The following is a 144,179-nucleotide window of genomic DNA, read 5'->3' on the forward strand; positions in this document are numbered from 1 at the left end:
CCAGGAGTTGGCGGATGCTTTAGTCCAGGTCTGGGAGGAGATCCCTCAGGAGACCATCCGCCACCTCATCAGGAGCATGCCCAGGCGTATTAGGGAGGTCATACAGGCACGTGGAGGCCACACACTCTACTGAGCCTCATTTTGACTTGTTTTAAGGACATTACATCAAAGTTGGATCAGCCTGTAGTGTGGTTTTCCACTTTAATTTTGAGTGGGACTCCAAATCCAGACCTCCATGGGTTGATAAATTGGATTTCCATTGATTATTTTTGTGTGATTTTGTTGTCAGCACATTCAACTATGTAAAGAAAAAATTATTTAATAAGATTATTTCATTCATTCTGATCTAGGATGTGTTATTTTAGTGTTCCCTTTATTTTTTTGAGCAGTGTATATTGCTTGCCTCACCGGGTTGCACTTTGGGCCTGCTGGTAATTGCATTATTCATTTGGTCATGATTAATGACCATCCGATAGAATGGGGTGCAACTCTGAAGCGTTACAGAATGTGCGATTGAAATTTACAGGTAAATTCAGATTGAGCCGGTATATGCAGCGTTTATCATGAATCCAGTCTACGCTTACACAGGAACATTGCCTTTAAATCACACAATTAAATTGAGCCCTGAATTTAATAGATTTATATGTACTTTATGGTGCAACTAATTTAAAGCTATACATATGACTGGATTCACGTGTCTCCAGCGATCGTAAGGTAAAATATATCTAAAATAATTGTCATTTATATTTACAATCCCCTTATGCAAACAGCTTACTCATTTACCTAGCTCTTATCAATAGCTCTTATCAATTTGTAAATTATAGTGCATGGAGAATGGTATTATTTCTATCGGGAAAAAATAAAATAGTTGTTTTTCCACTTAACCGACAGGTTGTTCAACCTTATTCATCGATTCCTCGTGCATAAAGGTGGTGGAATAATAACGGAATTAAGTCAAGGTCAGAATATGGCGTATCTGTAGACGCACCTCCGCCACACCCCCATTTGCTGGTTCTGGCTTTTTCCACAAGTGTAAGTTCAAGTTCAGAATACACGTAGAGAGAAAAGTGCATAAAAAGGGAATAACGTTCAATTTACATGCGAGTAACTCGGTTCTGAATTCCCCCTTGGAACAGAACACCATACATTAACTCATCAGGACCTTCTCTTATAGACATTTGCAGCAATTGTTTTGTTTTATTGCCCACTCAAGTGGGGAAACTTTAGCCTGGTTTCAGTCTCTGTTCAGCTATTCCATTCCATTCCTTGCCACTCCTGTCTTTGGCAAAATGATAGGATTGGCAAGGAGTGGAATGTTTGCTAAAAAGACTAGGGAAACTTATTTTCACAGTGAGTTTGTCATACTTTTCTTTCTTTCATAATCTATTGATACATTTTGATGAGTATTTATCTTAAGTAAACCAATTTACTGACAAATTAGAAGCAAATAGGCAATTGCCATTCCCGTTATTATGGTAAGATATCACCAGTCCCTTCAATAAAAGACAACTGAGATTCAGATATTTTCCCTCAGACCAGGCAATTTATTTGTGTTGTACCTCCATTCTATGAATTATACTGTATGTCTATGTAACACTGGGAAAAGCACAGAATTCTTAAGAGGCACGTTAGAACTCGCTTTTTTCAGTGGTCTGCTCATGCAACAATGGAAATTAACATGGCAAATAAGCATTTTTTGATTGAACAATTCATTGTGCGTTCTTTTTTAAGCCTACATTTCCAAATGTTATTGTAAAGATGACGCTTTGTCCACTCACCAGGAAACAAAGTACTTTGGGACATCAATTGTGTGTTTGTGCATGTGTCGATGACAGAATGCCGTGGTTAGTGGAACCAGGAGCTCACCGGCCAAGCTAATGGAGGAGACGTCTGTCCCAAAGAGGCAGCTCACACCACCCAACAACCAAAGATGAGCAGAATGGCCAGGGATGGAAAATAGAAATAGAGAGGGTCAAGCCAAGCGTACCTGCGGTCCTGCAGAGATGAATAATAAGATCTTTAAGACCTAGAGGATGGAGAAAGATGAGCTAGAACAGAAGCGAAAGAATTTGGAAATGAGAAAGTGTTAGTGCACAGGAAGGAGCTGAAGAGAGTGAAAGAGGAAGGATGAAGTAAAGAAGAAAGAAAAGGAGATGGTGGTGGAGGAAGAGAGACAGAGGTTGTGGAAAAAGGATAAAGACTTGAAGATGGAGTAAGTGGAGAAGAAATACTTCAGCCTTGAGAAGGAGAAAAAGGGGGAAACGCTGGAAATGAAGGAAAAGCTTCTGGAAAAAGAAAGAGAAATTGGAAAGAAAGGCGAAGTGGAGGAGGAGACAGAGCGATGGAGAAATTAAATGGAGGGAGAACAGAACAAGGAGCTGAATGAACTGTGTTCTGCCATCACCATGCGTCTCTTTCAAAGCCTACCCGACAGCTAAAATTAAGGCAAAAGTAAAGTTTATTGGTACATACTCAACTGGCAGATATTTTCTAAAACAGAAATAAAGATTGTATCATCAAATGTTGTTGTAACGCCCTGGCCATAGAGAGGGGTTTTTTGTTCTTTATTTTGGTTAGGCTAGGGTGTTACATTGGGTGGCTGCTCTATGTTCGTTTTCTAGGTTTTTTGTATTTCTTTGTTTTGGGCCGTGTGTGGCTCCCAATCAGGCACAGCTGAAGTTTGTTGTTGCTGATTGGGAGTCACACATAAGGAGCATGTTTTTCCTTTGGGTTTTGTGGGTAATTGTTTCTGTTGAGTGTTTTGCACCTGACAGGACTGTTTGGCTGTCAGTTTTCTCGTTTTGTGTAGTGTTCTTTATTAAATTAAAATCATGATGAACACTAACTCCGCTGCGCCTTGGTCTGCTCTCTCTCTCTCTCCCGACAGCCGTTACAGTTGTTCGATAAATTCAATTTATATAACTAGCGGCACAATGCCCTTGTGGGCGGTAAATCATTGCAAGCGTATCATTTTATTAAATGTAATTCCCCTCTCCTGCAAATCAAGAATGTGTTTATCTGTTTAGTTTCTAGTCTCTGGATATAGCAATGCTCTCAACTCCTAAACATAAAAAAAATCTCCCATAGGTCTATTTCCCATGGGATCATGTATTCTCTATAAAATGCAATGTTGTGAGAGGCCTACCATGAACCCTTGTTATCCATATACAGTGGTACATACATATTTACCCCCTCCCATTAGAGTTTTCCACATTTTGTTGTATGACCGTGGGATTTTAATTAATTTAATTGTGACGTTTTTGTCATTGATCAACACAAAATCAACACAAAATACTCCATAATGTCAAAGTGAAAAGAAAATTCTACAAATGTTAACAAATTAATAAAATCAAATAACTAAAATATAGTTGTTACAAAAGTTTTCACCCCTTTTATTTAGGCAAGTACATTAGTAAAGGAGTAACATTTTGCTTAAGAAATCACATAAGTGACAAGGACTCACTCTGTTTGAAAATTATTATGATCACCCCTTCCTCTGTCCCCCACACATACAACATCTGTAAGCTCCCTCAGTCAAGTATTGCATTTCAAGCACAGATTCAACTACAAAGACCAGGGAGCTTTTCGAAAGCCTCATAAAGAAGGGCAGTGATTGGTAGCAATAAAAAGTAAGACATTGAATATCTTTTTAAGCATGGTCGAGTTCATAATTATGCTGTGGATGATGTATTAAACCACCCAGACACCAGAAAGATACAGTTGTCCTTCTCAACTGAGCTGCAGGAAAGGAAGGAAACTGCTCAGGGATGTCACAATGAGGCCATTGGTGATTTTAAAACAGCTACAGAGAAAACTGAGGCTGGATCAACAACATTGAAGTTACTCCACAATCATGACCCAAAATAAAATTGAAAAGAGGAATAAAAATATAGAGAATAAATATTCAAGACACTAAAGTAATAATGCAAAAAACACTGCAAAGGAATACACTTTTTTTGTCTAATTGCAAAGCCTTATGTTTGGGGAAAACTGAGTAACTGCCTCATTATTTTCAAGCATGTTGGTGGCTGCATCAATGTATGGGTATGCTATCAGCAAAAACTGGGGTGTTTTTCCAGCATAAAAAGTAACGGGATGGAGCTAAGCACAGGCAAAATCCTACAGGAAACCTTGCTTCAGTCTGGTTTACACCAGACACTGGGAGAGGAATTCACCTTTCAGCAGAACAATAACCTACAACAAGGCCAAGTCTACAGTTGCTATCCAAGAAGACCATGAAAGTTCCTGAGTGGCCAATTTACAGTTTTTACTTAAATCTGCTTGAAAATATGTGGCACGACATGAAAATTGCTGTCTAGCCATGATCCACAATATCTTGACAGAGCTTGAAGAATTTTGAAAAGAATAATGAGCAAATATTACACAATATAGGTGTGCAAAGCTCTTATAGACTTATCCAAGAAGACTCACAGCTGTAATCGATGCCAAATGTGTTTCTAACATGTATTGACTCAGGGAGCTGAATACTTATATAACTATATTTTAGTTATTGTTAGAATTTTTCTTCCACTTTGATGTTAGCGAATATTTTCTTTTACTTGAGTAGATGCTGAGAAAAAATGCAATCTTTGAAAATGCAATTATTCTGTTATATCTAGTAACATATGGAATTGTTTTAAGATGGTCATACCAAGGATCATTTAACTATTTGATTTTGAATTTTAGGAGCCCTTTAGGTATAAAACTAAAATACAAATATTTAATGAAACATTGAATTTGGCCTTACTGCTACAGTATATTCATAGAAACACATTGAATAACAGATTCATATATAGAAAACAGTCAAAAAATAAATTAGGAGTAAGTTTGTTTTAAAGCATCAGTCTTATATCTGAGAGTTATAAGAAAGATCAGGATTTATAGATGTTTTACCCATATTTAACCAATTGTAGTGTATTTACTTTCATTAATCTGAAGACTGTTATTTAACTAATCAACCGAAATATGTTTAATTGTTACCCGACTAAATTAATCATGTAACAATTAACTCATTAGGATCTGGGGCACCACGAGCGGTTATTTAAAGAGTTACCATCTCCTGAATTACACTCTAAAGGTCTTTACCTATTACATCCATAAACAATCAACTTATTAATCATAACCTTGTATCATATTCTGTATCATTATTCTGAACAGTTGTAACCTCCTTGCATCTGCAAAAACCCAAGCCTTACTTATAATTCAGTACTACACAAATTGGTTTAATTATTTATTTACTAGCTAACTAAATGATAACACAGGATAAACATACACACTTAATACAGTTGAAGTCGGAAGTTTACATACACTTAGGTTGGAGTCATTAACCTTTTGGGGCTAGGGGTCAGTATTTTCACGGCCGGATAAAAAACGAACATCTCTATCGACATTACAGCATCTGTGCTGTTACGTGACACTTTCTAAGGCTTCCATTGGCTCTCTAAAGCGTTCAGAAAGCGGAATGACGTGTCTCCTGTCTCTGGGCAAAGTACAGCAGCAGAGTTTGTAAGTGGCCTGCCCGGGGACAGTGAGACTGAGATGTGCGTTCACGAGACTTCTCCATGTTTTTCTTTCAGTCTTTGAATGAATAAAACGTTGTCCGGTTGAAATATTATTGCTATTTTACGACAAAAATAGCGTAAAAATTTATTTTAAACAGCGTTTGACATGCTTCTAAGTACGGTAATGGTATATTTTGAAAAAAAAATTCACGAAATGCGCTCACGCGTTACCCTTCGGATAGTGACCTGAACGCACGAACAAAAGGGAGGTATTTGGATATAACTATGGATTACTTGGAACCAAAACAACATTTGTTGTTGAAGTAGAAGTCCTGGGAGTGCATTCTGATGAAGAACAGCAAAGGTAATCCAATTTTTCTAATTGTAATTCTGAGTTTAGGTTGCCCCAAACTTGGTGGGTGTCAAATTAGCTAGCCTGTGATGGCCGAGCTATGTACTCAGAATATTGCAAAATGTGCTTTCGCCGAAAAGCTATTTTAAAATCTGACATAACGTTTGCATAAAGGAGTTCTGCATCTATAATTCTTAAAATAATTGTTCATGAGTAATTTAGTAAATTCACCGGAAGTTTTCGGTGGGTATGCTAGTTCTGAACATCACATGCTAACGTAAAAAGCTGGTTTTTGATATAAATATGAACTTGATTGAACAAAACATGCATGTATTGTATAACATAATCTCCTAGGAGTGTCATCTGATGAAGATCATCAAAGGTTAGTGCTGCATTTAGCTGTGGTTTTGGTTTTTGTGACATATATGCTTGCTTTGAAAATGGCTGTGTGATTATTTTTGGCAGGGTACTCTCCTGACATAATCTAATGTTTTGCTTTCGCTGTAAAGCCTTTTTGAAATCGGACAATGTGGTTAGATTAACGAGAGTCTTATCTTTAAAATGGTGTAAAATAGTCATATGTTTGAGAAATTGAAGTTAAAGCATTTTTTAGGTATTTGTATTTTGCGCCACGCGATTCCACTGGCTGACTAGGGTTTTTCAACCACTCCACAAATTTCTTGTTAACAAACTATAATTTTGGCAAGTCGGTGAGTACATATACTTTGTGCATGACACAAGTAATTTTTCCAACAGCTGTTTACAGACAGATTATTTCACTTATAATTCACTTTATCACAATTCCAGTGGGTCAGAAGTTTACATACACTAAGTTGACTGTGCCTTTAAACAGCTTGGAAATTCCAGAAAATGATGTCATGGCTTTAGAAGCTTCTGATAGGCTAATTGACATCATTTGAGTCAATTGGAGGTGTACATGTGGATGTATTTAAAGGCCTACTTTAAAATTCAGTGCCTCTTTGCTTTACATCATGGGAAAAAATCAAAAGAAATCAGCCAAGATCTCAGAAGAAAATTGTAGACATCCACAAGTCTGGTTCATCCTTGGGAGCAATTTCCAAACGCCTGAAGGTACCACGTTCATCTGTACAAACAATAGTACGTATAAACACCATGGGACCATGCAGCAGTCATACCACTCAGGAAGGAGATTCGTTCTGTCTCCTAGAGATGAACGCACTTTGTTGTGAAAAGTGCAAATCAATCCCAGAACAACAGCAAAGGACCTTGTGAAGATGCTGGAGGAAACAGGTACAAAAGTGTCTATATCCACATTAACCTGTTGGGTCTAGGGGGCAGCATTTGCACGTCTGGATAAAAAAAATGTACCCGATTTAATCTGGTTACTAATCCTACCCAGTAACTAGAATATGCATATACTTATTATATATGGATAGAAAACACTCTAAAGTTTCCAAAACTGTTTGAATGGTGTCTGTGAGTATAACAGAACTCATTTGGCAGGCAAAACCCTGAGACATTTTCTGACAGGAAGTGGATACCTGATGTGTTGTATTGACTTTAAACCTATCCCATTGAAAAACACAGGGGTTTAGGAATATTTTGGCACTTCCTATTGCTTCCACTAGATGTCACCAGCCTTTACAAAGTGTTTTGAGTCTTCTGGAGGGAGATCTGACCGAACAAGAGCCATGGAACGTTGATGTCCCATTAGACACCTGGCGCACTAGTTCATGTTGGGTACCCTCGTTCCAATACGTTATAAAAGAGTATGCATTCGTCCACCTTGAATATTATTCATGTTCTGGTTAAAAAGGCCCTAATGATTTATGCTATACAACGTTTGACATGTTTGAACGAACGGAAATATATTTTTTCCCCTCGTTCATGACGAGAAGTCCGGCTGGCTTACATCATGTGCTAACGAGACGGAGATTTTTGGACATAAATGATGAGCTTTTTTGAACAAAACTACATTCGTTATGGACCTGTGATACCTGGAAGTGACATCTGATGAAGAGAATCAAAGGTAATGGATTATTTACATAGTATTTTCGATTTTAGATCTCCCCAACATGACGTCTAGTCTGTATCGCAACGCGTATTTTTCTGGGCGCAGTGCTCAGATTATTGCAAAGTGTGATTTCCCAGTAAGGTTATTTTTAAATCTGGCAAGTTGATTGCGTTCAAAAGATGTAAATCTATAATTCTTTAAATGACAATATAATATTTTACCAATGTTTTCTAATTTTAATTATTTAATTTGTGACGCTGACTTGACTGCCGGTTATTGGAGGGAAACGATTTCCTCAACATCAATGCCATAGTAAAACGCTGTTTTTGGATATAAAAATGAACTTGATAGAACTAAAAATGCATGCATTGTCTAACATAATGTCCTAGGAGTGTCATCTGATGGAGATTGTAAAAGGTTAGTGCATCATTTTAGCTGGTTTTATGGTTTTGGTGACCCTGTCTTTGACTTGACAAAACATTACACACAACTCTTGTAAATGTACTGTCCTAACATACTCTAAATTTATGCTTTCGCCGTAAAACCTTTCTGAAATCGTAAAACGTGGTTAGATTAAGGAGATGTTTATCTTTCAAATGGTGTAACATAGTTGTATTTTTGAAAAATTTGAATTTTGACATTTATTTGGATTCAAATTTGCCGCTCTTGAAATGCACCTGCTGTTGATGGAGTGCACCACGGGTGGCACGCTAGCGTCCCACCTAGCCCCAAGAGGTTAAAACAAGTCCTATATCGACATAACCTTGAAAGGCCGCTCAGCAAGGAAGAATCCACTGCTCCAAAACCGCCGTAAAAAAGCCAGACTACGGTTTGCAACTGCACATGGAGACAAAGATCATACTTTTTGGAGAAATGTCCTCTGGTCTGATGAAACAAAAATAGAACTGTGTGTCCATAATGACCATAATGTTAATGTTTGGAGGAAAAACGGGGAGGCATGCAAGCCGAAGAACACCATCCCAAATGTGAAGCACGGGGGTGGCAGCATAATGTTGTTGGGGTGCTTTGCTGCAGGAGGGACTGGTGCACTTCACAAAATAGATGGCATCATGTGGGAGGAAAATTATGTGGATATATTGAAGCAACATCTCAAGACATCAGTCAGGAAGATAAAGCTTGGTCGCAAATGGGTCTTCCAAATGGACAATGACCCCAAGCATACTTCCAAAGTTGTGGCAAAATGGCTTACATCTAGACGTTCAGCTAGCGGAACACCGCTCCAATATCCAACGATAGGGCGTGGCGCGAATTACAAATTCCTCGAAAATCCGAAAACTTCAATTTTTCAAACATATGACTATTTTACACCATTTTAAAGACAAGGCTCTCCTTTATCTAACCACACTGTCCGATTTCAAAAAGGCTTTACAACGAAAGCAAAACATTAGATTATGTCAGGAGAGTATCCAGCCAGAAATAATCAGACACCCATTTTTCAAGCTAGCATATAATGTCACAAAAACCAAAACCACAGCTAAATGCAGCACTAACCTTTGATCTTCATCAGATGACACTCCTAGGACATTGTTATACAATACATGCATGTTTTGTTCAATCAAGTTTATATTTATATCAAAAACCAGCTTTTTACATTAGCATGTGACGTTCAGAACTAGCATTCCCACCGCATTCCCACTAGCATTGGTGAATTTACTAAATTACTCACGATAAACGTTCACAAAAAACATAACAATTATTTTAAGAATTAAATATACAGAACTCCTTTATGCAATCGCGGTGTCCGATTTTAAAATAGCTTTTCGGTGAAAGCACATTTTGCAATATTTTGAGTAGATAGCCCGGCCATCACAGGCTAGCTATTTTGACACCCACCAAGTTTGGTACTCACCAAACTCAGATTTACTATAAGAAAAATTGGATTACCTTTGCTGTTCTTCGTCAGAATGCACTCCCAGGACTTCTACTTCAACAACAAATGTTGGTTTGGTTCCAAATAATCCATAGTTATATCCAAATAGCGGCGTTTTGTTCGTGCGTTCAAGACACTATCCGAAGGGTAACGAAGGGTGACGCGCCGGCGCATATCGTGATAAAAAATGTCAAAATATTCCATTACCGTACTTCGAAGCATGTCAAACGCTGTTTAAAATCATTTTTTATGCGATTTTTCTCGTAAAATAGCGGTAATATTCTGACCGGGGAGATGTCGTTTTCGTTCAAAGACTGAAAATGTAAAATGGACTCTTCACGTGCACGCGTGCACCCGTCTCATTGTTCTCAGAATCGACCACTAACCAAATGCGCTACTGTTTTTCAGCCAGAGACTGCAGAGTCATCATTCAACGTTCTGGCGCCTTCTAAGAGCCTATGGGAGCCTTAGAAAGTGTCACGTTATGCCAGAGATCCTCTGTTTTCAATAAAGAGCCTAAAGAAGGCCAAGAAATGGTCAGAGAGGGCACTTCCTGTTTGGAATCTTCTCAGGTTTTGGCCTGCCATATGAGTTCTGTTATACTCACAGACACCATTCAAACAGTTTTAGAAACGTTAGGGTGTTTTCTATCCAAATCAAACAATGATATGCATATTCTAGTTTCTGGGCAGGAGTAATAAACAGATTAAATCGGGTACGTTTTTTATCCGGCCGTGAAAATACTGCCCCCTATCCATAACAGGTTAAGGACAACAAAGTCAAGGAATTGGAGTGGCCATCACAAAACCCCTGACCTCAATCCTATAGAAAATGTGTGGACATAACTGAAAAAGCGTGTGCGAGCAAGGAGGCCTACAAACCTGACTCAGTTGTGCCAGGAGGAATGGGCCAAAATTCACCCAACTTATTGTGGAAAGCTTGTGGAAGACGACACGAAACGTTTGACCCAAGTGAACAATTTAAATACTACCAAATACTAATTGAGTATATGTAAACTTCTGACCCACTGGGAATGTGATGAAAGAAATAAAAGCTGAAATAAATCATTCTCTCTACTATTATTGTGGCATTTCACATTCTTAAAATGAAGTGGTGATCCTAACTGACCTAAGACAGGGAATGTTTGCTAGGATGAAATGTCAGGAATTGTGAAAAACTGAGTTTAAATGTATTTGGCTAAGGTGTATGTAAACTTCTGACTTCAACTGTACTTGGCTGACCTTCTAAATGAAAACTTAAAAATACAGACCATGAGATCATGCCCTCTACCAATCATCCTACAACTCATGATAGCCCTGAGATTCCTAGCATCGAGATCCTTTCAAGCCTTGCTTGCATGGACAGTGGGAGTTAGTCAGTCAGTCCTCTGTGAATCAGATGGTTAGTGCAGTGTGTGATGCACTGTGTCCTCATGTGCAAAGATTATTCAAGTTCAACTGCAGCTGAACAAATAAGCACCAAACTAAAGTTCACTGAGGTGGCTAACTTCCCCAATGTCCTTGGTGCTGTGGATGGGACCCATGTGGCAATAAAGGTCAGTGACGATGACAAGCTTGTCAAAACATGTCTACATAAGTAGAGTTTGCACCGCACCAAAATGTATTATTTCAGTAGGCCTTATAAGTTTTTTTTTTAATGTAGTCTTACTTACCATTTCTCCTGATAGGGTCCACGTGATGAAGAGGACATTTATGTTAATCGAAAGAACTTCCACTCTAACAATGTACAAGTAGTCTGAAATGCCACACTAGCCTTTACAAATTGTTGCCAAATGGCCCGTGAGCACACATGACTCCTTCATTGTATCAAATTCAGCCCTGGGAATCAAGTTTGAGTTAGGTCACATTCCTGATGGATGGCTATTAGGTAAAGAAATCAGAAATCACTAACCCTTTATTTTCTTTACCTGGTACCTGTGTAATTGTTTAGTGGTCCACAGCACACTTAAAATAGTGTTGCTTCTTATGATATCAATTTACTACTTTGTATGTTTGGGATTTTAGGTGATAGTGGCGATGGACAAAAAAACATGGCTCATGACACCAATCCTACACACTAACAATGATGCAGAAGAGAACTACAACCATGCTCAGATGAAAACGAGGAGTTTAGTAGAGAGATCTATCCAGATTCAGATGCATTGACTGCTCTGGGGGAGTTATTTTATACAGCCCAGAAAAAAATGCAAGATCATAACCTCAGCATGTATCTTGCACAACATCTGCATACAAAACAAGATGCCACATCCCAATATACCTGACATTCCACCAGCTGTACCTGACCAGGGTGTTGCCACTGACCACAATGCCACTGGTAGATGCAATGCTGGCCTACAAGCAAGAAATTACCTCATTAGATGTAGATTCACATGACAAAAAAGGTGTGTATGATATCGAAACATTTATTGTAGAATATTCCTTTTCAAGTCTTCGCTTCTCCATGGCAAACTTCTCCTTCTCCATGGCAAACTTCTCCTTCTCCAGAGCTAGCTTCTCCTTCTCCAGGGCTAATCTCTCGCCTTCCACCTTCAGCACCTTCTCCTGCACCCTGTGCAGGGCCGTGACCTCCCCATATGATCATGATGATCCATGGCTCCCACATCCGGGCACAGGGGCGTATGGACGAGGTCCAGTGTTATTTCCGGAAGGTCAAACACATAGTGTCAGCATGACAACAGTGTTTCAAGAGCTGTAGGCTCGATATGATGAGAGAAGTAAACAAGTGTAACGTTAGCTGCACAACTGGATACTTTTGTAACCATGAATGTTTTCTTGGGCCACTGCCACAGACGGCTAGTGGACATTTAAGTACATCAAGGAAACAAATTAAACGTGCATTATCTAGCTATTTATTTATTATTTATTTATTATTTATCTAGCTAGTAATTAACAATATATTACAATATTCTAGGAGTGTTATATTGCTAGAGTTAGCTTGTCAATTTGCAAAGAAGAACTTGTCTAACTTAGCTAATTAGCTAATGTTGTTACGCATTAGCAAGCGATCACGCAGTCCAAGTCGATGCCCGACCGCAGTCCCTCTACCACCGTCTCTCCTATCATGGACAACACCTTCTCCTGCTGGTCCACATGAATGATCGATACCCCCCCTCCAGTCTTCTCTCAGCTCCCTGCTTCTCTCAGCTCCCTGCTTCTCTCAGCTCCCTTCCTCTTAGCAGCCAACTTGATGTCGGACCATTTATTTTTTACGGCGCCCATCCTCTCTTTTTGGTCTCTGCAGTGACCCCGCAGTTACATTTACATTTAAGTCATTTAGCAGACGCTCTTATCCAGAGCGACTTACAAATTGGTGCATTCACCTTATAATATCCAGTGGAACAACCACTTTACAATAGTGCATCTAAATATTTTAAGGGGGGGTTAGAAGGATTTCTTTATCCTATCCCAGGTATTCCTTAAAGAGGTGGGGTTTCAGGTGTCTCCGGAAGGTGGTGATTGACTCCGCTGTCCTGGCGTCGTGAGGGAGCTTGTTCCACCATTGGGGTGCCAGAGCAGCGAACAGTTTTGACTGGGCTGAGCGGGAACTGTGCTTCCTCAGAGGTAGGGGGGCGAGCAGGCCAGAGGTGGATGAACGCAGTGCCCTTGTTTGGGTGTAGGGCCTGATCAGAGCCTGAAGGTACGGAGGTGCCGTTCCCCTCACAGGTCCGTAGGCAAGCACCATGGTCTTGTAGCGGATGCGAGCTTTGACTGGAAGCCAGTGGAGAGAGCGGAGGAGCGGGGTGACGTGAGAGAACTTGGGAAGGTTGAACACCAGACGGGCTGCGGCGTTCTGGATGAGTTGTAGGGGTTTAATGGCACAGGCAGGGAGCCCAGCCAACAACGAGTTGCAGTAATCCAGACGGGAGATGACAAGTGCCTGGATTAGGACCTGCGCCGCTTCCTGTGTGAGGCAGGGTCGTACTCTGCGAATGTTGTAGAGCATGAACCTACAGGATCGGGTCACCGCCTTGATGTTAGTGGAGAACGACAGGGTGTTGTCCAGGGTCACGCCGAGGCTCTTAGCACTCTGGGAGGAGGACACAAGGGAGTTGTCAACCGTGATGGCGAGATCATGGAACGGGCAGTCCTTACCCGGGTGGAAGAGCAGCTCCGTCTTGCCGAGGTTCAGCTTGAGGTGGTGATCCGTCATCCACACTGATATGTCTGCCAGACATGCAGAGATGTGATTCGCCACCTGGTTGTCAGAAGGGGGAAAGGAGAAGATTAATTGTGTGTCATCTGCATAGCAATGATATGAGAGACCATGTGAGGATATGACAGAGCCAAGTGACTTGGTGTATAGCGAGAATAGGAGTGGGCCTAGAACAGAGCCCTGGGGGACACCAGTGGTGAGAGCACATGGTGCGGAGACAGATTCTCGCCACGCCACCTGGTAGGAGCGACCTGTCAGGTAGGACACAATCCAAGCGTGGGCCGCGCCGGAGATGCCCAGCTCGGAGAGGGTGGAGAGGAGGATCTGATGGTTCACGGTATCAAAGGCAGCAGATAGGTCTAGAAGGATGAGAGCAGAGGAGAGAGAGTTAGCTTTAGCAGTGCGGAGAGCCTCAGTGACACAGAGAAGAGCAGTCTCAGTTGAATGCCCAGTCTTGAAACCTGACTGATTAGGATCGAGAAGGTCATTCTGAGAGAGATAGCAAGAGAGCTGGCCAAGGACGGCACGTTCAAGAGTTTTGGAGAGAAAGGAAAGAAGGGATACTGGTCTGTAGTTGTTGACATCGGAGGGATCGAGTGTAGATTTTTTCAGAAGGGGTGCAACTCTCGCTCTCTTGAAGACGGAAGGGACGTAGCCAGCGGTCAAGGATGAGTTGATGAGCTAGGTGAGGTAGGGGAGAAGGTCTCCGGAAATGGTCTGGAGAAGAGAGGAGGGGATAGGGTCAAGTGGGCAGGTTGTTGGGCGGCCGGCCGTCACAAGACGCGAGATTTCATCTGGAGAGAGAGGGGAGAAAGAGGTCAAAGCACAGGGTAGGGCAGTGTGAGCAGGACCAGCGGTGTCGTTTGACTTAGCAAACGAGGATCAGATGTTGTCAACCTTCTTTTCAAAATGGTTGACGAAGTCATCCGCAGAGAGGGAGGAGGGGGGGGGAGGGGGAGGAGGATTCAGGAGGGAGGAGAAGGTAGCAAAGAGCTTCCTAGGGTTAGAGGCAGATGCTTGGAGTTTAGAGTGGTAGAAAGTGGCTTTAGCAGCAGAGACAGAAGAGGAAAATGTAGAGAGGAGGGAGTGAAAGGATGCCAGGTCCGCAGGGAGGCGAGTTTTCCTCCATTTCCGCTCGGCTGCCCGGAGCCCTGTTCTGTGAGCTCGCAGTGAGTCGTCGAGCCACGGAGCAGGAGGGGAGGACCGAGCCGGCCTGGAGGATAGGGGACAGAGGACATCAAAGGATGCAGAGAGGGAGGAGAGGAGGGTTGAGGAGGCAGAATCAGGAGATAGGTTGGAGAAGGTTTGAGCAGAGGGAAGAGATGATAGGATGGAAGAGGAGAGAGTAGCGGGAGATAGAGAGCGAAGGTTGGGACGGCGCAATACCATCCGAGTAGGGGCAGAGTGAGAAGTGTTGGATGAGAGCGAGAGGGAAAAGGATACAAGGTAGTGGTCGGAGACTTGGAGGGGAGTTGCAATGAGATTAGTGGAAGAACAGCATCTAGTAAATATGAGGTCAAGCGTATTGCCTGCCTTGTGAGTAGGGGGGGAAGGTGAGAGGGTGAGGTCAAAAGAGGAGAGTAGTGGAAAGAAGGAGGCAGAGAGGAATGAGTCAAAGGTAGACGTGCGGAGGTTAAAGTCACCCAGAACTGTGAGAGGTGAGCCATCCTCAGGAAAGGAACTTATCAAGGCGTCAAGCTCATTGATGAACTCTCCAAGGGAATCTGGAGGGCGATAAATGATAAGGATGTTAAGCTTGAAAGGGCTGGTAACTGTGACAGCATGGAATTCAAATGAGGAGATAGACAGATGGGTCAGGGGAGAAAGAGAGAATGTCCACTTGGGAGAGATGAGGATTCCAGTGCCACCACCCCGCTGGCTCGATGCTCTAGGGGTATGCGAGAACACGTAGTCAGACGAGGAGAGAGCAGTAGGAGTAGCAGTGTTATCTGTGGTAATCCATGTTTCCGTCAGCGCCAGGAAGTCTAGGGACGGGAGGGTAGCATAGGCTGAGATGAACTCAGCCTTGTTGGCCGCAGACCGGCAGTTCCAGAGGCTGCCGGAGACCTGGAACTCCACGTGGGTCGTGCGCGCTGGGACCACCAGGTTAGAGTGGCAGCGGCCACGCGGTGTGGAGCGTTTGTATGGCCTGTGCAGAGGGGAGAGAACAGGGATAGACAGACACATAGTAGACAAGCTACAGAAGAGGCTACGCTAATGCAAAGGAGATTGGAATGACAAGTGGACTACACGTCTCGAATGTTCAGAAAGTTAAGCTTACGTTGCAAAAATCTTATTGACGAAAATGATACAGTACTGCTGGCTGGTGGAGTAGGCTAGCTAGCAGTGGCTGCGTTGTTGACTTTGAATGTGTAGCTGGCTAGGTAACCTCGATAGTTTCAGTACTACACCTTGTCATGATACAAAGCAACTTTGTAGCTAGTTAGCTAACATAACACTAATCAAGACGTTCCTTGTAATGTATTTAGTTTCTACAATGCTGCTCGTCGGTAATAGTTGGCTGGGTTAGGAAAAATGGTGTCGCGGGGGACGGAAATAGCTGGCTAGCTAACCTCGATAATTACTAAACTACACAATTATCAAGCTATGACAAAGACAACTAAGTAGCTAGCTAGCTAACACTGCACTAGTCAAATCGTTCCGTTGTAAAGTATTAGTATCTACAGCGCTGCTAGTCGGTAACGGTTGGCTAGCTAGCAGTGGGTTAATGATGACTAGGTGTGTTGACTAAGTCTGGCGCCGCCGGGCTGGCTAGCTCACCTCGATAATTACTCAAACTACACAATTATCTTAGATACAGAGACAGCAAAGACAACTATGTAGCTGGCTAACTAACACTAACACCACACTAATCAAGTCGTTACGTTGTAATGTAATAGTTTCTGCAGTGCTGCTAGTCGGTAGAAGTTGGCTAGCTAGCAGTGATGACTAGCTAGCTAGCAGCTAGCAGTGTTGACTACGTTAGGAGGACGAAGATAGCTAGCCTCGATAATTACTCTAATTACTCTAAACTACACGATTATCTTTGATACAAAGACGGCTATGTAGCTAGCTAAGAAGAATTGCTCAGATCAAACAAATCAAGCCGTTGTAATGTAGTGAAGTGTAATATTACCTGTGGAGCGAAGCGTAGTGCGACTGCTCGCTCCAAACCGGAAGTAACATGTTATTGAGTTATTGAGTTTCCCCAACAGCAACCTTTCCTTGTTGTTATTTCCTCCAACATCACTTCAAGCTCTTGTTTACTGAAGTTGTTATTGTGCTTTCCTTGGTTATCCATTTTTGGTTTTGATGTACAGTAGCTAACGTTAGTCTGATGGCTATAATGTGTGAAAAATATAGTTTTTGTGTGTGTGTGTAAAGGGTTTGCGAGCAAACTAAAACATTTTTATTCTCAAGACATAAAGCAAAAAAATGTAAATATCAACACTTTATTATAGTGGGCCAAATCCTATTATCCCTGTCACATAGGCTTATTTATTGGTTTCAAGCACGTCACTAATGTCAATGCCACAGAAGAAGATATTTACAAAGTTCTTAAGAAAGATATTTACTAAGTTCCTAAGAAAACTACGAATTCCTAAGAACATTTTGAGGAATTGCATTTACAAACTATCTTATGAACTTCTTGTTTTTTTTCTTAAGCAGCTTCCTAAGTTTTTTCAGAAGTAATGTTTCGTGAATTCGGCCCCAGGGCCTGTATTCACAAAGCATTGTACAGTGGGATTGCTGATCTAGAATCAGTTTAGCCTTTAGGTCATAATTAATACAATTATATGGAATGGACAGGTGGGGACCCAATCCTTGATCAACACTCCTACTCAGAGACACCTTGTTAATGTGGGTACATGACCTGCAACACCCGGTTGTGTAGGGTTAGGGAAATTTGAGAAATGGGATACAATATATTACAAACAAAATATGTAATGGGTCCGCAGTCAAAAAGATATCGCATAAGCTTACGTATATTTTTTTCTTATTTTCACTGCATCAGGGATAGCGTACACCTGAACATGTATCCACAAATGATGTTTGCCCATGCAGTGATAACAGTTGAGGGGAGATGGTCACAGCAAGTATAATCAATTAAAAAGCTTTATTATATTATCAGATCATCTATTCAAAAATCTTTGTGTGTTCTCAAGTCACATTCATGCCACTAGTATGCAGCGGTGATAGGGGAGAACCGGGAAGAATTCTCTTCACAAACAGCAAACTCTTCATGCTTATCACATTTCATGGCTAGACAAAGTAATTGATCACCAGAATCATAGATATATACTGCTCAAAAAAATAAAGGGAACACTTAAACAACACATCCTAGATCTGAATGAAAGAAATAATTTTATTAAATACTTTTCTCCTTTACATAGTTGAATGTGCTGACAACAAATTCACACAAAATAATCAATGGAAATCCAATTTATCAACCCATGGAGGTCTGGATTTGGAGTCACACTCAAAAATAAAGTGGAAAACCACACTACAGGCTGATCCAACTTTGATGTAATGTCCTTAAAACAAGTCAAAATGAGGCTCAGTAGTGTGTGTGGCCTCCACGTGCCTGTATGACCTCCCTACAACGCCTGGGCATGCTCCTGATGAGGTGGAGGATGGTCTCCTGAGTGATCTCCTCCCAGACCTGGACTGAAGCATCCTCCAACTCCTGGACAGTCTGTGGTGTAATGTGGCGTTGGTGGATGGAGCGAGACATGATGTCCCAGATGTGCTCAATTGGTTTCAGGTCTGGGAAACGGCGGGCCAGTCCATAGCATCAATGCCTTCCTCTTGCAGGAACTGCTGACACACTCCAGCCACATGAGGTCTAGCATTGTCTTGCATTAGGAGGAACCCAGGGCCAACCGCACCAGCATATGGTCTCACAAGGGGTCTGAAGATCTCATCTCGGTACATACTGGCAGTCAGGCTACCTCTGGCGAGCACATGGAGGGCTGTACGGCCCCCAAAGAAATGCCACCCCACACCATGACTGACGCACCGCCAAACCGGTCATGCTGGAGGATGTTGCAGGCAGCAGAACGTTCTCCACGGCGTCTCCAGACTCTGTCACGTCTGTCACATGTGCTCAGTGTGAACCTGCTTTCATCTGTGAAGAGCACAGGGCCCCAGTGGTGAATTTGCCAATCTTGGTGTTCTCTGGCAAATGCCAAACGCCTGCACGGTGTTGGGCTGTAAGCACAACCCCCACCTGTGGACGCCGGGGCCCTCATACCACCCTCATGGAGTCTGTTTCTGACCGTTTGAGCAGACACATGCACATTAGTGGCCTGCTGGAGGTCATTTTGCAGGGCTCTGGCAGTGCTTCTCCTGCTCCTCCTTGCACAAAGGCGGAGGTAGCGGTCCTGCTGCTGGGTTGTTGCCCTCCTACGGCCTCCTTCACGTCTCCTGATGTACTGGCCTGTCTCCTGGTAGTGCCTCCATGCTCTGGACACTACGCTGACAGACACAGCAAACCTTCTTGCCACAGCTCGCATTGATGTGCCATCCTGGATGAGCTGCACTACCTGAGCCACTTGTGTGGGTTGTAGACTCTGTCTCATGCTACCACTAGAGTGAAAGCACCGCCAGCATTCAAAAGTGACCAAAACATCAGCCAGGAAGCATAGGAACTGAGAAGTGGTCTGTGGTTACCACCTGCAGAACCACTCCTTTATTGGGGGTGTCTTGCTAATTGCCTATAATTTCCACCTGTTGTCTATTCCATTTGCACAACAGCATGTGAAATGTATTGTCAATCAGTGTTGCTTCCTAAGTGGACAGTTTAATTCCACAGAAGTGTGATTGACTTGGACTTTCATTGTGTTGTTTAAGTGTTCCCTTTATTTTTTTGAGCAGTGTAGATTTTTAACCACTATCCTTTCAGAAAAAGCTTACGTGAGAAGCTGATCCAGCAAGTCAATGGACTAAGGTATAATGCTATTGTCATATTTAATTTTCAAACATTTAAGTCACTTGATTTCTTGGTAACATAATAAAAGCAATATGAAATAGAGGAGACAATGGCCTGTGGCTAAACATGTTTTTGTTCCAGCTCATCAATGTACATTGTGTTACTTTCATCCCACCCATCTCTGCTGTAACTTCTCCCAGGCTAACACCCAAGACGAGCTAGCATGATACTTTAAAATTATGTTGTCATTTAGTTACCAGATGGGTTAGGAAAATGGCATATGTTTGGAACCTTAAAAAACGAAATACATCTACAACCGGAAAAAACTTCTGGGTCCGTTTTTTCCCACTTATATCGCTCAACGGCACTTTTTGTTGATAACTCGGCGAAACATGGTCAGACTGGGCTGTTTGTTTGCAGGGAGGTCATCCTACACATTAGGAACACGCAGACTTCACTACGTCAGTCTAGATTCTGTGGTATCTGAGAAAATGTGCGTGTTACTTTCGTCCCATCTTACATCCCGGCTCTCCCCTACTTTGATTTCAGTGTTAGGAAAAATTGAATAGAAATTAAAAGTGGGCTGGCATGGTTGAGAGCTTTTCTTTATGTACTGATTCCGCCAACCCTGATGTCCTAGCCGTGTCTGAATCCTGGCTTAGGAAGGCCCCTAAAAATTCAGAAATTTCCACCCCCAACTGCATTTTCTGACAAGATAGAACTGCCAAAGGGGGCGGAGTTGCAATCTACTGCAGAGATAGTCTGCAGAGTTCTGTCATACTATCCAGGTCTGTGCCCAAACAATTCGAGCTTCTACTTTTAAAAATCCACCTTTCCAGAAACAAGTCTCTCACCGTTGCCGCTTGTTATAGACCCCCCTCAGCCCCCAGCTGTGCCCTGGACACCATATGTGAATTGATTGCCCCCCATCTATCTTCAGAGTTCCTACTGTTAGGTGACCTAAAGTGGGATATGCTTAACACCCCGGCCGTCCTACAATCTAAGCTAGATGCCCTCAATCTCAAGGAACCTACCAGGTACAACCCTCTTAGATATCATCCTGACCAACTTGCCCTCTAAATACACCTCTACTGTCATCAACCAGGATCTTAGCGATCACGGCCTTATTGCCTGCATGCGTAATGGGTCCAAGGTCAAACGACCACCCCTCATCACTGTCAAATGCTCCCTAAAACACTTCAGCAAGCAGGCCATTCTAATCGACCTGGCCCGGGTATCCTGGAAGGATATTGACCTCATCCCGTCAGCAGAGGATGCCTGGTTGCTTTTAAAAGGGCTCGCCATCTTAAATAAGCATGCCCTATTCAAAAAATGTAAAACTAAGAACAGATATAGCCCTTGGTTCACCCCAGACTTGACTGTCCTTGACCAGCACAAAAACATCCTGTGGCGTTCTGCATTAGAATCGAATAGCCCCCGTGATATGCAACTTTTCAGGGAAGTTAGGAACCAATATACTCAGTCAGTTAGGAAAGCTAAGGCTAGCTTTTTCAAACAGAAATTTGCATCCTGTAGCACTAATTCCAAAACGTTTTGGGACACTAAAGTCCATGGAGAATAAGAGCACCTCCTCCCAGCTGCCCACTGCACTGAGGCTAGGAAACACTGTCACCACCAATAAATCTACGATAATCGATCATTTCAATAAGCATTTGTCTACGGTTGGCCATGCTTTCCACCTGGCTATCCCTACCCCAGCCAACAGCTCATCACCCCCTGCAGCAACTTGCCCAAGCCCCCCCCCCCACTTCTCCTTCACCCAAATCCAGACAGCTGATGTTCTGAAAGAGCTGCAAAATCTGTATCCCTACAAATCAGCTGGACTAGACAAGCTGGACCCTCTCTTCCTAAAATTATCAGCCGAAATTGTTGCAACCCCTATTAGTACCCTGTTCAACCTCTCTTTCGTATCGTCTGAGATCTCCAAAGATTGGAAAGCTGCCACAGTCATCCCCCTCTTCAAAGGGGGAGACTCTCTAGACCCAAAATGTTATAGACCTATATACATCCTGCCCTGCCTTTATAAAGTCTTAGAGAGCCAAGTTAACAAACAGATCACCGACCATTTCGAATCCCATCGTACCTTTTCCACGATGCAGTCGGGTTTCCGAGCTGGTCATGGGTGCACCTCAGCCACGCTAAAGGTCCTAAACGATATCGTAACCGCCATCGATAAGAAACAAAACTGTGCTGCCGTATTCATTGACCTGGCCAAGGCTTTCGACTCTGTCAATCACCACATCCTCATTGGCAGACTCAATAGCCTTGGTTTCTCAAATGATTGCCTCGCCTGGTTCACCAACTATTTCTCTGTGTCACGATTCCGTAAGGCAGGAGGAAAAGGCAGAGTCAAACGCAGGAGACATAGTCCAGTTGTGCCGTAGAATGGTATATTTATTTCACCGAAAAACCACTCGGCGTAACAAAAGGGCATAGGGTGTGCCCAGAGACCACACGGGAACACAGTTAACCCCGAGAAAACAAAGATACACACGGGGCGCAGCCCGGCAAATATAACATTCCTCTAGCGAGAATCCGCTGGGGCAAAATGTGCAAAAAAACACAAAACGTTCACAGACCTGCCCGCTGACGAATAAACAATCCCGCACAAAACACAAACCACAAGGAACAAACTAAATACCCCCCCTACTAATTACAGAAACGGAAACAGGTGCGGACTTAAACAGACAAAACACAACGAACACAGAACATAGATCGGTGGCAGCTAGAAGACCGGCGACGACGACCGCCGAGCGCCGCCCGGCCGAGGAGGGGCACCATTTTCTGTGGATACTGTGACAGTACCCCTCCCCTGATGCGCGGCTCCCGCAGCGCGCCGACGCCGGCCTCGGGGACAGCCCGGAGGGCGAGGCGCCGGCCGGTCCAGACGGAGACGATGGAACTCCTGGAGCATAGTGGGATCCAAAATGTCCCTCACCGGAACCCAGCACCTCTCCTCCGGACCGTACCCCTCCCAGTCCACGAGGTACTGCAGGCCCCCTACCCGACGCCGGGAGTCCAAGATGGCCCGGACTGTGTACGCCGGGGCCCCCCCGATGTCCAGGGGGGGCGGAGGGACCTCCCGCACCTCAGCGTCCTGTAGTGGACCAGCTACCACCGGCCTGAGGAGAGACACATGAAATGAGGGGTTAATACGGTAGTATGATGGGAGTTGCAACCTATAACACACCTCGTTTATTCTCCTCAGGACTTTGAACGGCCCCACAAACCGCGGACCCAGCTTCCGGCAGGGCAGGCGGAGGGGCAGGTTCCGGGTCGAGAGCCAGACTCTGTGCCCCGGATTATAAACGGGAGCCTCACTGCGGTGGCGGTCAGCGCTCTCTTTCTGTCGACCTGTCGCTCGCCTCAGGCATTCCTGGACAGCCCTCCAGGTCTCTTGAGAGCGCTGTACCCATTCCTCCACCGCAGGAGCCTCCGTCTGGCTCTGCTGCCAGGGCACCAGGACCGGCTGATAACCTAACACTACCTGGAAAGGTGACAGGTTAGTAGAGGAGTGGCGCTGAGAGTTCTGGGCCATCTCGGCCCATGGCACGAACCTCGCCCACTCCCCTGGCCGGTCCTGGCAATACGACCGCAGGAACCTGCCCACATCCTGGTTAATGCACTCAACCTGCCCATTACTCTCGGGGTGAAAACCCGAGGTCAGGCTGACCGAGACCCCCAGCCTCTCCATAAACGACCTCCACACCCTGGAAGTAAACTGGGGACCCCGATCAGATACGATGTCCTCGGGCATCCCGTAGTGCCGGAAGACATGGGTGAATAGGGCCACCGCGGTCTGTAGGGCTGTAGGAAGACCGGGTAATGGGAGCAGACGGCAGGACTTCGAGAACCGATCCACAACAACCAGGATGGTAGTGTTCCCCTGAGATGGTGGGAGATCCGTAAGGAAATCCACCGAGAGGTGAGACCAAGGTCATTGTGGAACGGGGAGGGGCTGTAATTTCCCCCGAGGCAGGTGCCTAGGAGCCTTGCACTGGGCACACACCGAACAGGAAGAGACATAGTGTCTTACATCCTCAGCCAAGGTGGGCCACCAGTACCTTCCTTTCAGGCCTCGCACTGTCCGTTCCACTCCAGGATGACCCGAGGAGGGTAGAGTGTGAGCCCATCGGATCAGGCGATCACGAACACCAAGCGGAACGAACTTCAGACCCGCGGGACATTGAGGGGGAGTGGGTTCCGCCTGAACCGCCCGCTCGATGTCCGCATCCACCTCCCATACCCCCGGTGCCACTAGACAGGACGCCGGGAGTATGGGAGTCGGATCGATCGTCCGCTCCTCGGAGTCGTAGAGACGCGACAGTGCGTCGGCCTTCCGGTTCCGAGACCCCGGAATGTAGGGAAGGGTGAATCGGAACCTCGTAAAGAACATGGCCCACCTGGCCTGACGAGGATTAAGTCTCCTCGCTGCTCGGATGTACTCCAGGTTATGGTGGTCGGTCCAGATGAGAAAAGGGTGACGTGCCCCCTCAAGCCAATGTCTCCACACTGTTAAAGCTTTGACCACGGCCAACAACTCCCTGTCCCCCACGTCATAGTTGCGCTCCGCCGGACTCAGCTTCTTAGAAAAGAATGCACAGGGGCGGAGCTTCGGAGGAGCGCCCGAGCGCTGCGACAGCACTGCTCCGACCCCAGCCTCGGACGCGTCCACCTCTACTATGAATGGCAAAGAGGGATCCGGATGCACCAGCACCGGAGCGTCGGTAAACAGAACCTTCAGACGACGGAAGGCTCTGTCCGCCTCTGCCGACCAACGCAGTCGCACCGGACCCCCCTTCATCAGTGAGGTAATGGGAGCTGCCACCTGACCAAAACCCCGGATAAACCTCCGGTAATAATTGGCGAACCCCAAGAACCGCTGCACCTCCTTCACCGTGGTAGGGGTCGGCCAATTACGCACGGCCGTAACGCGATCACATTCCATCACCACCCCTGTGGTGGAAATGCGATATCCCAGGAAAGAGACGGCTCGTTTGGAGAACTCACATTTCTCAGCCTTGACGTATAGGTTATGCTCCAGCAGCCGCCCAAGCACTTTGCGCACCAGAGCCACATGCACGGCGCGTGTGGAGGAGTAGATCAGAATGTCATCGATGTACACCACCACACCCTGTCCGAGCATGTCTCTGAGAACCTCGTCCACAAAGGATTGGAAGACAGCGGGAGCATTTTTCAACCCATACGGCATGACGAGGTACTCATAATGGCCAGATGTGGTACTAAATGCGGTTTTCCACTCGTCTCCCTCTCGGATACGCACCAGGTTATACGCACTCCTGAGATCTAGTTTGGTGAAGAAGCACGCCCCGTGAAATGACTCCACCGCCGTAGCAATGAGAGGTAGCGGGTAACTGAACCCCACTGTGATCGAATTTAGACCTCTATAGTCAATGCACGGGCGCAGACCTCCCTCCTTCTTCTTCACAAAAAAGAAGCTCGAGGAGACAGGGGATTTAGATTGGCCGACTGTATCCCTGTCTCAAGGACTCAGCGACATGTTTCCATAGCCACTGTCTCCTCCTGAGACAGAGGATACACGTGGCTTTTAGGAAGGACCGCGTCAGCCTGGAGGTTTATCGTACAATCCCCCTGTCGATGGGGTGGTAATTGGGTCGCCTTCGTCTTACTGAAGGCGATAGCCAAATCGGCATATTCAGAGGGAATGTGCACAATAGAGACTTGGTCTGGACTCTCCACCGTGGTTGCACCGATGGAAACTCCTATACATCTACCTGAGCACTCCCTCGACCACCCCTTAAGAGCCCTCTGTCCCCACGAAATCTGAGGGTTGTGAGTGGCTAGCCAGGGGATACCCAGTACCACTGGAAACGCCGGGGAGTCAATGAGGAAGAGGCTGATACGTTCCACATGACCCCCCCACGTCGCCATAACCAGTGGCACAGTAGCCTCCCCCACTTGGCCGGACCCTAGTGGTCGACTGTCTAAGGCGTGCACAGGGAAGGGGTGGTCCAGCTGAACCAGGGGAATCCCTAACCTTTTAGCGACCCCACGGTCCATAAAACTCCCAGCTGCACCTGAATCGACTAGTGCCTTATACTGGAAGTGAGGGGAAAATCAGGAAAACACACTGAAATGTACAGATGGTCGACAGGGGGCTCTGGGTGTGGCTGGTGCTGACTCACCTGGGGGGTCGATGAAGTGCTCTGCCTGCCATCCGAACTCCCGGGGGATCCCTCCAGCACCGGTCCGCAGTGTGTCCTCTGCGCCCGCAGTGGGTGCAGGAGAGGCCCCTCCCCCCGGTCCTCCTTGATGCAGCTCCTCCTATCTCCATGGGCTGTGGAGCAGGAGGGCTGGGAGGTGGAACGAACAGGCCCCGACTGGAACGTCCCCGGGCAGCCAGCAGGTTGTCCAGTCTGATGGATAAATCCACCAGCTGGTCCAGTGTGATGGCGTGGTCCCTGCAGGCCAGCTCCCGGCGGACATCCTCTCGGAGACTGCAGCGATAAGAATCCATCAGGGCCCGCTCATTCCACCCCGACCCCGCGGCGAGAGTCCTGAACTCCAGGGCGAAGTCCTGAGCGCTCCTCGTCCCCTGTCTACAATCGCTCACCCACCGCCCTGCCCTCCGGGGGATGATCGAATACCGGCTTCCGGGTGAACTCTGGGTAGTCACCCCGAGCCGAGTCTGGGCCATCCCAAACCGCGTTGGCCCATTCCAGGGCTCTACCCGTAAGACAAGAGACGAGGGCGCTCACCTTTTCTTCGTCGGAGGGAGAGGGGCGAACGGTCGCCAGGTAGAGTTCAATCTGTAGTAAAAACCCCTTACATCCGTAGTTGTCCCGTCAAACTCCCTCGGTGGCGTAATCCGGATGCCGCTCGCGCCCGCTTCAGGTGGGGTTTGTAGAGGCGCCGGCTGAGGAACCGGAGCTGGTCTGGTGATTTGAAACCCCTCTCTCGCAGTTCTCCAATCTGGCCAGCACTTGGTCCATCGCCGAGCCCAGGCGGTGGAGGAGGTTGGAGTGCTGTGACACCTGTTCGGCCACTGACGGTGCTTCCGCTCCTGCTGACTCCATATTTTATTTGGTGCGGGATTCTGTCACGATTCCGTAAGGCAGGAGGAAAAGGCAGAGTCAAATGCAGGAGACGTAGTCCAGTTGTGCCGTAGAACGGTATATTTATTTCACCGAAAAACCACTCGGCGTAACAAAAGGGCATAGGGTGTGCCCAGAGACCACACGGGAACACAGTTAACCCCGAGAAAACAAAGATACGCACGGGGCGCAGCCCGGCAAATATAACATTCCTCTAGCGAGAATCCACTGGGGAAAAATGTGCAAAAAAACACAAAACGTTCACAGACCTGCCCGCTGACGAATAAACAATCCCGCACAAAACACAAACCACAAGGAACAAACTAAATACCCCCCCTACTAATTACAGAAATGGAAACAGGTGCGGACTTAAACAGACAAAACACAACGAACACCGAACACATTCCCTGTAGCTCAGTTGGTAGAGCATGGTGTTTGCAACGCCAGGGTTGTGGGTTTGATTCCCACAGGGGGCCAGCACAGAATAAAAAAAATTAAAATGTATGAAATGTATGCATTCACTACTGTAAGTCGCTCTGGATAAGAGCGTCTGCTAAATGACTAAAATGTAAAAATGTAGATCGGTGGCAGCTAGAAGACCGGCGACGACGACCGCCGAGCGCTGCCCGGCCGAGCGCCGCCCGGCCGAGGAGGGGCACCATTTTCTGTGGATACTGTGACACTCTGATAGAGTTCAATGTGTCAAATCGGATGGCCTGTTGTCCGGGCCTCTGGCAGTCTCTATGGGGGTGCCACAGGGTTCAATTCTTGGACCAACTCTTTTCTCTGTATACATCAATGATGTCGCTCTTGCTGCTGGTGAGTCTCTGATCCACCTCTACGCAGACGACACCATTCTGTATACTTCTGGCCCTTCTTTGGACACTGTGTTAACAACCCTCCAGACGAGCTTCAATGCCATACAACTCTCCTTCCGTAGCCTCTAACTGCTCTTAAATACAAGTAAAACTAAATGCATGCTCTTCAACCGATCGCTGCCTGCACCTTCCCGCCTGTCCAGCATCACTACTCAGGACAGTTCTGACTTAGAATATGTGGACAACTACAAATACCTAGGTGTCTGGTTAGACTGTAAACTCTCCTTCAAGACTCACATCAAACATCTCCAATCCGAAGTTAAATCTAGAATCGGCTTCCTATTTCGCAACAAAGCATCCTTCACTCATGCTGCCAAACATACCCTCGTAAAACTGACCATCCTACTGATCCTCGACTTCGGCGATGTAATTTACAAAATAGCCTCCAATATCCTACTCAATAAACTGGATGCAGTCTATCACAGTGCCATCCGTTTTGTCACCAAAGCCCCATATACTACTCACCACTGCGACCTGTACGCTCTTGTTGGCTGGCCCTCGCTTCATACTCGTCGCCAAACCCACTGGCTCCAGGTCATCTACAAGACCCTGCTAGGTAAAGTCCCCCCTTATCTCAGCTCACTGGTCACCATAGCAGCACCCACCTGTAGCACGCGCTCCAGCAGGTATATCTCTCTGGTCACCCCTAAAGCCAAGTCCTCCTTTGGTCGTCTCTCCTTCCAGTTCTCTGCTGCCAATGACTGGAACGAACTACAAAAATCTCTGAAACTGGAAACACTTAGCTCCCTCACTAGCTTTAAGCACCAGCTGTTAGAGCAGCTCACAGATCACTGCACCTGTACATAGCCCATCTATAATTTAGCCCAAACAACTACCTCTACCTGGTTAAATAAAGGTGAAATAAAAAAATGTAATTTTTTTTTTTATCTTAACTAAATGAAATAAGTACCAACATCGGAGAAGGTGTGTTTGTAAAGGGTTGTGGTTTATATAGCTAGATATTAATTCTACTGGTGCCCAAATTTGACTGTAGGGTGTCGGCAAATATAATTTAATGTTTACCTATTCATCTATGTCGAAGCTACTTATACGTTTCCCCTTTCATCTGTGTCTGGTGTTAGCTAGATACTGGCTAGCTAGGTCTTCAACCAACTTGGAAACCTCTGATGCCGTTGTCAAGTCAACACATCTGTCAGTGCTGATATGAACCGCATCATTAGAGGCATGCCTAATGGGAGATATATACAAAAAAATTATATAATTGATGCAATTTTTATGTTGTTTATGTGGCTTTGTGTATCACCAAATTTGCTTGAGATTATTTTACTGCAACACTGCTCAGAATGACTGTTCAGGACTACAAGAATATTTTGAAGATAAATACACAATGCAGAGGATGAGAGGTCAAAACAGTAAAAGAAGATGAGAGAGTACTAACGATCAATAGGGAATTATTAATGAAAATAGTTGATTTTCAGTTCAACATCTGTTTATGATCTGTGGAATGTCAGTCATCGGTCTGTACATTGAGTCTGGAGCAGGATACTTGTTATTTGGCCATTGGCCCAGTTGTACTGCAAGGACTTCTGTTTGGTCAACCACAGGCTATGGTGGGGGGGGTGGGGTTATAAATTACATCCTGTTGGTTTGTTCTTTGGAGAAAAACTGAGGACAGGGAAGACTGAACATCTACTTCTCAGCATAACATCTATAATTTGTCCTCAAATAAATATATTTTTCTCTCCCTGATTTGCTTTGGGTTCTGTGTTATTTAAGAATAACATCAACTGCTAACAGGACCTTTAAGCAGTCTCACAAAGAATGGCATAGGACTGTTGTAATAACACTAAACAGCAATTGTATTGTAACTTATTTTCATTCACCCTAAAAAGGTGAAGTCTTAGAAAGACTTTTGTATGTAGCTGTCTGAAAAATAATATGGGTAGACAATTACAGTAATTGGAAGACAAAGACGAATAGAAAGACAAAGATAATCACTCAGTACCTCATTTAATTCACTTTTTAAACCATTGTTTTTTTTTTTTACATACATTGACATAATCACCATGGCTTTGATGAATACTTGATTCAGTCAATTGGGAGTGGATGTGTTTTAGATAACAGTTTGTTAGACTCAGAGGCGTCATGCCCTCAGATTGAAAAAAATATATATAAATAATACAAAAGAATGTTTATTTTTTGTAGTTGTTGTTTCTCTGTAATGCTACCAGCCACCTAGCAATTTTATGAAGTTGGCTTTAGCTAGCCCAGATGGTTATGAGATTGGGAACCTAACCATTTCGGGCTATCAATCAAGTTAGAATAGCTAGCTTGTCTAACTATCTTAGCTGGCATGCCTCCTGGCAAGGTTGGTCGACATTAGAAAAGCAAGCAATTTCTAAATGTACTGAATAAGACTCACATTTCTTTCAATCTTTTACCCAGATTTATGCAGAGAAGTATATTTAGTTTTCTTTAAAAAAAATAACCACCAGTCAGGAGGATACAGACTACTCAAGAGGTATGCTTAGATATGCAATTAAGAATTAAGCATAATGATAATGGCTTTGGTTTGCAGGAAAAAGCTGTTTCAGGTGTTTGAAAAATACAACATTCTTCAACTTCTCAAATTCTCCACCCTCCAGCCATCCTCACGTACTTTGTGCCCCTCAGAATTTTGGGGTGCCTGCATGACGCCTCTAGTTACAGTGATGGAATGACAAGTGGCAACACCTGTCAAACACTCCCCCGTGTTTGTTTGACCTTCTGTTTCCAAAACCAAGTTAGGGCTAGATTCAATCCGTAACGCAGAAGATCTGAGTTATAGCTTGATTGAAATTTAAAGGCAATGTTGCCGTGTACGTGGAGGCTGCATTCATGGTAAGCGCTGCATATGTCAGCTCAATCAGAAATTACCTTTACATTTTAACGCAGATCTTCCGTGATACTTCCACAACATGGATTGAATCCAGCCCTTAGACAAAACTGGATGAATGATTGTTAATCAGTTGGCAAGTAAAGCTACCTGCCAGGCAAACATGTCTGTTCAACATACGGTTTTGGTACAAGATAAATGTGTGTTTCAATGAGACAAAAACAAATGAATGAATTAGAAAATTTAACCAACTAGACATGTTGATGTAGGTTGAGTAATGAAGAAACTATGTTGACTCAATCAAATTCTGCCTGGTGGGTAGCAACTTCAGATGATGGCAAGTATCCATGGCCAGTAGACATTGTACAGGTGTAAACAAAACAGACTATTTGGTTGCGCAGTTCTATGAAAATAAACCACTTTGGGGGGACTTCTTGGCGCACTACACCCCCCATCACTTACTTGTTCTATTTCATTTTGAAAACATACTTTTGTCATAAATGTATTACTGGTCACCACATAGATTTGGAATGTCTGAATAAATTCATGCTTTTTACATTACTATTTAAATATTGAATAACCTGGACATATTACAAAAACTATGCTCTACAATGCAGACAACTGTACCAAAGTCAATCTAAAACACACACACACACACGCACGACAATATCACATTGATAGCCAAATCATTTTCTAATCAATTCTATGGCCAAAAGAACATCAGGGTTGTGTTCATTCAGCAACAAACTGAAGAAAGCCGACTGAAACTTGGAGGGACTACCTGCACTGGTCCAATAAAAAACAATTGTTTGTTTTCCGTTGCATAGCGGTGTTTCCTCATGAACACGACACAGCTCAAAGTTGTGTCAGGCCAGTGTGTATGTCAGCAAGAATGGCATGGACATAAAAATGAAGGTAAGCAGAAAAGCAGAAAAGGTTGGATCCCATAGTCATTTTCACACAGTGGGTCTCATTTATCAATCGAGTGCAGCACAAATTTGTGTTTAGGCTAATAATGTATATTGTTTCACGAACATTTCACAGTTTCCAGAAACATTTTTACGCTCAGTTAGTTTTTTGGTGCACACAAATACCCCCCTTACAGAAAAACACGACTTCACATGTAGATAGATATGTGACATTTCTCATGTGAAAATTTGTGTTTTTGGAACACGTCACATGATCACATTTTCACATCTGATCACATGAAAATGTGTTTTTAGGACACGTGTTTTTTCCGCAATGGCCTTTTCAGAGAACTAGAACTCGTTATTAAGTAGACCAAAATAAATGACAACATTTAAGTTCCTAACTACTTACAGTACCATGTATGCATTTGGACAGTAATAATTCAAATATGTATTTAATAAAATAAACTTGTCATCTCATAATCCAAAAATTATTCACTTGCTGTTTTTCAATGATGCTTGTCCTTGACTCACATTCTCCCTTCAAATAGATTAAGGTATTTATGCATGTTTGATAAGCATGGGTTTTACAAATTAGTTTTCTAAACAGCAAATACACAACATTTCTGTCCATGTGAAGATTGAGGCCCACTGACTGCTTTTCTGATTGGCATATTGCATACTAAACATATTCTTAGGAAATAAAGGATGGCATTCAATCCAATGCGCATTATAGAGCAGTGCAGCCGACAATGCATCTTTTAAGGCAACGTCCCAGTCATTTGCGGAGAGCGCATTCATGGTAAACGCTGCCGATGTCGGCTAAAGAGTGTGTTGCTCTATAACACACCTTATATTGAATCCCGGCCAAAGTCGATACAATAACAAAAACAAAGTGCACATTGAAAATTGTACAATAAACTTTATCACAGTACTAAAAAGGGTATTTCAACTAAAAATGATAGTTGGATTAAATGCTGTTTATTTAAAATGGTATGGTTATTTTGGACAATTCACCATGGATATAGGAACATGTTAATTGGCAGGAATGGCCACTTAATGGTATCTTTAGGGGGCACAATGTCAAGTCATGACTTTTAGTTAAAGTTCCCCTTTAATGCCTTGTATGGCTCCTGAGTTCCATGCATTTGGATATATTTTAAGAGGAAAAGCTGCAAGTAAGAGTATAATAGGTTTTGGTCAATGTACAAGAATAATAAGAAAAAAAACATACATAACATATCAATACGACTAACTTTATAAAAGCCCTATGACTACATGTTCTATAGCACCAGAACTGTATAAAAAATGTCAAGTGATCATTTGAGAATAATTTGTTAAAGGCACTTAAACATCATGCATTAATGGCTGAAGAGCGTGTTTGTATAACAAATTGACTTGACCATGGTTCTTGCCATTTCATGTGTTAAGCATGGGAAAAAAAGTTGAACAAAAATTAGGGTGGTACAACACCATTTGACCCTCTGAAATATGTCCTCTTGAATGTTGTGCCTTACATTACTCTCAGTGAATACGCCTAATATGTTTTACAGTATACTTGTAACCTATATTTTTCATTTCCAAAATATCACACTGTCGATGAAATAGATTCTCATCGCATTTCTGAAACTTTCTCTGTATCACTGAGATTTGTCTCTGTAATAAAAAGTGTTTACACTAATTATTATCATTATCAATACCGTATACTTATTTGCACAAACAAATAAATCAATTGTCACAATCACAATTCATAATTCCCAAAACTTCAAGTGTAATACGGGAATTCACAAACTGAATTATATTCATAACATATTAAGTACTGTATCCCCTGAGACATTGCCATGTACCACCAGATGACAATCAATCAGTCAACGTTTAGAGAACTGTATGTTCTATCACAATAGAATGTTGTTTTCTTGATTCCAGGTTAGAGCTAATTTGCATTGGTCAAGGTCATTATTAGTTCACAAATGTGTAAATGCAGCATTTCAGGCATGCAGCAGCTCAGATTGAGGCATCCGGATCCTTTCTTTGCATCTGAAGAGATCCAGTGAGAATTGGTGACACTTAATCACAGGCATTTCCATACAAACAAACTGTGTGCGAGAAACAAAAGTAATATTAGTAATAATTATTTTTGAATCACATAATTTTATATTACATTCCTTTTATTCGGTTCAATCGGCGTAAATAGTTAAGCCATCCATTTTAGTGTGTAATATTGGTTCCCTGAAGGAGGGGAATGGAACATAACACCAGGGTCGAGTTCGTTAGGGAAGTTTTGCAACAGAAAATTGGTACCTATTGAACACTACCCAGATAGTTCCACTAGTATAGCCCTGTCCTCATTGCTCGTTATATATCCCTTGGGAAACTTTTTGTTACATCTGACATCTGTGGGATATCTCATACTTAAAGTTGTCTCATTCCCCTCCCTCAGGGAACAATGGTTTCATACATATAATTATTTTTTATTTTACTTACCTGCAGTCATTGCCGCCTGCACTGATCACATATTTGTCATCGTAGGAGAAACGAATATTTGTCACATGAGCCGAGTGGCCGAAGTAGCGCTTGTGTTTGGCCTATGAAAAGATAGATGTTTAATAGTTATATTATTATAAGTAGAATAATTAGTAATTCAACTGCAGAAAATATACAAATTCACATTCTCAAGTCTAAGACTATGGGGTTTATTTTATAATATCAATAAAATGGGTGTACATTGGTAGTCACGCGGAAAATGCTTACAAATTTTTCTATGCATGGAAAGTCAAATAGCTTGACGAGGCCAAAGTCATCCCCGGTAACTACATTGAGGCCGGCATGAGAGACGCAAGCACAATTGACGTCAGCTTTTTCAGCATTTCGCGGCCACACCCCCAGCACCTCATCTCCTAGTACACTGTGAAAGCAAGCAGAGTGGTTGTTTACTGTAAAAACGTAACGTTAATTGAAAAAAATATATGGCATAATATTGGGTGTGGTCTGTACATGTTGAATACTGTCATTATATATTTATTATAATGATCGAAGTTGAGTCATCAAATGGAATAATGTGTATCATCAGTGTACTTAACTGATAATGACTTTGGGCACAAATCATTATATAATACATATCAGACCCAAAACCAAAACTCATGTGCGCTGGTCAGCTAAATGTTAACAGTCCATGATGACAGACTAATAAAATACAGCAGTAGAAAAGTTTCAATTTTAGAGTGTCAAGCAGCTAGCAAGAAACCCATACCCGGCTCCACGAGGGGGCAAAAGGGGGCTTTACCCCCTCAGTTGAAATTTGTGCCCCATCAGTTTAAGTTCGATGTCCCCATATAAAAATAGCAAAACACTTCAAATGATTGAGTGACAGGTTGCCGCAAAATCTGTATCTCCGCTGCGCTGTGTCAGCACAATGAACAGAGCACGCTGCAGTGTGTGTAGGCGGGCTTTAGAAAGCCACTGGGGAGCAGGGTTTCCGTTAGCTGGTAAATGCTGTCTTTTTGGCCGACAAAATAAATGAAAAGCCGATAAATACAATTGTAGCCAGCCAAGTTGGCCGGGGATGCCCTGGTGCTGAGGAGAGAGAGAAAGGAGGCCTTTTTCGTTGAAATTAAACAACATTTAGAGATTATGCCTATAGTGAAAAGCCTACAAAAGCAGGGCTCCAGACTGCGACCATAGGTCTCATTGGACAGTAGGCTACAACTGCAAAGTTTATTGAGACATTAAATGTACTGTTAGATAAATACATGGCTACTATGAGTGGTATTATCTTTAGAGTTTAGTTATCAAGCTCATGTGTTTTGAGTTTTCATACTCAGGTGGTGAATTGGCCCCAAATAAATAAGGCTATGATATTTGAGTACATAAAGATGCATGCAAATTCATTTTTACTGAACCCCCCTAAAATATGAAAATTCAGGAACACTATTTTAAAAGTAATAATATAACATCAAAAGCATAATTGTCTACCCAAAATGCATGACAATTACTGGATTAGGTTGCACATTAAAATATTTTGAATCAAAACATCACAAAATTATGAAATAACGTATTTTTTCAATGCCATCTCAGCAGTCTATTAAATTTTTTTTGTAAATCACTGTGTATTACTTTATAAGATGATAAGCGTACTAAGTTTTTCTAATGCGTTTTGCCTGAAAATAAATTGGTGCGACCAAATCATGGGCTGGTGCCACCAGTTGAAAAACTAGGGGAAATTGTTAGTCTGGAGCCCTGCTACAAGAGTTTTAATATTGTAGTGGACTCGCTATTCCGGTAGGATGCAATTTTGGAACATTAATTTATACATTTTTTCGTATTTATAAACGTTTTATCATTATTGTATATCATTGTTATTATTGTAGGCCTATTTATTAATCCAAACCAGTTTTTTTTATATGCAAAATGTGTTTGGTTTTATTTTGTTAAATTAAGTTTGATCTGTCTATTTAATTGAGTGCGCTGTATTTAGTTGAAGATTTATGTAGGCCTGTCATAAAATAAATATCATTAGCCTATTTCTGTCATTTGTTGGGTACGTTAGACACTAGCCTTTCTTGGTAATTGCTGCAATATTGTCACGTCCTGACCATAGTAAGATGTTATTTTCTATGGTAGAGTAGGTCAGGGCGTGACAGGGGGTGTTTTGTGTTTTTCTATGTTTTGTATATCTATGTTTAGGTTCTAGTTTTTCTATTTCTATGTTGTTTTTTGGACTGTGCTCGTTGTCTCTAATTGGAGATCATACTTAAGTAGGGTTTTTTTCCACCTGTGTTTGTGGGTAGTTGTCTTCTGTTTAGTCTTCTGTGCATGACAGAACTGTTGGCCGTTATTTTGTCTTTAGTGTTCTGAGTTAAAATACATTTCATCATGAGCACTCAACACGTTGCGCTTTGGTACCCTCTCTACGACAGCCGTTACAAATATAGCCTGTTCAAAACTTTTGTGAAGATTTAAACTAGTTCACAAGTAGTTTTTTTTCATTCTGTTGAGCCCTTTTCTTTGGCCAAATTAAGTTCCAACTGTAATGTTGGGTTTGCTGCAATATAATATCCTGCTTGTCTTTCCCTAGAAACAATGGCTTGAATTACTTTTGATATTACTCTTATAAAGTTTAGAAACTTTTGCGAAGGTTTGGTGTGGCTATTAGCCTAATATACTGCAGGCATATGGTACGAAGGCAGTGAGCACAGGCTCTTTAAATGACCGACAGCTGAACTGAGGTGTGGATTAATGTTTTAGGCCTACCAGAGTTGCTGCTATAATCGAACAATATAATGCTTATTTGAATAGAAAATGTACGAATTAGCCTCCTTCTGTAAGCCTATATCTGTATAGCAGACAAGAATAAGAAATTAATGTCGGTGTCGTAGCATGCCGCCGCCTCCCCCACTCCCTCTGATTCTCTTTGTGTAATTTTTACCCCTTTTTTTCTCCCCAATTTCGTGATATCCAATTACGATCTTGTCTCTTCGCTGCAACTCCTCAACAAGCTCGGGAGAGGCGAAGGTCTAGTCATGCGTCCCCTGAAACATGACCCCCCAAGCCGTGCTTCTTAACACCCGCTCCCTTAACCTGGAAGCCAGCTACACCCATGTATCAGAGGAAATACCATTCAGCTGATGACCGGAAGTCAGCCTGCAGGCACCCGGCCTGCCACAAGGAGTCACTAGAGCACGATGAGCCAAGTAAAGCCCCCCCCCGGCCAAACCTTCCCCTAACCCGGAAAACGCTGGGCCAATTGTGCAACGCCCTCCTGGCCAAACCCTCCGCCAATTGTGCAACGCCCCCCCCCCCCCCCGGGCCAAACCCTCCCCTAACCCGGACAACGCTGGGCCAATTGTGCAATGCCCCCCCCCGGCCAAACCCTCCCCTAACCCGGACAACGCTGGGCCAATTGTGCAACGCCCTAAGGGACTCCCGGTCACGGCCGGTTGTGACCTAGCCTGGGATCGAACCCCTTAGACCGCTGTGCCACCGGAGAGGCCATTCTCTTTTTCAATATTAACACTTTCGCCAATAGGCCCGATGTATGCAATGCCCTGATGTATTTAGTGCTAAAATCTATGACAGCTGAACCATGAGGTGGACAATTATTGTTTTAGGAAAGTAAAAAACAATAGGCTATAAAGTTTTTCATATGCTACATTTCGAAACACAATGAAGTGTTTTTGTAATTAGTTATAGGCTGTTTTTAAGGACACTGTGGCTCTTCAGAAAAGGTAAGAAAACAATGTTGCATTTTTTTTTTTTTTTATCAAATCTTGCTTTAGTTTGTAGGGTGCTGTACATGGTGCTGATAAAGCGCCGAAGAGATTTTCGCACCAACCTGTCACTTCTTGGTCAAAAGCATTTGAACTGAATTTTATTGTTGTATAGCGTGATATAAGCAGAATTCAATCATTTCAATGCAAGGACCTAAAAAAATGGTGCCCCAACGCCGATTTCAACTGCCCCGTAGTCATTGTATCCTGGCGCCAGTCTGAAGAACACATTTTTAGTTCCCTGAACATTGTGGAAAAGTAATTTTTCAAATCACCAAATGAGAACCTTTAGGGAATGTTACAGGAACGTTCTGTGCAAGCTGTTTTAGAACATAAATATGAACAGATTACAACTGTAATATACCTGTTTTAGTTCTTGAAGCGTCTTACCTTGTCCAGGTGGCCCAAGTGATCCTTTCAATAACAGATTGCTCAGCTACCATCTTTCCTGATGGAACCTCATGGACCTGCCGACTGTACGTACCTGTGGATACCTGTAATGACATCCCACGCAATTCTGCTACGGTGAGATGAAGAGGGGTTGTAACAATGGATAACGTAATAACACAGGTTAATGTAATAACTTTCAGTAATATAACTTTTTCATTAATAATGAAATTAAACCAGTTAAAAGGGGCAATCTGGAATTGACACATCCATTTTGGGACTTAAAAATGAATGATGTCCAGCCATTGATTCTTGAAGAATATAAATGTCTCATGAGCTTAGTTCAACAGTCTTACTCCAACACAACCCAAAATATAAGCTTGTTTCACTCCACTGTTGGTAAACAATGTAATTGTAATGAAACACAGTAAAGGCTTTAGCTATCGTTTTGATCTCCTAGATGGCCCATCCTTGCATCCATAGCTCCGTCTATGAATTTGAGAGTGGTTACATTTCTCAAGCCCCATCCTTCCGCTGTTTACTAAGAAAGTGGCGGGTTACTGCTTTATTGTTGTTTGAAACACAGATTGCCTCTTTAATAACTTGCCAGATAACATAATAAAGCTGTTGAATGGATAACTTAACTTTTCAGGTGAGTTAAACATTTATTACCACATGCTAGGTACAGTGCATTCTGAAAGGGTACAGACTCCCTGATTTTTTTCCCCAGATTTTGTTACGTTACAGCCTTATTCTAAAATTGATTAACTTGTTTTTTTCCATCAATCTACACACAATACCTCATAAATGACAAAGCAAAAACAGGTTTTTAAAATTTTTGCCAAGTTATAAAAAAATATATAAAATTGAGACCCTTTACTGAGTACTTTGTTGAAGCACCTTTGGCAGCGATTCCAGCCTCGAGTCTTCTTGGGTATGATGCTACAAGCTTGGCACACCTGTGTTTGGAGAGTTTCTCCCATTCTTCTCTGCAGATCCTCTCAAGCTCTGTCAGGTTGGATAGGGAGTGTCGCTGCACAAATATTTTCAGGTCTCTCCAGAGATGTTTAATCAGGTTGAAGTCCGGGCTCTGGCTGGGCCACTGCTGCGCTGTCTTGGCTGTGTGCTTAGGGTCGTGATCAGGTCTGAGGTCCTGATCACTCTGGCAGGTTTTCATCAAAGATCTCTCTGTACTTTGCTCTGTTCATCTTTGCCTCAATCCTGACTAGTCTCCCCGTTCCTGCAGCTGAAAAACATCCCCATAGCAGGATGCTGCCACCACCATGCTTCACAGTAGGGATGGTGCCAGGGTTCCTCCAGATGTGACGCTTGGCATTCAGGTCAAAAAAATTCAATCTTGGTTTCATCAGACCAGAGAATCTTGTTTCACAGTCCGAGTCCTTTAGGTGACTTTTGGCAAACTCCAAGCGGGCTGTCATGTGCATTTTACTGAGGATTGGCTTACATCTGGCCACTACCATAAAGGCCTGGTTGGTGGAGTGCTGCAGAGATGGTTGTCCTTCTGGAAGGTTGTCCCATCTCCACAGAGGAACTGGAGCTCTGTCAGATTGACCATTGGGTTCTTGGTCACCTCTCTGACCAAGGCTCTTCTCCTGATTGCTCAGTTTGGCCAGGCAGCCAGCTCTAGGAAGAGTCTTAGTGGTTCCAAACTTGGGGACCTGGGGCCTCCCGAGTGGCACAGCGGCCGTGACCGGGAGACCCACGAGGCGGCGCACAATTGGCCTAGCGTCTTCCGGGTTAGGGGAGGGTTTGACCGGCTGGGATTTCCTTGTCCCATTGCGCTCTAGCGACTCCTTGTGGCAGGCCGGGCGCCCACAATCGGACTTGCAGCTGGCTTCCAGGTTAAGCGAGCAGTGTGTCAAGAAGCAGTGCGGCTTGACAGGGTAGTGTTTCGGAGGACGCATGGCTCTCCACCTTCGTCTGTCCCGAGTCCGTAGGGGAGTTGCTGCGATGGGACAAGAATGTAACTACCAGGCAACTTACCTGGTAAAATAAGGTTAAAAATAAAAATGTGGTACCCTTCCCCAGATCTGTGCCTCAACACAATAATGTCTCAGAGCTCTACAGACAATTCCTTCGATCTCATGGCTTGGCTTTCACTCTGATATGCACTGTCAACTGTGGGACATTATATAGACAGGTGTGTGCCTTTCCAAATCATGTCCAATCAATTGAATTTAGCACAGGTGGACTCCAATGAAGTTGTAGAAACATCTCAAGGATGATCAATGGAAACAGGATGCAACTGAGCTCAATTTTGAGTCTTATAGCAAAGGGTCTGAATACTTATGTAAAGTATCATTTTTTTATTTGTAAATAGATTTGCATAATTTCTAAACCTTTTTCGCTTTGTCATTTTGGGGTATTGGGTGTAGATTGCTGACGATTAAAAAAAAATAATAATAATTAGAATAAGGCTGTAACGTAACTAAATGTGGAAAAAGTCAAGGGTTCTGAATACTTTCCAAAGGCACTGTACATGTTTCATTTTATTTTTTATTTCACCTTTATTTAACCAGGTAGGCCAGTTGAGAACAAGTTCTCAATTACAACTGCGACCTGGCCAAGATGAAGCAAAGCAGTGCAACAAAAACAACCACTCAGAGTTACACATGGGATAAACAAACGTACAGTCAATAACACAATAGAACATCTGTATACAGTGTGTGCAAATGTAGTAAGGAGGTAAGGCAATAAATAGGCCATAGTGGCGAAGTAATTACAATTTAGCAATTAACAGTGGAGTGACAGATGTGCAGATGAGGATGTGCAAGTAGAAATACTGGTGTGCAAAAGAGCAGAAAAAACAAATATGGGGATGAGGTAGGTAGTAGGTTGGATGGGCTATTTATAGATGGGCTGTGTACAGCTGCAGCGATCGGTAAGCTGCTCTAACAGCCGATGCTTGAAGTTAGTGAGGGAGATATAAGTCTCCAACTTCAGTGATTTTTTTTTAATTCGTTCCAGTCATTGACAGCAGAGAACTGGAAGGAAAGGCGGCCAAAGGGGGTGTTGGCTTTGGGGATGACCAGTGAAATATACCTGCTGGAGCACGTGCTACGGGTGGGTGTTGCTATGCTAGCAAAGACTTATAGATGACCTGGAGCCAGTGGGTTTGGCGGCGAATATGTAGTGAGGACCAGCCAACGAGAGCATACTACCCGCAATGGTGGGTAGTATATGGGGCTTTGGTGACAAAACGGATGGCACTGTGATAGACTGCATCCAATTTGCTGAGTAGAGTGTTGGAGGCTATTTTGTCAATTACATTGCCGAAGTCAAGGATAGGCAGGATAGTCCGTTTTACAAGGGTATGTTTAGCAGCATGAGTGAAGGAGGCTTTGTTGTGAAGTAGGAAGCCGATTCTAGATGCTTAATGTGAGTCTTGAAGGAGAGTTTAGTCTAGCCAGACACCTAGAATATGTGGACAACTATAAATACCTAAGTCAGAACCGTCCAGAGTAGTGATGCTAGTCGGAAGGGCGGGTGTGGGCAGCGATCGGTTGAAGAGTATGCATTTAGTTTTACTAGCATTTTAAGAGCAGTTGGAGGTCACGGAAGGAGTGTTGTATGGCATCGAAGCTTGTTTGGAGGTTTGTTAACACAGTGTCCAAAGAAGGGCCAGATGTATACAGTATGGTGTCGTCTGTGTAGAGGTGGATCAAAGAATCACCCGCAGCAAGAGCCACATCTTTGATATATACAGAGAAAAGAGTTGGCCCGAGAATTGAACCCTGTGACACCCCCATAGAGACTACCAGAAGTCCGGAAAACAGCTCCTCCGATTTGACACACTGAACTCTGAGAAGTAGTTAGGGAACCAGGCGAGGCAGTCATTAGAGAAACCAAGGCTGTTGAGTCTGCCGATAAGAATACGGTGATTGACAGAGTCAAAAGCCTTGGCCAGGTCGATGAAGACGGCTGCACAGTACTGTTTTTTATCGATGGTGGTTATGATATCATTTAGGACCTTGAGCGTGGCTGAGGTACACCCGTGACCAGCTCGGAAACCAGATTGCATAGTGGAGAAGGTACGGTGGGATTTGAGATGGTCGGTGATCTGTTTGTTCACTTGGCTTTCGAAGACTTTAGAAAGGCAGGGCAGGATGGATATAGGTCTGTAACAGTTTGGGTCTAGAGTGTCTCTCCCTTTGAAGAGGGGGATGACCATGGCCGCTTTCCAATCTTTAGGAATCTCAGATGATAGGAAAGAAAGGTTGAACAGACTACAAATAGTAATTTGCCAAGAGCCACCTCTCAGTTTATAACAACTAATGTGAGGGGTCCCAGTGCACAGAAACATTGATTGAGGAGTGCTCTTTCCATTTCATCAACTAAGTCTGTATTTTTCCTCTACAAAGATTTAAGCATGAAAATATTATCCAGTCTTACCTCGATGTACTTGCTGTCAGCCGAAAAGTCCATCTGGACGACAAAGCCAGCAATGTCCTTGCAGTAGCCAATACGGTTGAGTGAAGGACCCAGAGTAAGGTCGTAGAAGTCCACCGCGTTGTCCACAGAGCCCACTGCTAGCAGACGGTTGTCTGGGCTGAATCTTTATAACAAAGAATGACCTGATTAATCCCATACTGTATGGACCAGTTTCCCGGACATAGATTAAGCCTAGTCCTGGACAAAAAAGCAAGCTCAATGGAAAATCACCAAATGTGCATAAAGAGCGGGAGATTATAAAGTGGGACTCCAAATAAAAAGGCAAACAATGGAGCAAATGCATCCATTGACATTTTCAAATGGAATAAGTACTTGCTTTCTATGATACAGTGCCTTCAGAAAGTATTCACACCCTTTGAATTTTTCCACATTTTGTTGTTACATCCCAAATTTAAAATTCATTCAATTTATATATTTTTTGTCACTGATCTACACATGAAACCCCATAATGTCAAAGTGGAATTATATTTTTAACAGTAAAAAAATGTCTTAACTTCTTATGGATGGTGGCAGTATTGAGTAGCTTGGATGACTGACGTGCCCAGAGTAAACTGCCTGCTACTCATGCCCAGAAACTAAGATAGGCATATCATTAGTAGATTTGGATAGAAAACACTCTGAAGTTTCTAGAACTGTTTGAATGATGTCTGTGAGTATAACAGAACCCATATGGCAGGCAAAAACCAGAGAAAAAATCCAAACAGGAAGTGGTTTGTAGTTTTTCAAGTGATTGTCTATCCAAACTACAGTCATTTTGCACTTCCTAAGGCTTCCACTAGATGTCAACAGTCTTTAGAACCTTGTTTGAGGCTTCTACTGTGAAGTGGGGATGAATAAGAGCTCATTGAGTGAGAGGACTGCCAGCAGGGCATGAGCCTCAGCCATGCGAGCTCACATGAGAGGTAGCTCAGTTCCATTGCATTTCTGAAGACAAAGGATTTCTCCGGTTGAAACTTTATTGCGGATTTATGATAAAAACATCCTAAAGATTCATTCTATACACCGTTTGACATGTTTCTACAAACTGTAATAGAAATGTTTGAGTTTTCGTCTGACCTGCGCGTCATGAATGTGGATTTGTGAACTGAAGGCGCGAACAAAAAGGAGGTATTTGGACATAAAGGATGGACTTTATCGAACAAAACAAACATTTATTATGGACCTGGGATTCCTGGGAATGCATTCTGATGAAGATCATCAAAGGTAAGTGAATATTTATAATGCTATTTCTGACTATTGTTGACTCCAACATGGTGGATATATTGTATGGCATGTTTTTGTGTCTGAGCGCAGTACTCAGATTATTGCATGGTGTGCTTTTTCGGTAAAGCTTTTTTGAAATCTGACACAGCAGTTGCATTCATGAGAGGTTTATCTAAAGTTCCATGCATAACACTTGTATTTTCATCAACATTTGATGAGTATTTCTGTAAATTGATGTGGCTCTCTGCAAAATCACCGGATGTTTTGGAGGCAAAATATTACTGAACATAACGCGCCAATGTAAACTGAGATTTTTGGATATAAATATGAACTTTATCGAACAAAACATACATGTATTGTATAACATGAAGTCCTATGAGTGTCATCTGATGAAGATCAGCAAAGGTTAGTGATACATTTTATCTCTTTCTGCTTTTTGTGACTCCTCTCTTTGGCTGGAAAATGGCTGTTTTTTTGTGACTAGGTGCTGACCTAACATAATCATAGTTTGCTTTCGCCGTAAAGCCTTTTTGAAATCAGACACTGTGGCTGGATTAACAAGAAGTAAAGCTTTAAAATGGTGTATAATACTTGTATGTTTGAGGAATTTTAATTATGAGATTTTTGTTTTGAATTTGGCGCCCTGCACTTTCACTGGCTGTTGTCATATCGATCCCGCTAACGGGATTCAAGCCATAAGAAGTTTTAACAAGTCAGACATTAAGTTGCATGGACTCACTCTGTGTTCAATAATGGTGTTTAATATGATTTTTTTTAATGACTACCCCATCTCTGTACCCCACACATAAAATGATTTGTAAGGTTAAGCATTGGATTTCATGCACAGATTCAAAAACAAAGACCAGGGAGGTTTTCCATTGCCTCATGAAGAAGGGCACATATTGGTAGACGCGTAAAAAAAAAAAGCAGACATTGAATATACCTTTGAGCATGGTGAAGTTATTAATTACACTTTGGATGGTGTATCAAAACAACTAGTCAGGGGGCTCTAGAGGGTGATGACGTAACAGGTGGCAGCGTGGTAGGCACACTTTGTCCTATGAATTAATCACAAAAAAATGAGGATTAGCTGATAACTACAAAACAAAGCATTCTGGATAATATAGAGAATCTGGAACGATATATTGATCCGAATTTTGATATGCTTAAAAAAGAAACAGATACATCGAAACAAACAAGAGAAGACCTTCCCTCGAGTTCTGCAAGCGAAACAGGAGGAAAGCCATCGTCTAAAATTCCAAACTTAACATTGGAGGGGGATTTTTTTTATAACTGTCTCCATAAGATAGAGCATTGCTTACAAGCATGAGAGAGCAGTTAAAAAAAATTGATCTATTGCCTGGGCTCTTGGGGAAGGTTGAGGCCTTAAAAAGAGGAATGGATTACAGTAATAAAATGATGGAAGAACTACAAGTGGAAAATAAGATATTGAAAACTACTGTGCACTACGGTATGATAATAAAACAATTAAAGCGAATTACTTGATCTAAAGTGCAGAAGTATGAGAAATAATATTGTTATAATGGGAATAAAGGAGGATGTCAACGATGGAAAAAGTCAAGGTGTTCATGAAACGTAATCTCAAGATGACGGACGAACAGGTGGAAACAATTGATTTTCAAAGAGCTCACCGTTTTGGTAACAGAGCAGAGAGAAGGCCCCGTCCGATCGTAGCTATGCTAACCCACTAGAAAATGAAAATGTCCTTGTTACAAAAGGGTGGGGAATTGAAGAACACCCCATTCTCTATTAATGAACAATTTCCTCATGAAATAGTGGAGAGACAACGTGCCCTGTACCCCACTTTCAAAAGGCTCAGAGCAGAGAAGCAGAATGTTCGTCTAGTGGTCGATCAATTATATGTAAATAATCAAATGTTCAAGGACTCAAAGATTATAACGTGTCTGTGAGTGTAGCTACCTACTGTTGAAGTAGTCCCCTATACATATTTGCACCACAATAAAAATATGGATTCATTGTTTTTTTACAAAAACAATTATTTTCCATGAACAACTTTTTTTGTTTTTATTCATGCATTATGGAACCGTGGACTTAAAATAAGGTTGGATTTATGGTAATGCTGAATGGGTATGATGAACTTATCAATTTTCATTATAGGCTATATGGAACTTTGGACTATATGGACGTAATATCAGGTTTTGATTTCGAGGAAGGCGAGGATGGGTAAGGCTGACCTTTTTTATTCTTTATGATTTTTTTCTGTATTTAATTTGAAGATTGTACATTAGAAATACCAAGGTTGTTTTTTTGTTGTTTATGATGATATGTCCTAATTGTAGAGGTTGGGTATATTATGACTTAAAAGCTGTTATATAGTGCGGCCCTTGTTTGCCGATGTGAATCGGAATGATTATCTTTTAAGATAAAACATAATCAATATGAATATATGTATTATAGGGCTCGGATAAAGGATTATATAATTAAAAACCTGCCTAGGGTCTCTATTGGAATAGGCCTATACGATCCTAAAATAATTGGTATTACACTTTTACATTTAAAAAATAAATCTCAATGTAAAAAATGTAAAGGATGATTATTCTTCCGATACACACCGGCAAATGGATGGATTAGGTATTGTCAACAGGGTTGTTGTCTCTAGTGTGTGTGGGCTGCTTAACATTGGGATAAAGGGATTCAAGTTAACGATAATTGGCTTATGGAAGCACTTCTCTAAGCGAGAGATATATTATATTATATATATATATATATATATATATATATATATATATATATTTCTATATAAGCTATTTATGCTACCTTTTATATTCTTGATCCTAATGCTATAGGCCTAGGTGTAAAACAGCTGAGGTGATATAGCAACAACCCTGGAATAAAAAACGTGTATGGTGGAGAGAGGGTTGGTTTTACAAGTTTACTCGCTCTGGATTATCAGTACTGTATGTGTTCGTGGCTGTCGTGCCGTGGCTGTGTCGGAATCGATTGTGAGTTGAACTTGAGTATGCCTTCCCATAAGGGAGTGCCCGGGGTTGGCTTGCGGTCGGCTCTGGCACAGCCATGGAACGATACAATAGGATATAATGTGATGAAAACACATTTTTACTTGCAGTCATTAGTGGCTGTTAGAATCTATGTTCCATTTTCCTTCTTCCTTTTATTGTCGGAATACAACAGGATAGAATGAGGACCACATAAAATATGTCTTGCATGTAATGGACATAAAAAAAGGGACTGGTCTTGCGATATATTTACAGTTGAAGTCAGAAGTTTACATACACCTTAGCCAAATACATTTAAACTCAGTTTTTCACAATTCCTGACATTTCATCCTAGTAAAAATTTCCTGTCTTAGGTCAGTTAGGATCACCACTTTATTTTAAGAATGTGAAATGTCAGAATAATAGTAGAGAATGATTTATTTCAGCTTTTATTTCTTTCATCACATTCCCAGTGGGTCAGTTTACATACACTCAATTAGTATTTGGTAGCATTGCATTTCGGGTAGTCTTCCACAAGCTTCCCACAATAAGTTGGGTGAATTTTGGCCCATTCCTCCTGACAGAGCTAGTGTAACTGAGTCAGGTTTGTAGGCCTCCTTGCTCGCACACACTTTTAAAGTTCTGCCCACCATATTTTCTATGGGATTGAGGTCACGGCTTTGTAATGGCCACTCCAATACCTTGACTTTGTTGTCCTAAAGCCATTTTGCCACAACTTTGGAAGTATGCTTGGGGTCATTATCCATTTGGAAGACCCATTTGCGACCAAGCTTTAACTTACTGATTTCTTGAGATGTTGCTTCAATATATTCACACAATTTTCCTCCCTGATGCCATTTATTTTGTGAAGTGTACCAGTCCCTCCTGCAGCAAAGCACCCCCACAACATGATGCTGCCACCCCGTGCTTCACGGTTGGGATGGTGTTCTTCAGCTTGCAAGCCTCCCCCTTTTTCCTCCAAACATAACAATGGTCATTATGGGCAAACAGTTCTATTTTTATTTCATCCCAGAGGACATTTCTCCAAAAAGCACTATCTTTGTCCCCATGTGCAGTTGCACACCGTAGTCTGGCTTTTTATGGCGGTTTTGGAGCAGTGGCTTCTTCCTTGCTGAGCGACCTGTCAGGTTATGTCAATATAGGACTCGTTTTACTGTGGATATAGATACCTTTGTACTGGTTTCCACAGCATCTTCACAAGGTCCTTTGCTGTTGTTCTGGGATTGATTTGCACTTTTCGCACCAAAGTACGTTCATCTCTAGGTGACAGAACGCATCTCCTTCCTGAGCGGTATGACGGCTGTGTGGTCAGATGTTTATACTTGCGTACTATTGTTTGTACAGATGAACGTGGTACCTTCAGGCGTTTGGAAATTGCTCCCAAGGATGAACCAGACTTGTGGAGGTCTACAATGTTTTTTCTGAGGTCTTCGCTGATTTCTTTTGATTTTCCCATGATGTCAAGCAAAGAGGCACTGAGTTTGAAGGTAGGCTTTGAAATACATCCACAGGTACACCTCCAATTGACGCAAATGATGTCATGGCTCTATAAGCTTCTGATAGGCTAATTGACATAATTTGAGTCAATTGGAGGTGTACCTGTGGATGTATTTCAAAGCCTACCTTCAAACTCAGTGGCTCTTTGCTTGACATCATGGATTTTCTGGAATATTACAAGCTGTTTAAAGGCACAGTCAACTTAGTGTAAAACTTCTGACCCACTGGAATTGTGATATAGTGAATTATAAGTGAAATAATCTGTCTGTAAACAATTGTTGGAAAAATTACTTGTGACATGCACAACGTAGATGTCCTAACCGACTTCCCAAAACTATAGTTTGTTAACAAGAAAATTGTGTAGTGGTTGAAAAACAAGTTTTAATGACTCCAACCTAAGCGTATTTATTTTTCCCAGACTGTTTTCCATGTTATTTGGTTAGTTCTCTTAGGCATCCTCATAGATAATTATGTTATCATGGAACTGCCCATATTTCCCTCTGGCCAACACCAATTGGCAGCCAAGGGTTTGCCTTAGGACGCAAAGGTGCGTCATGAGTCAGGGAGATGGTCTGATGGTCTTAGTGACAACAGACCTAGATATGGGGGGAGGTTTTAGTGGGTGGAATATTAGGACAATTGGAGGTTTACAAAGTTACAGTATGCTTAACAGTGCAAATTATTATGGTACAGCTAAAAGGACACTTAATCATCATGGTGCTTTTAATGGTAAGTTTACTAACATTGGTTGTGGTAAGTATAATTGAAACATGGATATCATTATGGTAAGTGGGGAAATAAGTATAGCAAGTTATACTTGTAATGGCCTAGCAGATCATAAAAAAATAAGATACATTTTTACATGGCTAAAAGAGAAATAATATAATATCTATTGTTCACAAGAAACTCATAATACAAATATAGATGGTTGGGTGGAAAAAAGGACGGAGAGGGAAATATATTTTTGTCATGGTCAAAGATACTCAAAAATGTGTCACAACTTCCACCGAAGTTGGTCCCTCTCCTTGTTCGGGCGGCGTTCGGCGGTCGAAGTCACCGACCTTCTAGCCATCGCTGATCCACTTTTCATTTTCCATTGGTTTTGTCTTGTCTTCCATCACACCTGGTTCCAATTCCATCAATTACATATTGTGTATTTAACCTGTCTGGGCTAGGAGGCCGGTTCACGGCCGGATAAAAAACGTACCCGATTTAAACTGGTTAATACTCTTGCCCAGAAATGGGAATATGCATATTATTAGTAGATTTTGATAGAAAACACTCTAAAGTTTCTAAAACCGTTTGAATGGTGTCTGTGTATAACAGAACTCATATGGCAGGCAAAAACCTGAGAAGATTCCAAGTAGGAAGTGGCCTGTCTGCGATTTTGTAGTTCTCCTTTTGCTTGTCTATCGAAACTACAGTATCCGTGGGGTTATGTTGCACTTTCTAAGGCTTCCCTTGTCTCTCTAAAGCCGCCAGAAAGCAGATTGGGGCGTCTCCTGTCTCTGGGCAAAGTATAGTAACTCAGTTTGTCAGTGGTCTGCCTGAGGACAAAGGGAATGGAAATGCGCGTTCACGAGACCTTGCCATTTTTTATTTTCCTCTTTGAATGAATACAGTATTGTCCGGTTGGAATATTATCGCTATTTTACGAGAAAAATACCATAAATTGATTTTGAACAGCGTTTGACATGCTTCTAAGTACGGTAAAGGAACATTTTGAATTTTTTTGTCTCGAAATGCACTCGCATTACCCTTTGGATAGTGACCTGAACGCACAAACAAAACGGGGGTATTTGCACATAAGTATGGATTATTAGGAACAAAAACAACATTTGTTGTGGAAGTAGCAGTCCTGGGAGTGCATTCTGACGAAGAACAGCAAAGGTAATCCAAGTTTTCTAATAGTAATTCTGAGTTTAGGTTGCCCCAAACTTGGCGGGTGTCAAATTAGCTAGCCGTGATGGCTGAGCTATGTACTCAGAATATTGCAAAATGTGCTTTCGCCGAAAAGCTATTTTAAAATCTGACATAGCGATTGCATAAAGGAGTTCTGTATCTATAATTCTTTAAATAATTGTTATGTATTTTGTCAACGTTTATCATGAGTAATTTAGTAAATTCACTGGAAGTTTTCGGTGGGAATGCTAGTTCTGAACATCACACGCCAATGTAAAAAGCTGTTTTTTGATATAAATATGAACTTGATTGAACAAAACATGCATGTATTGAATAACATAATGTCCTAGGAGTGTCATCTGATGAAGATCATCAAAGGTTAGTGCTGCATTTAGCTGTGTTTTGGGTTTTTGTGACATATATGCTTGCTTGAAAAATGGCTGTGTGGTTATTTGTGTCTATGTACTCTCCTAACATAATCTAATGTTTTTCTTTTGCTGTAAAGCCTTTTTGAAATCGGACAGTGTGGTTAGATTAACGAGAGTCTTATCTTTCAAATGGTGTAAAATAGTCGTATGTTTGAAATATTGAAATTATTGCATTTGAGGTATTTGTATTTCGCGCCATGCGATTCCACTGGCTGTTGAATAGAGTGGGACGCTAACGTCCCACCTAGGCCATAGAGGTTAACCCCCTGTCCTTGTCAGTAATTGTTTTCTTGTAGTGCTTATGCACGGTATACTGGTATTTTACCAGGTTTTGTTTGACCCATTTAGTGTATTGTTCTGTTGACGGTGGTTTATGGATATTAAATGACACCGTTGTAAATCAGTTTTCGCTCTCCTGCGCCTGACTTCTCTGCCGCCAGTATGCATTGCACTACAGAATTACCGACCAAACTATGGAGTCAGCAGGAGCAGGTACCCCAGGTATAGGGGTGGAGGAGCGCGTCCGGGAGCACGCAGCAATGCTCCACCATCATGGCACCGCCATGGACCACGATGTGCAGAAAATGGACCGCTGGGAAAGACGGAGTTCTTCCAGCGCCTCCACCAGCACAACCGGGGTCTCCCCTGAGCGCCGTCGGGCCGTGAGAGCGTGTCCGCCCTCGTCTTGTGCCTCACCGGGAAAGCGCTGGAGTGGGCCAATGCCGTGTGGAGAGAGGGAGATGCGGCATGGACCAGTATGAGGAGTTCACCCGCGGTTTCCGGGTAGTCTTTGACCACCCACCCGAGGGTAGAGCAGCGGGTGAACGCCTCTTCCATCTGAGGCAGGAGATGAGGAGCGCCCAGGAGTTCGCCCTGGAGTTTACGACCCTGGCTGCCGGCGCGGGATGGAACGACAGGGCCCTGATCGACCATTACCGCTGCAGTCTGTGCGAGGACGTCCGTCGGGAGTTGGCGTGCAGAGACACCACCCTCACGTTCGACCAGCTGGTGGACCTGTCCACCCGGGTGGACAACCTGCTGGCTACCCGCAGACGTTCAGATCGGGGTCTGGTGGTTCCATCTTCTCGCACCCCCTCTCCGATACCCATGGAGCTGGGAGAGGCGGTGCGCAGGGAGACCGGAGAGGGTTCCAGCTCGTGCACCATCTGTGGCCGCAGAGGTCACACTGCCTGTCGGTGCCGGGTTGGTTCCTCTGGGGATCGAGGCAGCAGGCAGGGCGCTCTGGCGTCACCCCAGGTGAGCCGGCACCATTCTCACCCAGAGCCCTCTGTTGCACATATGTTTGTGTGTCACTTTCCCTGAGTTTTCCCCGCATTCCCAGCATGAGGCACTCGTCAATTCAGGCCCGGCTGGGAATTTTATTGATAGAGCGTTAGCCCATAGTTTAGGGATCCCCATTATTCCCGTGGCTGTGCCCTTCCCCGTTCACGCCTTAGATAGTCGGCCATTAGGGTCAGGGTTGATTAGGGAGGTCACCGCTCCTTTGGGCATGGTGACGCAGGGGGGGGGGGCATGGTGACGCAGGGGGGTCACACGGAGAGAATTAGTCTCTTCCTTATTGACTCTCCTGCGTTTCCCGTGGTGCTGGGCCTACCCTGGTTAGCTTGTCATAACCCCACTGTTTCTTGGCCACAGAGGGCTCTCACAGGGTGGCAGAGAGAGTGCTCAGGCAGGTGTTTAGGGGTTTCCATTGGTGCTACTACGGTTTCCTTCACTGCTGAAGGGGGGCCCGGTACGGTTGCAGTGGTCAGCTGAGGCGGACAGGGCTTTTAGTCACCTGAGGGCTCTGTTTACCTCGGCTCCCGTGCTGGCCCATCCGGATCCCTCTTTGGCGTTCGTAGTGGAGGTGGACACCTCCGAGGCTGGGATAGGAGCTGTGCTCTCTCAGCGCTCGGGTACGCCACCGAAGCTCCGCCCCTGTGCCTTCTTCTCGAAGAAGCTCAGCCCAGCGACGAGAAACTATGACGTGGGGGACCGGGAGCTGTTGGCTGTCGTCAAGGCCTTGAAGGCATGGAGACATTGGCTTGAGGGGGCTAGACACCCTTTTATCATCTGGACTGACCACCGCAATCTGGAGTATATCCGGGCAGCGAGGAGACTGAACCCTCGCCAGGCAAGGTGGGCCATGTTTTTCCACCTGTTTTGTGTTTACCCTTTCCTACAGACCAGGCTCCCAGAACGTGAAGGCAGACACATTGTCCTGGCAGTATGACAGAGGAGCGGCCCATGGATCCCACTCCCATACTCTCCCCGCCTTCTGCCTGGTGGCGCCGGTAGTGTGGGAGCTGGACACGGACATTGAGCAGGCGTTACGTGCAGAGCCCGCTCCCGTCCAGCATCCCGCTGGGCGTCTGTACGTCCCGTCTGCTGTTCGTGACCGGTTGATCTATTGGGCCCACACGTCACCCTCCTCTGGTCATCCTGGGATTGGTCGGACAGTGCGCTGATTGAGCGGGAGGTACTGGTGGCCTACCTTGGCTAAGGACGAGAGGGTTATGTTTCCTCCTGCTCGGTGTGCGCCCAGTGTAAGGCTCCTAGGCACCTGCCCAGAGGTAAGCTACACCCCTTACCCGTTCCACAGTGGCCTTGGTCGCACCTGTTGGTGGATTTTCTGACTGATCTTCCACCCTCACAGGGTAACACGGCGATCCTGGTCGTTGTGGATCGTTTCTCTAAGTCCTGTCGTCTCCTCCCTCTGCCCGGTCTCCCTACGGCCCTACAGACTGCAGAGGCCTTGTTTACACACGTCTTACGGCACTACGGGGTGACTGAGGATATAGTTTGTGATCAGGGTCCCCCTGTTCACGTCTTGGGTCTGGAAGGTGTTCATGGAACATCTGGGGGTCTCAATCAGCCTTACTTCAGGGTTTCACCCCAAGAGTAATGGGCAGGTGGAGAGAGTGAACCAGGATGTGGGCAGGTTTCTGCGGTCCCATTGCCAGGACCGGCCGGGGGAGTGGGCGGCGGTCGTGCCCTGGGCCGAGATGGCACAGAACTAATTTCGCCACTCCTCTGCTTACCTCTCTCCCTTCCACTGCGTACTGGGGTACCAGCCGGTTCTGGCGCCTTGGCATCAGAGTCAGACCGAGGTTCCTGCGGTGGACGACTGGTTCAGGCGTGCGGAGGAGACATGGGAAGCTGTCCGTGTTCACCTTCAGCAGGCCGTGACGCGCCAGAAGGTGAACGCAGATCGCCACCGCAGTGAGGCCCACCGGGTCTGGCTCTCGCCCCTCCACCTGCCCTGCCGGAAGCTGGGTCCGCGGTTTGTGGAGCCATTTTTAAAGTCCTAAGGAGAGTGAATGAGGTTTGTTATAGGTTACAGCTTCCACCTGATTACCGTATTAACCCCTCGTTCTATGTGTCTCTCTTCAGGCCGGTGGTGGCTGGCCCGCTCCAGGAGTCTGAGGTGCGGGAGGTTCCTCCGCCCCTTCTAGACATCGGGGGGGCCCCGGCGTACTCCGTTCGCTCCATACTGGATTCGAGGCGTCGGACGAGGGGCCTTCATTAACTCGGAGTGGGAGGGGTATGGTCCGGAGGAGAGGTGCTGGGTTCCGGTCGAGGACGAGTTGGACCCTTCAATGCTGCAGGAGTTCCACCGTCTTCGCCCGGATCGCCCTGCGCCTCGCCCTCCGGGTCGTCCCCGAGGCCAGTGTCGACACGCTGCTGGAGCCGCGCATCAAGGGGGGGTACTGTCACAACTTCTGCCGAAGTTGGTCCCTCTCCTTGTTCGGGCGGCATTCAGCGGTTGAAGTCATCGACCTTCTAGCCATCGCTGATCCACTTTTCATTTTCATTGGTTTTGTCTTGTCTTCCATCACACCTGATTCCAATTCCATCAATTACATGTTGTGTATTTAACCCTCTGTTCCCCCTCATGTCCTTGTCGGTAATTGTTTTCTTGTAGTGCTTATGCACGGTATGCTGGTATTTTACCGGGTTTTGTTTGACCCATTTATTGTATTGTTCTGTTGACGGTGGTTTATGGATATTAAATGACACCGTTGTAAATCAGTTTTTGCTCTCCTGCGCCTGACTTCTCTGCCGCCAGTACGCATTGCACTACAAAAGGGGTGATTATACTAATTAATAAACTCAGAAAAAAAGAAACATCCCTTTTTCGGGACCCTGTCTTTCAAAGATAAATCTTAAAAATCCAAATAACTTCACAGATCTTCATTGTTAAGGGTTTAAACACTGTTTCCCATGCTTGTTCAATGAACCAAAAACAATTAAGGAACATGCACCTGTGGAACGTTCGTTAAGACACTAACAGCTTACAGATGGTAGGCAATTAAGGTCACAGTTATGAGAAAACTTAGGACACTAAAGAGGTCTTTCTACTGATTCTGAAAAACACCAAAAGAAAGATGCCAAGGGGCCCTGCTCATCTGCGTGAACTTGCCTTAGGCATGCTGCAAGGAGGCATGATTACTGCAGATGTGGTCAGGGCAATAAATTGCAATGTGAGTACTGTCTGAGGCGTCTCACAGCGCTACAGGGAGACAGAACGGACAGCTGATTGTCCTTGCAGGGGTCGACCACGTGTAACAACGCCAACACAGGATCGGTACATCCGAACATCACACCTGCGGGACAGGTACAGGATGGCAACAACAACTGCCCGAGTTACACAAGGAATGCACAATCCCTCCATCAGTGCTCAGACTGTCCGCAATAGGCTGAGAGAGGCTGGACTGAGGGCTTGTAGGCCTGTTCTAAGGCAGGTCCTCACCAGACATCACCGGCAACAACGTTGCCTATGGACACAAATCCACCGTCGAGAGTTACACCGAGGCCTGTGATTTGGAGGGGGAGGGTCCGTCATGGCCTGGGGCGGTGACGTCGCAGCATCATCGGACTGAGCATGTTGTCATTGCAGGCAATCTCAATGCTGTGCGTTACAGGGAAGACATCCTCCTCCCTCATGTGGTACCCTTCCTGCAGACTCATCCTGACATGACCCTCCAGCATGACAATGCCACCAGCCATACTGCTTGTTCTGTGCATGATTTCCTGCAAGACAGGAATGTCAGTGTTCTGCCATGGCCAGCAAAGAGCCCGGATCTCAATCCCATTGAGCACGTCTGGAACCTGTTGGATCGGAGGGCTTGGGCCATTCCTCCCAAAAATGTCCGGGATCTTGCAGGTGCCTTGGTGGATGAGTGGGGTAACATCTCACAGCAAGAACTGGCAAATCTGGTGCAGTCCATGAGGAGGAGATGCACTGCAGTACTTAATGCCACATCAGATACTGAATGTTACTTTTTGATCCCCCCCCCCCCCTTGTTCAGGGACACATTCAATTTCTGTTAGTCACATGTCCGTGGAACATGTTCAGTTTGTCTCAGATGTTGAATGTTAAGTTCATAGAAATATTTACACATGTTATGTCTGCTGAAAATAAACGCAGTTGACAGTGGGAGGACTTTTCTTTTTTTGCTGAGTTTACACATTTTGAGCCGATTGTGCAAACAGATCCGCAAGGAAGATGGATTATTTTAAATATGCTATTGGACCAAAAACAGATCTGTCTAATTAATCTATATGGGCCAAATAATGATGATCCACAATTCTTTTGAAAATATATATTTATTGAGCTCACAAGCAACAAAACAATCTATTATTATGGTGGGAGATTTTAATACGGTTTTCAGTACATCATTGGATCGTAAAGGAAATCATTCTACAAACGATCACCCTCAAGCACTTAAGGAGATTACAAAGATCATGGATACATTAGAACTAGTGGGTATATGGAGGTTGAAAAACCCTGACCTAGTGAGATATACATGGAGGAGGCTTAATCAAGCTAGCCTCTTGATTACTTCTTAGTCTTGTTCTTGCTGGCATCAAAAGTTTAAAAAAGTATCAATAGGAGACCGAATGCGATCGGACCACCATCTAATTGGCCTCCATTTAACTCTTACAGAATTTCCACGTGGACGGGGATATTGGAAATTTAATCAAAGCCTATTGGATGACAATTTGTTCTTAACTAAGACAAAACTCACAATTTACTTTTTTTGTACAACATAGGTACAGCAGATCACCTAATTTTATGGGACACTTTCAAATGTACTTTTAGAGGCCATTCAATACAATACTTATCATTAAAACAATAGCAGTTTAGGTCAAAAGAGATGAGACTAATAAAGAAAATAGAGGAAGTAACAACGCAGGTAATGGTAATGGAAACTGTACTATAGAGGCACAAAATAGGTTAGTGGAAAAACAAAAACAAATGGAGGTACTTAATCAAGAATGATCAACTGTAATGTATTACAAAAATAAAGCGAATTGGATAGAAAATGGGGAAAAATGCACAAAATATACTGAATCTTCAACACAGAAATTCTACCAAAAAGAATTTACAGAAACTCGTTATACATGATTCACCAAATGATATTTTGAAATAGGAAGCAAAATATTTTAAGCATAGAACATCAAGGGGTTAGAAATCCAGGGGATAAAAACAAAAGTGTGAATGTATGCTGATGGCTCTAGTTTTTTCTTAAGTCCACAATTTGGATCCCTGCACAGTCTCATTGAAGATCTTGATCACTTTTCTAGCCTCTCTGGACTAAAACCTATTTATGACAAGTGTTTATTTTTATTTATTTTATTTTTATTTCACCTTTATTTAACCAGGTAGGCCAGTTGATAACAAGTTCTCATTTACAACTGTGTGCAAATGTAGAAGAGTAGGGAGGTAAGGCAATAAATAGGCCATAGAAGCAAAATAATTACAATTTAGCATTAACACTGGAGTGATGGATGTGCAGATGATGATGTGCAAGTAGAGATACTGGGGTGCAAAAGAGCAAGAGGATTAGTAACAATATGGGAATGAGGTAGTTGGGTGTGCTATTTACATATTGGCTGTGTACAGGTACAGTGATCGGTAAGCGGCTCTGACAGCTGATGATTAAAGTTGTACCATATTACGTATTGGATTGTTAAAAAATACAGTGTTTACACTACCTTGTAGTTTACCAATAAAATGGGCGGATGGTGAAGTAGACATACTTGGTATTCACATCTCCAAAAATATAAATGAATTTACCACAATTCATTTCAATAGAAAGTTAGCAAAAATAGATAGGATTTTGCAACCATGGAGAGGAAAATACTTGTCTATTTATAGAAATATTACTGACTCTTTGGTCCTATCACAGTTTACTTACTTACTAATGGCATTGCCTACTCCAGATGATTTTGTTTTTAAAATTATATGAGCAAAAAATATTTTATTTTATTTGGAATGCTAAGCCAGACACAATTAAACGTGGCTATTTATATAATGAATATGAGTTTGGGGGGCTACAATTATTACATTTTAAAGCTTTAAACCTCTCACTAAAAGCTTCACTCATGCATAAGTTATACTTAAACCCAAAATGGTTCTCCAGTAGATTATTAAGAAAAGCTAATCCTTTGTTAATTTTTTTGTTGTTGCCTTCATACAGATTACAACTAATAATTTCTGACTAATTGAGAATGAAATTTTGTTTAAAGTATCGCCCTTTCATAAACAAGCCATACAAAGCTGGTTACAATTTCAGTTTTATCCTTCAGAAAATAAATAACAAATATTACAACAAATGTTATGTTTAAACTCAAATATATTGATTAATAAAAAAAAAACATTATTTATTAATGATATTATGAATAGAAATAGAGGAGTTATGTTACATATGCAGTTATCAAAAATATTTGGGAATATCTGTTCAATCCAAATTTACAACCAACTGAATGCAGCCCTACCACAAAAATGGAGGAGGCTAGTGGAAAGGGGAGAAGGTAGGGAACTTGTTTTCCTGCCATATATTAAGGATACAAATTGTCTGAAAGGAACTGGCATAAATAGAAAAATATAGCAGTTTCATCTGAGGAAAAAAATTTTGCAAAATAAATGGGAGGAGATTTTCGATGTACCAATTCCATGGCACATGGTTTATGAAATGGTACAAAAAACTACACTTGACTCAACACTTAAGAGTTTTTCAATTTAAATTATCTCAAATTCTTTCCACCAACAGAATGCTATATACAGTGGGGGGGAAAAGTATTTGATCCCCTGCTGATTTTGTACGTTTGCCCACTTACAAAGAAATGATCAGTCTATCATTTTAATGGTAGGTTTATTTGAACAGTGAGAGACAGAATAACAACCCAAAAAATCCAGAAAAACGCATGTCAAAAATGTTATAAAATGATTTGCATTTTAATGAGGGAAATAAGTATTTGACCCCTATGCAAAACATGACTTAGTACTTGGTGGCAAAACCCTTGTTGGCAATCACAGAGGTCAGACGTTTCTTGTAGTTGGCCACCAGGTTTGCACACATGTCAGGAGGGATTTTGTCCCACTCCTCTTTGCAGATCTTCTCCAAGTCATTAAGGTTTCTAGGCTGACGTTTGGCAACTCGAACCTTCAGCTCCCTCCACAGATTTTCTATGGGATTAAGGTCTGGAGACTGGCTAGGCCACTCCAGGACCTTAATGTGTTTCTTCTTGAGCCACTCCTTTGTTGCATTGGCCGTGTGTTTTGGGTCATTGTCATGCTGGAATACCCATCCACGACCCATTTTCAATGCCCTGGCTGAGGGAAGGAGGTTCTCACCCAAGATTTGACAGTACATGGCCCCGTCAAATGATGCAGTGAAGTTGTCCTGTCCCCTTAGCAGAAAAACACCCCCAAAGCATGTTTCCACCTCAATGTTTGACGGTGGAGATGGTGTTCTTGGGGTCATAGGCAGCATTCCTCCTCCTCCAAACACGGCGAGTTGAGTTGATGCCAAAGAGCTCCATTTTGGTCTCATCTGACAACACTTTCACCAGTTGTCCTCTGAATCATTCAGATGTTCATTGGGAAACTTCAGACGGGCATGTATATGTATTCTTGAGCAGGGGGACCTTGCGGGCGCTGCAGGATTTCAGTCCTTCGCGGCGTAGTGTGTTACCAATTGTTTTCTTGGTGACTATGGTCCCAGCTGCCTTGAGATCATTGACAAGATCCTCCCGTGTAGTTCTGGGCTGATTCCTCACTGTTCTCATGATTATTGCAACCCCACGAGGTGAGATCTTGCATGGAGCCCCAGGCTGAGGGTTATTGACAGTTCTTTTGTGTTTCTTCCATTTGCGAATAATCGCACCAAATGTTGTCACCTTCTCACCAAGCTGCTTGGCGATGGTCTTGTAGCCCATTCCAGCCTTGTGTAGGTCTACAATCTTGTCCCTGACATCCTTGGAGAGCTCTTTGGTCTTGGCCATGGTGGAGAGTTTGGAATCTGATTGATTGATTGCTTCTGTGGACAGGTGTCTTTTTTACAGGTAACAAGCTGCGGTTAGGAGCACTCCCTTTAAGAGTGAGCTCCTAATCTCAGCTCGTTACCTGTATAAAAGACACCTGGGAGCCAGAAATCTTTCTGATTGAGAGGGGTTCAAATACTTATTTCCCTCATTAAAATACAAATCAATTTATAACATTTTTGACGTGTTTTTCTCTATTTTTGTTATTCTGTCTCTCACTGTTCAAATAAACCTACCATTAAAATTATAGACTGATCCTTTCTTTATCAGTGGGCAAAAGTACAAAATCAGCAGGGGATCAAATACTTTTTTCCCCCACTGTATATGGGGCATACAACAATCTCAGCTCTGTAGATTTTGTTGTGAAGAGACAGAATCAATAGATCACTTATTCTGGTATTAGCTTGTTTCTGGTCACAGGTTCAGGAATAGTTAAAAAATCACAACATGCACTTAAAATTAACCTTACAAATAGCAGTGTTGGGCGATCTGGAAAGCCATAGCTAATCAATAAATAATATAATAATACTCATAGAAAAGGTTTTCATCTTTAGCTCACAATCTGTGGATAATATACGAATAGAAAGATTCAAAAATGTTGTAAAACATCACAGCACAATTTAAAAATATATGGCACATGGAAACTAAACAAGGGTGGTCTATGGTGATAGGTGGGATGGGCTGAGAGTGGCTAAAGGTTGGGATTAAAGAGTTTGTTTAGTAATGTATTGTTGATATATATAAAAATACCATGTATGTAAAATGTAAATGTTAAATGTATAGGTAAAATGTATATATATTTAGCAAAACAAGCCGTAACAAATAACTAAGATATTTGGGGGGGTGTAGAGGTGTTAAAAAAATAATTGTATATATATACATACATACATAATAATAATAAAAACATTAAAAAACAACTAGTCGCTACAAAGATACATGTGTCCTTCCTAAATCAGTTGACGGAGAGGAAGGAAACCGCTCGGGATTTCACTATGAGGCCAATGGTGATTTTAAACCAGCTACAGAGTTAAAATGGCTATGATAGGAGAAAACTAAGGATGGATCAACATTGTAGTTACTCCACAATACTAGCCTACATGACAGTGAAAAGAAGGAAGCCTGTACAGAATAAAAATATTCCAAAACATGCATCCTGTTTGCAATAAGGCACTAAAGAAATACTGCAAAAAATGTGGTAAAAAAGTTCAATTTTTGTCCTGAATACAAAGTATTATGTTTGGGGCAAATCCAACACATCTCTGAGTACCACTTCATATTTTCAAGCATGGTGGTGGCTGCATAATTTTATGGGCATGCTTGTCATCAGCAAGGACTAGGGAGCTTTTTAGTATAAAAACAAAAGGAATAAGAGCTAAGCACAGGCAAAGTTCTAGAGTTTAAATTACCTGGTTCAGTCTGATTTCCAAAAGACACTGGGAGGCAAATCTACCTTTCAGCAGGACAATAAACTAAAATCTATGGCAAGACTTGAAAATGGCTGTCTAGTAATGATCAATAACCAATTTGATGGGGCTTGGAGAACTTTTAAAATAATAAATTGGGAAATATTATACAATCTAGGTTTACAAAGCTCTTAGAGACTTACCCAGAAAGACTCACAGCTGTAATCACTGCCAAAAGTGATTCTAACATGTATTGACTTGAGGGGGTTGAATACTTATCTAATCAAAATATATTAGTATTTTATTTTCCATAAATTTTTCTTCCACTGACTTTAGAGTATTTTGTATAGATCGTTGACCAAAAAATTACAATGAAATACATTTTAATCCCACTTTGTAAGAAAATGTGGAAAAAGTCAAGGGGTATGAATACTTTCTGAAGGCACTGTATTCATTAGGTTGCACCTCAGTCACGTCATGCCATTGTTATGAACATTCTCAAGCCGCCCTCTGCCGGTGGCGCCATAGGTTGCCCTAAAGTGGTGAAAACCCAGTCAATCTGGAGGGAGGCTAACTACTGTTGTCTAAATTACACTATAGTGCCTGGAAATACAATGACATTGCTAAAGAAGTTAAATATTTAGTAGGAAACAACTATGCCAGCGTCATCATGTGGTCAAATTTACTTTAGACAGTTGTCAATGTTGTCATTAGCAAGCAAGGTTCGTCAAAAATAGCTAGCAATGCTAATGTTAGCTAGCTAAAATCCGGTGGCCTCCCACCTATCTTAGCTCGCTAGCTAACATTATACTGCTTCTAAAGTCAATCTGGCGACATCAAAATGATGACAAAAGTTTTCCCTACTAATTATTTGCTTCCTTTTGAATTTAGTTGTATTTCCAGGCCACTGTAATGTACTTTTGATGAAATCGTAATCTGTGCTCATTGATGATGCATTGAGTAGAATGCTCAGTCGGGCATCAGTATAAAACGAATGTTCAAAACAATATTGTGACGAAACATGCAACCTGTGAATATCTGTAGTATCCAAGGTTTGACATTCTTAAGCGAAACATAATTTGTTTATAATTTGCCTCATATAAATGGAACTAAACTGGTGACCAGACAATTACCAACAACAGAGTGACTAGAGAACCAAACTATGGCTTCAGCACAACCTTAACCTGCAACTTTCCAAACTCCATCCCCACAATATTTGGACAAATTGATCAATACTATTATGGTTACATTTTATTTAAATACAATGAGTGTACAAAACATTAGGAACTCTGCTCTTTCCATGACATAGACTGACCAGGTGAATCCAGGTGAAAGCTATGATCCCTTATTGATGACACTTGTTAAAGCCACTTCCATTAGTGTAGATGAAAGGGAGGAGACAGGTCAAAGTCAGATTTTTAAGCTTTTAGATAATTGAGACATGGATTGTGTATGTGCCATTCAGAGGGTGAATGGGAAAGACAAAATATTTAAGTGCCTTAGAACGGGGGATGGTAGTTGTTGCCAGGCGTACTGGTTTGAATGTGTCAAGAACTGCAATGCTGCTGGGTTTTTCACGCTCAACAGTTCAAATCAAATTTGTAAAAATTGTCACATGCGCCGAATACAACAGGTGTAGGTAGACCTTACCGTGAAATACTGAATTACAAGCCCTTAAACAACAATGCAGTTCAAGTACTACAGTTAAGAAAATATTGACTAAATAAACTAAAGTAAAAAATTAAAAGTAACACAAAATAACTATACCGACGCTATATACAGGGGGTATTGAGTCAATGTGCAGGGGTACAAGTTAGTCGAGGTCATTTGTACATGTAGGTAGGGGTAAAGTGACTTTGCATAGATAATAAACAGCAAGTATCAGCAGTGTAAAATCAAAAGGGGGGGTGTCAATGTAAATAGTCTGCGTGGCCATTTGATTAATTGTTCAGCAGTCTTATGGCTTGAGGATAGAAGCTGTTAAGGAGCCTTTTGGACCTAGACTTGGCGCTCCGGTATCGCTTGCCATGCGGTAGCAGAGAGAACAGTCTATGACTTGGGGGACTGGAGTCTTAGACAAGTTTCTCGTGTGTATCAAGAATGGTCCACCACCCAAAGGACATCCAGCCAACTGTGGTAAGCGTTGGACTCAACATGGGCCAGCATCCCTGTGGAACGCTTTCGAAACCTTGTAGAGTCCATGCCCTGACAAATTGAGGCTGTCCTAAGGGCAAAAGGGAGCAACTCAATATTAGGAAGGCGTTCCTGATGTTTTGTACACTCAGTGTACATTTCCGGTCTTGTCATGGTTTATTTTTGTTTCTATCCAGATTTTTTTTTTTTTAAGAAAACAATTACAAAAATACAACCCATCCCATCAACCACCTTGAAATAGAAGGGTCCTAGGTTGGGCTCACCGAATGTCTTGGATGGCCACACTCCGATCTCTCTTCTTGCCCCACACTGTTAAGGAGTTGACCAGGAGGATGATAAACTCTCCATTCTCCATGCCTATGGACACCATCTCTCCATTGGGGCTGTAGGCTGTGCATTTGGCTGGGTGGCCTAAGCTGACTTTGTTTAGAAGTTTCTAGGAGAGAAAGAACAAAAGACAGTAACAGTACCAAGGAGCAGGGCCATGCATAGTCTTTTCTGCTCAAAATGAAAAAATTCATAACATACTAACTGCTTCTGTAGCAATTATTATTTCGTTTTCTTTTTTTTGCACATGCATATTTATTTCTGCAACACACCCACTCATCACAAATTGTAAGCAAACTAGTTACAGTGCCTCCTAAAAGACATGATTGACATAATTGATTATGATTTATATTCAATGCTCTCAAATAATAACTTTATAATATAGCCTAATATTAATAATGTTCTTACTCGTGATGTATGGCAGGCTGGCTAGTGGCTTGTGTGGATATTTTAGTATATGGTGGTTACAGTAGCTAGAGTCTAGATTATCTGTGTTCAATACTTTATTTGTAAATCGGGAGGTGGGAGACCTGGGGAGCTCTGCGGTACAAGATTTAAAAAATAATAATAAAGCACTGCATGTATCATCACATATGCGTGGTGGCATAGAGCAGTAAAGTAGAGGCGCTTAAAGAAGTTGCAAAAATGGGGACCATTATTAGTAGCCTAGGATCTGGAAAAATGTTTGCCTTTTCTAAACGCATTTCATGCAATTCTACGTCATTTTACATGACTGGAGACTTTGGAAAAATATTTTTTAATACTGCACAAATGATCTAAATGACAGCCTTTGACGCTGACAAACTGAGAATCTGAGATCAATAAAAATGACCTTGTCTTGAATCCATCAATAGCCTACAGTGCAGGGCAGACCAACGGATGGGGATGGGGGTGGCGAACTTGACGAGGGGCAGTGGATTCAGAACAACAATCTCAAAAACAGGTTTAACATTACTCCCCACACCAACACATCGCTGCGTCGAACATGCATTTCATGTTTTTGGGTTTGAACGCACCCTAAAAGGCAAAAACTGTTCTCCATCCTTATCACTCACCTTATCTGCCAGGTCCCATATGCGGATGGTGCCGTCATCGCTGGCAGAAATTAACATGTCTTTTGAGGGGTGAGTAGCTAGTCCCCAGATTCGCCCCTGTGTGTGTCCGTTGATCATGGTGTTGGAGGCCGCATTCTTTTCGCCCACCTCAATGATCTCACCATCTTTAGTTCCCACAAGGATTTTACCCTGGATTAAAAAGGTGAAATAAAAAAATAAACGTGGGGTTATTCCTTGAATGAACGTGGTATTACAGTATTTGTCAATTTATAGTACAATCAATCATAATACCTACAGATACTCAGTATAAACTATATTAAAGAGAATAGTAATGTTAAAGTACATATAATAAAATGTATGCTAGCATGTTCCAAGATAAAATTAAGAAAGTTTACATATTTTTCAGTGCAGAATATTTTTGTAAAAGCCTTCCCAAAGCACATTAGGGAAACAAAAGCAACTCTTCTTCTGAATTGGTAATTGATCCCTAGCCCCTACTTCATTGCTACTCCTGTAGATTGCGACATTTCCACCCAGCCAATTAGAAGTCAAGATTAAGCTATTACCATCTAATATCTATCCAATCCTCTCTACGGGACAAATCCTAATGAAATCGAATTTTCAATTAGTCTCCCGTTGACATTGCATGACAAAGTGAAAATTAGACAAGTGGAAGTTAGGATTCACCCCTATATGAGTGTCTATAGTGGGATTATAGGGGTCCAGTTCAGCAATCAAGTATCACAAAGCAGACATTGATAGTTCGTATAAGTGGGAAGAACACAGAACCCTACCTTTCCCCGGCACACGGACCGAACATTCTCCACTGCCTGCCCAGTCTCCAGTTGGAACGCCCTACAGCGCTTCATCTCCTGGTCCCACAACTTAACTGCTCCGCCCTCCTTAGTCCTGTTAAGAACACACATAATTTACTGTGTGTGAGTTTATGTCATGTACTGTATGCTATATGTTGTGTTATGTTCTTCCTGTTGTCATGTTGTTGTTCACTTGTCACTCGGGGATTAATACAATTAATAATTGCCCCTTTGGGTGGAGTAAAGTATGTTGAATTGAATTAATTTGAATGGAAGAATCAAATGCTTCATTATTTAAAAAAATCTAGCTACAGACTGAAGCCATATGGGGCAGTCTTGGAAACAAACGATGGCTGAAACCAATGGCTGTTGGTTGTAAGAATAGATAAGAAACAATATCAGAAAGAAATAAAACATTGAACAAATATGGATAAGTTCTGATACGGTGGCAACATGTGTGTCTGAGCAAGTGTGATGTCGTTAACGTTTGTCGAGTTTTATGCTCGTTTTTTCTTTACTCGTCTTTTGCTGTTTTGACTGTTGTGCAATAAGTCCTTCCCTAGTCATGTCGAGTCTTGTGGATCTATGCATGTCTAAATGTTTAATTAATTGTTGGAAAACGAAATACAATCTTAAAAAAAAGGAATTCAATTGAATAGAACGACCACAGCTTTTTTTTTTTTAAACATATGTACATGCATTCCTTTTACATTGCATCACACTTCTATGATCACACTACTTCTTGCTTTATGCATGATTTTAGATCATGTTTTTAGATGAGTGAAGAATAGCAAATTAACCTGATCTCCTTTATTTGTGTATGCATCATCAATCGCTGCACTGCACTTTTTAACAATCAATTTAACTTTAAACAATACTGTAGAAAAAATAAAATTTTTGATTTTATATCCTGTATCATGCAACCCATGTCTCGCTCACATTCTATGTAAACTGTGAGCAAGAATCAATAAAGTTAAAAGTCAGAGTACTCACGGCCTCTCCTTCCCTCCAGTCACGATGAGGCCATCCCTGAGTGTGGTGTACATGGTGAAAACAGGCCCTGTATGTGCTTTGGCCACCACCCGTACCAGAAAGTGCTCTCGCCACACATACACATCACCATTTATGGCACCAGTAAATGTGAGGTTATTCTGTCAGAACAATGACAAAACTCTCATTAAAAGGTTGAGTCTTTGAGCTGAAAAAACAACAAAAAGGCTGTCCCATCACTTATTTTGGTATACAGCTGAGGGATGGGGCTAAGGAGATGTAACTCCTCTCAAATACAAAGACAGCACTTTTGAAGCAAAGACTTATAGTCCATGACATCCACAAGACATGGCAGACCTTCAATAATATTCATGAGTTGCACCTCCGTCACTCTGTCGCGTCATGCCATTATTATGACCGTTCTAAAGAGACGCCCGCTATAGTGGTGACCAAAAGTGGACTGATGCCCAGTCATTCTGAACGGGGGCTAATGACGCTTCATCTAAATTACACAATAGTGGCCTGGAAATATGATGACGTTGCTAAAGTAGGCAAATATTTTGTAGGAAACAACTTTGCCATCATTATGATGTCATCAAATGTACTTTAGCACAAACCTGTTTTCACGATTTCTGGTATATGAAAGTAAATCAAACCCAGCAAGTTTTTGGACACATTAAGCAGTTTTTACCTGAATTGGAATACTATTGGAAATGAATATGGAATCTGGGAGTAATATGTCCAGTGCATTCGGAAAGTATTCGGACACCTTGACTTTTTCCACATTTTGTGGAGAGTGTGCAAAGCTGTCATCGCCCCCAGGCAAAGGGTGGGTACTTTGAAGAATCTCAATTATAACATGTATTTTGATTTGTTTAACACTTTTTTGGTTACTACATGATTTCATATGTGTTATTTCATAGTTTTGATGTCTTCACTATTATTCTACAATGTAGAAAATAGTAAAAATAAAGAAAACCCTGGAATGAGTAGGTGTGTCCAAACTTTTGACTGGTAATGTACGTGTTCGTGAGAGATTTTGATATGTTTTAAGCAATTGATCTACTGACTATAAACGTTTATACTAACTTCACCAATCTGAGGTAAAAGGATGTGTAATTCCCACCAATTCCATGTGGTCAAAAAGTGAGCTTGTGTAATGTAGTAACACATACTATCCACATCAAGGAAAGGAAAGTAGCGTAATAAAAATTAATATTATCATCATCATATATTAATATGGCAAAATAATTACATATTTTAATTTAGGATGATAGTATATGAAGCAAACTCAAATTTTTACAATAATCATGTCTCACTCGCTTAACCATTTAGAGTAAAAAAATGCTCTTGTGCACAAGTGAACCGAGCACTCTAGAAAGACATCCCATAGTGACTGTGCAGCAGCCGTTCATTTGCCGTCCCTGTATTTAGCTAGATGGCAATGCCATTAGCTAGCAAAGTTAGCCAAAAATAGCTAGGAATGCTAATGTTAACTAACAAAAAATTCGGTGCTCTCCCCTCAATGTTAGCTAGATAGCTAAAGTTATACTGTATCTGGCGACATCACAATGATGACAAAAGGATTTTCCTTCTAATTATTTGCCTCTTTTTGAAATGTCATTGTGTTTCCAAGCCACTATAATGCACTTTAGACTAAATATGCATCATTGAAAATGCACTGAGTAGAACCTTCTGTCAAGCATCAGTCCTCAAGACAACGTTCAAAAAAATAATTGTGATGAAATGTGCAACCCAGCATGAATAGTTCATTTTCTTCACCATAATTAGATAATCAATATATTAGCCATGTACAAATAGAAAGGTGGTACTCACAGCACCGAAAGCCACAGACAACATGGTCTGCATCCTGCCGTCTTCCACTGCGCCGATCACTCCTTTCTTGTACATGAGGGAACCTCCCACTAGGGTCCAGAACTTGATATGCTTGATTCCCACCGACACAAACTGGGTGTCCGAGTCAGGCCTGAACTCCACCACAAAGATCCTGTCGGCATGGCGGCCCTTACTGGTCACTTTGGAGCCTATGGAATAGAAAATCAGGATCAAAGTTGTTAGACCCAATAGAGTTTAATTCGTCCCATCCATCCATCTATTCGTCTTTTAAAAAATCAAATAGAGTTGCCTTGTTACCTTCCTGCCAGCGCCAGATGGTGATGGTGTGCTCAGGCTCCACCCCTACCGACAGCAGCAGCTTGCCCGTGGCGCTGAAGTTGACGTAGCCCACCCCCTTGGCGTGCGAACACCGTAATACTGACAGCGTTTGTTTGCTCATTGCGTCCCACACGTGGATGGAGGGGGCGAGGCCTGTAGGCAAAAAGCAGTCCCGCAGCTTTAAAATTACCTTGAGTACTCAAAGCACCACGCCTCAAGAGGTCACATCTCACTCACAACACAGGGTTTGAGGGTCAAGGAGGAGGATGGCAAGGGTGGACATGTTGAGGACAATCCAGTCGTACAAGGTCACTTTATAACGGGTCACGTCTAATTCACTAAGGGTCGGTCCCGGTCTGGCATCTACATGCATAAACTGGTACTAGTACAAGGGGCAATATTGGTAAGTGACTTACCATATACAGTACAGTACAAGAACCATGAGAGGCTTGCTTAACTACTTCGGCATGCTCACAAGAAGGGCTAAGCAAGGATTCATTCATAGTAAGCCTTCATTCATCAATTAATAATCACTGACACTGGCAGGTTGACAAGCTACAATACAGTACTCAAGTCAATACTCACCACCAATTTCCAACTCTAAACAAAAAGCAGTAAATTATACCACAGAGTTTTGAAAGAAGATTAGAATTTGTCTTCTGCAAGTCAAAAACATCAAACTATAAATAAAACATTTTGGGATGGGTTATGCTTTCAATGGACATGCCACGTTTGTGTTAGTTACACTGAAATAAACAGGATCATGTTCATTAGGGCAAGCAAAAGAAAGTGCTTTAAAACATTTGGAAATTAGGGTTTCTTACTGGAAAATTTCAGACCCTCCCTGTTTCAGTGCGTTTTCTTCCGTTTGGTGCTTAATGAACATGACCCGGAATTGAAACCAAAGTAAATAAGACATGAAGAATAAATGCCACCATCTTACCTGGCAGGTCGGTGACATCACCTGTTATGGAGTGGACAATGGTGAAATGAGGAAGCGTCAAAAGTAACAAGAGCAATGGGTAAGGATGACATTTGGCATGAAAGTGACCACTTCAAATGCCCTGCGTGGCACAGATGTAAAAAAAAATATCTAGCAATGCAACAGTCATGTGACAGCATTATTGTGCATCAAGAATCGCCCTGAAACACACATTCAATCCTGCGCTCTCAAGGACACAGCTAAAGGTTTTGAAGTTATTGAAAACTGAGAAGTATTGAAAACTTCTTGACACTAGTGCCCCTTATTTGCATATCAATATATACAGTTGAAGTCAGAAGTTTACATACACTTAGGTTGGAGTCATTAAAACTTTTTTTTCAACCACTCCACATATTTCCTGTTAACAAACTATAGTTTTGACAAGTCGGTTAGGACATCTACTTTGTGCATGGCACAAGTCATTCTCCCAACAATTGTTTACAGTGTCACGTCCTGACCAGTAAAAGGGGTAATTTGTTATTGTAGTTTGGTCAGGACGTAGCAGGGGGTATTTGTTTAATGTGGTTCGGGCTGGTTGTGTTAGTAGTTGGGTGTTTGATTTATTATTCCGGATTTTGGACAATGTTCTATGTTAATGTATTTCTATGTTTAGTCTAGTCATTTGTATTTCTTGTTTAGGTAATTGGGGGTTGGACTCTCAATTGGAGGCAGGTGTTTTCTAGTTGCCTCTGATTGAGGGTCCTATAAATAGGTATGTGTTTGTGTTAGTATTTTGTGGGAGATTGTTCTTGTTTAGCTAAGTGTGCCTGACAAGACTGTTTTGTGGTTTGCATACGTTTTTGGTGTTTTTCCTTCTTCACTTTAATAAAAGAAGATGAGTGTACATTTTCCCACTGCGTCTTGGTCTCAACCCTACGACAACCGTGACATACAGACAGATTATTTATAATTCACTGTATCACATTTCCAGTGGGTCAGAAGTTTACATACACTAAGTTGACTGTACCTTTAAACAGCTTGAAACATTCCAGAAAATTATGTCATGGCTTTAGAAGCTTCTGATAGGCTAATTTCCATAATTTGAGTCAATTGGAGTTGTACCTGTGGATGCATTTCAAGACCTACCTCAAACTTAGTGCCTCTTTGCTTGACATTATGGGAAAACCAAAATAAATCAGCCAAAATGCCTGAAGGTACCACGTTCATCTGTACAAACAATAGTACGCAAGTATATACATCATGGGACCACGCAGCCATCATACCACTCAGGAAGGAGACGCGTTCTGTCTCCTAGAGATGAATGTACTTTGGTGCGAAAAGTGCAAATCAATCCCAGAACAACAGCAACGGACCTTGTGAAGATGCTGGAGGAAACAGGTACAAAAGTATCTATATCCACAGTAAAACAAGACCTATATCGACATAACCTGAAAGGCCACTCAGCAAGGAAGAAGCCACTGCTCCAAAACCGCCATAAAAAGGCTAGACTACGGTTTGCAACTGCACATGGGGACAAAGAACGTACTTTTCTGAGAAATGTCCTCTGGTCTGATGAAACAATAATATAACTGTTTGGCCATAATGACCATTGTTATGCTTGGAGGAAAAAGGGGGAGGCTTGCAAGCCAAAGAAAACCATCCCAACCGTGAAGCACGGGGGTGGGAGCATCATGTTGTGGGGGTGCTTTGCTGCAGGAGGGACTGGTGCACTTCACAAAATAGATGGCATCATGAGGTAGGAAAAAGGTGTAGATATATTGAAGCAACATCTCAAGACATCAGTCAGGAAGTTAAAGCTTTGGTCTTCCAAATGGACAATGACCCCAAGCATACTTCCAAAGTTGTGGCAAAATGGCTTAAGGACAACAAAGTCAAGGTATTGGAGTGGCCATCACAAAGCCCTGACCTCAATCCTATAGAAAATGTGTGGACATAACTGAAAAAGCGTGTGCGAGCAAGGAGGCCTACAAACCTGACTCAGTTACTCCAGCTGTGTCAGGAGGAATGGGCCAAAATTAACCCAACTTATTGTGGGAAGCTTGTGGAAGGCTACCCAAAATGTTTGACCCAAGTTAAACAATTTAAAGGCAATGCTACCAAATACTAATTGAGTGAATGTAAACTTCTGACCCACTGGGAATGTGATGAAAGAAATAAAAGCTGAAATAAAGCATTACTATTATTACTCTCTACTATTATTCTGACATTTCAGATTCTTAAAATAAAGTGGTGATCCTGACTGACCTAAGATAGGGAATTTTTACTAGGATTACATGTCAGGAAAAGTGAAAAACTGAGTTTAAATGTTATTTGGCTAAGGTGTATATAAATTTCCGACTTCAACTGTATATCTTTTTTATATATTTAATCTTTAATTAACTCGGCAAGTCAGTTAAGAACAAATTCTTATTTACAATGATGGCCTACTCCGGCCAAACCCTAACCCGGACGACGTTGGGCCAATTGTCCGTCGCCCTTTGGGACTCGCAATCACGGCCGGTTGTGATACAGCCTGGAATCGAACCAGGGTCTGTAGAGACACACTAGCACTGAGATGCAGTGCCTTAGACCGCTGCACCACTCGGGAGCTCAAAACAAGGTGCTTAGTGTGTCCTCTGGAGAGCAAGAGTAAAAACACATTTGAAGACTCAAACTAATGCCAATTAAAAGTCTTGAGCAAAATTTGACACAAAATTTGACACACTCTTTGACACAAAGTATCTTCCACATAAATCTGATACAATGTAGCAAAAAAAGAAAGAACTGTGCTTTCAAAACAACACCAGTGCCGATAAAACAAAGCCAACCGTATGTGGATGGGTTCAGTAAAAGTCATGAGAATAGAGTGGGTTCCCACTTACCAATCTGTCCTGTGGCAATGATGTTTAGATACTTTGGGTGTTGATTGACAGTGAGACACAGAATGTCATCTGTGTGCTCGAGGTAAAAGCTCTGAGTCCCTGTGAGGCGAGATACAGTATGAAACTTTAATATCAGTCCCAGCACATTTCAGGTGTTTTTCTATACTTTTAAATTACTTAATTTCCCCCATATTTATATACAGTTACGTGGAGAAAAAAACTTAGTCAAAAAACAAAATATATATATACCGCCTTACAGGTTGTGACAATTATCACTAGAATATGCAATTGTTTAGCCAACATTTAGTTGTGTCCACATTCTGAATATGAGTGTTATACCTCAGGGTCCTGGGTTTGTATAGCCCATGACTTATTTATATATAAATATACATTAAGTGTTCACATTTGTATGACAGCATAGCACAATAGAATTAAGAAATATAGTCATAACGAATGCAGGCGTCCTGGTAGGATGCCTATAAGAAGCAGCAGACCCCAATATCCTTTTCACACTATTATGCCAACATGAACCAAAGTGTGCTGCACATTTTCCTTTTCAGCACAGTTTCAGGAGCACTGACTCTGGATAAGAGCATCTGCTAAATGACCAAAATGTAAACTATGGTGAAGGTGTAACCAGGCCAGCACAGTATAGCTTGGGTTGGCTCAGGTCAGTAGTGTGTTCAGTGTTCCTGTGCTCATACACGCAGGGACGGACTGGGACCAGAAACCTGCCATGGCATTTCTAACAGACCGGCCCCCATACCAAACCATTTTTGCCTTGAGGCCCCCATTATTAGCCAAATACTGATAAGTCTGCTTGAAACCCCCAATTAGACAGGCCAAACTGGGCTAAAGATGGACCAGCCCATCTGGCATTTGCCATAACTGCCCTATGGCCAGTCCATCTCTTCATACACACCAGCAGAGAGGTTCTGGATGACCACTGCTGCGGCAGTGTGGAAGATGATGTCGGCGCCATCGTTGAGGTAATGCAGGTTGTTTCGACAATCAAAACCCCGATATCCAAACACATGTTCCAAGGCCAGCTCCTGAAAAGCACACGCAAATGAGAAAAAGCAACAGGAACTTCTTTTTTTCCAGAACATAAATATTTAAAATGCAGAATACTGGACAAGCTGATGTTTCCCATCAAATGTTTTGTATGAACATTATAGACCTGAACAGCCATTCCTTTGGCAACATCTCTCGGCCCACCAGACCCTGCCTGGCTTTTTAAGAATGCAACCTCCCCTTTAAAAATAGATCCATCTCACGAACCTCAACAAGTTTTTTCTTCTTGGTTAAGTTGTTCTTCAGCAGTTTCTCTGGTAAGGGGGCAGCTCTACTGACAGGAGGCCTGCACAGAAGAAATGATAAGATGGCGAATTGATATGATTGATATGAGCCATTCAAGAGGCTTTTAGAGTGCCTAATTGCACAGTACTTTGCTGTACATGTCTTACCTGACTTCACTCTAGCCATTATAGACCTACAGTGTCTTTATTATGTGCTGTTCTGTGTTTTTGCTGATTTGATGTTTGTTTGTGTTTGTAGCACTTTGTGTTTTTGAAAAGTGTTACAAATAAAATGTATTATGATTATTATTGTGATTATTGTTATTATTATTATTAGAGCAGAGCAATATGGAAGGTCCAGAAACAACTAGCCACTTCATGTAGATCTGAAAGGATTTTCAGAGGCATAGGTAACTTGAATAGTAGTAGCTCTGCCTTGCCTCCCGATAGGTGGAATTACGACAAATGTTCTCCTAATATTATGGTGCAACCTAACTTTTCTACGCACATAATGACAACCAGATTACAATAAACCAACTGGTCTGCGTTATTTTTCATGACAAGAACATTACTTCATGGGACAGATGTCATATTTTGGTTGTTATCTGGTCAGATAATCTGATTTATTTTCTGGTTGCTACAGATACGTTATCAAAACTTTCTTACAATAGCGGTATACAAACTGACCACGCCATCATAAAATACATTATTCGTTTTTGTTGGCCATACGGTACCTTTCCTCCACGAGCACTTCTTTCTCTCGCTGGTGAGGCTTTGTGCCAACCATGGCCCGGATGCTGACAGCATAGATCTTGGTGATGTAGTCGGTACCCTTCTCTCGTGCAACATCACTGTCATACCCTACAGAGAGAAAAAATTATGTCAATTCCTTGTGCCTGAACAATACAACCATTTATAAATATAACCATACCACATACAATCATAAACCAGAGACAACCACAACCAAACTGAATTTCGCCAGCTACATTCCAAGCATACCATGTGAGCGCAAGACCAAGTGAGCGCAAGACATGCAAGCACAAGACCAAGCCAAACTACAGCGATTAATCAAGACAGCGGGAAGGATCACTGGTATAGACCAACAATCATCTAACAGCTTGTACACAAAACTCATCCTTCAAAAACGGGACAATATCTTACAGAACAGTACATATCCCTTTCACCCAAAATGCTGTCATAGCAGCCTGACTAGGGGAAGGAGACATTTTACATTTTAGTAATTTAGCAGACGCTCTTATCCAGAGCAACTTACAGTAGTGAATGCATACATTTCATACATTTTTTTTGTTTTCCCCATACTGTTCCCCCGTGGGAATCGAACCCACAACCCTGGCATTGTAAACACCATGCTCTACCAACTGAGCCACACGGGACTTCTTCAAAAGATGCTCTGGATGAACAGATACAGGGACTCTTTCATTCCAACAGTCATTAGGCTGTGCAATGGATAATCGAATTGGACTCTTGATTAGTACGATAGAAGTGTACAGTAAATATGTGTTGCACTTTCATATACATTTTATAGTGTTTATTCTGTGTTTTTATGTCTTTTTAAGCACATGACCAAATGAATTCGCCCCTGGTAGGATAATAAAGTTGATCTAATCCAGGGGTCTCCAACAGGTCGAGCGCAAGCTACAAAATTGGATATCACAAAATTGGGGAGAAAAAGGGGGCAAAAAAATGTATAAATAAAAGAAAAAAAGAATATGTAGAATCGCAGGAAATTTCCTTTAAAACCGCAACCTTTTCTCTCAGCTGCGTGGCAAAATGTGTAGAATAGCAGGAAATTAGTATTAAAACTGCATTTTTTATCTCAGCTCCATGGAGACATTTGTTAATTGCAAGAAATTGGCTTAACATTTTTTTTATGTTTCAAAACACCACCAGGATGGGGGCCTCTAACTATTTTGCAGAAAATTAATCCGCGCCGACTGCGCCCCCTGCTATACCCCCTGCCACACCCCTGCTACACCCCCTGCCACGCCCACCACCTAAATCCCTTTTTAATCCAGAAAAAACCTGATACCTCCATCCTCCTCCGCATCGTCGTCAGACTCCTCGCTATCCACCGCCTTGCTCTCCTTATGTCCCGACGACTCGCGGGCCCAAATCATGAGCGCAGAGTCAGCGCCCCCCACCGACAGCAGCATGGTGTCATCATTGGACCATCGGACGTTGGTCACATTGGCACTGTGCCCCACATACTTCTTAAACTTGGCAAACTGGCCCTGAAACAAAGGAGTGGTCTGTTTCAGTGCAGTCAACTCCTGGGTCGTGTTCAGTAGGCACAAAATGGAAGAAAATTCGAAACAGAATGAAACTGGGAGGTACTACGTTGAATTTTGTCCGATAGCAAACGCTTGTTTTCATTCTCCGTTGCAAAACATTTTGCTACAGTGTGCCGCTAATGAACAGAACCCTGCTAATGTAATGGCATTGAGATTGTTGTGAATGTGTGCACTAAAATGGAGCTTTGTATTTCTACTTCAGACTTGTATTCACTCACCTTGGAAGGATAACCAAACAGCTTTAGGAAGCCAAAGTCATCCCCAGTGGCCAGCAATTTCCGGTCTTTGGTGAGAGAGGCAGCATTTACAAAACTGAGTGTGGGCCAGACCCCCTCGCAGGTGGGTCCCAACACTGAGGTCCAGGTGGCCCATTCCACCTTTTCAAACTGGAAACATGCAACACAGACAGACAGACAGACAGACAGACAGACGTGCGTGTACACACGTACACATACATTTCTGAAAAAGGCTTTACATGTACATATAATCTTTCACCTCTGACACATCTGTGCGAAAGACGCTATATCAATTTGAAGTGTGATTTCATCAATAGAAGGAGCCCATGACAAAATCAAGGGACATATAATGTGTTTTTGTATGCTCTAACCTCCGCAATATTGATAGTTTGTTTCCTTCCTCTTGGGGCTTCGAAGAATAGTTGTTCTTTGGTACCAGTGTTGACTTGTAGCAATTTCCCTGTATTCAGGATTAAAAACAATAATAGCTCTTGAAAAAAGTATAAATATTACTCTTAGGGCTGAATCATAAGACAAATGTGCATGTAAGGGAAGAAGGGTGGACAGTAACAAATTAGATTGCAACTAGAATCATCAATGACTAAATTATTAAAGGCCCAATCTGTAATTTGTCTGAATTCGCTGCAATAAACTATACAAGAACATATGCAACAGTGTGCGCAATGGGTATTTATTTATTCGACCTCCCAAGCCAAGTGTATAGGCATATCCATTCCTTTCACTTACCACGGGTATCCCAGTCAATGTGGGTGATGTAGCTGGAAGCTCCCTTACAGATGCCCACTCTTTTGCTGGTCAGCACATTGTAAATGTCCACAAAAGTGTCATGAGAGGCCACAGCAAGGTATTTTCCAGCATCTGGAGGGGGATATGACAGAGTGAAAACTGTAGTGTTAACAGACCTTGGTAACATTACAACTTTGTTTGCAGAAACAACAGGCCCAAAAATATTTTGTCAATAAATGACCACATCCTGGAATTACCTTGGCAGAACCTGATATCCGAGATTATCTCTTTGCGGTGATGGAAGGTCACCATGTCCTCCAAGGTGTCGGCATTCACCACCAGGAAACTGCCGTCGTTCAGACCCACGGCTAAGGCTTTCCCATCAGGAGAAAAGGCACAGCATCTACCGCCTCAAATAAAAAAAACCTTAGCCATGATACATGATCCTGATTTCAGATCCACATGATCCACAGAAACCTATTTTAAACATGCATGGAGGTAGAAATAAAAATTGCAGATACTCTCATAATACTGTATTTTGGGAGGATTATATTGAGGATACTTGTTTTTACATTTCATTTCGGGGGACAGTGGTTGTCTTTCAATGCTGCATATTGAGTATATTGAAATGTATCATTCTAAGGCCCTATCGTTTTAAATGTCATGCATTGCAGATCTTTTGACCTAACGAAGATCCTTGTGGATTGAAACGTTTTCAATAAAGGTGGTAATTGGGAGGATATTCAGTGTGTGGGCCTTTCTGTTCTTTTCAAGTATTCTTCATTAGCCCAGCATCTAAGTTTTTAAGAATGTGCGTATGACCACAAACTTTTCTATATATGTATTACAGATGTACCAGTAATTGTTTTTCAATGAAACCTTTATAAAATATTTAACAAGACAAAATTATAGCAGGTACCTTTTTTAAGTTTGCGGACAGCTACCATGCGATGGTTGGAGGAGAGTTCCCAGATTCTGAGCGTTTTGTCATCACTTACAGTGGCACATATGGGAAGCAGAGGGTGAGCAGCCAAACCCCACACCTCACCCTCCATGTGACCCTAAACACACACACGTAATAGTCAAACCATTTGTTAAGATTTTTAAGACAGTGAAAATCTACGTAAATTCTGATCTTATGTCTAGCTGTTATATCCACCCCCTCTGCGCACCTGAACCAACAAGGTCATTGGGCCGCTCTTGTCAATTTCCAAAATCTCTCCATTTTTGGTCCCCACAAGGATGTGTCCATGTCCAAGGGTGATGGCGCGGATAGATGGGTTGTCCTCCAGCAGCAATCCTAAGAAAAGAAGCAGGAGGTGATGCCAAAGAGCAAACATACATTCCAAAATAGCAGCAAGCAAATGGCAACAATTACCATTATTTGTACTGATGGAAGTTGTTGCTGCCTATGGCATTCATTCATTAATTTTTTCAATACATTTATAATTTATTAATTCATTCACAATCATAGTATTTATCAATATTGGTACATTACTGCTTGAATTTAGTTTACCTGGAGAATAGTTTTTGTGGTGAGATACTGTACATTACTTACATTTTAAAATATAATAGTCTATAATAGCCTGCTTTTGGATGTGGAGCAAACAAAGCAAAGAAGACGACAGCATACCTTTAGATGAAGCAGACAGCGAAGACCTTTTGATGGCATAGGTCTTCAGGCACCTCTCAAACATGTCATCCCATAGCTCCACCACTCCATCTTTGCCCCCAGTCACGAACCCCTGCGAGAGAATGAGGGGACTCTGTCACCGGGGGGGGGGGGGAATAATCGCCCACAAGCCCAATTCCTTTTTCTCTAATTTCGTTCAATCACCGCCTTCACTAATTTAGATCCCAGTTGTGTTCTGCTGCAGTTTCCAAGGTAACCATTAAGTAACATGTATTCTATATTCTACCTGGGTCTACAAGTAAACGACAGGTCAAGATCATGCATAGATGAGTAAAGAAGCGTAGGCATGTGCTGATGGGTGTACTGAGCTGCCAAGTAAAAATATCCTGTTAATTAATCCAGAGAATTAAAGTATTCGGTCTGGTTTCCTAGATACTGATTAAGCCTAGTTCTGGACCAAAAATATAAACGCTTTTTCGTCCAGGATTAGGCTTAATCCGTGTCCAGGAAACCGGCTCAGAAAGTGAGGCAATAAGTACTAGTCGAAAGTGTTTACTGCTACGTGACGGTTGGGGAGAGCGGGTACCTTGTCAAGAGAGCACATGGCGAACACTGGACCGTCGTGGGCCTTGATGGTCTTCATGAGGGTGGTCTCTCTCCAGATGTATACGTCCCCAGTGGTGGAACCTGAGAAAACCAGGTCCTCTGAGCGCCCGTAGCAGACGGACATCATGGTCTCCAGCTTCCCGAGGTTCCCAAAGATACCCCTTTTGAATGTGAGTCCTCCACCTTGAGTCCAACACATGCAGTCTTTCATACAAAGCTATTTCTTAAAGCGTTCAGTCGAAGGTCGATTTTGTGTGTCGTTTTTTAGACAATGGAACAACAACAAAAACAGTACTGTTGTCAAAGTGAACTGCCACACTTCTAATAGTTTGTGTGGTGTTCATTTAGATAATATGTTAGAGGGCAACAAAGCATTTCATAGTTGAATTACTTCACTGAACAGTTGCATTGTCAAACCATTGTTAACTATCATAATTCTCACATGGACGTTGTAGAATAATTACCATTTATCATGTAATTTCTTAAAGACATTTCTGTTGCGTAAAATAAATTGCCTAAAAAACATGAGCTGGCGCACACCCAGAAAATAGTTAGTGTGGGGGTGCTGATTAACGGCGAATAAACTATAAACTATCAAAATAAAAAAAGTCGCACACCATGTATAATCTCCCAGCAATTTAATGGGTATTTACCAATGTTTCGGCATCACTGTGCCTTCCTCCTGAGGAAGTGATGCCGAAACGTTGGTAAATGTGCGACTTTCTTTATTTTGATAGTTTATCGTAAAATAAAGTGCCACCATGTTTTCTGTGAACCGCAGGAAAAACAACTGTTGCTAAATTAAACGATATTGGGAATGGAAATAATCATGGGAAATACCTGTGTGTTGCCAGAATTTTATATGCTTAATTCCCACGGTGACAAGCTTGTCCATACGGAAGGGGTTGCATTTCACCACAAAAAGCTTATCTTTGTGGCCCCTAGGGAATGAAAAACAGAACCCACACACATCAGTCTGTTTTCTTCTCCATCAATGTTTGCATTTGCTCATGTTTCCTTGAATATCTACACTGTTTTTCAATCAATCATCCTTTTTAGTCATATTCATTACATCTTGATTTATGTGTTTATTCCATAGGGATAATTGAACATTAAGTTGTGGATGGAGGTAAATAACCTTGAATGGGAATGTCCTGGTTTACTGAATGCATACTGTACCTTGCTTTTGCCAGTTTCTCGCCTTTCTTCCAGTCCCACAACACGATGGAATGACCTTCGTCAATGCCCACAGAAACAAGACTCTTCCCATCCACTGCGGGCCAAAGGGAAGAGAGCCATTTTGTTATGCCCTCTTTGTTATCCCATCCACTCATGCGTGCATACAGCCGCATACAGTAAAGGTCAGCAGCTTTCAGATATCCAGAAACATGGACATCATTTAATTTGTGTCGTCAGCTATTGGAGCAATCAAGAAATCCGGTATGCCCTTGTTCCAGGTCGTCTTTATCACAGTCGAGGTGCACAGCATATCAGATCACGCAATGGCTGTTTAACCCTTTACACCCATGGGAATTGGCCTATATGGATAGGGTTATATTTAAAATGTTTCTTACAGAAGAAATATGAAAAGCATATGCATAACCATGGTAGCAACTGAAAGGGAAAAGTTTGGAAATAATGGGAAAATTATTAGACCAAAAGGTGAGGACACAAGCTCACCTGACACTAGCCTGAATTACAAAGGGAAACCCAGCCACGAGCTGCCCAGAGACACAAGCCTACCAGACGAGCGAATTGCCTTCTATGCTCGCTTCGAGGCAAGCAACACTGAACCATGCATGAGAGCACCAGCTGTTACGAACGACTGAGTGATCACGCTCTTCATCGCAGATGAGAGTAAGTCCTTTAAACAGGTCAACATTCACAAGGCTGCAGGGCCATACGGATTATCAGGACGCGTACTCAGAGCATGTGCTGACCAACTGGCAAGTGTCTGCACTGACATTTTCAAACCCTCCCTGACTGAGTCTGTAACGCCTACATGTTTCAAGCAGTCCCTGTGCCCAAGAATGCCAAGGCAACCTGTCTAAATGACTACCGCCCTGTAGCACTCACGTCTGTAGCCATGAAGTTCTTTCAAATGCTGGTCATGGTTCACATCAACACTGTCATCCCAGAAACCCTAGACCCACTACAACTTGCATCCTGCCCCAACAGATCCACAAATGATGCAATCTCTATTGCACTCCACACTGCCCTTTCCCACCTGGACAAAAGGAACACCTATGTGAGAATTTTGTTTGTCGACTACAGCTAAGCATTCAACACCATAGTGCACTCATAGCTCATCACTAAGCTAAGGACCCTAGGACTAAACACCTCCCTCTGCAACTGGATCCTGGACTTCTTGACGGGCCGCCTGCCACGCTGATCCTCAACACGGGGGCCCCTCAGGGGTGCCCCTCAATAAGCATTTCACGGTAAGAGCTACACCTGTTGTATTCGGCATGTGACAAATACTGTACAATTTGATTCCAGGAAAATGTGGGGTTAGTGCAACATAAGAAAACAAAATACTAGGTTGAGTGAGAGGACTAAGTGGTGTCTCCAAGTGACCACACACCACTCCAAAGTGTTCACAATTCCTAAGCAATTTCAATGCACTTTTATGACTCAAAGAAGAATCTTCAACTATAAGGTACTTTTTTGTTTTAGCTCTCCTAGCTGTGCCGTTGAGGTACAAGAGCAAGCACACTTGTAGCGCTTTCATTCAGAACACAACTCTGCATCCCTGCCATCACAAAATGACTGTTGTTGCTTACGCAATCGATAAAACGGTCCATTATAAATCGTAATCTGGGTCAGGTAGGCATGATTTGAACGCTTGTTCTATTGTCAACATGACTAGCTAAGTTAGAAAATACGATCTTAAAGTGTTCTGGTTTCACAAGGCAATTCAGCAAAGCAGATCATCATTTTGGTGCAGATAGAAAGGAGTCATGATTGCATTCAGGTGTGTGTTCCATGGCGAATTCTCTTCACAAGAAACAAACATGCTCATTCTATTCAGAACAACCCAGCATATAACAACATGACAACAAACATAGTGATCATAAACGTTGACACTGTGTGCAAAAGTTGCCCAATTATCAGGAGGGATCGGGGGCAACATCTTGTCGCGTGCGGTGCTCAAGTTCAGAATGGCTGTCAGTCAAAACCCATACAGCGCTGTAAAGTGCAGAGCCAGAGCTTTGATGTCATGTATAGCATGTTACTGTACAGCCCATGCGTTCCAATTTAGGTGCCATTTTCGACCTGTATATGGGTACAAGTGTAAAGGGCTATGTAAAGCTATATAAAGAGGACCTGTCATATTGCTGTCTACCTTTAAGTCTACCAAAGATAGAGCAGACAAGTGTGCATTTAGATTCTCAGTTAACAATAAGTTGTCAACCAAATCCATTACCACTCAAGTGCCTAGCCGATGTTGCATCATTTACTGCGCTGTGCCTTGCGCTGTGCCAAACTTAAGTGCCAAACGTAATCTTTATTAAACATCAGTCAACTGTGAATCTACTGCTTGTCATCTCTGTTTTAACCAGAACCTGGGAGCGAACACATGTAAAGTAAACCTACGGAAAATACAGTCGAACATACTGTAGCTCTCCCCAACATTGAGCATAAGAACAGGCCTACCTGTGAACTCCAGTGCACACACCCCTCTTTGGTGATGGCCCTTCAGCAAGGACAAGCACTTCAGTGTCTGGATGTCCCACACATGGATGGCTGGGTCCCTGCCAACCTGAGCATGGGGACAAATTCAACTTTCAAATGCAAAATGCATAGTGGGTGATAAATACAGTACATTGCTAAGTTGCTAAAATAGTAGAGTTGGTATAAAGCTTCCAACTTAACTACAGTACCAGTCAAAAGTTTGGACCTACTCATTTTTCTTTATTTTGACTAAGAAGACAGGATAAAAAAAATGGTTACACCAACTTCTGTTGCCCCTATGAGTGTAATAGTTACACAGGAACTCCTATGTAACTATTACTAGGTTACCTGGGGTGGCAGGTAGCCTAGTGGTTAGAGTGTTGGGCCAGTAACCGAAAGTTCAAATCCCCGAGCTGATAAGGTAAAAATCTGTCATTCTGCCCCTGAACAGGCAGGCAGGCACTGTTCCCCGGTAGGCTGTCATTATAAATAAGAATTTGTTCTTAACTGACTTGCCTAGTTAAATAAAGGTTATGCAATTACATGGTGATGGATTGCAGCAGTATATTCTATTACTCAAGCGTAAGAGAGACAGAAGAAGTAGAGTAAATAAACCAAAATGAATATATGGTTGTGGATCTACCTGTCCGGTGGCAACGTAGTCCTTCAGCGGATGGACGGTGAGGCTGAGGATGTCGTCGTCATGACCCAGGTAGAAACGCTGTGCGTGCTGCTGACGGTTATAGACCACAGCCACAGCTGCCACGTGATACACCACCTCTCCTGCCTGGGTGTAGAATAGGTTGTTTCTGCAGTCACAACCTCTGTACCTGTGCAATAAGCAAATGACAGGAACAATCTATAGTTACAGGATTTCATACACTTTGGTGTTTACTGGTAAATTAAAAGTAGCACGGCCTCGCCTGTCCTGACGGTCAAAACAAGGCTATTGGATACTTTGTGGTACTTCGAAGCAAAACATACTCTGGCGGAAATACTTTAAGCACGTGTAGAATTTAATAAATACCTGCCGCATGGCAAAATAATATTTGGAATAAACACTGCAAGTATATGAAGTGGCCTGACAGTACATACATTTTCTGTCACCCTTGAGGTGCCTTACCCGTGAACAAACTGCAAACGCAGCCCCTCGTCTGGTGCTTTCTGTCGTTTCAGTGAGCCCACTAGCTTCTTCCTCAGCTGTGGGAGGTCCTCTTTGTAAACCTAGGAGACAGTTTAAGATAAGATCATATGTTATTATGTTACCCCTTCAAATTAATTGATTTGGCTATTTCTGCACACTTGTTGCTTACAGGTGTATGAAATCGAGCACACAGCCATGCAATTTCCATAGACAAACATTGGCAGTAAAATGGCCTTACGGAAGAGCTCAGTAACTTTTACCGTGGCACTGTCATAGGATGCCATCTTTCCAACAAGTCAGTTTGTCAAATGTCTGCCCTGCTAGAGCTGCCCTGGTCAGCTATAAGTATTGTTATTGTGAAGTGAAAAGATCTATGAGCAACAACGACTCAGCCACAAAGTGGTAGGCCACACAAGCTCACAAAACGGGACCGCCAAGTGCATAGCACGAAAAATCGTCTGTGTTCGTTTGCAAAACTCACTACCGAGTTCCAAACTGCTTCTGGAAGCAACGTTAGCACAATAATTATCTGTTGGGAGCTTCATGAAATGGGTTTCCGTGGCCAAGCAGTCGAACACAAGCCTAAGATCACTATGTGCAATGCCAAGCGTCTGCTAGGGTGGTGTAAAGCTCACCGCCATTGGACTCTGGAGCAGTAGAAATGCGTTCGCTGCAGTGATTAATCACATTTCACCATCTGGCAGTCCGACAGACTAATCTGGGTTTGGCGGATGCCAGAAGAACGCTACCTGCCTGAATGCATAGAGCCAACTTTAAAGTTTGGTGGAGGGGGAATAATGGTCTGGGGCTGTTTTTCATGGTTTGGGCTACGCCCCTTAGTTCCAGTTAATGGAAATCTTAACGCTACAGCATACAATGATATTCTAGATGATTCTGTGCATCCAACTTAGCCCCTCGTCTGGGTTTGGGGAAGGCCCTTTCCTGTTTAAGCATGACAATTCCCCCGTGCACAATGTGAGGTCCATACAGAAATGGTTAATCGAGATCAGTGTGGAAGAACTTGACTGGCCTGCACAGAGCCCTGACCTCAACCCCATTTAACACTTTGGAATTAATTGGATTGCCGACTGCAAGCCAGGCTTAATCGCCCAACATCAGTGCCAGATCTCACTAATGCTCTTGTGGCTGAATGGAAGCAAGTCCTCACAGCAATGTCCCAACATCTAGTGGAAAACCTTCCCAGAAGAGTGGAGGCTGTTATAGCAGCAAAGGGGGACCAACTCCATATTAATGCTAATGAGTTTGGAATGAGATGTTCGATGAGCAGGTGTCCACATACTCTTGGTGATGTACTGTATAATACTTTGCAAGACAGTGAGCAATCCCAGTAGCAATTGTGCATTGGCTTATTCCACAAAATACTTTACTCCACCTGTCGTTCATAGCTGATCTGGGCCTCCAGTTCAATGTCTGAGTCAAGCTCCGGAACGTCAGACACGTCCGAGTCGGATTCTCCACTGTTTGAATCAGCGTACCCCTCTGGAGATGCAAACACAAACAGAGGATAGATGACCTCTGACCTTTATGGAGACCATTCAATAGATATAGATAAATAAATAGATAGATCAAACCAACAACTCATCACCCAGACTTGCCATTTACACTTACATTCTTTCATACCATTCACACAGAAGATAAACAGACAGAAGACTATGACAGCACATTAACCAGGTGACATAAATGTAACATTTGGAGATAAATTAATGACTAAAATGTAAATGTAGGGTTAGGGTTCATTTGTAATCCAGCAATTGTCACCTTGAAGGAGGGGTTCCAGAACACCGTTCATCACCCCCTCTGGAAGAAACTTCCACTGGAACAAGGCGTGGTCCGCCCCTCCAGTGCTCAACACCCACTGGAGATCATGGGACCAGCGCACGTTTGTCACATGGGCAGAATGGCCGATGTACTTCTTGAATTTAGCCGCTGTTTCACAAAGACCAGAAAATAATGCATTTAAGGAAACCAAGTGGGACATAACATATATAAAACATACATATTAGAAGCTGAACGGGGACATTTTTTATAAGATATGTCTTGATATGATCGCCATAACATTGCTTGGTAATGGTAGCGTTATGGCTATCAATAAAGTATATTTATCATGGTGACCTATGTGGGAAAAAAACTGTAACACTTTATTATCTATAGTCCATCGGTAGATTCTCTACAGACTACCTACAGACTAGCAGTAACATTTAAACGATCTACTAACCCTAACCCTTATCCTAACCCTAAACTTAACCCTTACCCTAACCCTTATTCTAAACCTAACCCTAACCTTAGCAAGCAGTTGCTTATCAACAGATAGTTTGTTGATAGATGCGCTAGAGATGTTGATACTATTACAAAAAAAGTGTGACCAAAGAAACTAAGAATATCTATCTACATTTGCTACAGGCACTGCATGCCTGAGAGAAAGGCTTGTGAGAAAACACATTTAGCCAGACCTTTCTTAAGACACGGGAACCTGAAAAGCTTGACGAGGCCAAAGTCATCCCCAGTCACCAGCACGGCACTGCTGTAGTTGGCGTCCACGGAATTTATGTCTGTGACATTGGCATACTTGGGCCAAATCCCGTTGACCTCGGGCCCGATGATGCCTGTCCAGGTCATCCAATGGATTCCCTTTGTCTCCTCTTTACTAAGGAGCTTCCCCGCTATGGAGATGAGGGAGAAGAGCATAGAGACATGTCACTGTCAACTATAAATCAACTGGTTACATTTCTCCAATCCCTTCCATCAACTGTTTACCAAAACAGTAGCAGGGTGGTCTCTTTGTTGTTGATTGAACTGAAGATTGCACCTTTAAGGTGAAGTGTTACTGTACCCCATTATTGTATTTATGTATTTTTTATATATATTTTGGGGATTTTATTGAAAAGATAGTGAGACGTTATGTCAAAGAGCAGTAGGCCGGAATCGAACCTATGTGGACACGGTAGACGTTAGACCAGTCAGGCCATCCTATTATAGTATTTAAGAGTGGTTTCACCTGGCATTCTGTAGAAGAGCCTCTCCCCTGCCCCGTCGTTGGTCTGCAGGAAGCGGCTGTCCACCGACCAGTCCAGGTGGGTGATGAAAGAGGTGGAGCGGTTGCACTCACCCACCTTCTTGTAGCGCTGCGCAACAGCATAGATGTCTACCAGGCTGTCGTTGGAGCCAACCGCCAGGTAAGAGCCGTCTGGCGAGAACTTCAGCTCGTGGATGACTTCCTTCCTGTCTTTGATGTGAACCACCTCCGTCATGTCCCTGGGGACACAGAGGAGAGAAAAGACAACGCATTATTTTACAGTCCTGTTTATTTTACAGATAACGTTTGTCTGGTGTTAATTGAAAAATTATGTCGGTGACCAGGGGTACTTACTTTTTTTAAATATTACAATCCAAAACATTTCAAAGTAGGTACCAAAACGGTTTATCATTGTTACAATACATCCCACAAAAAATATATATATATTATTATGGTGTTACATAGTTGTGTAATTACTGTTTTATCGTTATCAAAACAAATTAGATAAATAGCAGACTGTAAAATACAGCATAGTAAAACATTGAAAAATACAGCATAACTGAAATACATTTTTTATTGTGTTTGAAAACCTAAGCCTGTTCTGGTAACTAACCTGACACGGAGCACAGTGAAGGAGCCGTCCTTCATGCCCAGGGCAAGCTGAGAGCCGTCATTGATGAAGGAGACGCTGCGCACGGCTTCCTCCATGTTACAGCGGGCAATAAGAGTGTGGTCGGATAAACTCCAGAGCCTGCAAAAGAGATACAGAGCAACAAGGTGAAGGGTCAAACAGGGAAAGTAGTGGAATATGGGGACAGCAGTGAAAAATGATCCAGCAGTGGAATGAGAGGAAGAGACAACAGTGGAATTAGTAAAGGCTAAAGGGACAACAGTGGAAATAGTAAAGTATAAAGGTGACAACAGTGGAATTAACAGACAACAGTGGAAAAGTAAGAGACAAAAGTTGAATAAACCAGACAACAGTGGAATAACCTGGACAACATAGGAATAAGTGAGATGGCCCTCTGTAGAAGAGAACAAGTTCCTTTTAACAAGGCAAGGAAAAGATTATGGGTAACGCATTGCTTACTGTTATGATATGGGAGGGTAACCGGACAAGCTTCAGCCTGATTTTAACTGTCAAGACACGTTAATGTGTCTGCCACCTGTACGTCCCTAAAATACATTTCAAAATCTATGCAGACATCTGAATACCCCTGCTTTTCTTTTTCTAGGATAGACCCCTCATGCCGTGTCCTGGGAAGATATGTTTTTTGGGGGGACAAATTAAAGGCGTTTTGGAATACCACTTACCTTACTGACCGGTCGTCACTGCCGGTTACGGCCACCGGCTGCTTGGGGTGAAGGTCGAGGGCCCAGAGTTCGCCCTCACTGTGACCCTGCATGAGGAGTAGCGGTTTGTCCCGGTCTCGCACCATCACCTCGAAGATTTCACTGTCCTGGGTGCCCATCAGGACCCGGTCGGCCTTCCAGCACACGCTACGGATAGACAAGCCTAGGAAAATAGGAATGGAAGAGACAAAAAAAAATACACTCAGTTCTCCCTTATAAAAGGAGGCCTTCTGACCTTAATGGTAATTCCTGGATAAAATAAAGAAAGGTTAAATAAAAAATAAATGCTATTTTTGCAGCTCACAACTATTGCAGTGGAAATTAGGAATGATTTATGTCAATTAGGGATAAGGGGATAATTAAGTAGCCATGATGGAATGAGGCCATCTTGGGCATTTAGCCAGGACACCAGGTCAATCGTGATTTATCTAAATGATCAGTGATGAAAAATCTCTGCACTGAACAAAGTTCCTTGCGATTTTTCACATCCCAGTCTGTTAACAGATGCTACGACACCAGTTGTTACGTGCGTCTATCCACGAGAGATTACTGACCCACCAACACCATGTCCAGCAGCATCCAGGGACCGGCCAGGCTCAACACTGCTTAGCTTCTAAGGCAAGTCAGCAGTGGGTTGCAGGATAGCATTGCTGACTAGATAGGAACTCTACCCTACCCTTTGCCTTAGATAAAGCTAAGACCCTAATCCTTCCCTTAATCTAAACCAATTGGCTACACCTCCCATGTGTTACCCCTTTAGTTCCAACTAACCAGTTATGACTGGTGTTACTTTTATTTGAAGACAGGCCAGAACAGAATAAATGGAATGACATCAAAAACATGGAATTAGAAACGTTTGATACTGTTCAATTCATTCCATTCCAGCCATTACTATGAGCTGTCCTCCCTTTACCAGCCACCAGTGCAACTCACCATAACCCATAAGAAATCCCTATCCTTGTCAACTTTGTAACTGTTGTCCGCATTTCACTGCACAGTAATGTGTTACAGCCTGAATTAAAAATGGATTAAAATGGAGATTTGTTTTGTCACTGGTTTACACACAATACCCCATATCGTCAAAGTGGAATTATGTTTTCTCAATTTTTAGGAATTATTATTTTTTAAATCAAAGCTGAAATATCTTGAGTCAATAAGTATTCAACCCCTTTGTTATGGCAAGCCTAAATAAGTTCAGGAGTAAAAATGTGTTTAACAAGTCACATAATAATTTGCATGGACTCCTCCTCTCCGTACCCCACACATAGAGATAATTGTAAGGTCCCTCAGTCGAACAGTGAATTTTAAACACAGATTCAAGCACAAATACCAGGGAGGTTTTCCGACACCTCGCAAAGAAGAGCACCTATGGTAGATGGGTAAAAATACAATAGATAGAGGCATCCTTCCTAAATCAGTAACCAGAGCGGAAGGAAACCGCTCAGGGATTTCACCATGAGGCCAATGGTGACTTTAAAACAGAGTTTAATGGCTGTGATAGGAGAAAACTGAGGATGGATCAACAACACTGTAGTTACTTCACAATAGTAACGTAATTGACAGAGTGAAAAGAACAAACATATATCCTATTTGCAACAAGGCACTAAAGTAATACTGCAAAAAAGGTGGCAAAGCAATTCACTTTTTGTCCTGAATGCAAAGTGTTATGTTTGGGGCAAATCCAATACAACATATTACTGAGTACCACATTCTCCATATTTTCAAGCATAGTGGTAGCTGCATCATGTCATGGGTATGCTTGTAATCGTTAAGGAGGGATGTTTTCAGGATAAAAAAAAAGGAACGGAAAAGAGCTAAGCACAGGCAAAATCCTAGAGGAAAACTGGGTTGCTGCTTTCCACCAGACACTGGGAGATTCACCTTTCAGCAGGACAATAACCTAAAACACAAGGCCAAATCTACACTGGAGTTGCTTACCAAGAAGACAATGAATGTTCCAGAGTGGCCGAGTTACAGTTTTGACTTAAATCTGCTTGAAAATCTATGGAAAGACCTGAAAATGGTCTTTGTGTTTAGTTAGTCCGCCAGATCAGAGACAGTAGAGATGACAAGGCGTTATATCGATAGGTGCGTGAACTGGACCATAATTCTGTCCTGCCTGAACATGTAACGAGTACCCTTTTGGTGTCACAAAATGTATGGGAGTAAAAAGTACATATTTTCTTTAGAAAGACAAGTACTATACATTTAGGTGTGCCATATCAGGGTGATTACTTGTGCAGTCCAGACATGTTTGTTTTTGTATCTTGAATTCATTATACACACTCGTTTACTTTGAAAATGTGGGATAGGTTGTGTATGTGGGGTAGGTTCGGAGGGGGGGGCTCTTGGACCCGACAACCTACTTTTGTATCCTTGCTCAGTCTCGCGGAGGTCGATCTTAGTGATGGGTTTGAAGTCCACGTCCCACAGTCTCACACAGCCGTCCCGCCCGCCTGTAGCGAACCCTTCCTCACAGGCGTGCATGCTGAAAATCCCTGCCTGTGGAGAAGTTACAGAAAAAACAAGATCTAAAATGCCACCAAGTCAGAAATCTAACAAAGTGCAAATGAAACCAACTGATAGGCAAAGATACATCAAAATGTATCTTGTTACAAAATACACTGAACCAAAATATGAACGCAACATGCAACAATTTCAAAGACTTTACTGAGTTGCTGTTCATGTAGGGAAATCAGTCAATTGAAATTAAATTCATTATGCCCTCTCTGTGCATTGAAATTACCATCAATAAAATGCAATTGTGTTCGTTGTCCGTAGCTTATGCCAGTCCATACCATAACCCCACCATGGGGCACTGTTCACAACGTTGACATCAGCAAACAGCAAATTCTCTAAAATGAGGTTGGAAGTGGCTTATGGTAGAGAAATGAACATTTAATTCTCTGGCAAAAGCTCTGGTGGACATTCCCATAGTCAGCATGCCAATTGTGGCATTGTGTTGTGTGACAACACTGCACATTTTAGAGTGGCCTTTTACTGTCACCAGCACAAGGTGCACCTGTGTAATGATCATGCTGTTTAATCATCTTATTAATTTGCCACACCTGTCAAGTGGATGGATTATTTTTGTAAAGGCGCGCTGCTCACTAACAGGGATGTAACCAAATTTGTGCACCAAATTTTAGATAAATAAGCTTTTTGTGCATATGGAACATTTCTGGGATCTTTTATTTCAGCTCATGAAACATGGGACCAACACTTCACTTGTTGCATTTATATTTTTGTTCAGTGTACAAAATGCCCTAAAGACCAATGTATAAAAATACTAGTGTCAAAACATTATTTCATTCAAATTCATGTAATTTTTACTTTAAAATACAGAAAATACATTTGCAAGTAGCCTCCTTAAATGAGCTATGAAACAACCTGGTTAACACGCTATGTTCACAACTTGGTTAACACACTATCTTCAGAGCTTTGTGCCCCGCTATTACTCCAAATTTGTGTAAAGATATTGTGGCAATAACATAGTGTTTACTTTGAAAGTCGGGTTCACTTCCCCCTTTCGGACCAAATTCACTGCATTATCCTCATGCTGGAAGTGCATCCTTGTGCTTCAACTTGCATTCAAGATAATCACCAACCAACACCTCTCACATGATGGTGCCATAAGAGCCTCGGATACCAATCTAGAACATTTGGGTTGATATGGGGCCACAAAATTATACAAAAAACTATTTTGAGTGTGTTGAAAATACATTACATAGTGATTTCTTTCAGGCCTTTCAAAAACAAAATATTTACAGTACCAGTCAAAGGTTTGGACACAGCTACTCATTCAAGGGTTTTTCTTTATTTTTACTATTTTCTGAAATACACATATGGAATCATGTAGTAACCAAGAAAGTGTTAAACAAATCAGAATATACTATATATTTGAGATTCTTCAAAGTAGCCACCCTTTGCCTTGATGACAGCTTTGCACACTCTTGGCATTCTCCCAACCACCTTCAGAAGGTAGTCACCTGGAATGCATTTCAATTAACAGGTGTGCCTTGTTAAAAGTTAATTTGTGGAATTTGTTTCTTTCTTAATGTATTTGAGCCAATCAGTTGTGTTGTGACAAGGTAGGGTTGGTATACAGAAGATAGCCCTACTTGGTAAAATACCAAGCCCATATTATGGCAAGAACAGCTCAAATAAGCAAAGAGAAACAACAGTCCATCCTTACTTTGAGACATGAAGGTCAGTCAATACGGAAAATGTGCATTCACCAAAATCATCAAGCGCTATGATAAAACTGGCTCTCATGAGGACCATCACAGGAAAGGAAGACCCAGAGTTACCTTTGCTGCAGAGGATAAGTTCATTAGTTACCAGCCTCAGAAATTGCAGCCCAAATAAATGCTTCACAGAGCTCAAGTAACAGACACATCTCAACATCAACTGTTCAGAGGAGACTGCGTGAATCAGGCTTCATGGTCAATTTGCTGCAAAGAAACCATCACTAAAGGACACCAATAATAAGAAGAGACTTGCTTGGGCCAAGAAACACAAGCAATGGACATTAGACCAGTGGAAATATATTTTTTGGTCTGATGAGTCCAAATTTGAGATTTTTCGATCCAACCACCATGTCTTTGTGAGACGCAGAGTAGGTGAACGGATGATCTCCGCATGTGTGATTCCCACCATGAAGCATAGAGGAGGAGGTGTTATGGTGTGATGGTGCTTTGCTGGTGACACTGTCTTTGATGTATTTAGAATTCAAGGCACACTTAACCAGCATGGCTACCACAGCATTCTGCAGCAATACGCCATCTCATCTGGTTTGTGCTTATTGGGACTATCATTTGTTTTTCAACAGGACCTCCAGGCTATGTAAGGGCTATTTGACCAAGAAAGAGAGTGATGGAGTGCTGCATCAGATGATCTGGCCTCCACAATCACCCGACCTCAACCCAATTGAGATGGTTTTGGATGAGTTAGACTGCAGAGTGAAGGAAAAGCAGCCAACAAGTGCTCAGCATGTGGGAACTCCTTCAAGACTGTTGGAAAAGCATTCCAGGTGAAGCTGGTTGAGAGAATGCCAAGAGTGTGCAAAGATGTCATCAAGGAAAATGGTGGGTACTTTTAAGAATCTAAAATATTTTTTGATTTGTTTAACACTTTTTTGGTTACTACATGATTCCATATGTGTTATTTAATAGTTTTGATGTCTTCACTATTATTCTGCAATGTAGAAAAAAGTTAAAATAAAGAAAAACCCTTGAATGAGTAAGTGTTTCCAAACTTTTGACTGGTACTGTACACAAACACTCAAATATTTGAAATACATATTTGAAATACATGTAACAGAAATACTGGCCATCTCTGGGTATTGAAATGATTCCTCACCACACAAGTGTAGTTTGCCGAACTAACTCAACTACACTTCCCTTCGACCTCCTCTTCTCCACAGCAACTCCACTAAGCTGATAGACATAATTTGCATGACCCTAGACCGTTTTTACACTACGATAGATTCGAGAGGTTTACACTACGACCTCTGGAGGTTGCGGGCAACACTCGCCCGCGAGTCACCCTCCTCCAAGCAGTCAGAATTGTCTCTTCAAGCTAAATGCTCCTACAGTAAAAATCTTAATAGCAGAGCAATGTTTTTGAAACAGATGAAATGTATTAACATATTTTTTATTTTAGTATGTGACTACTCTGTGCATAGTAGTTTGGAACCCATGGAATTGCGGTTCTTCTACCAAAAAAAACTGATATTTTCAAATAGAGCCCATCTGCTCAATTTTGGCAGATGGAGGTGTGTTAGAAACCTTAGAATCTGCTCTTTCAGAATCAAAACGTCTGACCTGCGTGAACGTCTGTAGGATAATTCGAAAAGGTTGCTTTTTGGTAAGCTCCGTTCCCTTATATGTTAATTACACATGCTGCGCTGTTCATCAGTCTCTTCATTCACAAGACAATTGATAATATTGTCACCCATCAGACTCTTGCCAATTTAATATTGCCTTTAGGCTTCATCTATTAGATGTGTGAAATGAGTTTCAATATAGTTCAGGTGTAGTTTGGATGGGCCATTATCAGATGGGCAGCTAACTGTCGGGTGAAGGAAGGGCAGGGGGGAAGAAATGACATGTTCTCCTAAAACTGCTTATAACAAAAACTTGTGATATTGAAATTCTAGCAACATCAGTTTGTTAAATAGACATATTTAGCAAAAGTCAAGGACGGAGGGTTTCCATTTTAAATTCACATGCTCAATGGCAAGTGGCTACTGGAATATTTATAGTAAATTTGAGCTGCAATACCTCTGCTTCAATTCTTTTCTATCTGAATAGGCCCCTAGTCACTTCATCAATGTGACCAACTGGATGTATACTATGGGTTGTCTGTGCGCCTCACAATATTATATGCATTGGCATTAAAGCTAAACAAAATATAATTTGCTTGAGTTTACTGGTCGACAAGGCATGTGCCTGTGGAAAAACAATACTATACAGTGTGATAATTCATTTGACCATAAAGCTTCATTTTGTTAGTGAGGCTGCATTCCACTCACTCCATGGGCTGCTTGGACTGTGCGAGCCAGGTTCAGCCCCTTCCAGACATAGATGTCCCCATTCAGTGCTCCAGAGTATGTCACTTCTTCCTTTGCCGTGGCCAGGCACAGAATGGTCTGCAGGTCCCCGGTCTTCCCAAAGATCCCCCGCTTGGGTGTCAAGGCATTCCCACACAAGGTCCAGAACTGAGCAAAGAGAGAGCTCACTTTTTAGATGGCTCTGACAATTTTTATGTTAAACATCAGCACTGGTAATGCTTTATTTTACCCAGTATTTTAGCCCGCTGTTAACCAGGAGGTTAATTATTAAGTAATTACTTCATTGCATTGTAATTACACTTGACACAAACGTCACCATCTTCCATTTGGTACCAGATAGTTATCAATTGTGTTGAATTCTTTGAGGTAAGTACCAGAAAGTATCTATTGTTACCCCATAGTTTCATAGTTAAAATCTTGTAAACACCAGGTAAGTACAAACTTAAATTTGTTAAATAAAGCATTACCATAGTTACAGTAATTATGGGGCTAAGCCCGGGCCTCACCTTTATATGCTTCACCCCACAGCTTACTAGCCTGTGAAGTTGGAACGGATCCCAGGCAATATCAAAGATCTGAAATAGCAGCAAAAGCAGTTATTATGACCTGTGACATTAAGGAACACACCAGCGACACTGCAGAGCTACATTTTCTGTCCGCTTCATAGCCCTGACATACACAAAAATGCCATTAACTCCTTAGTATCGACAGTGTAAAAAAATAATACCATACCCTGTCTGAGTGTCCAGTTGCTGTAGCCAGGACTCTGCCTTTTCTCCAGTCCCAGACACACACTGTGTTTTTGGCATCCAGCCCAACAGAGGCTAATCGCTACACAAGGGGACAATAGAAAACCAATTAGTGGCAAATCAAATCAAACCTGCTTAAGTTTATCCACTCTCTATGTTTAGGGTCACACCCATTCTGAAAAATGGCGGTCCTAAGGACGCATTTTATACAACACTGTAAAACCATTCTGCAACATTCTTCAAACATTTGCACAAGCTACTTTGCCATCTTACAGTGTCATTATAGTTCCTGCACCCATGAGTGAGTAGACAGGTCTTATTACATATTTACATATAGGTATAGCGAGTACACATGTTATTACAGGTGTACTACAGCTGTGACAAATAAAGCGGTGTAATATTTTACTGATCAGCAGTTACTGTGTAATGCTAAGTAATCCCATTTCGGTTATAAAGTAACTACTGTACATGGTATTAATAAAAATGTAAAGTTAAGTGTTGTCAAAACCCTTGAATTTTCCTGTAGGTACAGATCTAGGATCAGCTTCCCCTCCCCAAATCCTATACTCATTAGTGATGAAAATGCTAAACTGACCCAAGACCAGTGTCGATAGGAAACTTCACCCTACACCAAGAAGCACAAGTACTCAATCTAAGCTAAAATCCAAGGAGACCAGCTCAAAGGTGTTCCTCACCTGTCCGTCTACATCAAACGACAGACACGCCACCCCATGTGTGTGCACGTCTCGCAGGATGGACACAGTCTGCAAAGCGTATGTGTCCCAAACACAGATGTAAGGATCCTTCCCAACTTGTCCTGTGGCCACTTGAACTTTGTCAGGATGCATAGCAAGACTGTGTGGGTTGACCGGAGACAAATAACCATTATAAGCAGAAACTTTACAAAAAATCAAATCAAATCAGATGTTATTTGTCACATGCGCCGAATACAGCAGGTGTAGACCATACCGTGAAATGCTTACTTACAAGCCCTTAACCAACAATGCAGTTTAAGAAATAGAGTTAAGAAAATCTATGGCCACCTGTCTATGTAAATAGTCCAGGTGGCCATTTGATTCATTGTTCAGCAGTCTTATGGCTTGGGGGTAGAAGCTGTTAAGGAACCTTTTGGTCCTAGACTTGGTGCTCCAGTACAACTTATATGAAACATACTGATATTTATAAACATTGGTTAACATGTATTTCCTATGCCATTAAAGATGGAATCTGCAGTAAGTTAAACAGCACTACTGTCCGAGCACTGCCGTTGTTCTAGTTTTTATTTTGTTGACGAAGCGGTGGTGCGGAGCGTTCTATCACGTGTGCAATGACGTCTGAGGGAAAAAAACAGGGTTTGTGGTTTTCAGCAACTTCTTTGTTGTTGTAATATCGCTAATGGACGTGGCGGTTTCAACATTAAGGATTCCAGTTTTAATTTCCCAGTCAACATCACATAAAATGTATCCACCATTTTATTTCCAATTGTAATCCAGATAATATCCATATAATACCTTGACAATATGATTATAGGCTCATTCTGTGTGAAAATGAAAAAACAATGACCAAGATGTTTTGAATTTATTCCATAAAAAGGTCCTTTGGGGGAAGGATATTATTTATATTTGCCATTGTGTACAAAAGGATCACTGAGATATAATTAAAAAAGTTGAGGTAATTGTACAATGTTGGACTTGAAGGCCTCATTTATTCAGTATTACTTTTAGTTTGTAGCAAGTCTTGGTGTCATTTGAAGCTTTACCGTGCTTTGACATAAGTAGTGTTTAGATTTGGATAAAAATACATTTTCAGCTTAGGAAGAGACACATTTGCATCTGGTGTTGTTGTATTTACTTATTTTTGACAGTTGTGCATAGTGTTGGCCCTTCTAACTCCTTTTAACCAAGGCCAGGTGTCCAGCTGTAGAATAGGGAGAGGATGGGTTGATTCCAGAGGCAATCGATGAGTCACATAGGTCAAGCATTGTGCCCACGAGCATATGAGTAAACTGGCCATGTGGTGGCTGACACACATGCACGTAATCCTCAAACCATTTGTTAGGATTTACTCCGGCATAATTGGAAATGCAGATAATGTTGTCAGTGACTACAAACCAAAAGGAAAATCAGTGCTTTAATTCTCAATGTTGACATCATCAGCAATCTCCACATCCACATTGTCAGCAGTTTTTTTTCTCCTCTGTCTGCTTGCATCAGGCATTGTCACGCACAGATAGAGCTGAACTAGCGGATTGCAGTGACTCTCATCAGCCCTTGTGCGGACTGGCACATGCTTCTTCCAATTATTCTCCTCAAAGCAAGCCCCAAGGTTGCATGTCATCCTAACGGACAGTGAGTGACTGTGTTCCCTGTATAGGGCAATACATGAAGATAAACATGATTTTCAATTCTTTGCCCATCATCTCATGAATTTCCCATGAATCCTTAATCCCTAGATGCTGTCCCAGTCAAAACTTGCATTGCACTTCTTTATCATGTCAAGTGGTCAAGTCAACCATACTTCAGTATTGTTCCATGCCTACTACTGGTTTCCCAGTTTAGATGATCTTTTCAATGCTCCTTATGAAAGTCCATCTAACAGCAGACTGGTGGCGTTTTGCTGATGAAAAAAATCCCAGAATGTAGCTTGAACTCCACAAGCCAATAAAACTCACCTCTGAGGGAAAAGTGAATACAGTATGTTTTCCTAATTTCATAGTTATATTTACAAGGAAACCTATCCTGCACTACGGTGACCATACACTGAACTCAGAACCCAGGCTTTTTTAAAATATATAATTGGTTTGCAGTTCATCACATAAGTTCACAGAAAATCCTGCAGCCCTTTCTGCTCATGGTTGGTGATTCCCCCTACGGTGATTCCCTCCCTACATTAGCATATAGTCCATTGGTATGGGGAAATTCTGCTAATTCTGGTGCATATGTCAAGGCATACGCTTATCCGCTTCTTATCCACGTCAATTGAAATGCTTAGCAATTTTCATGTAGGCTACATGTAACATAATTTGAGGCAGCTGTCCAACGTTTACAAGCATATAAGGCTACCTCTTTATGTGAAGTGTTGTAGAACAAATAGCTATTATAATGGTCTTCATTATAATATTACAGGTATAGGCAATGTCAATATGAATTGTAAAGTTAAAAAAATGACTGCATGCAGTAACTAGCAATAGGCCTTGTTAGCGCATTTAATCATGCATTCCATTGAGCATGAATAGATGAATGCTGAAATAAATAAAATCAACTATGAAGTCTGCAAATACTTCACAGACAAGCAACTGTATGTTAGTAATGTGTACCTGACACAAGGTCTGGAAATGCAACCATTCAACAGCTATGAATTAAAGAAGCGAAAACAGGCAATCCTCAGGACAAGTTGTTTTCTGATTGTATGACTAATACCTCGCTGGTCCAATCATGAGGCTCAATTTCCCACACATGGTGATGTCAATTGATTAACTCGGAAAGACAATTTTCTATTTCAGCATTCCCAGACACCAATGCTTGCAAGTAGCAATAATAAACAGTAACATAATGGGTAAGGCGCACAAACTAGTATAGGAAGTTCAATGGCAATGGTCTTGAGTCTGCTGTGTCAACTATGAAGGCTGGGAGAATCCCCTCTCCTTGCCGCCTTCTCAAAACACATTGGACGAGAAGGATGGCTTTCTCATCCAATGGGTTTTGAGAAGGAGACGAGGAGAGATGAGTGAGGATGCGAGGAGTATGCAATTGAGATCTTCCCATAAACCTTCAAGTAATGTCTCTCTGAAGTCAGTGGAAAAATGTGCCTGTACCGTCTTTACAATGATGGGGGAACCACTGGTTGATGGACATACTTTTAAGTGCTTCTAATAGTCTGTCAATAAACTCCTCTGTTCAAAAGTAATCTGTTAACACCCATCTATGCAAGTGCAAATCCAGAGGTTCAAATGTTGCATTTCAGTCATTTTCTGGTTCATTTTCACACAGAATGACCATAATCTAAAGGTCTGTGGATTAGGGCCTTACATGCATGATGAAGAGGCTGATGAAGAGGTCACTAGGCATTTGCAGACACTTTGCTTGGTTTTGGGGTGCTTGGCATCTTCTCATTTAAACGAAATGATAACTAACATCTGGCTCGTATTCATTAGGCACCAAATAGCAGAAAACAAATTGAAACAAGGAAGGTCTACATGAATAAGAAATGCTTGTTTTACTTTATTTTTCAATGATCTACACTAAAACGAACAGAAAACTATCAACTGCAACTTTGCTGACACACAACAGCTTGCTGGGTTTGCAGTTTGTGCTAGACTAAGGCTTAGAGTAAGGTTTATGGTTAGGGCTAGATCTGATGATATGGCCTGTCTGGCATTAAAACTTACTGTAATTGAATGAGAGCTAACATCATTGTGAGGCTACTGTAGCAGAGGTGATTTGGAATTCTCTTTTTTGATGAAGTAGACCTATAGCCCTGCCCGCAGGCAGATGGGAATTCCCTGTTGGTCTAATGGTTAAGACGCTGGTTTCTTGAGTGAGATGGCCTCAGTATGAATCCGACCAGCTACATTTGTGCCTAACTTGGGATGGTCTCTCGTGGAGGAGGTCAAAGGGGGGTAAATGTAGTAGAGGTGATTTGGAATCTCACCTTCATGATAAGGTAGCTCTGTCTGCAAATTAAAACCAGTGTCGAACCTTGGTCCAAGTGGGAATTTCCTGTTTTCCTAAAGACGTTGGTTTACCGAGTGAGACAACAGTGGTACATTCATACATTCATATGCTCGACCAAATACACTACTAGTGCTGTTGTTAAAATGACACAAAGTAGCGTCAACATTAACTTCTGGAGGGTCAACGGATGACAAACGCAATGCAGAAGTTAAAAGAATCAGACGCTTGTGATGTAGCATGGAGAAAGCAACGCAATGCAAAGTTACTTGCCGGATGCCGTTTGTAATGCCTGGACTTCTTGTGGAATGCAAACCGCAGTCAGTGTGACCCTATCATGACCCTGGCGTAACTTCAACGAGGAGTAATATTCCCTGTGAGTGGTTCAGTATACCATGGTTTCCAAACCCTCTCCTTGGGGACTGGACTATCAGAGGTTTCATATATTTATTGCAGCCCTGAACTGGCACATCTGATTAAATGAGTCAACTAATCATCAAGGCCTTGACAAGTTGAATCAGGTGTGCCAGTTTAGGGCTACAACAAATACCAATATGTGAAATGTCTGGTGGTCCCAGAGGAGAGTGTTGGGAAGTACTGCAGTATAGGGAGAGTAACTTTGAGGTAACTTACCTGATAATGTCATCATTGTGTCCCAAAAAGAACTTCTGAGTGTGTTCTCTGGTGTTGTAAACCACGCCAACTCCAGCGACGAAATATACAATCTCCTTCCCAGCAGTGTAATACAAATTGTTGCGACACTGATGCCCCCTGTATCCATGAATCCATTCCAACCTCAGTTGGCAACGTGGAGCAGTCTTGTCTGCCATGCTTTGTCACACTATTAGACAACTGTATTTGGCTAAACTGCAATTCAACCTCAATCTCAGATTAACTCTATTCCAAAAATGCAGCAACATGAACACAGAGTAAAATCCTAGAGGCTGGTCAAGAGAGTATGGCCACTAGTGTGTCACACTAATGAGATATCCCTTCTCCCTTGTCTGTTCCCAATCCCCTTTTCTCTACATTCCAGTATCATAGATTATACTTGTTACATTCAGATGGCCTCATGAATCAACACGACCAATGAAATTATGTTGCCTCTTCTAATTGCCTTCTATTTAGCATTTTATATTCTACATAAAACCGTGGTGGAACCGGTGAACTGTATGACATACATTGATATGAAATAGCCATTATACTGTATAGCTTTTTAGCAATTCAAGGCATTTAAGATATAACCCCGACTAACCCCGACTACTCTAATCCTATGTCATCTCATTCAGCTATTACAGCTCAATAGTCTTCAATTTTGGCTCACAAAACGCAAGCGTTAAAGCATGTCAAAGGGCTATACTGTCCTAAACGGTTGGGTGCGATATCAAGCGAAAATATACATATCTGACAGAATGGTATTTCGTTCGGGTTTCAATCATAAAGCCGTGGCAAACCTCTTGACCGTGAAGTATTTGCCTTGTGCTTATTCCAGTTGAAATCAACGGATTACAACGCCGATATACACACCGTCGATTCCCATGCAAAGCAGAATAATTGTATCAGCTCCAATACGCTCGGCGCGTTTCCGTCATTTATTCGCATCCCAAATGATGCTCAACACTAGGTGAGCTGGAATTGATGGAAATTAGAAACCGGTCCATATAGAAAGAAAGCACAAATTAAGATGAGGAAGGGTACAACACACGGAATCGTTTTTTTCGGAGGATGATATCCTTGGACTAAACGACTCTGACGTATTCAGGATCCTCTTCACGAGCGTTCCCGACGCAATTATTTTGAGAATAGGGGCTCTCGTTGCCTTTACGCCTGCGGTGGTGCTTGGTTACCACGACGCTTCGTAGGCAATCTCCCATTTTAGCAATGGATTTTGGAGCTTGAAGTTCTCTAGTGTCGTCAAAACCATTACGATTATGGAACTGGCCTCTCCAAACAACGACTACGACCAGCCACCAACAAAGCTCGAGCTCTGTCCTTGGTACCGGATAGATAGAGTAATGTTTCGGATGTGCTCGAGCGCTCTCCTTGGTAGATGATAGGGTCACAGAGTTTCTAAACACAGAGGCGCAACATTGCAAGACTTCCGGGAGCGCTTGCCAAACAGACCAAACAGACCAGAGCGCGGTTTCGGCTTTGAGAAGTCAATGATTAGTTGTTAATTTTCTTGAACTCTAAAGGCACAACCTAGATTCAAGACAATATTTTAAGTACTTGAACATGTTATTACGCCAACCTTGTGAATCCAGGCTGTGTCACATCCAGCCGTGATTGGGAGTCCTATAGTGCGGCGCACAAATGGCCCAGCGTCACCCGGGTTTGGCCGGGGTAGGCCGTCATTGTAAATAACAATTTGTTCTTAACTTACTTGCCTAGTTAAATAAAGGTTGAATAAATAAAATACAATAAAAAGTGACAAATTGACAGGTTTTCATTTTCATCAAAAACAACTTTATATTGAAGGAGTGCCTTTGATTTGAAGGCCTGCACAAGCCCAGTTCGGCATGAGACGACCTTAGACCCGATGAAGTGTTTCTACGCATGAGCTTAGCTAGCCGACGTCACCATAACATCACAGACAGAACAATGGGTTAGTTAAAAAAAAAAATTGATGACATTGCCTACGAGTGTTTTTGGAGATTTGAATTGGAGAACCAGTTTTAGCCTACACTGTACCGTCTTGATAGGGTGATCTGTCAGATGTAGGCTGCTAGGCTACACCAGTCACTAGTTACCACAGCCACAAAGTCATAAACCCTGCCTATTCCTACAATTTCTCTTCTTAAAAAGTATTTGAAGATGGTCATACCATGGATCATTTAGCTATTTGATAAAATATTGAATTTGGCCTTTACTACTATAGCCCATAGTAAAGCATTGAATAACACATTCATAAATGGCAAGACAGACAGTCAAAATCATAAAGAATAAGGTTTTGAAGTGTCTTATATCTAGGAGACAATTTGTATTTATTTTTTTGGTACAAAACTGCCTTTTTACCGATGCCGGTAACCTTCAGATGAGTCCCGTGACACCTGTGGGGTTGTAGAGCAAACTGAGAACAGCATCATGTTCGTGAGAACATCTCATCTTTCCATAGAGTGGTAGGCCTAGTCATATTAGTTGGTAGGCCAAACTGTTCAGACGTTACAGACGTTGTTGTGAGAAGATCCATTTTTGGGATGTCTCATGGTCTGACAAACACCACTGTAGCTCGGCCACCTTCAACCTCAGATGTTGAAGATGGATGTAGTGGATTGAGAAAAAAAGATACATTATACAGTGCATTCGGAAAGTATTCAGACACTTTTTTACTTTTTCCACATTTTCTTACGTTACAGACTTATTTTTAAATTGATTAAATACAGTTTTTCCCTCATCAATCTACACACAATACCCCAAAATGACAAAGTCAAAACAGGTTTTTAGACATTTTAGGAAAAACAGAAATTCCTTGTTTACATAAGTACAGTCGTGGCCAAAAGTTTTGAGAATGACACAAATATTAATTTCCACAAAGTTTGCTGCTTTAGTGTCTTCAGATATTTTTGTCAGATGTTACTATGGAATACTGAAGTATAATTACAAGCATTTCATAAGTGTCAAAGGCTTTTATTGACAATTACATTAATTTGATGCAGAGTCAATATTTGCAGTGTTGACCCTTCTTTTTCAAGACCTCTGCATTCCGCCCTGGCATGCTGTCAATTAACTTCTGGGCCACATCCTGACTGATGGCAGCCCATTCTTGCATAATCAATGCTTGGAGTTTGTCAGAATTTGTGGGTTTTTGTTTGTCCACCCGCCTCTTGAGGATTGACCACAAGTTCTCAATGGGATTAAGGTCTGGGGAGTTTCCTGGCCATGGACCCAAAATATCGATGTTTTGTTCCCCAAGCCACTTAGTTATCACGTTTACCTTATGGCAAGGTGCTCCATCATGCTGGAAAAGGCATTGTTTGTCACCAAACTGTTCCTGGATGGTTGGGAGAAGTTGCACTTGGAGGATGTGTTGGTACCATTCTTTATTCATGGCTGTGTTTTTAGGCAAAATTGTGAGTGAGCCCACTCCCTTGGCTGAGAAGCAACCCCACACATGAATTGTCTCAGGATGCTTTACTGTTGGCATGACACAGGACTGATGGTAGCAATCACCTTGTCTTCTCCGGACAAGCTTTTTCCGGATGCCCCAAACAATCGGAAAGGGTATTCATCAGAGAAAATGACTTTACCCCAGTCTTTAGCAGTCCAATCCCTGTATCTTTTGCAGAATATCAGTCTGTCCCTGATGTTTTTCCTGGAGAGAAGTGGCTTCTTTGCTGCCCTTCTTGACACCAGGCCATCCTCCAAAAGTCTTTGCCTCACTGTGCGTGCAGATGCACAGTGAGGATGCCTGCCGCCATTCCTGAGCAAGCTCTGTACAGGTGGTGCCCCGATCCCGCAGCTGAATCAACTGTAGGAGACTTTCCTGGCACTTGCTGGACTTTCTTGGGCGCCCTGAAGCCTGCTTCACAACAATTGAACCACTCTCCTTAAAGTTCTTGATGATCCGATAAATGGTTGATTTAGGTGCAATCTTACTGGCAGCAATATCCTTGCCTGTGAAGCCCTTTTTGTGCAAAGCAATGATGACGGCACATGTTTCCTTGCAGGTAACCATGATTGACAGAGGAAGAACAATGATTCCAAGCACCACCCTCCTTTTGAAGCTTCCAGTCTGTTATTCGAACTCAATCAGCATGACAGAGTGATCTCCAGCCTTTTGGTACTCTGGGGAAGAGTACCAAAACATTTATGCAGCATTGAAGGTCCCCAAGAACACAGTGGCCTCCATCATTCTTAAATGGAAGAAATTTGGAACCACCAAGAATTTTCCTAGACCTGGCCACCAGGCCAAACTGAGCAATCGGGGTGAGAAGGGCCTTGGTCAGGGAGGTGATCAAGAACCCGATGGTCACTCAGACAGAGCTCCAGAGTTCCTCTGTTGAGATGGGAGAACCTTTCAGAAGTTCAACCATCTCTGCAGCACTCCACCAGTCAAGCCTTTATGGTAGAAAGGAGTAAAGATGAACTGAGCCAAGTACAGAGAGATCCTTAATGAAAACCTGCTCCAGAGCTCTCAGGACCTCAGATTGGGGGCGAAGGTTCACCTTCCAACTGGACGACCCTAAGCACACAGCCAAGACACAGGAGTGGCATCGGGACAAGTCTCTGAATGTCCTTGAGTGGCCCAGCCAGAGCCCGGACATGAACCTGATCGAACATCTCTGGAGAGACCTGAAAATAGCTGTGCAGCGAACGTTCCCCATGCAACCTGAAGAGTGTAAGGGGATCTGCAGAGAAGAATGGGTGAAACTCCTCAAATACAAGTGTGCCAAGCTTGTAGCGTCATACCAAGGAAGACTCAAGGCTGCAATCGCTGCCAAAGGGGCTTCAACAAAGTACTGAGTAAAGGGTCTGAATACTTAAATGTGATATTTCCGTTTTTCTAAATTTGTTAAAACCTGTTTTTCAATTGTCAACATGGGGTATTGTGTGTAGATTGATGAATATTTTATTTTTATTTTATCCATTTTTGAATAAGGCTGTAATGTTACAAAATTTGGAAAAAGTCAAGAGGTCTGAATACTTTCCGAATGCACTGTATATACAAAAGTATGTGGATACCCCGTCATGCAATCTCCATTGACAAAACATTGTCAGTAGAATGGCCCTGAAGAACTCAGTGACTTTCAATGTGGCGCCGTCATAGGATGCCACCTTTCCAACAAGTTAGTTATGTCAAATTTCTACCCTGCAAGAGCTGCCCCGGTCAACTGTAAGTGCTGTGAAGTGGAAACGTCTAGAAGCAACAAGAAAGGGACCGCTGAGTGCTGAAGTGCGTAGCCCGTAAAAATTGTCTGTCGTCGGTTGCAACACTCACTGCCGATGTCACGTTCGTCATAATAATCGGACCAAAGCGCAGTGTGTATATCATTCCACATTTTATTATAACAGTGAAACTATGCAAGACATATAAATCAACTAAATAAACAAAACAACAAACCGTGACGAAGAGGTGCAACATACACTAACTCAAAACAATCTCCCACAAAACCTAGTGGGAAAAACAACAACTTATATATGATCCCCAATTACAGACAACGATGACCAGCGGCCTCTAATTGGAGATCATCCCAAAAAAACAACATAGAAATACAGAAACTAGAACCCCACATAGAAATACATAAACTAGACAAAACCCCCAACATAGAAAAAATAAACTAGAACCAACATAGAAATAAATAAACTAGACAAAAACCCCTGTCACGCCCTGACCTACTCTACCATAGAAAATAAAAGCTTGGACGTGACAGCCGAGTTCCAAACTGTCTCTAGAAGCAACATCATCAAAATAACTGTTTGTCGGGAGCTACATGAAATGGGTTTCCATGGCCGAGCAGCTGCACACAAGCCTAAGATCACCATGCGTAATGCCAAGCATCGGCTGGAATGGTGTAAAGCTTGCCTCCATTGGACTCTGGAGCAGTGGAAATGTGTTCTCTAGATTGATGAATCACGCTTCACCATCTGGCAGTCCGACAGATGTATCAGGGTTTAGCGGATGCCAGGAGAACACTACCTGCCCCAATGCATAGTGCCAACTGTAAAGTTTGATGGAGGAGAAATATTAGTCTGGGGCTGTTTTCATGGTTTGGGCTAAGCCCCTTAGTTTCAGTGAAGGGAAATCTTAACACTAAAGCATACAATGACATTCTAGACGATTCTATGCTTCCAACTTTGTGGCAACAATTTGGGGAAGGCCCTTTCCTGTTTCAGCATGACAATGCCCCCGTGCACAAAGTGGGGTCCATACAGAGGCAACCACCATTGTTATGATACAACAATGTTATATTGTTTTTCTTACATCTAGCTAGCCTAGTAGACAGGATTTCCACTAGATAGCACAGACACAAAGACAAAATTGTCTATGCTATCGTAGAAATTTATGAAATTAAAAAATTGCCTTAAGTTAAGGTTAGCAGCAGTGGTGTAAACTACCTAAGTAAAAATATTTTAAAGAACCACTTTACTTAACTATTTATATTTTTGACAACTTTTACTTCACTACATTCCTATAGAAAATAGTATACTTTTTACTCATAATGTACTTGTTGCATTTTGAATGCTTAGCAGGACAGGAAAATGGTCCAATTCACACACTTAAAATGAAAGGTTCACCCATTTTCAACGTTATATTGTTTTTGTGCATCTCTGAGTGATGTTCTATTGGCTCACTGGGTCATTTCATGTTTTCATTTGTAGCTGAGTTATTGGCGTTTAAGCAGGCAGAAATCTGTCCGATATGACGGAGTACTGTGATAAAGTTGCTCTCACTACACTGGAAAACAACTTTTAGATCGTGAAAACGTCTATTCTACATGTCAGATTTCAATACTGGCCCATGTCATAACTCGGGAGGATGTCTTCTCTTGCGATATTCCTACCTCAATTAATTAGTAATTTAACAGAGGGACTAGCACATTTTTCCGATTTGTCTGCCTCTTCTGTCCAGGGTGCATTGCATGATGCCGTTGCCAGAGATATTAGAGAAAGGAGATAGAGTACCACTTCATATTTTCAAACATGGTGGTGGCTGCATCATGTTATGGGTATGCTTGTCATCGGAAAGGACTATGGAGGGTTGTTTTTTAGGATACAAATAAACGTAATAGAGCTAAGCACAGGCAAGTTGCTTACTAGAGTGGTCTAGTTACAGTTTTAAATCGGCTTGAAAATATATGGCAAGACTTGAAAATGACTGTCTAGCAATGATCAACAACCAACTTGATAGAGCTTGACAATTTTTTTAAAGAATAATTTGCAAACATTGTACAATCCAGGTGTGCAAAGTTCTTAGAGACTTACCCAGAAAGACTCACAGCTGTAACCACTGCCAAAGGTGATTCTAACACGTTTTGAATCAGAGAGCTGAATACTTATGCAACTATATTTTAGTTATTTAATTTGTATTAATCTTAAAAAAAATTTTGAATACTTATCTAATCAAGATATATTAGTGTTTTATTTTCCATAAAAATAAAAAAGAAATGTTAGAATTTTTATTCCACTTTGACATTACAGTATTTTGTGTAGACGTTGACAAAAAAATGACAATTAAATCCATTTTAATCCCACTTTGTAACACAACAAAATGTGGAAAAGTCAAAGGGTGCGAATACTTTCTGTAGGCACTGTATGACAGAAGATAAGCAGCATGTAGCTAATTATAGACAAGTTGACAAACAAATAGCCTATCAAAATGTCTGAAATTATAATAAAAAACATAGGCCTTTGGAAAGTAGGCAGGAAAAAAAATATCCTGCACCCCGTCAACAGCGCATTTTCTGTATTTGCAGTTTAGGGTGCAGTGTGGGCCTCAGATTTTCACTTTATCACATATACAGTAGTAAGGCAGTTGCAGATGGGTTATTAGCAATTGCGGGCTGTTTCAGGTTAACAAAAATCTGACCCCACATGCAAGTGTATTAGGTGCTCGGTGCTGAAGTTATAGACTAGGGCATTTCAACTTTGAATGTGTATTTCCAGTTACAAGACAAGTGGCTGCATTGATTGCACAGAGCAGACAGAGTAGACTTAAAGTACTCATTAGATTACAGCAAGGTTCAACATTTTCAAGCAGACGAGCTCCACTTTTCCAAAACCATAGATAACACACAGACCCATAATGTTTAATAGCATTTTAATGACATCGCACATATTTGAAAGAGAGAGAGAGACAGAGAGAGAAAAAAAGTCTACAGGTGCAGTTTCATATATCAGAAAGCCAGGTCAATGTTCTATATATGCCCAAAGACCCAGTCATTGCAAAGAATTTCATTCCTATTACATAATTTCTGATTGTGCAGTAAGATTTTTTTTTCTTCTTCTCAATACAATAGATACAGTGACAAAGAAATGCACACTATGTATCAATTAGCAGGATAACGTAGCAAAATTATAATGTGCAGTGCTAGAGCAACAAGCAAGCAACCTTTTTTTGCAGTAAATGCTGAATTTTCACGTTTCCATTTAACATCAATGCTTAAAGTGTTTATTATACATACTGATTTTATAATCTGTAGTCAACTATAACTATTTGGAAACATATATTATGACGCAACTCAAGAGGGACAAAAGTAAACAAACAAAGGAAAAACATGTAAAATTACTGGTCCATCATATATATATAAAACATTATTCCATGAGGAAATAATTTCAAGACATTTATCTTGTTTCAATTACAGGTGTATTATTAGGCTTATCTTGACCTAAAAAGGCATGCAATTACTGATAATACTGGCTAACTATGCCCTTTTGGAGCCTGATATTTTTTGAGGTTGTTTGTTTTCAATTTAAACTCAAGTAGGAATCATAGTAAATTAGGTTGAAAAGTTGCATTACATTTTTTAATTCAATATGCGTATGTGCAGTCACAAAACTGAATTATTTTGAAGCAATGTTGTCTCCCTTTCCAACAGCAAAAAGAGAATGTAGGCCTGCCTCTTGTAGACACCCTCACAAAATTGAGGAAACGTTTAAATACTCAGACCCATTTTAACAAAACACAATGACAAGGAAAAAGCACAAAAAACACACAACACATTTTTACAAGTAAATAATTAACTTAAAAAAAATAAAATGGTCCTCATGATATTACCAAATCAATTTCATGATGAAACCTGCCCCATACACCTTGACACTCTAACAAAGTACAAATGTTTCTTTTACATTTGTATTTCAAAGTCTTATCAATCGTTTTACCCAATTCAAGGAACATTAGGCACAGCATGTGGTGTAGTTGAGCTGGAGTATCATTGTGGCTTGGCAGACAAAAATGAAAGAAAAAAAAATACTGCACTAATAAAAAACTGAAAGTCTTCATTGCTGAGAAACTTCATAGTTTTTTCTTGCCGAAGAGGCTGAATCGCTTCTCCTTGTCCTTCTCCTTGTCTTTCTCCCGCTTGCCCGGGCTGGATTCGCTGGTGAGGGTGACGGTAGCGGGCAGGGTCTGGGCTCGGCTCGACGCCGGAGTGCTCTGGTTGCTGGGCGTAATCGATACCTTGTCAGGTGTCCCCGCATTCAGAATGGCCTGGATCCATGTGCTCATCTCCTCCTGTAAGGGGTCATTGAAAGGTCAGTTTCCTAAACACTTTTTAGCTAATTCTCTGTCTCAAAAAGAGAATGGCAATTGTAATGATCTATGTTTATAAGTGAATGAAATTTGCCAAAGTACTTTTCTTTTCTACAAGTGGACTGAGTCTAGGTCATCATGAGATAAAAAGTTCCACATTAGCGTGGGAATTTTTGGGAAACTCACCCTAGAAGAATAAGTACATGCAAGGTTGTGGAGGTCAGTTTAACAACTAGCCCAGGAATTAGGTTTTGTAGTCAAGACCAGGGCCTCTATTCAAAAGCTGTCATTAATTTGTTTTACAGTATACGCACTGTTTTGTTTTGGCCTACGGAAACAATCTTTAACAGATGACACAAAATGTTAAACAAAGGAAACAGACTTACTTCTTCTTTGGCTTGGAAGAGATACTCATTTCCATCCGTAACTCTGAAATAAAAATGAACAAAAATGTTGGTAACTTTCTAAACATATATATTTGAGATTCGAAAGAGATTTGGATAGCAACATTTGCAAAAAATATATATATTTCTGAAATGGCAGTCAACAAAATGAACTAGAACATTAATAAATCAGATTTAGACTGAAGCAGATAGCGTAATGAAGTGCAACTAAGAGGATCCACTTCTGGGGTGATTCCGTTTGAAGGAACTTGAACACTACTCTCATTTTTATCATTTTTAACCTGAGTTTGAAGACATGCTTCTTTTTTTTGTAATCCATGGCCACATCACACACAGCCCCCATTAGACTGATCGGAATCGCATTGTGGTAGGGGATGCCTTGACCAGCAGCCTTGTTGTCTTTGTAGAAGCCCATTTCCTGATTGTTGATAACGCAGTACACGTTATGCCAGGATCTGAAAAAGAGAGCCCAATGAGTCATTGTAAGCCTGGGATGCACTGTATAACACAAGTTAACTCCCTTAAAATAATGTATTTTATGTCAAAATAAACTATTATTAAATTACTTCTTCCAAACAATGCTATTTGGATTCTCTCTTTTGATCCAGTTCACCATACCTGCTTGAGGCCTTCTTGTTGTGACCCTCCCACTCATGCTTGCGATGCAGGAAGCCCTCCAGCTGAGCCGCAGGCAAATCCTGGTTCTGGGTCGGCAACGTGGAGGACAGGCTGCCCTTTCCCCGCCGGCTGGCTGTGGGTGAGGGAATAGGGCTCGGGTCCTTTGAGTTCTGCTCCGCCACTCCATTCATGATCTCAACTCTTTCCACACCATTCTGAGAGAGAGAGAGAGATAGAGGCCCCAATCATTTTCCCCAATCATGCCTTAAAACTAGAGTATGCAACGCTAATAGCTCATTTTGGTTTCTGAATTGAATCTTGACTGAGTAGGCCTCTTGTTGCCTCGGGCTGTGATTGAGCCCCAAGACCTGTTGGAGTGTTGGAACATCCTGAGCCAGGAGCTTATGTCTACACCAAACGAGCCTGTGTGCATGGAGTACTCGTCGGCTGTGAACGGAGAAACGTAATAAGTCATTAGAGCAGCCTTGAATGATGCTGACATCTAACCTATAATTTCCCCCTCCAGAAATGAGCCCAATATAACATATTGGTCCATATTATCAGGCAGGTGTGCTATTTAGCAATAGGCATTATCACCTGATGTAGCCCACCTGATGCAACATAGTGGCTGTAAATAAATAACCTGAAATGTTGCACATTTCCAATTACCCCACTGGGCTAATCATTAGCTAGGTCACAAAATATAAAGTCGAAACATTCGGCTATGTTGTTGCTAGTTACAGCAACATATTGATGACTTGAATGTCCCAAAAAACGTTCCACTGGCACTTAGCCAACCAAGGCTCATGTAGTCTACTGTGAATATAATGTTTGCCTACCAGTTACACCTGACCTGTGTTACATTTAGCCCCGGTCTTCCCTTTGCATTCAATGCAATTGCTGCCTGCTAATGCGCATAAACCATGCCGCTGCTAAAAACTCCCATTGTAAAATGGTGCATTTGACACATTTTTGGGATGTGAGAAATAAGTGTAGCCTAGTAACACTAGAAAGCGCAGTAATCGTCCTCTTTAAACAGTGGCCATCAAAACTGCTTAAAAGGTGTGTTTTCCCGCGACAGCATTTAGAATGTTGTAGGCTAAAATGACTGGGCATGCATATTTCTCTCCCTGTGCTGCACTCACAATTTGAATGCCTCGAGAGGAATATTCATTTGTTACATAAAATGCGACCGACAGGCTGAACAATTGGTGTTGTCTGATTTTGCTGTTGCTTACTCGTGTTGTTGGCTGTGGAAAATTAAATGTGGATAACACATTTTTCAATACATAATTCAAATAACGAAAGGAACCGTGTCTCAGCTCCGCCTGGCTCTCATTTGGATCATAGGTGCTGGGTCTCAAACCTGGCAGGACCCGGCTCAATTTAATCCCTATGACATTACAGGCACCATCCGCACTGAGCTAAAGGCTAGAGCTGCCGCTTTCAAGGAGCGGGACTCTAACCCGGAAGCTTATAAGAAATCCCGCTATGCCCTCCGACGAACCATCAAACAGGCAAAGCGTCAACGCTGGTCTAAGATCGAATCGTATTACACCGGCTCTGACGCTCGTCAGATGTAACAGGGCTTGCAAACCATTACAGACTACAAAGGGAAGCACAGCCGAGAGCTGCCCAGTGACACGAGCCTACCAGATGAGCTAAATAACTTCAATGCTCGCTTCGAGGAAAGTAACACTGAAACATGCATGAGAGCATCAGCTGTTCTGGACAACGGTGGGATCACGATCTCCGCAGCCGATGTGAGTAAGACCTTTCAACAGGTCAACATTCACAAGGCCGCGGGGCCAGACGGATTACCAGGACGTGTACTGCGAGCATGCGCTGACCAACTGGCGAGTGTCTTCACTGACATTTTCAACCTCTCCCTGTCCGAGTCTGTAACACCAACATGTTTTAAGCAGACCACCATAGTGCCTGTGCGACGAACACAAAGGTAACCTGCCTAAATGACTACCGACCCGTAGTACTCACGTCTGTATCCATGAAATGCTTTGAAAGGCTGGTCATAGCTCACATCAACAGCATTATCCCAGAAACCCTAGACCCACTCCAATTTGCATACCGCCCCAACGGACCCACAGATGATGCAATCTCTATTGCACTCCACACTGCCCTTTCCCACCTGGACAACACCTATGTGAGAATGCTATTCATTGACTACAGCTCAGCGTTCAACACCACAGTGCCCTCAAAGCTCATCAATAATCTAAGGACCCTGAGACTAAACACCTCCCTCTGCAACTGGATCCTGGACTTCCTGACGGGCCGCCCCCAGGTGGTAAGGGTAGGTAACAACACATCCGCCACGCTGATCCTCAACACAGGGGCCACTCAGGGGTGCGTGCTCAGTCCCCTCCTGTACTCCCTGTTCACTCATGACTGCACGGCCAGGCATGACTCCAACACCATCATTAAGTTTGCCGATGACACAACAGTGGTAGGCCTGATCACCAACAACGGCGAGACAGCCTATAGGGAGGAGGTCAGAGACCTGGCCGTGTGGTGCCAGGACAACAACCTCTCCCTCAACGTGATCAAGACAAAGGAGATGATTGTGGACTACAGGAAAAAGAGGACTGAGCACACCCTATTCTCATCGACTGGGCTTCCGTGGAGCAGGTTGAGAGCTTCAAGTTCTTTGGTGTCCACATCACCAACAAACTAACATGGTCCAAGCCCACCAAGACAGTCGTGAAGAAGGCACGACAAAATCTATTCCCCCTCGGGAGACTGAAAAGATTTGGCATGGGTCCTCAGATCCTCAAAAGGTTCTACAGCTGTACCATCGAGAGTATCCTGACTGGTTGCATCACTGGCTGGTATGGCAACTTCTCGGCCTCCGACCGCAAAGCACTGCAGAGGGTAGTGCATATGGCCCAGTACACCACCGGGGCCAAGCTTCCTGCCATCCAGGACCTCTATACCAGGCGGTGTCAGAGGAAGGCCCTAAAAATTGTCAAAGACTCCAGCCACCCTAGTCATAGACTGTTCTCTCTGCTACCGAACGGCAAGCGGTACCGGAGTGCCAAGTCTAGGTCCAAGAGGCTTCTAAACAGCTTCTACCCCCAAGCCATAAGACTCCTGAACATCTAATCAATTGGCTACCCAGATTATTTGCATTGCCCCCCCCCCCTCTTTTACAACGCTGCTACCCTCTGTTGTTATCATCTATGCATAGTCACTTTAATAACTCTACCTACATGTACATATTACCTCAACTAACCGGTATACCTCAACTACCCCCCTGTATATAGTCTCGCTATTGTTATTTTACTGCTGCTCTTTAATTACTTGTTACTTTTATTTCTTATTCTTATCCGTATTTTTTTTAAACTGCCTTGTTGGTTAGGGGCTCGTAAGTAAGCATTTCACTGTAAGGTGTAACCTGTTGTATTCATAGCATTTGACTAATAAAATTTGATTTGATAACACCACTAAACGGCTCAAATGAATGTCTACATGCAGTACTGTCTACATACACCCACTCATTCCAAGGTTTTTCTTTATTTTTTCTTTATAATAATAGTGAAGACATCAAAACTATGAAATAACACATATGGAATCATGTAGTAACCAAAAAAGTGTTAAACAAATCAAAATATATTTTATATTTGAGATTCTTCAAAGTAGCCACCCTTTGCCTTGATGACAGCTTTGCACACTCTTGGCATTAGTAAAACATAGTAAAATAAAGAAAACCCCTGGAATGAGTAGGTGTGTCAAAACTTTTGACTGGTACTGTATGTATTTGATTATTTGTTATTTAAATACTTATTTTCTGTGCATTTGAGTACTTTAAAATAATGTGGCCAGAATCAACTATTGCTATTTCAAACAATTTTCATTTAATAGCCTACTATTTGTAAGAATTTTCAAATACTTATTTCAAATACTATTTTCAAATGCCTGGGTTACATTTGAGTTTTCAAATACTTTTCAAGTGTTTTTCCAAATACATTCCAATAATCAACTATTTGTTTTTTCAAAAAAGAAGTTAATATTTACTTTGAAATGTCTTTGAAAGTAATTCAAATACCCTAAATAGTATTTGAACCCAGGTCTGCACTGTTGCACCATACCAATGCCTTCTGATTGTATTTGTATTTATTATGGATCCCCATGTTTAAGTGTGTGTATGTTTTCGTGTATGTGAATGCATGTGTATCTGCCTATGTTTGTGTTGCTTCACAATCCCTGTTGTTCCATAAGGTGTATTTTTATCTGTTTTTTAGTCTCATTTTACGCCTTGCATCATTTACTTGATGTGGAATAGAGTTCCATTTAGTCATGGCTCTATGTAGTAGTGTGCGCCTCCCATAGTCTGTTCTGGACTTGGGGACTGTGAAGAGACCTCTTGTGGCATGTCTTGTGGGATATGCATGGGTGTCGGTGCATTTAACATGTCAATACCTCTTATAAATACAAGTAATGATGAAGTCAATCTCTCCCACACTTTGAGCCAGGAGAGATTGACATGCATATTATTGATGTTAGCTCTCTGCATTTATAGTCAATGAACTAATCACTGATCATAATCTTGATAATCTTGATGTGATTGGCCTGACTGAAACATGGCTTAAGCCTGATGAATTTACTGTGTTGAATGAGGCCTCACCCCCTGGTTACACTAGTGACCATACCCCCCGTGCATCCGGCAAAGGCGGAGGTGTTGCTAACATTTATGATAGCAAATTTCAATTTACAAAAAAAATAAATATGACGTTTTCGTCTTTTGAGCTTCTAGTCATGAAATCTATGCAGCCTACTCAATCACTTTTTATAGCTACTGTTTACAGGCCTCCTGGGCCATATGCAGTGTTCCTCACTGAGTTCCCTGAATTCCTATCGGATCTTGTAGTCATAGCAGATAATATTCTAATTTTTGGTGACTTTAACATTCACATGGAAAAGTCCACAGACCCACTCCAAAAGGCTTTCGGAGCCATCATCGACTCAGTGGGTTTTGTCCCATGGAATAAATGTTGTGGATCTTAATGTTTTTCCTCATAATCCTGGATTATCGGACCACCATTTTATTGTGTTTGCAACAAATAATCTGCTCAGACCCCAACCAAGGAGCATTAAAAGTCGTGCTATAAATTCTCAGACAACCCAAAGATTCCTTGATGCCCTTCCAGACTCCCTCTGCCTACCCAAGGACGTCAGAGGACAAAAATCAGTTAACCACCTAACCGAGGAACTCAATTTAACCTTGCGCAATACCCTAGATGCAGTTGCACCCCTAAAAACTAAAAACATCTGTCATAAGAAACTAGCTCCCTGGTATACAGAAAATACACGAGCTCTGAAGCAAGCTTCCAGAAAATTGGAACGGAAATGGCGCCACACCAAACTGGAAGTCTTCCGACTAGCTTGGAAAGACAGTACCGTGCAGTATCGAAGAGCCCTCACTGCTGCTTGATCATCCTATTTTTCCAACTTAATTGAGGAAAATAAGAACAATCCGAAATGTCTTTTTGATACTGTCGCAAAGCTAACTAAAAAGCAGCATTCGCAAATGGAGGATGGCTTTCACTTCAGCAGTAATAAATTTATGAACTTCTTTGAGGAAAAGATCATGATCATTAGAAAGCATATTACGGACTCCTCTTTAAATCTGCGTATTCCTCCAAAGCTCCATTGTCCTGAGTCTGCACAACTCTGCCAGGACCTAGGATCAAGGGAGATACTAAAGTGTTTTAGTACTATATCTCTTGACACAATGATGAAAATAATCATGGCCTCTAAACCCTCAAGCTGCATACTGGACCCTATTCCAACTAAACTACTGAAAGAGCTGCTTCCTGTGCTCGGCCCTCCTATGTTGAACATAATAAACGGCTCTCTATCCACCGGATGTGTACCAAGCTCACTAAAAGTGGCAGTAATAAAGCCTCTCTTGAAAAAGCCGAATCTTGACCCAGAAATTATAAAAAAACTATCGGCCTATATCGAATCTTCCATTCCTCTCAAAAATTTTTGAAAAAGCTGTTGCGCAGCAACTCACTGCCTTCCTGAAGACAAACAATGTATACGAAACGCTTCAGTCTGGTTTTAGACCCCATCATAGCACTGAGACTGCACTTGTGAAGGTGGTAAATGACCTTTTAATGACGTCAGACCGAGGCTCTGTATCTGTCCTCGTGCTCCTAGATCTTAGTGCTGCTTTTGATACCATCGACCACCACATTCTTTTGGAGAGATTGGAAACCCAAATTGGTCTACATGGACAAGTTCTGGCCTGGTTTAGATCTTATCTGTCGGAAAGATGTCAGTTTGTCTCTGTGAATGGTTTGTCCTCTGACAAATCAATTGTACATTTCGGTGTTCCTCAAGGTTCCGTTTTAGGACCACTATTGTTTTCACTATATATTTTACCTCTTGGGGATGTCATTCGAAAACATAATGTTAAATTTCACTGCTATGCGGACGACACACAGCTGTACATTTCAATGAAACATGGTGAAGCCCCAAAACTGCCCTCGCTAGAAGCCTGTGTTTCAGACATAAAGAAGTGGATGGCTGCAAACGTTCTCCTTTTAAACTCGGACAAAACAGAGATGCTTGTTCTAGGTCCCAAGAAACAAAGAGATCTTCTGTTGAATCTGACAATTAATCTGGATGGTTGCACAGTCGTCTCAAATAAAACTGTGAAGGACCTCGGCGTTACTCTGGACCCTGATCTCTCTTTTGAAGAACATATCAAGACTGTTTCAAGGACAGCTTTTTTCCATCTACGTAACATTGCAAAAATCAGAAACTTTCTGTCCAAAAATGATGCAGAAAAATTAATCCATGCTTTTGTTACTTCTAGGCTGGACTACTGCAATGCTCTACTTTCCGGCTACCTGGATAAAGCACTAAACAAACTTCAGTTAGTGCTAAATACGGCTGCTAGAATCCTGACTAGAACCAAAAAATTTGATCATATTACTCCAGTGTTAGCCTCCCTACACTGGCTTCCTGTTAAGGCAAGGGCTGATTTCAAGGTTTTACTGCTAACCTACAAAGCATTACATGGGCTTGCTCCTACCTATCTTTCCGATTTGGTCCTGCCGTACATACCTACACGTACGCTACGGTCACAAGACGCAGGCCTCCTAATTGTCCCTAGAATTTCTAAGCAAACGGCTGGAGGTAGGGCTTTCTCCTATAGAGCTCCATTTTTATGGAATGGTCTGCCTACCCATGTGAGAGACGCAGACTCAGTCTCAACCTTTAAGTCTTTACTGAAGACTTATCTCTTCAGTAGGTCCTATGATTAAGTATAGTCTGGCCCAGGAGTGTGAAGGTGAACGGAAAGGCTGGAGCAACGAACCGCCCTTGCTGTCTCTGCCTTGCCGGTTCCCCTCTTTCCACTGGGATTCTCTGCCTCTAACCCTTTTACAGGGGCTGAGTCACTGGCTTACTGGTGTTCTTCCATGCCGTCCATGGGAGGAGTGCGTCACTTGAGTGGGTTGAGTCATTGACGTGGTCTTGCTGTCTGGGTTGGCGCCCCCCCCTTGGGTTGTGCCGTGGCGGAGATCTTTGTGGGCTATACTCGGCCTTGTCTTAGGACGGTAAGTTGGTGGTTGGAGACATCCCTCTAGTGGTGTGGGGGCTGTGCTTTGGCAAAGTGGGTGGGGTTATATCCTGCCTGTTTGGCCCTGTCCGGGGGTATCATCGGATGGGGCCACAGTGTCTTCTGATCCCTCCTGTCTCAGCCTCCAGTAGTTATGCTGCAGTAGTTTATGTGTCGGGGGGCTAGGGTCAGTCTGTTACATCTGGAGCATTTCTCTTGTCTTATCCGGTGTCCTGTGTGAATTTAAATATGCTCTCTCTAATTCTCTCTTTCTCTCTTTCTTTCTCTCGGAGAACCTGAGCCCTAGGACCATGCCTCAGGACTACCTGGCATGATGACTCCTTGCTGTCCCCAGTCCACCTGGCCATGCTGCTGCTCCAGTTTCAACTGTTCTGCCTGCGGCTATGGAACCCTGACCTGTTCACCGGACGTGCTTGTTGCACCCTCGACAACTACTATGATTATTATTATTTGACCATGCTGGTCATTTATGAACATTTTAACATCTTGACCATGTTCTGTTATAATATCCACCCGGCACAGCCAGAAGAGGACTGGCCACCCCTCATAGCCTGGTTCCTCTCTAGGTTTCTTCCTAGGTTTTTGGCCTTTCTAGGGAGTTTTTCCTAGCCACCGTGCTTCTTTCACATGCATTGCTTGCTGTTTGGGGTTTTAGGCTGGGTTTCTGTACAGCACTTTGAGATATCAGCTGATGTACGAAGGGCTATATAAATACATTTGATTTGATTTGATTTGTGTTCATCCAAGGGCCAGCCGTGCTGCCCTATTCTGAGCCAATTACAATTTTCCTCAATCCCTTTTTGTGGCACCTGAGCACATGACTGAACAGTAGTCCAGGTGCGACAAAACTAGGGCCAGTAGGACCTGCCTTGTTCATAGTGCTGTTAAGAAGGTAGAGCAGCAGCGCTTTATTATGGACAGACTTCTCCCCATCTTAGCTACTGATGTATCAATATGTTTTGACCATGACAGTTTACAATCCAGGGTTACTCCAAGCAGTTTAGTCACCACAACTTGCTAAATTTTCACATCATTTATTACAAGATTTCATTGAGGTTTAGGGTTTAGTGAATGATTTGTCCCAAATACAATTATTTTCGTTTTAGAAATATTTAGGACTGTTTGATATCAAATCAACAATTATTTTGATAGACAAACACATTTTTCTCTTAGGAACATCTTTACAGTTCAAACAATAAGTATTAACAGACATAAACAAACATGTGACAGGCATGCACAAGCAGGCATTGCTGCTTCACTGATCTACATATACTTGGGTCTTAGTTTGTAGTTAGTAGTGATTCAGGAAGTACTGAGATGACAGGGTAGTGCAGGACAAAATGCAGATTGTGGGCTGGTAAAAATGAACCTGTTGGTGCACTGGTGGCCATGACACCAGTGCACCAACATTAATTTTTAACATTAATTATTATTATTATTATTATTATTATTATCATCCTCTCCCCTGTAACTATTCCCCAGGTCGTTGCTGTAAATGAGAATGTGTTCTCAGTCAACTTACCTGGTAATAAAAGGGTTAAATAAAAATAAAACAATTCATTTTAAGGAGCATGGATGGGCCTTCATACCAAAATAATGACATTTATATTTAATATATAAAATATTTCAATATTCATATTTCATTCTTCAGCTTTAATGCAATTATGTTTTCTGGGAAATGCCTCAGATGAAAATGATGCACCTTAGGTGAGATTGAACAATGTAAAGCTCTGAGAAGTAAGGCCCTAGTCAGTCTTTTGGCCCTAAAAGCTGGCATATTTTTGGTGTTAAACTTTGGAGCAGTAACTTACCTGTGGGGAATCCTGGTCTGTGGGCAGTCCGTTCTGCAGTCTGTTCTCTACTCCACTGTGGAGAATATACAGTAGAAAGGGATAATCAGGAAGCGAGTCAGAGAAGGTGAGTAAGTGTCCATGAGCTACCTAACAACAACCTGTGGTGATTTTCATAACTAACTTGATTTACTTGAAAGAGTCACAATTGTTTGATGGGTGCACATGTTGGTTCTTTGCCCTAGCACTACACAGCTGAATCAAATAATCTAAGCTTAATGATGAGTTGACACCCTTGTCTGTTTCTTTACCAACACCACTACTAGGGCTGTGGAGGTCACAACATTTTGTCAGCCGGTGATAGTCAAGCAAATAACTGTCGGTCTCACGGTAATTTACCGTTAATTAACATAAACACATTTAGCATCTCCTGGCTTTCACACATAGCCTACAAGCCACTGATGACCTTTGGAACATCTACATTTGAAAAAGTATAATAAATCCATGTAATATAGCCTACACCTTCACAATAAATCCATTATTTATTTTAGACAGAAGCATGATATGAAGCATGATATGAAGAAAATGTAGTCTATTTCAGAAGAACAGAATAGCTGTCACGCCCTGACCATAGAGAGCCCTTGGTTCTCTATGGCGTGACTAGGGGGTGTTCTAGTCATTTTATTTCTATGTTGGTGAGCTGTATGGTTCCCAATTAGAGGCAGCTGGTAATCGTTGCCTCTAATTGGGGATCATATTTAGGAAGCCCTTTCTCCCACCTGCTTTGTGGGATATTGTTTTGTTGAGTGCTGATGTGCGCCACGTGCTTCACTTTTGTTATACGTTTTTTGTTCAAGTTTCACGGTAATAAATATGTGGAACCCAACACACGCTGCGCCTTGGTCCATCCTTCAAAACGATCGTGACAATAGCATACACTGATATGTCCTTATGTTAGGTCCTGATCTGGCAATGCCAAATCGCTGTGGGCTACACTTGTCATGCCCTGATCTGTTTCACCTGTCTTTGTGCTTGTCTCCACCCCACTCCAGGTGTCGTCCAACTTCCCCATTATCCCCTGTGTATTTATACCTGTGTTCTTTGTTTGTCTGTTGCCAGTTCGTTTTGTTCATAGAACCTACCAGCGTTTTGTTTCCCTGCTCACGCCTGTTCCTTGCGCCTGTTTTCTAGTTTCCCAGTCCTGAACATTCTGCCTGCCCTGACCCTGAGCCTGCCTGTCGTCCTGTACCTTTGCCCCACTACTCTGGTTTACCGACCTCTGCCTGACCTGACCCTGAGCCCGCCTGCTGTTCCGGTGCCTTACATCCTCTCTGGATTATTGAACCCTGCCTGCATTGACCTGTCGTTTGCCTGCCCCTGTTTAAAGAATAAACGTTTGTTTCTTCAACACTGTCTGCACCTGAGTCATACCTTAAAATGTGATAACACTAGTTCATTTAGCAGACAAGATTTTCTTAGAATTTGGTGACATTATTTTATAGTATGAAGGATACAATAGAACAAAGCTGAATAAATTATAAATATTTTCTCCAAATGATTTGAGGGAGTGCGCACATGGGGCTATTCTGTGTTAAGCGGTTAACAAAGAAATATGTACTCCTACATGCTTAATTTAGAGTTATTAATGTAACTTTAGTTGTTCTACAAACGTTGGGCTACATTTTTAGATTTTTTCCCCCGCAATTTGGTTGACGCAGCAGATTTAGCTTAAAATGGTGATAAACTATTAGGCTATTTCTTCACATTATAAGCGCAGAAATGCGCACATGGCAGTAGGCTATAAGCACGAATGTTCCATTAGCGGAAAACACCATGATAAAAAAAATGCTAATTATTAAATGTGCATTTTTATGGTGAAATTATCTTTCCCAAACTTGCAACTGTTAATGTATGCCAGTTAGGCTCTAAACCCCTTGTAAAACAGATTAATGTGCTTCATTTTAAGAAGTTATTTGGCCACTTTAATTGTGATACAAACCTTATCAAAACATATGTGCTAGGCTACATGAGGTGTGTTACTATGATTAGAAAAAAAAGGCAGTGTCTTATGCTGGGCATCATTCACAAGTGATAATATATCATTCACAAGTGATAGGCTAATATTGTCAGCCATCAGACTATTCTTGATTTAATCTTGTCTTTACATATACTAAATAATATATGTGTGAAATGTGTTTTGATTTAGAATGGACCATTATCATGCACCGGACTCGAAACAGGGGCAGCGGGAAAAAATACAAGTCATCTATACACTTAAATAGCTTATGGAGGATGCGTTTCCCGTGGTTCATTTTCATGCCAGTCAGGTAGACTACCCTCCTGTTGTAAAGATAAACAATGTGCTTAATATTAGAATGTTGAGAATGAAATATAGTAGGCCTAGCCTATACAGAGCTGATGGCATCCTGCTCTTTTTAGTAGAGGCCATCACTCTGTTTTCTCACGCAACTGCATAGCTTATTGAAATGTTGCTCAACATGAGCTCATGAGGTCTCATGAAGTGTTTGATTAGATTTTCGAAGACATTTGCATTGATGTCAGAGTGATTATATGGACAATAGAGTGCTGAGTAACAGGCAGTTAGCAAGTTTGGTAGGCTACTAATGACCATAAGCAGCATCAGAGCTTGAAGAAGCCTAATTACTGTGACTAAACGTTCACGTGGAATTTAACTGCAATCATGACCGCCGGTGTGGCGGGAATATGGTCACCGCAACAGCCGTAACTGCTACACTTACCTCTGCAGTGGTGAGTCCTGCTCCGGTAAAGGCTCCGGCGAAGGGGGTTTTCGCATTCTTTCTTCTTCCTCTTGCTGTCTTCTCACTTCCAATAACTCCAACTGGAAGAACAAGACACAACAGGACCTCAGTCTCATTTAACCAACTTAATCTGAGTAAATTAATCTGGCAATGCCACCTTCAAAGAGTGATGGCAGGGTCACAATTCAATTTTAACGTTTGCTATTTACCTGGGACTTAAAGACGTGAAAAATGGCAGCTAATTTAATTACCTAATGATTACATTGTAGTTTCTTTGGGATTCATGGGAACATGCAAAACTTTGTACCAATTATTACCAATTATGTTGAATTCTTTGAATGCACCAGATTATATTATTACTACATAATTTTTCATTAAATACTGGGTAAATACTGTACTGACATGCAGATAATATTGTTTAGTGAACAGCTTTCTTATTGAAACCTTATGAACATTACAAATACTCACTGGAATAGGACTGAAAATGTAACTGTCTATGAGTAAGACTAATGTCTCTCAGTAAGAATCATTTTACCATAAAGATTTGTGACACGTGACAGAAACATTGCAACCCTCCAAAACACTCACCGTAGTCAACCTCTCCAGCGCTGAGAAGCGCTCCTCCCAAGTGGCGGCCGACTTCTCGAACGCCTCGTGCCTCTTGATCAGTTTCTCCACCTCGTCCACGCTCTGCCCCAACTCCCGGCCGAACAGGTATGGTTCCTGTCCCAGCAGCCACGCCTCTGCCACCCCTGCATCCCTCCCAAACTGGTGAACTTCCAAAACTAGACCGTGCAGAGCAAAGATAAGAAAGTCAGCAGGGTAAACTTCATTTCAATGTTGTAGCTAACTTATGGCCTCTGGCATGTGGGAACGGGTAACCTGAGCATTCATGACTAATATCCCCCCTCCCAAAACAGAAACACTCACTGTCCACTTTAGCCCACATGCATTAGATATCAGCAGAGCGAATGTGGTCTCAGAGCATTTCATATTATTCTGTGCGTAAATCCGAGACACTCCACTTAGTATGATATGGTATACATTAATTTGTCGATGTCCATTAACCATTTCATTTGACATGTTACAAATTACTATTTTGTATGAGATATTCCGAATTGAAATTCGTACAATATGTTATGAATTGCAATTAGTACAGTATGTTACGATTTTGCAAAACGTACAATATGTTATGAATTTCCTAAACATATACAGTGCATTCGGAAAGTATTCAGACCCCATTACTTTTTCCACATTTTGTTACGTTACAGCCTTATTCTAAAATGTATAAAATAACTTTTTCCCTCATCAATCTACACACAATACCCCATAATGACAAAGCGAAAACAGGTTTTTAAAATTTTTTGCAAATGTATTAAAAATAAAAAACAGAAATAGCTTATTTACATAAGTATTCAGACCCTTTGCTATGAGACTCGAAATTGAGCTCAGGTGCATCCTGTTTCCATAGATCACCCTTGAATTGTTTCTACAACTTGATTGGAGTCCACCTGTGGTAAATTAAATTGATTGGAAATTATTTGGAAAGACACACACCTGTCTATATATGGTCCCACAGTTGACAGTGCATGTCAGAGCAAAAACCAAGCTATGAAGTTGAAAGAACTGTCCTTAGAGCTCTGAGACAGGATTCTGTCGAGGCACAGATCTGGGGAAGGGTACCAAATACATTCTGCAGCACTGAAGGTCCCCAAGAACACAGTGGCCTCCATCATTCTTAAATGGAAGTAATTTGGAAGCACCAAGACTCTTCCTAGAACTGGCTGCCTGGCAAAACTGAGCAATCGGGAGAGAAGGGCTTTGGTCAGGGAGGTAACCAAGAACCCAATGGTCACTCTGACAGAGCTCCAGAGTTCCTCTGTGGAGATGGGAGAACCTTCCAGAAGGACAACCATCTCTGCAGCACTCCACCAATCAGGCCTTTATGGTAGAGTGGCCAGATGGAAGCCACTCCTCAGGAAAAGGCACATGACAGCCCGCTTTGAGTTTGCCAAAAGGCACCTAAAGGACTTTCAGACCATGAGAAACAAGATTCTCTTGTCTGATAAAACCAAGATTGAACTCTTTGGCCTGAATGCCAAGCATCACGTCTGGAGGTAACCTGGCACCATCCCTACGGTGAAGCATGGTGGTGGCAGCATAATGCTGTGGGGATGTTTTTCAGCAGCAGGGAGGGAGATTAGTCAGGATCGAGGGAAAGATCCTTGATGAAAACCTGCTCCAGAGCGCTCAGACTGGGGCAAAGGTTCACCTTCCAACACGACAATGACCCTAAGCACACAGCCAAGACAACGCAGGAGTGGTTTCGGGACAGGTCTCTGAATGTCCTTGAGTGTCCCAGCCAAATCCCAGACTTGAACCCGATCAAACATCTCTGGAGAGACCTGAAAATAGCTGTGCAGTGTCACTCCCTATCCAACCTGACAGAGCTTGAGTGGATCTGGAGAGAAGAACTCCCCAAATACAGGTGTGCCAAGCTTGTAGCGTCATACCTAAGAAGACACGAGGCTGTAATCGCTGCCAAAGGTGCTTCAACAAAGTACTGAGTAAAGGGACTGACTACTTATGTAAATGTGATTTTTCCATCTTTTTTTATATAAATTCAAATTCAAAAAAAATGTTTTTGCTTTGTCATTATGTGGTATTTTTTGTAGATTGATGTGGGGAATAAACAATTTAATCAATTTTAGAATAAGGCTGTAACGTAACAAAATGTGGAAAAAGTCTCACGGGATCTGAATACTTTCTGAATGCACTGTATATGTTAAGAATTGTAATTTGTTGTGGCTAATGTTAGCTAGGTGGAAAACACTAACGTTAGCTAGCACTAGGGGTTAGGGGACAAGGTTAGGAATAAGGTTAAGATTTAAAGGGTTAATGTTAGGCTTATCTAAAAGGGTTAAGATTAGGGAAGGGTTAGCTAAAAAGTAGTAAGTAGTTGCAAAGTTGCTAATTGGCTAAAACGCTAAAGTTGTTTGTGATGAAATTTGAACACACAACCGTTGCTAGACATTCGCGTTATATGCCTACACATCCACCCTGACCAACCACACTCCTTTCATTGTTGTCTTACGTAACCTTATATCTTATGTAACCATACCAAGCGTACCATATCATACTAATTTGAGTGTCACGGATTTACATTTACTATGCTATGTCTAGTCTATGAGACCAGTCTGGCAGAGGACATGGGGCAAATAGAGAAGGGCCAGATTGATCAAAGTACACATAAGCGCACCAAGGTTGTATTCATTAGGGCACATAAAGGTAAAAACGTGTAACAAAAAAAATTATACTGAAAATTCAATTGAGCTTTTCTGATTGGTCCAGGTCTTTACTCTTCTGTTTGATGCCTAATGAACATAACCCAGCTCTACGCATGGCCAACACTTCAGGGACAGTTTCTCATCCTCCAGAAATGATAAAGGCTTATGATGTGTCATCCTCACATTCCAAGGTATGCATAGTAACATAATGAAACAGTCTTCCAGAGGGACAACAAAGGATCGTTCACAACGTTGGTGCAATGGAGTTGTCTAAAAATCATATTCTAAATACTACAGACAGTACTGCACCGGGCACACCAAGTCATTTCAACGTGGACAATTGGGTAATATTTGGTTGAGACGTTGATCAATTAGATTACAACCTACATTCACCCACTCAGAAAGACAGCCAAAAGTTTGTTGAATTCCCAATGTGTTATCTTATGACTATGCTTTCAACCATCTAAAAGCACAACCAAATTCCAATGGAAAAACAATGTCTGAGTTTTGGTTTCATTGTCACCTAAATAGGTTATCACTGTGCTTTCAACCGTTTATAAGCGCAATGAAGTTCCAATGAGATATTTAGATATTTCAGATATTTAGTTTATATACGACTAAATGTGTGATCACTGTGCTTCACATAATAGCACAACAAAATGACCGGAATTCAAATCAAACTTTATTTGTCACAAGCGTTGAATACAACAAGTGTAGACCTTACCATGAAATGCTTACTTACAAGCACTTAACCAACAGTGCAGTTCAAGAAAGAGTTAAGAAAATATTTACCAAATAAACTAAAGTAAAAAGTAACACAATAAAATGACAATAACGAGGCTATATACAGGGGGTACTGGTACCGAATTGCAGTTGAGATTGCATTAAAAGTACATGGTGCAAGTGATCAATGTGGTTGCAGATTCTGCACAGATTATTATAGCAATAGCGAAGACCTCCACAGACCTGCAACCTTTGCATGCTATTTTGAACAGGCACGCTTTCTATGATTAGGGCTCCCGAGTGGCGCAGCGGTCTAAGGCACTGCATCTCAGTGCTAGAGGCGTCTCTACAGACACCCTGGTTCAAATCCATGCTGTATCATAATCAGCCGTGATTGGGAGTCCCATAGGGGGGCGCGCAGAGTCGTCTGGGTTTGGCCGGTATAGGCCGTCATTGTAAATAAGAATTTGTTCTTAACTGGCTTGCCTAGTTAAATAAAAACATAAGAAAACATTTACAGTTACAGTAACCCCAAAATGTAGCCATGGATGTTTTACTCATTAAGGTTGAATCAATAAATACTGTTATATTAGTTTGTAAGATATCCTTCACTTTAGGGTAATTACTGTATTACAAAATGTATGTTGAATTGTGTTTGGTTGTCAATGTAATCAAAAACACTGTATCAACATTTGAAGATCTACTTGGTTAGTATCTACAGATTGGATAGTTCCATATTTATTTAATTGTTTATTTTACCTTTTTTTACCTGGTTAAAATCAAATTTTCAAGAGAGGCCTGGCCAAAATACCAGCACATACAATTTCATAGAGACACATTAACGTTAGATTTCCCCCTCAAAACAACAGTTGACATTAAAGACTTTTTGCAAATCCAATGTATTTTACACATAGATTTCATGCAATGATGTGTATAAACCCTGGATTGGTGATTCTATGTAATGGCCAATGTGAGGCTTTGAAGCCATCGGCCTCCATAGGAATGAATGTAAGTCTACATTATTTCAATAAAATGTTTCAAGGACAAAATTACATGTATTTAAGTATGTCTTTGTTGTGGGGACAGTAACATGAGTCCTCTCCCCCAAAAATGTTTAGGAATATGTTTATGTATTTTTTATATATATATATATATTTTTTTTTTTTTAAGTAAGCATTAAGGTGTCTGTATTATAATATACTTGTCAAAAATGAATGTAGACATAAAAAAATGGATTTCTATAGCTTCCAAAAAAAGGAAGAGTACCAAGATGGCTGCTCGGTGGCTTCAAAACAGTGCCCTGTTAGTCATCTAGGGTTAATACATATAATTAATTGCGTGTCACAATACATTGACAAATTACGTTGAAACAACGTTGATTGAACCAGTTTGTGCCCAGTGGGACTGGATATGCCCAACTAATGACAAGATTCCATCCAATAGCATGTGTGAAATTATGAACAAAAACCCTTACTCAGTCTTAACCACTCCCGTCGGTCCTCCCATTTGTCAATCATGTCTTTCCTCTTGTCCATCAGCTGTAGCAACTTATCTTTGATCTAAACAGAGGACATAGCAGCAAATACTTATATTTTAGCATTGGGTGTCATCACATACAAACAATGCAATACACTAAAACCTGAAGACGCTACAATGCAGTATGGTCATTCCACAAAATGAGTGCCTTTAATATTTTAGGTAGAAATGATGCACCAATATTGAATTATAAAAGCCTGAAGTGCCCTTTAATAAATAAGATTTTTATATGAATAAAGAAGATTCAGAATTTCGACATCCATCTGTACACCCTCTGTGACTTCTAGGAAGAGTTTAACCCACTTCTCCCCAACATTTCTCCAGGTGAAATCAAAAGTTTATTTTCACATCTCAAAAGGCACCAAATTGGTGGAATGACCCAGTAACATAGGGCTGTCAAAATAATTTCCCCAAATGGACCATTTAAGTGCTGGCAAAACAAAATGGTGATATCTCATCATTAGGGTGGCTTTCACTTGGTCAGTTCATTCAGACCAGTGCAAAGAAAGAAAGGAGACAAGGACATATTTCAATTGAGAAAGAGCAGTGGTCCGCAAATGGCTCATGGGCTGCCCTGCAGTAGCATAGCATTGATTTGGCTATGGAACTTACCTCCTCTGATGCATAGTGCTTTCTGGCTAGCAGAGACTTGCCCAACTCAATGCAGGCGGTGAAGCTGTCATTGCGGGCGTCGATCTCAGCCTTGATACCCTGGTGGTTGTTCATCAACAACTCCACAGAGGACACGTCCCTGTGCAGAGAAAGGAAAACATGCACACGCAGGCACGCACACACACACACACACACACACACACACACACACACACACACACACACACACGCACAGATCAGGATATTAGTATACGAACCTAAGATTGGAATAGGAATTTCAGTTTACTGAATTGAAATGGAACTGACCCCAACCTAACTAAGTATAAGAGTAATTTACCTTGGATTCTCCTGGGCTTCGATGAGACGGATGACGTCCTCCATCCACAGCATGAGGTCGCGCACCATGCTGAAGAAGCGGAATTTGTCGCCCGTGTCCAGGAGGTGGACCCTGCGGCCATCGCAGGCCTCCAGCAGGGTATTCCAGGCCTCCAGCACCTCGCTCTCCCTCCGCTGGATGTCGTCTGCCTTGTCGCCGGCGTAGGCCGACTGGAGGCGGACGGCATCCTCCTGCAGCTGCCTCACCTGAAGGTACGAGCACAAGTCGCTTTAACACATTTTATTCTACAATTACGCTACCTTCCACTGCCTGGTATTTACATGGTCACTGTGACAGAGCTCCATAGTTCCTCTGTGCAGATGGGAGAAGATTCCAGAAGGACAACCATCTCTGCAGCATTCAACCAATCAGGCCTTTATGGTAGAGTGGCCAGACGGAAGCCACTCGACAGTTAAAGGCACATGACAGCCCACTTGGAGTTTGCCAAAAGGCACCTAAAGACTTTGATGAAACCAAGACTGAACTCTTTGGCCTGAATGCCAAGCGTCCAGTCTGGAGGAAACCTGGCATCATCCCTATGGTGAAGCATAGTGGTGGTAGCATCATGCTGTGGGGATGTTTTTCAGCGGTAGGGACTGGGAGACTAGTCAGGATCGGTTTCATCAGACCAGAGAATCTTGATTCTCATGGTCGGAGAGTCCTTTAGGTACACTCCAAGTGGGCTGTCATGTGCCTTTTACTGAGGAGTAGCTTAATGAAACCCTGCTCCAGAGCGCTCAGGACCTCAGACTGGGGCGAAGGTTCACCTTCCAAGAGGACAATGACCCTAAGAACACAGCCAAGACAATGCAGGAGTGGCTTCGGGACAAGTCTCTGAATGTCCTTGAGTGGGACAACCAGAGCCCGGACTTCTCTAAACATCTCTGGAGAGACCTGAAAATAGCTGTGCAGCGACGCTCCCCATGCAACCTGATAGAGCTTGAGAGGATCTGCAGAGAAGAATGGGAGAAACTCCCCAAATACAGGTGTGCCATGCTTGCAGCGTCATACCCAAGAAGACTCAAGGCTGTAATCGCTGCCAAAGGTGCTTCAACAAAGTACTGAGTAGAGGGTAGGGGGTCATATTTCTGTTTTCTAAAAAACAGTTTTTGCTTTGTCATTATGGGGTATCAATATGGGGTATTGTGAGTAGATTGATGAGGGGGGAAAAACAATTGAATCCATTTTAGAATAAGGCTGTAACGTAACAAAAGGTGGAAAAAGTCTGAATACTTTCTAAAAGCACTGTATGCTAAGTTGAGAGCCTGTGAAAGTGTTTTGTGTCTGAAAGAACAGTCATGTGTCCTCTTTTACATAATAGTGTAAGTTATCAATATCATATTATCGATATTGGTGCCCACCACTAATAATAACATGAGATTTCAGTGCAGTGATCTGGTGAAGTGAGCTACAGGGAGATATTAGCTATGTATCTACCTGTGTTCCCAGGGCCTGGATGTCATGCTCGAAGGTGGTGTGCATCCTCTGCAGTGTCTCCACTGTGTTCTGGTCACGTCCCACCTCCTCTGGAAGTTTCTTGTGTTTGTCCAGGATGCGGCCCAGGATCTCCTTGGCGTCATGGTAGAACTTGTGCAGCTCGTAGGAGGCGGCCAGGATCTGCGTGCGCGTGTCGATAAGTTCCAGCAGGTCAGCCCAGGCCTCGTTGAGTCCATCCTTCCACTCGGCCACCGTGGCGGCATCTGCGTGGCCCGCATTTATCAGCTCATCGGCCAGGCGGTTGACGGCATCCACACGCTCCTGGCCGATGTTGCCTGTGTCACGCGCAAACTCCCGGAAGCGCTCCTGGAGCATCTGTGGATGGATAGATGGATGGAGAGGAGGAGAATGAGGACCTTTAACACAAATATATATTGTACTGCCCTGTCTTACCTACTAAAAGGTAATTGTGGTATCAAATGGGCAGTACTGAAATCAGTCTATGGCCACGTTACAGACCATTTGCAAAGCAGTCACACACCAAAGCACACAACACCTGGAAAATGTTAAACATGTCAATATGATATTGAGATATGATGCCCAACTGCAATTTAGATGATGTGGCATTCAGCTATTGGTCAATTTTTGGAATTTGGCTGCTATGCAGATGGTCTGGAATGCGGACTATGTTTTTCTTCCCTGACAGCACCAGGAGTGAGAGGGTAGGGTTTGAAGTCAGGTGGCATTGCTTACGGTGACATGCTCGTAGTCCTGTCCCAGCTCATGAGATCCAGCCACCACCTCCCGCTCGGCAATCCACTGCTCCAAGTCGTCAACCTCGCGGTTGAGCTGGAACAGGCGGAACCGCTCATCCAGTTTGCCCCGCCTCTCCTCAGACAGGTCCTTCATGCCGGCATAGAGCTTGTCCACCTGAGACTGACGCATGCCTATCCTCTCACTGCCCACACAAACAGAAATCAAGAGTTCAATGATCAGTGGATGGGGTTAACAAGAGTAATTTTTTTAAGTTTTTTTGCAAAACAACATTCTTGTTCCAACACTAACACCCATGATCAAACTAATACACTAGTCATGGTCTGCAAACAAGGCTTTCGTTAGTGAAATCAGGTCTGTTAGGGTTAAGCTGAAACAAAAATATGCATACACACCACACTCTGGTCTACTGAATGCTCCACTCATGCAAAATACTTTTTCTGGATCGGACATTCATAATCAGGTCAACGTTCCTTGATGGGCGGCAATATTAAGTGACGTTCTATTTCAATGGCTTCACTCTAGGCTCTCTCACTGACCTCTCTGGATGTCCTGCAGCTGTCAGGCCTCTGCTGGTCTTGGAGAGCTGATGGACTGTCTCAGCGTAGTCCTCCACCGACTGCTCCACAATCTGGTGCTTCTTCAGCATGGCTACGGAGCTCTGCTCATCCTAAGAGGGAAAGACACATGTTTTTAGCGCTTTTGTGAATTCTATGTTAGAAGAAATATCAGTACAGGGGACGCACACACACACACACATACACCAAAACACTGTCAATAACATCCTAGTACCTTGGCCTTCTCTTCAGACATCATGTACAACTCCTGCTCGCTCATCCAGGCCTCAGCCTCAGCGGCATCAAAGTAGTACTTCTGTGCATTGTGGGCCTCCTCCAGTCGGGCGTGACGCTTCTCCGTCTCCTCAATCATCTGGCCCCACAGCTGTTGCAAGTCGGCCATGCGCTGGCGGATGGCCTCTACGGCAAGGCTGTCCTCCATCAGCAGGCTCTCGCTCCGCTCGAAAATGTCATCGAAGCGGGGCTGGTGTCCCTGGATCTCCTTCTGCAAGGTCTGAGAAGGGGATACAATACAAAATGAATTTCTATGGAAATGTGCAATAAAAGTAATGTCAGCAATACATTAAAATACTAGATACACAAAGCCAAGAGTACAATACTTTAGATACACTTCATTAAGTATGTAGTAAGTAAGTAAGCCTTGCCTAAATGGTCAGGAGCCCTATTTCTGTAGTGTACACCCCTTGGACAGGACACCAATCTGTCATAGCCTATATCTCAATAAAAAATCAATAAGAGAGTGATACTCTTTGCTATGTACAGTGGGGGGGAAAAGTATTTGATCCCCTGCTGATTTTGTACGTTTGCCCACTTACAAAGAAATGATCAGTCTATAATTTTAATGGTAGGTTTATATGAACAGTGAGAGACAGAATAACAACAAAAAATCCAGAAAAACGCAAGTCAAAAATGTTATAAATTGATTTGCATTTTAGTGAGGGAAATAAGTATTTGACCCCTCTGCAAAACATGACTTAGTACTTGGTGGCAAAACCCTTGTTGGCAATCACAGGTCAGACGTTTCTTGAAGTTGGCCACCAAGTTTGCACACATCTCAGGAGTGATTTTGTCCCACTCCTCTTTGCAGATCTTCTCCAAGTCATTAAGGTTTCGAGGCTGATGTTTGGCAACTCGAACCTTCAGCTCCCTCCACAGATTTTCTATGGGATTAACGTCTGGAGACTGGCTAGGCCACTCCAGGACCTTAATGTGCTTCTTCTTGAGCCACTCCTTTGTTGCCTTGGCCGTGTGTTTTTGGGTCATTGTCATGCTGGAATACCCATCCACGACCCATTTTCAATGCCCTGGCTGAGGGAAGGAGGTTCTCACCCAAGATTTGACAGTACATGGCCCTGTCAAATGATGCGGTGAAGTTGTCCTGTCCCCTTAGCAGAAAAACACCCCCAAAGCATAATGTTTCCACCTCCATGTTTGATGGTGGATATGGTGTTCTTGGGGTCATAGGCAGCATTCCTCCTCCTCCAAACACGGCGAGTTGAGTTGATGTCAAAGAGCTCCATTTTGGTCTCATCTGACCACAACACTTTCACCCAGTTGTCCTCTGAATCATTCAGATGTTCATTGGCAAACTTCAGACGGGCATGTATATGTATTCTTGAGCAGGGGGACCTTGCGGGCGCTGCAGGATTTCAGTCCTTCACGGCGTAGTGTGTTACCAATTGTTTTCTTGGTGACTATGGTCCCAGCTGCCTTGAGATCATTGACAAGATCCTCCTGTGTAGTTCTGGGCTGATTCCTCACTGTTCTCATGCTCATTGCAACTCCACGAGGTGAGATCTTGCATGGAGCCCCAGGCTGAGGGATATTGACAGTGCTTTTGTGTTTCTTCCATTTGCGAATAATCGCACCAAATGTTGTCACCTTCTCACCAAGCTGCTTGGCGATGATCTTGTAGCCCATTCCAGCCTTGTGTAGGTCTACAATCTTGTCCATGACATCCTTGGAGAGCTCTTTGGTCTTGGCCATGGTGGAGAGTTTGGAATCTGATTGATTGATTGCTTCTGTGGACAGGTGTCTTTTATACAGGTAACAAGCTGCGGTTAGGAGCACAGAGTGTGCTCCTAATCTCAGCTCGTTACCTGTATAAAAGACACCTGGGAGCCAGAAATCTTTCTGATTGAGAGGGGGTCAAATACTTATTTCCCTCACTAAAATGCAAATCAATTTATAACATTTTTGACATGCGTTTTTCTCTATATTTTTGTTGTTATTCTGTCTCTCACTGTTCAAATAAACCTACCATTAAAATTATAGACTGATAATTTCTTTGTCAGTGGGCAAACGTACAAAATCAGCAGGGGATCAAATACTTTCCCCCCCCACTGTATGATACCATTCAATATATTTGTTTAAATGACTTGGTAGGAATAGGATAACAGATCTATACAGGCACTATCCAGCCACCTTATCACCTAAACGATCAGCCTCATTGCTTTTAAAAGTTTTGTTGATGTGAGTGGTTGTATTAGTTTGGGATCTATCGCATCCCACAAATGTCCCAGAGTATGTTTGGAATATTTATTTATTGCACAGAAGGACAAGTTGACCAATAGGTTAACTTTTGTACTATGGGGGATAGTAGATTGACATAGGCTAGTGCTTTTGCTGTTTGTTAGGTCTACTCATCTTGTTGGCTGACAAAGTAGGCTAAATGTGGACATTTTCAATATGCGCCTCGAAATTTGATAAGAGGGACATCCGCAGTTGTGTCCCCGATGTGTCTGTCTTCATTCACTTGTAGCCTACTTCTTAGCTGAAATGCCTGTGAGAAGGACCTGATCACGTGACGGCATTGGCTACATCTGAGAGAGCCATGTGAGTGAGAGGTGCTTCGGAGCACAGCTGCCAGGAGAAGGGAATTATAATTAATCTATTATATTCAGCCCAAGGGCACAACTGCCACTTTGGCCGCAAACGGCATGGATATTTTAGGGGCCATTATGGCCACACAAGGGGGATGCCGCCAGGAAATTCGAGGCCTGGTGAAAATATTATCAAGCGCTTGTCAAATTATGAATGAGATACTGATGATGTGTGTGCAGCTTGCAACTTTTTTCAAATCATCATTAGAGTCCAATCATGCAGCCTTAGAACGCATTAAACATCAACACATATAGCCCAAAGTTTGTAACACAACTAAAGTTGCATAAATAACTCTAAATGAAGCATATAGTACGAGTGGTTTCTTTGTTAACCGCTCAGCACAGAATATCCGCATGTGCACACTTCCTTTGAAATTGTTTGGAGAAAATATCCTTCTATTATAAAATAATAAAAATTATGGCCAGGGAGTCCTAAGCAAATCTTGTCTGCTAAATTAAGAAGTGTAGCCCACAGCTATTTTGCATTACCATATCAGGGCCTAACATAAGGACAACTGAGAGAGCATGTTATTCTGTTCTTCTGAAATAGACTACATTTTCTTTATATCATGTTTCTTTAGACCTGTCTAAAATAAATCATGGATTTATTGTAATGCTGTAGGCAATATTAAATGGATTTATTAGACTTTTTAAAATGTGTATGTTCCAAAGGTCTGCATCAGTGGCTTGTAGGCTATGCCTGGAAGCCAGGATATGCTAAACGTGTTTTATGCTAACTAACGGTCAATTACCAGTATTTGCTTCACAATCACTGGCTGACAAAATTTCATGAACGCCACAGCCCTAAACACTGACACTAACAATACTAATTTTGCTTATAAATAGGCACAAAAATAGAATGGTGCTTAATTTGGGCCTAAGTGTGATTTCCTTGTAAAGTGACAGTACATGAGAAAAACACACATACCTGATTTTTCTTGATAAGCAGTTGAACGGTCTGCAGGTTGTGACCATGATCAGTGGATGTTGCAATTGGCATCCTCTCTTCGACCCAAAGCTAAAATGGACAAGCCAAATAGATTACTACGTGCATTGAATGAAAATACCAGAACAAATAAAGCCTCAATAGAACACACAAACACACGTTTGTTTTACTATTCTTGTGGGGACCAAACAATTGATTTCTATTCAAAATCCTATCTTACCTAACCCCTAACCTAACTTAGCAGGCATAAAATAAATGCCTGAAACTAGATCCCCAACATACTGGTCTTGACGAGAATAAAGAAACTGTCGGGGGAGGTTCCCTTCTGTACTGTTCAACCAATACAGTAAATGTGGAAGAGGAGTTAAGATGGAGTGTCGCCTTGTTAACGTTGCAAAGTCGCATCACAGGTTCTCTTTCCATTTCCCCTGAAAACCGAAATGTCCCCATTTGTCCGAATTGTCCTTGTTTTACTATCGGAAAACCAAAAACACACAAACACACAGTACGCCCCCAGGAGGCAGCTCAATCAACTCACAATCTCGTCCTCTACATCTCGGTTGAACTGGTGGATCTCGCGGGAGGCCACCAGGAAGTTCTTTCTCTTCCTCAGCGGGTCCAGCAGCTCTTTGAACTTGTGCTCCACCATTTGTCTCTGGCCGTCCACCTCCCCCGTGTCCTTCCCTTCCTGGCTGAGGACCAGCGCCTGGCTCTGCAGCTCCACCACCTCCCTCTGACGGACCTCCACCTGGTTTTCCAATATCTATGGGCCACCAAGGAGAGGGAGGAGAACATTTTTAACACAGCGTTGAACCTAGATGATGTTCCGGGCGGGGCCCAGGCCACGAAGTCAACATCCATGGTTTCTTATCCAAAATTTTCAGATCAGAACAATTGATGCCATAATTATTTTATTGTTTAAAACCAATTGAAGCCAACTTATTTAAATTATTCTTAGTATTATTATTTCCATTATAATTTCATTAATGCCAACATTATTTATCAATTTGGTTACAATGACGCATGCTCCACCATGTACAGTACCTGCTGCTTCTTGAGCAGGATGTTGACGCTGGTCAGGTCTTTGCCGTAGTCGTCCGATTGAATCTGGCCCTCCAGGCCACCCAGCCACTTGTCCAGGTCGGCACAGCTCTGTGTAAACAGCTCGGCCTTGTTGGCGTCAAACAGGCACTGGGCCTTGGTCTGGGTGGTGGACTCCAACTCTTCCCACATCTTCTGGAGGGCTGAGAGCTTCTCCTTCACCACCGACTCTGTCTCAGGCTTCTCCGACACCAGCTGCATCCCATCCTGGAGAGGAAAGAATCAGAATCAGAATCACCTTTATTCGCAAAGTACATTTACATGTACCAGGAATTTGAGCTGGTGAAATGGTGCTGCTATGCCTTACAATAACAAAATATACAGAGAGAAAATGTATGCATAAAATACATACAGTATAAAATTAGGTAGAAAGTAGAAAAGGTCAAGTTTCTGGATAAACTTTGTCTTGCTGCGGTTGTTGAAACACATTTTATGGTAGTGAAATACATTTAGTGGGGTGGGCAGGTACAGTCGGTTAGTTATGGTGGGTAACCCCATGAGTTTTGGAGTGGGTATAATAGGGCAATTAGTGAGTATAAGTTAGTCATAAGCAGTTGGAGTTATAGTGGGTACATACACTTAATAGACAGTTTATAACACCCATCTAGTACCGGGTCAGACCCCCTTTGCCTCCAGAACAGCCTGAATTCTTCAGGGCATTCTATAAGGCGTCGGAAACATTCCACAGGGATGTTGGTCCATGCTGACGCGATGGCATCACACAGTTGTTGCAGATTGGACAGTGGTACATTCATGCTGTGATCAGCCCGTTCCATCCCATCCCAAAGATGATCTATTGGGTTGAGGTATGGGATCTGCGCATGTTCCAGCCAATGTTTTTCCACTCCTCAATTTTCCAGTGTAGGTCATCGCATGCCCATTGGAGCCACTTCTTGTTTTTAGCTGATAGGAGTGGAACCCAGTGTGGTCATCAGCTGCAATAGCCGATCCATGACAAGGATCGACGAGTTCTGCGTTCCGAGATGCCATTCTGCACACCACTGTTGTACTGCGCCGTAATTTGTCTGTTTGTGCCCCACCTGTTAGCTTGCACGATTCTTGTCGTTCTCCTTTGACCTCTCTCAATTACGAGCAGACTGGATGTTTTTTGTTTGTCGCACCATTCTCTGTAAACCCTAGACACTGTCGTGCGTGAAAAGCCCAGGAGGGTGCCCGTTTCTGAAAAACTGGATTTGGCGAGCCTGGCACCGATGATCATACCACACTCAAAGTCGCTAAGGTCACAAATGTTTCCCATTCTAACATTCAATCGGACAGTAAGTGAATGCCTTGATGCCTGTCTGCCTGCTTTATATAGCAATCCACGGCCACGTCACAGTAGGAGCGATCCATTTTCGTGAAAGGGGCGGTGTACCTAATAAACTGTCCAGTGAGTGTACAGTATTGATTATAGGAAGGTGAATATTTTTCATAAAGTAATGCTAAAGGAAATTGAGACGGATTACTGTTATGTGTTTTGCCTGAACTGAAAAAATAAAGGTTCTTAAAATGGTTCTTCCTCAGCTCTTAAGGTTCCTTGGAGAATTCTTGCCCGGTAAAAAACCTTAAGTGTGGGGTTCTTGATGTGGCATCTATGGTTCTTCAGAATTCTAAAAGGTTCTTGAAATGTATGGAAGCCTGCAGATGTGTCCCTTTCATAGCACACAGCAAATTGGCCAGTATTACTAGTGTTGATTTTTTTGTGTAACATTTTTTATGTTGACACTGTAAAGAGTTAAATTAACAGTCAGTGGTGTAAAATAACCGCACTGTTGGTGTTAATAACCAGAGTTGAAAAAAACACGCTTATCATTATCATATTTCCCAGCATGCTCTATTGCAGGTTGATTTTTCTAAATTGTTTGTTTCAATATAAATGTTTTTGCATGTACATTGATTGATTAATTCAAATATAAATAACATACATTTTCCTAAACTATTCAAATCTGTTACTTGGACTTCTTGTACCCATTACTGAAATTGTTGTTTCAGTCTAGATGTTTAAGGTTGTCTCATAACTCAGTCTTCCCAACTCTGGAAGTCATTCTGAATGCAGGTTGCGGGTGAATAAAAATTCTAAATGTTGGATATGCCCACTCTGGCTGGATTCCAATAGCAGTTACACATCACTTTGCAAGCCAGTATAATGTGGCTTGTAGGCCTGATGTGGCCTTTAAATGATGAGCTTCAGGTCACTTGATAATAGTAAAACTATGCCCTCAAAAGAAAGCCATATGAAATATGTATTTCATTGTCTTAAAATAATGTAATTTTAATGACAACATCCACTTAAGAATACTTAAGAGTCTAGATAACTGATCATATTAATTTCAATTAAACGGAAGCGCGTATTAACTTGTATTCATTCATCTAATACCAATTGCAAAATCATCAAGACAGAGTGAATCTAATTTTGGTTTGCTAACCTTCTCAATCTTGTCCAGCCACTCCTTGTTGGACTGCAACTCAGCCATGAAGGCCTGATGCTTGAGCCATTTGCTGTGGAGGTTCCTGGCCTCGTCGTACGACATGTCCTGGGCCGTGAGCATCTTCTCGTTGATCCACAGAGACAGCTGCACACACACACACACACACACACACACACACACACACACACACACACACACACACACACACACACACACACACACACACACACACACACACACACACACAGGTAGGTCATTGTATTTGACTGCCTTACACTGTGAAAGCAGTCTGTCACTATGCATACATTGCCACACAATGTATTAAATGTAAATCAGTACATGTAACTATTCCTATTTTCATAGTATCGGGACTGATACCAATGTTAGACTCTTAGGGAAGATTTCCCACATCCAGGTTAAGCATATTCCTGGACTAAAAAGCACTTTCGATGGAGAATCTCTATTGAAAGTGCTTTTTAGTCCAGGAGTAGGCTTAATCTGGGTCCGGGAATGACATGTTGGGCAGCAGACCTCCTGGCAATCCTGTAGGAACTTCTGAAGGTCCCGGTTATCCTTCAGCCTCATCAGTAGCTCCACAGCAGCCTCACGGTTCTTCTTATGCCTGTGCAAATGTTGGGTAAACAGATTTGATCATGGATAATAGATCCCTTGTTAATTGTGACTACAACAAACAAGTTGCCAGTTGTGTGTACCAGATATTTCTACAGATTTTTTACATCACAATACACATTACCAGTAAAGGTGGAAAAGTCTGCTGCTCTGCCCTTGAGCAAGACAGTTAACACGAGTGCTGATGACATCGATTAAGGTAGCCCCTCTCTGATTCAGAGTGGTTGGGTTAAATGCGGAAAACACATTTTGGTTGAATGCATTCAGTTGTGCAACTAACTAGTTATGCCATTCCCAGGAGATTGCTTTATCATATTAATGTGGTTCCTGGGGCATTAAATACTCCAACAGGTGTTGTGAGATCTAATCTGCACAGCAGAGTAACTGTAAAAATGACGACCTGTCCAGCAATGTCATTTGTTACTATATAGTAGAAGAGGCTTCTAACCTGTCGTCAATAGATGTCGCTCTCTCCTGGATGCGGTCGGCGTTGATGTTGCCGTCGCTCGCCAGCCGCCTGCCAGCCTCCACCACGCCGTTTATCTTCTCTTCGTTGGCGTCCATGGTGGTCATGAAGTCCTCCTGCTTCTTGATGGATCCTTCGGCCCCCTCAAGTGTAGTGGGCATCTCTGTATGGGCCAGCATGTACTCCTAAGAACAGGGTTATAAAAAAAGAGAGTCAGTGGGATTATTAGAAAATCCTGTGACAGACTGGATATCCAGGTTGGGGTCAATTCCATTTCAAATCAGTCAGGGAGTAAACTGAAATTCTTGAATTGACTGAATTGAAACAGAATATAGAACCCCACCCTGTTGGAATTCAATGTAAATCACATTGGACACAGACTATTTGCATTGCCCCCCCTCTTTTACACCGCTGCTACTCTCTGTTGTTATCATCTATGCATAGTCACTTTAATAACTCTACCGGTGCCCCAGCACATTGACTCTGTACCGGTACCCCCCCTGTATATAGTCTCGCTATTGTTATTTTACTGCTACACTTTAATTACTGGTTACTTTTAGTTCTTATTCTTATCCGTATTTTTTTTAAACTGCATTGTTTGTTAGGGGCTCGTAAGTAAGCATTTCACTGTAAGGTGTAACCTGTTGTATTCGGCGCATGTGACTAATAAAATGTGATTTGATATGACACTTTTTGAAATGTACTTTAATATGTGCATTTGATTTGCAAAGCAGCATGCCCCCAGTAGAGGGAGTGGATTCTAGGTGGGCAAGAAAAATGACACATTGTTACCACATCCCTGCCTAGTAAAATTAGGTAACAGCAACGACAAAGAGGACTTTAAAATAAACTGTTACCGAAAATCAAATTTTTTATGAGATGGAATCAGTGTAATTAAATAATAGTGAAACAGAACCATTCACTTTGGATTCCGAGGCTAAGAATTTTCCACTCTTGGAATAGAATTTCAACTCACTTCCTGGATTGACCATTTCGAAATTGAATCGACCAATCAAGTACCCTGGTTTAAGGGGTATCGACCAATCGGCGTACCTGGTTGTTGAGGAAGACCTCGGCCTGCTTGGTGTCCCTGAGAAACAGCTGGTAGGCGTGGGACTGTGACAGCAGGTTCTGCCGGTTCTCCCACATCTTGTGCAGCTCGTTCCAGCCCGTGTCCAGTGCCTGTAGCCGCTGCCTCAGGAACATGTACTGGGCATCGGTCTGGCCCTGGGTCACCATCTCGCCCATGTCGCGCATCTTCTGGTAGTCCTCCTCGTAGTTGCAGATCTCGTTTTTGATGCCGTCGTGCTGTGCTAGCAGCTTCTCTGCCTCAGCCAGCGTGTTGGGCGTCTCCTCCGAGGCGATGGCTGTCTGTGTGCGCGACAGCCACGACTGGAAGTCATCCAGTTCGCGCAGGAACTGCTGCAGCTTGCTGGCCTCGCCAAGGGACTCTTCGCGGTTACGCAGTGTGGCCTTCATCTCCTCCCACACGGCGGTGATCTCGGCCAGGCGGCCCGTGATGGCCTTGGCCTGGTCCGGGTGCTCGCCGGCCAGCCGCTCGGCCTCGCCGCGCAGGTCTCCCAGCTTGTCCTCGATGGCAGCCAGGTCACGCTCCATGCCAGTGAGTTTACGCTGCAGCGCCATGACACCCGTCAGGTCGTTGCCCAGTTCCTGGGTGGACTCGATGACCTTTGTCTTCTCGCGGATCCACGACTTGGTTTCGTTGCAGTCCAGGTGGTAGTTCTGCACACCCAGCGCCGAGATTAGAGACTCCTTCTTCTGGTCCGCCAGATCCCGGAACTGGCTCCATCTGGTGAACAAATTAATAAATAAAAATATGGTCATTTAGCAGACACTTTTACCCAGTTGACAGACAGTGACACATATTTCAATACATGTGGCCCATGCGGGAATCAATCCCACCATAACCCTGTTGTTGCTAGACCAAGGCTCAAATTGACTGAACCATTGGCCAATTAATTTGATGATAACCAACAATAAATGTCCAGCTCATTTTTCAATTCAAAGGATACAGTGATATCCAACACACAATAACACAATTTAAAGTCAATAGGCATTTGAAACTCACCATGAGCAAAGTAAAAGGTCAAACATAATTAAACTACATTAACTACATTATAATAACCTAATCACCTTTTGGTTTCTTCATTTGGCATCAGGTAGTTGGCAACCATATGGAAAGGCATTA

The 144,179-nt window shown here is 42.3% G+C and overlaps 2 protein-coding genes and 1 non-coding gene across 8 annotated transcripts in view; all 3 read right to left on the reverse strand.

Annotated features, from left to right (window-relative positions):
- Window positions 1-29,774: 29,774 nt before the first annotated feature.
- Window positions 29,775-102,800, reverse strand: LOC106565000 (echinoderm microtubule-associated protein-like 6). 3 transcript variants are annotated; one of them, XM_045691318.1, is made up of 43 exons: window positions 101,440-102,800; window positions 96,832-96,991; window positions 96,120-96,218; window positions 95,894-95,962; window positions 95,349-95,534; window positions 91,180-91,315; window positions 88,775-88,976; window positions 88,074-88,211; window positions 87,443-87,699; window positions 86,898-87,107; window positions 86,206-86,373; window positions 85,820-85,926; window positions 84,406-84,506; window positions 83,926-84,112; window positions 83,265-83,370; window positions 80,787-80,880; window positions 80,448-80,548; window positions 79,588-79,790; window positions 79,002-79,113; window positions 78,541-78,668; window positions 78,288-78,429; window positions 77,626-77,778; window positions 77,369-77,500; window positions 76,993-77,081; window positions 76,604-76,771; window positions 76,124-76,325; window positions 74,808-74,934; window positions 74,057-74,135; window positions 73,698-73,827; window positions 72,776-72,874; window positions 69,915-69,935; window positions 69,557-69,571; window positions 68,951-69,124; window positions 68,633-68,841; window positions 66,800-66,957; window positions 65,786-65,900; window positions 64,992-65,180; window positions 63,873-64,045; window positions 42,631-42,793; window positions 38,221-38,324; window positions 34,316-34,469; window positions 34,049-34,149; window positions 29,775-33,660 (listed from the first exon to the last, which is right to left on the reverse strand). In XM_045691318.1, the coding sequence occupies exons 1-43, from the start codon at window positions 101,634-101,636 to the stop codon at window positions 33,636-33,638; spliced, it is 5,883 nt and encodes a 1,960-aa protein (XP_045547274.1). In that variant the 5' UTR covers window positions 101,637-102,800; the 3' UTR covers window positions 29,775-33,635. The 3 variants fall into 3 exon arrangements, with proteins under 3 accessions (XP_045547274.1, XP_045547275.1, XP_045547276.1); XM_045691319.1 differs by lacking the exon at window positions 69,557-69,571; XM_045691320.1 differs by lacking the exons at window positions 69,557-69,571; window positions 69,915-69,935.
- Window positions 75,396-75,467, reverse strand: trnav-uac (transfer RNA valine (anticodon UAC)). Its single transcript has one exon. It is a non-coding gene; the product is annotated as a tRNA-Val (tRNA).
- A 6,747-nt stretch (window positions 102,801-109,547) lies between the features above and the next one.
- LOC106565001 (spectrin beta chain, non-erythrocytic 1) overlaps window positions 109,548-144,179 on the reverse strand; it is a 103,173-nt gene continuing 68,541 nt past the window's right edge. For all 4 annotated transcript variants that reach the window (XM_045691321.1, XM_045691324.1, XM_045691322.1 and 1 more), the window contains 21 exons: window positions 143,024-143,780; window positions 141,953-142,155; window positions 141,406-141,496; window positions 140,872-141,018; window positions 138,389-138,652; window positions 137,883-138,107; window positions 137,327-137,416; window positions 133,731-134,009; window positions 133,478-133,608; window positions 132,918-133,122; window positions 132,165-132,539; window positions 130,689-130,933; window positions 130,352-130,490; window positions 129,678-129,762; window positions 124,782-124,978; window positions 124,173-124,273; window positions 121,435-121,489; window positions 112,018-112,232; window positions 111,681-111,854; window positions 111,382-111,424; window positions 109,548-110,977 (listed from right to left, as the gene is read on the reverse strand). In XM_045691321.1, the coding sequence (XP_045547277.1) occupies window positions 110,759-110,977; window positions 111,382-111,424; window positions 111,681-111,854; window positions 112,018-112,232; window positions 121,435-121,489; window positions 124,173-124,273; window positions 124,782-124,978; window positions 129,678-129,762; window positions 130,352-130,490; window positions 130,689-130,933; window positions 132,165-132,539; window positions 132,918-133,122; window positions 133,478-133,608; window positions 133,731-134,009; window positions 137,327-137,416; window positions 137,883-138,107; window positions 138,389-138,652; window positions 140,872-141,018; window positions 141,406-141,496; window positions 141,953-142,155; window positions 143,024-143,780 (4,240 nt within the window). In that variant the 3' untranslated portion in view covers window positions 109,548-110,758. The remainder of the gene's footprint in view (window positions 110,978-111,381; window positions 111,425-111,680; window positions 111,855-112,017; window positions 112,233-121,434; window positions 121,490-124,172; window positions 124,274-124,781; window positions 124,979-129,677; window positions 129,763-130,351; window positions 130,491-130,688; window positions 130,934-132,164; window positions 132,540-132,917; window positions 133,123-133,477; window positions 133,609-133,730; window positions 134,010-137,326; window positions 137,417-137,882; window positions 138,108-138,388; window positions 138,653-140,871; window positions 141,019-141,405; window positions 141,497-141,952; window positions 142,156-143,023; window positions 143,781-144,179) is intronic.

The sequence above is a fragment of the Salmo salar genome, chromosome ssa12, assembly GCF_905237065.1.
Source record: "Salmo salar chromosome ssa12, Ssal_v3.1, whole genome shotgun sequence".
Classification (NCBI taxonomy): domain Eukaryota; kingdom Metazoa; phylum Chordata; class Actinopteri; order Salmoniformes; family Salmonidae; genus Salmo; species Salmo salar.

Coding starts and splice junctions, on each gene's coding strand:
- LOC106565000 (XM_045691318.1), bottom strand. CDS start 101,636: ATGGCAGACAAGACTGCTCCACGTTGCCAACTGAGGTTGGAATGGATT. Junction 77,082..77,368: donor CATTGACTGGGATACCCGTG/GTAAGTGAAAGG, acceptor TCCTGAATACAG/GGAAATTGCTACAAGTCAAC. Junction 74,935..76,123: donor CGATGCGGAGGAGGATGGAG/GTATCAGGTTTT, acceptor TTCTCTCTGTAG/GGTATGACAGTGATGTTGCA.